General features: G+C 39.7%; 1 protein-coding gene across 2 annotated transcripts; it reads right to left on the bottom strand.

Annotated features, from left to right (window-relative positions):
- Window positions 1–26,760: 26,760 nt before the first annotated feature.
- On the bottom strand, window positions 26,761–143,424 carry PDZRN3 (PDZ domain containing ring finger 3). Of its 2 annotated transcripts, XM_026052684.1 has the most exons (10): window positions 142,610–143,424; window positions 136,756–136,842; window positions 135,474–135,581; window positions 38,660–38,913; window positions 36,567–36,654; window positions 32,009–32,107; window positions 31,318–31,380; window positions 30,768–30,869; window positions 29,601–29,717; window positions 26,761–29,167 (listed from the first exon to the last, which is right to left on the bottom strand). In XM_026052684.1, exons 1-10 carry the CDS (start codon window positions 143,318–143,320, stop codon window positions 27,617–27,619), a joined length of 3,180 nt encoding a protein of 1,059 aa, XP_025908469.1. In that variant the 5' UTR covers window positions 143,321–143,424; the 3' UTR covers window positions 26,761–27,616. The 2 variants fall into 2 exon arrangements, with proteins under 2 accessions (XP_025908469.1, XP_025908470.1); XM_026052685.1 differs by lacking the exons at window positions 135,474–135,581; window positions 136,756–136,842; window positions 142,610–143,424 and adding an exon at window positions 50,516–50,584.
- Between the last annotated feature and the right edge of the window lie 755 nt (window positions 143,425–144,179).

Here is a 144,179-nt window from a genome sequence, read left to right as displayed (position 1 = left end):
CCTATCTTTTGCTCATATAGATTACTTCTTTAGCTTCCTTGTATCTGGAACATGCAAAAGGGATATTCCTACTGTTGTAAAGTAAATAACACCAGAAATCAATCTATGAAATGGGGCCTTGATATCTCTGGCAATTGGCAAAGGGATTTAGAGCTTTTTCTCTCACTTGATAGCTGAGCCTGGTGAATAATAACTGAAACTTGCCATTGCCGTGATATTTATACAATAAGCTGATGACTTTAGTTTAGTCCTTAATAGATACTCATGGAATAAAAGGCAGCATAACCTCTGGCATCTGAGTTGAAATCTTAGTGGAGAGGCCAGAAAAATCAATGCAGATATATTAAGCTGTTTCTCACACTTCAGATAGAGCCCTTGTAGGTCAGCAAATTGATGGCACAGACTGGTGTGTTTTTGCTGTCATTTTCATGTTAATGCATGGATATGGAACTGCTATAAGGGTTTCCCTGTTAAAAAGGCACTTATTTCATTCAATGGCTAAGTACACTTCAGAAACAAATATTAATAATAAAGTTGCTTATGCAATAGAATAAAGCTAGATTAGAATGACAGTTTATCAGGAGACCGGTACATGTCTCTGCTGGTGAGGTGTACTTTTATAGAAGGATAACATTCGAGGAAATAGCAGGATGGGACTGTATTTGACAAGGGCTGTACTTAATTCATCTGGCTTTTTTTTTTTTTCTAATATTTACTTATTCTAAAGAATTGTTACTGAAAAAGTTCCCATAGTTATCATAATAATCTGTTTTGTACTGTACCTTTAACATGTCCACACGTGCCCACGTATAAGCTTTCCATAAGTCAGAATTACTTCTGCAAGGCCACCATTTGGACATTTTAAAATACATGAGGCAGGCAGGCATAAAGATGATACTTTCTTTTAGACAAGCAGTACTGATCAATCCAAACTTAATTTAAAAGCACAGTAAAAGAAAACAGCCATGCAGCATTAACATTTATAATGAATGAAGAATAATTAGTTATTATTGCCTTGATTGTAGCTCTGATGTGGCAGATAGAGATGAGGAGCTGAGAGCTGTTGGTGCTGCTCACACGAGCAAATTGCACAGCTGGCAGTAACACACTGCAGAGCAGAGGCTGGGACAGAGACTCTTTTGGTGACTTCTGTGTTTGGCTCTACAGGCTGAGCATTTTCTTGGGATTATGCTGCTTCTAGATCAAGTTTAGCTGTTGTGGGTTTTCCATGACACACTTGGGTTAGGCATGTTCAGTGTGTATGTGGATGATCAGCAGCTTTACAACAGCCAATTTTCTAGAATCAATAGCACAATATTAGGTTCCTTTCTCTCCAGATAAAGGCAATGACATGCCCAGATCTCACTTGTGGCTGAAATCAAACAAAAATCACTACTCCTCTGCAGCATTTGGGGTGCTGACAATAATTTCAGGAAGCCTATCTATCAAAGCAAGAGCCCAGCTCAGATGATGGTGAGGCTGCTGCTCAGAGTGATGCTGGTCTTCTCATAAAACCTGATTGCTATGTTTCTGACTAGAAACATTTCTCAAACACAAGTGGTAACTCTTAAGTTTCTAACTTAATTTCACTGGGTTTTGAGGAAAGAGGTTTACTTTGTAGTCTCAGATCTATCTCTTACTGTTCATTTTTGGATATAAAATATTACTTCAAAGTATGATAACTGTGTCGTTCTTAAAAGGCATTCTCTTGAAGTATTGTATATGTGTATAAAAGTTGAAGCTGCAGATACTATGTTTATCCTTAATGTGATATATTTTTAAGCTACATGTTTGTTCTTTATGTTCATCAAATTTCTGTTAAATTTGCTTATAAATAGTGATTTTAATGGAAAGTTTCCAAGGTATATTTGAAGCATGATTAATAGAACCTACTGCACACTAGACTGCCCTATTGCCCGTGTTCTAGCTTATTTTGATTAAATGTAGAGTCAAGATTTATCTTTAAAAAAAGTTCTGTCTTTTTGAATTACAACCCACTTAGCTATTTTCTTTACCTCCTCATTTGCAGGAAGCTCAGATGTGGTTTAGTAAATAATGACAATATTATCTGTAATCAGACACCTGTCCATCCCATTACAACTGTCAGTTGTCGCATTTTTCATCCCCTATATGGACAGTGTTGGCACAACAAAGCAAGAAAATACAGAAAAGCAAGCCTTAATCCTTTTGTTAACCCTTTGGTGCAGAGTATGCCAGCCAGCTGATCAAAACACTGTGCTTTGAAAATTCTCATTAACAGAGGGCCACAGCGTAGGATGCTGCAGTTATGCATGCAACTACTTTCTTATTTAATTTCACATGCTTTTACAGAATTAAATTTCTGGTGGCACTGAACCTCTCTGAGAAGTTCAGCACAGCGGCTGCAGCTCTATCCACAGGCCCGTACATGTTGGCTGGGCTGGTTATTTGGCTGACTGGGGTGAGCAGCGAGGGGAGAATGCAACAAGTGATGAGTGAGGCTGAGCTCCTTCCCACTGCCAGGATATTGCTCTGCTTCATATAAAAGTCCAACGAAAGACTGAAGGGGAAGCCCCCACAAAATAATAATAAAACAAGCTCTAACTGTACTTCCTTATTTAAAAGAAAAAAGGAGATGGATAGAGATGCAATCTCAGAGCAGATGTGTTCATCAATATGAATTTTGTACCAGACTTTATTATGCCTTTAAAAAAAAAAGACTACAGCTTGGGTACAGCTTGGGTACAGCTTGAAGGTTAATATGACTTTGTGCTTTTGTGTTTATTAAAGTAGTTATACTCACCATAATCACAAATGGATCATCTGTAATATGATCCCCTTTCCCCACTCTCCCTTTTTTTATCTGCTTAGGGAGACAGAGTATGTGGGGTTTTTTTTTTAACCCAACCATTTTTATTGTATCTTTTAGAAATAGGATTTTAATATATAAATCTGAGGTTGATGTTCCTTCTGATAAAGAATGTTTCTGCAACACTTTATTTCCAGTATTTTTGGAGACTATAACATACAAGGTACTCAGCGATTACTGCTCCTGTTTGAGTGGAAGGGCTGAGTACCATATAGTGGTTTTTATTAAAATGATATTTAAACTGAAAATGTTTGTTTTTTAATACTAGAAGGTGCTTGTTTCAAACCATGCCAGCCTGAAATAAAAAAATTGACAGATTTTGTAAGGTTATTGGTCCTGAACAATAGTCATTACTAAAGTTAATACACCACAATTTCCTCAGACAAAAACAAATAATAATAATAAAAAAAATAGCAACCTTTCCCCCAGCTTCATTTGTATCCAAGCTGTCGAAGCTGTCCCACGTCAAGGAAAAACTTCCTTTGTAGTTCTAGACAATCCTGCATTGCACTTCCATATCTCAGATCCCATCTGTATTTGTGCTATTGCTCAGACATAAATTGTTAAGCTGTTGAGGAGCAGGCATTCCTTTGTTGTCTGCTTGTACAGCATGCGCTGCAATGGAAATTGGAATTTAGTTGGAATATTCCTCTTTCTTGTCTTTTGAATAACTGTAAGCCTGAGCGGTGTTCTGGCCGATAGATCCTGGTGTGTTGTGTGTTTTTCAGGGGCATAGTGCTCTGCGGTTGCATTGTAAGATGACAGCTATTGGCTTTATCTCATTGAATGCAGTAGGTGCAACTAGAGTGGTAAATCTCATAGATGATAAAACATAAAATTTACGTGAAAGATCTAATCTATCCTGCTCTAACTGATAAAAAAAAGAAGGGCCACTAGTGGATAGTAAATTAAAATGCAGCATAAAAGTTTTTCCTCGGGGTGCTAAATCATCTGACCATATGAAGCTCATAGGACTATCTTTCTTAGTAATTACTGTGCTGGGTTATCTGCCTTTGTGTTAGTAGAGAACATAAGGGAAGATCAGTATTTGCAGAGCTTTTGCTATACAAGTAATGGCTTTTACATATCCCTGTGGATTACCTGTGTCACTTCGATGGTTATCGTGTTTCATTGGGACGTTATCAAAGTGTTGGGCGGTAAGGCAGTGCCCTTAGTAGCAACCAGTATAGAAATGAGTAGGCAAAGAAGAGCTTTTTTCATTTTGGAGGGAGGTGGACTGCTTTTTGCTTAGATTTCCTAAATACATAAAGAAAATCACTGAAATGCTTAAATGGATAGTTTACCTGGTATCTGAGCCTTTATGATAAAGGTTATTCTGAACTGGGTTTGTGGACTTGTGGATTTTTTCTTTTTTTTTTTTTTTTTTTTTTTTTTTTTCCGGGTTCTCTGACTTTGCAGAGAGTGTCAGAGAGGAGCATTGATGTTTAATAAGCTTGTTTCCCCCCAGTTAAATCTCAAGGCAAGTCCCTTATCTCTTGCTGTGTGTGCAGATGCACAGGTGCATGTACATACAACACACTGTTAATGACTGCAAGTCTGGCTGTCAGTAATTAGTTTATATTTATATCTCTTCATTTTAAAACTGAGTTGTAGCATTTCCCCATGTGGTTGTATTAAAATCTTTTCTGTTGAGCCCAGGCTGTGTGTGTGACAGTGAAGCAGGTGGTGAGCATGCTGAGAACTAGAAGGTTTAGGCGAAGGACAGATGATATGTTTATTGATATTTTAAGCATTCTTCCTTTTTTTCTTTCAGCAGAAAATCAGATGAACCCTAAAAGTAAAATCTTAAAAGGTATGGCTGAAAATCTCTTCGTATCTGTTCGCTGAGCACTGAGGTGCTTTTTGTGATAGTTTGTACAGAGCTTTTTGTTGAAAGTAAAAGTTGAGGTTTGCTGGTGGGATGATCCTTTGTGAAACAATATTGTGAATATGGAGGATTATATGGCTGCCACATATAGAGACCGAGTGCTTTGGGGTGCATTTGGAATACAGAAAATGAAAATGATTAAATCAAGCATTTGTCAAAATCTAGTGCAGAATGATGCGTGCAGAACAAAAGAGCCCTTCCGTTGTTATCTTGTGGCTAGAAAGCTGCACAAGAAGCTGCTGGAGTGGAGATTTCTACTGAATTCACTACTATTTGCTGAGCTACTTTAATCTGATTATCAGAAGAGTCCACAGTGTTAAAATGAAAAATAGTTGGGATTAGAAAAATCTTGAACTTCTTTCTCCCTGCTGGACTCTCAGTACCTCCACTGTGATAAGAAATGTGCTGTGCTATAGGACAAGTTGGTTTCTTTGGAATATATGGGAGTGTGTTAAAGAACAGCAACATGTTGTGTAGAGGAAAGATGACAAATTCATTCCAGGCATCGCAGTAGACAGATTATTCCAGATTTGGTGCATTCAAGTCTCCTTGGTAATTTAAGCAAGTTGTTCTGTGTTATCGTCTCTCCTGGAAGACAAAAGCAGTCACAGCGAGAGTGTCCCTGGCTGGCTGCTTCATCTGTGGCAGGCAGTTGAATTCTGGCCTCTTGCTGACAACACCAGCAGACGGGTCGGTGTTTCAGAGCAGGCACAGACACAGTAGCAATGCCAAGGGATGGCAGATATTTTTCAAACAGGGGCAGCTGGAGGGCTCTTTGCCCTCCTTTGGCAGCTGAGCTGGTCTCCCTGGAGGGTTTTGGAGAGCTATAAAGCAGAGAGGCTCCTCTGCTGCTGGATGCCTGACATTAATACCCGGAGCTCCGTTTTGCTTTGCTTTCCTGTTTAAATAGACCAGCATTAGTGTTATAGCTGCATTTTGTGCCTGCTAGCACAATTCCAATGGATGACCTGTCAGCATTTTTAGGAAAAGGTGTTAATTTCAGGCATTTACAACTCAGCAATAAAAATCTGCTTCAAGCAGGGATGTGAAATACTTGTGCTTAGTAGCAGTGTTAATATTTATGTATGGTCTTTCCTAACAATGGCTTAGCAATTTAAAAGCAATTTCGTGTTAACTCTCTCCTAACTGCACTTTAGAAGGTTGCTTTTCTTACAGGCTATAGGTGTAATGGACATATTTTGTCTTAAGGATGACAATTTATGTACAAGGAACAGTCTCCTCTGAGCAATCCAAAATTATGGATACCAGCAGTCATAGGAATAACTAGCAATTCAGTGCTAAAACTTTTTACAGTTGTCATTACCATAGTATCTCCCTGTTGTGGCTAAATGAGAATCCTTTGTGAGAAGCAATTAGAGATTTACTGCATAGGCCAACCTCCCTGCCATTCTCTTGTATTGCTGTAGGGAGGAATTTGGCTGAGGCTTCCGTGGCAGTTGCGTCCTCTGAGAGTTTGACAAAAGATCTCTGTGCTTCGAGACTTTAGTTTGCATCAGGTTCCCCAAGGTGGTGATGTTGATTGTGTGCCATGTTGAAACTGCAGTATTTTCCAGTATTTTAAAAGAGAATCTCATTTTCTATGTCTTCTATTTTGAAGAAAACTCGTAAGTTTTTTCACTGACCAATTGCAGTCAATGGGTATTCTAAGATTTTTGGACTGTGATGAGACAGTCTGTTTGCAATAACTCAGCATTAAGGATGCTTTGGAGAACCATCAAGTTAGGCAGTGGTCTCCCTTGCTCTCCCTGGGCAGTAACACTAAGTAACAACCCACTGTTCATGACGTACTTTACCTGGACCATCTAGTAGTTCTTTCAGTGGGTTCTGGCAATACTGGGCAAATTTTTTGTTCGTGTTCCAGAAATCTGCAATGTAAGTGCAATTTCTTGAGAAGGGGATGTCTGTTAGCAAAAATTCCCATCATAGCTTTGGCAGAGAACTTGTGGTTACAATTCTGAATAACCTCAGAACTGTAAAGAATCTGCTCCTGTGGTCATAGATTTTCTAGTAAGAGAAGTAGTTTCCAGGAGTTATGCAACCCACCAGTTGGTTTGAATGGGATCACCTGTATTGGCAGAGATCTCTGGGGTAAATTGGGATTTTGGAGGATGTTCTATAGGTATGTGGCATTCACCAAACTTAGGGCAGAGGAAAGTGTGTCTTGCATCCCTGCTTTGCTGAAGTACTTGGCACGTTCCTTTCTCTTTACCCTTTCCATGTAGTAAATCTTTCTCTTGGTGACAGCCATGGTAATTGCTTTATGTAGGATAAAAGTCTTCCATTCCCTTCCTCTATTTTTATAGTATGCAACCTTCCATAGCTAAGTTTAAAGGGACAGAAAAATTCATGGTGTTTCCAATAAGAGCATGTTTTATGCTTGTCTGGTGGTAAAGCAGAGAGAATACTGCCCTGATATGGAAATGTCAGGGGCATAGGCCTGCATCTAAGGCAGTAAATGTTTTTTTTTTCTTGTTCCATTTTATGCTGCTTGCTATTAATTTTAAACTTTCCCTGGCATTTGCAGCAATAAAAAGGGTAAAAATCCTAGGGCTTTGTTCTTCTGCTCATGAGACAAGTCCTCAAATTTCAAATGAGAGCTATGCCCATCCTGCCTTTAGAGATGTCTGGGAGCTCTTACAAACATAAGTCTTCAGACTGAAGCATCATCTGTTACTGATGAACTCTTCAGAATATGGCCCATATAGATTTTTATATAATGAATTTAGATGGTTGTCTCTATTAATCTATCAAACTCCTGCTGTGATACAGGTTAACTGGTGCTGTTTTGTGGTTTCTATCCATAACCCTTCGTGTTGTGGTGTAGTTACAGTGGGTCTGTGGCTACAGGTCCAGTGCTTTTGTATAACGTGTAGCAGAGGATGTGCCTCCAGCACGTACTGACACAGGAGAGATATGTGCTCTGTCTTGTAATTTGCAGATTCTCATTCATGCCAGAGCTGTGGACCTCTGTAACAGGGGATGTGATGGCACAGGGTTCAGATCCGTTCTGCTTCTTGATGGTTCCCTTTAAAGTTGCCCTGGCTTGCAGAGCGATCTCGGAGAGGATGCGGATAGCTTTGATGTGAATTTTCCTCACTTCAACATTCTTGTGAAGGCATTTTCTGAACTCCTAGCAGCTTGAGTGTTCATACCACAAGGAATGTGGTCCACATGAGGAACTGTGTCTTTTATCTCTGCATTATAATTTGGAGATAAGCAGTTCTGTAGGATTTTCCAGCGATAAAGCTCCTCTCTAGGGCATTAATGCTCTGTGTCATATAAAGACAAATGGGTGAAGCTGAAGTTTTAGTCTGTCACATATGTTCATAGTATTCATGCATCTTTTTCTGTAGGGTTGATTCCCCAACGTAGTTGCTGTAGATTGATTCTTGCGTGCCTCAGTTCCAAAGACTTTACAATTTGTGCTCAAATTAAGGAATGTGCATTGCTTGTCAATGACACACAGGACTGGAAAGAGAAATCCAATTGTGTTTTACTGCTAAACACATTTTCACGGCCTTTAATTTAATCACTGGAATACTGACAGGAAGATTTGGCCCAGGACGTCCCTATTTAGCTGTGCTCTACTGGAGTAGAGCAGCAAACCACAAGTTTTGTCATGTTAATGAAAGACATCTCACAGCAAGGTCTGCCATAGAATGCAGTCTAAACAAGGAAGAAATAACAATTCCTTGGCTGACCAAAGTTTGTTCATGAAATTGGGCTTCCTGGAATGAGAGCGACTTTGTGTTCATCTCCCATGAGTAAGTGATAAAATGTTCTTTTCACTGAGTGAATCCCTGCATTGCTAGGCACAGTTTAGGTTTTCCATGAGCACACTCTTTAATGTGCAATGTGGGCACAGGTTCAAAAGCTCTAAGTCTCCAAAACCCACCACCTTTGGAACCTGTGAGTGAAACCCAGTTCCATGTTGTTCATCATCTGCTGTTGTATTAATTGCAACCCTGTAAATAACTGTTAACACTATAATTATAGCAGTGCCAAGGAGTGTGATTTTATTGTGGAAGTTTTCAGGAGATGTTTAGCCAAGATGTTGCTATTTTGCATTAGGGGTGATGGGGAGTGGAACATTCCTGTTTCTGAAGTGATATTTCCATTCTGTTCTGTATAAATAGTCCAAAGAAATGCATGTCTTCTTTCCGATATTACAGCAAAGAGGATTTATATGTGAAATAAATATTCGTAAATCTCTTTAAGGATGCCTAAATTATTTATGGTTGTTTTAGTTTGGTTTGCATGCCATATTGCTCTCTTCTGTTAAGCAGTTTTTACACCATCAGGCTTTTCACATTAATCACTGCAGTGTGTGCTCAGTTACCCCAGCTGAAGAGCCATCTATTACTTTCTAGCAGCCACAGCCAAATGATCTAATTTCTCTGTTGTTTTATCCAATGGTTCATAAAGCTGTGGCTGTTATTGTACTAGCAAAGATACATTTTGATGTATCACATTGTGTTTGCCATTTTCCCTTCTCATTTCTTAGGAGAAGTCATGATTAAAATGGGATTTTCATTCCTGGGAAGATACTATAAGGCAATTCCTCCATGAAATTGAGTTTAAACTCATGAATTTAAAGTTCTTAAAAATTGGACTACAAAAGCTGGCTTGATTAAAGTAGGTATGATTGCTGTTTGTCTTCAAAATGTGCAGAATATTAGTAGGACTGTGCTTAAAAATGAGTGCCTTGCTAGGAAGGGACACAATTTTGATCATTATATAAAGAGTTGGGAAAATATAGGTATCAGTATAGATGATTCCTTTTCAGGTACATTGACTTTTTACCATTGTGATTTTAGCATCAGGGGAATTTAGGGCAGGTTCAAGTCCATGAGATTGACTATCTCCAGGTAGGCTATTAAGATAAAATTCTGTTTGACTTAAAGGAAATACAGTGTGCCAAACCTGCTAAGTTTTAACTCCAAGAAGCTCCCTTGCCAGGATCAGCTGGAGCAGACTTTCCATCCTGTCGCTACTTTAAAGAACAGATTTCCATCATTAGGAGAAAATACCAGCTAGTCCTTCCCATTTCTGACAAACTGAAGGCAGATGAGTTGGGTTCATTTTACCTAAAAAAAACAGTGGGTCCAAAGTGCCTGGGTGGATTGAAATCAGGGGAGACAACAGCATATCTGTCCTTCCTCCATTCCTTTGCATTTTGAAGACGTTTTCTACTCATTTATTTCCTTTGACAAAGATGTAACATGACTCTGAGAAATTAAAGGTTACAATGATATTAATGTAAATAATTATCAGTGAACCAAAATAAGCATCTCTGACATGAAAACCTTTGTCTAACATATGAATTAAAAAGTGAATTACCAGAATAAATTTGTCCTTTGGTCTGCTTCACCAGATGGAATTGGGCTTTGCCGAGTTAGCCTTGACCTCGTTGCACTGCGTCTGCAGTCTTCCGTGTACAGCAGCGGTGAAGTCTCAGTGCTGCTGACTAGGAATCTTAGATTGGGTTTGACCTCAGTCTGAAGGTCAAATCTAAGATCAGGAATCTTAGATTGGGTTTGACTCTGCCCTTGTCTCAGCAAAACTTTGCACTCTGCCCTTGAAGCCATGCACTATTCTTGCAGCTCTGTCTCTGGTGCTGGGAGTCCATTTTGATACCTTTCTGTGCTGTGCATCTTTTCTAATATTTGAGATAAGGGCTTCTATGGTTCTTCAAGTACTATGCTAACTAGTTTTGGTTTATTACAATAAATAAATAACGAATAATTTACCTGCACACACAACAAGATACATACGACTTGTGTGTATGTGATATCCTGGAGATGCATAAAAACATGTGGAAGCCATGAGGTTTTAAAATTATATTTACCTCACAAATGAAAATACTTTGAGTCTATATTTTGATGAGCTCTTGGAGATTTGGATTACTCACCTCTATGAAACAAAGCTGTTGGGAATGGTACTGCAGCTGCGGGAATCCTGTTCCTCTTCTCACACAGGAGAGCACTGATGCTTCTCCTCACCTGTGAAAAACAGTTTGGAAATGCTATAGTGAGGCTCTGTAGTGTCTTGCTCTCACTGCTGAATGAGTTGACTGATAATGAGGTGATCTACAAATATCAAATACAAATTCTGGGTGAATGAGCAGCCAAAATGGTTATTAAAAATACATGAATGCAGATGCATTCAAAGTAAGAAAGTCACAGCTCTTTAATTGCTATAAGCACATTTTTAGCTCAGGTGCTGAAACGTCTTTCCAAAAAATGGAGAACAGGAACTATCCTGTCTTTAAGGAAAAAAGCAAGCAAACAAACAAAATACACCGGGAGATGTTCTGCTCTAATCCTTGTGGAGAGCAGCTCTGATCCCTAAAGCCTTGCCAAGTGCTGATATCCCAAAAGGGTGTGATTATTCCGTGGTAAGAGTTCTCCCTGCAGTGGCCTACTGGTATTACAAAAAGCACTTATTGTGGAGAAAACCTTTATTTTTGGTGCTGGCAATTAAGGATACTGAACAGCAGTTGTAGCAGTGGTAGTGATCCAGAGTGATTAATGCAGATCTTTAGACTTCTATTAGCTAGACACTGTTCCTTTTCAAGGTGCAGGAAAGGAAATTCTTCATATAAATAAAGATAAAAGTATTGAGCTTCTAGCACTTCCATGTACAGAGCAATGTCTGTGCCAGTTCCCAAAAGAAATAGTTCATATTTTTCTTCTCATTGATCAGCAGCATCTCAAGTTTTTCCAGGTGCTCCAAGAATCCTATGAGGGCAGTAAGTGTATGGTTTGAGGTTGTATACAGACCAGGGCTTCATCCTCCTAACTGAGAGTGAGATCATACAGAAAACCTGCATGTGCTGTTGGTGGTGAGCTTGCCCTTGTCTAAGTAGCGCACACATAGTTGCAACATTGGATTTTGGATTTGCACAGTCTTCTGCATGTACTTTCAGAAATGGATCCCCAGATGTTTATAGTACATTATACAAAATTGGGTTCAGCTGCTGTTGTTATGCTAGGGGAAAGTTTTACATTGACAGGCTTGAAAACACATTTCAAGGTTTCTATTACTCTTCTGGTCAAAGAATTTGTATGCATATTTCCTCAAGTCATTTTGTGTTAATTTCTTAGCTATCACTTAAGCTGCAGCATGTCTTGGTGACTGTCCTTTGACAGTCATCAAAGGAATCACTGTATTTTTTTTTTTAAATATTCTTCAGCACAAGGAATAATTACATATATGCAGAAGAAGTGAAACTAGCAATCTATGCACTTTTCCATTTTTGGACTCGCATTCCAACCTCCAGACAGAGAACAGAATGTATCTTAAATTAAAACAATGTCTGTCAAAGTTAACATTAGTGGCAACATCAGAGAGCTGAAGCTGCTGGGAGTAGTGTTACTGTTCTTAAGAATGCAGTTAGTAGTGGTCGAGATGGGAGTTCTCTAGTTGTGGTGCAAGAGTGCACACTGTTCATCTAAAAGATTTTTAATACATGTGAAATATAAATAAAAACAGATTTCTAGCATGTAGTAGCATAAATGTGATGAACCTATTGAGGTTTCGTTTAAGCTGTCAAAACCTATTAAAAATCAGTTCGGAAAAAAACTGCTGGAGAAATCCAAACCCTTTTCCTTTTATTCAGCTGAACATTTCCTCTCCGTTCTGTAATGGGGAAAATGGATGATTGGCCATTGAAAATCTTTTGAATTAGATTGCTGAATTTCTTATTTCCTGTTCATTTGTCTTCAAAGATGCAACTCAAAACTTTCACAAATTGGAAAATCTATTTCATGTAAAATTTGAAACATAACTTACAAAGGTGAATATAACAGGTAATTAAGAAATAAGCGTAAATCTCACTGTCAACTTTTGTAGTTGCTTTCAAACGATAGTAATGGAGAAAATTAAAGAACAAAACCAAACAGTGACCAGAATAAACCAATCCTTGTTGTTGTGATCATCTATTTCAACAACATAAATGCTTTTTTTCTTCTGGTCCTATGTACTGGTCTGCTTTGTTACTTTTTAGTTTTTATAATTCACATGTGTTGGATATAGAGCACTGTGGTTATGCTGGATAGTAAATATTGAATCTGTGAACACTGGTGAGCCATATGGATTCATACAGGATTTTGAGGGCCTCAGGCTAAATGCCTGTGGCGGTAAGAATTGCACCCACTGCCTGTTTGGCAGTTTGATCATACGATGATCATACGACTGCTATGAAAGCAGCAGTTTGATCATACAATGGCTTTCAGAGTCCTAGTACCAACCAAAGTCACTGTGGCTGCACAAAGCAAAGTACTAATCTGGTGTAAACTTGCTCTGTTCAATTGCTCCCAAAGGAAGGACAGATCTGTTGAAAATATTATATGTGTGTAATGTTGTTATCCACTTGGTGTGCTGGATCAGATTGATCTGAAATGTGCCCATATATTCAAGTGAGATTCTGCATCCTCCTGTGCTACAGAGTGATTTGGCCATGTAGAGACCCGATTGGCATTAATGATGCTGAAACACAGCCTCTCAATTGCACTGGTGCATCGTAAGTACGGTGTGGTATCCAGCTCAGAATTTCTCTCTCACAGAGTGGCAGCAGCCTGGACTTTGTGCTCACCTTTGTGACAAGGACCAAAAACCTCACATTTTATTTTTGAATTTCTTTTTTTCAGCTTTTGATCAAATCCTCTGTGCATATTTGTACATACAGTTGTGACCATAACTACCATAGGAGCAAAGGATTGGAAGGAGCCTCCTGGATCAACATGTATTGCAGCTAACATATCATGTATATGTCATGTTTTATTTACTTGGTTTTCTCTAAATTTAATTGCTGGTAGCAGAGTAGTATCTCCCCAAATGCTTTATTTTTGAGAATACAAAGGCCGGCTGCATCCTTCCTGAATTTGCAAACACTTAAAGAAAAGAAAATCCATTTATCTCCAAACACCAGCTTTCTGTAGTCCCATAATTTATAGGATTGGCCATTAAATGGCTGATTAGCTTTGTGTCCTTTATATATATGCTTCAAGATTAGTAATCTCTTTAAAATTTGCAGAGATTTGTGTTTACTTGTTATTATCCTTAGCACTTCACTTGATTATTTTTATATTCTCTTTGTTGTTTGCTTCATTTATTGCCAGCCTACCCATACTGCATGCTCAGGGATTTGCTGGTCTTCAAAGTGTTTGACTGCCTGCTTGATTGCTTTGTGTAAGTGATACAACTTCATTTCCACATTTCCAATTCCTCTTCTCCTATTCCATGTATCTCCCCCCTTTCCCCAGTTTCTTTGACCTTCCTCCCTTTCAGGAAGGACTTTGGAGCACTTAGGGGCCACTGAGGTGTTTGTGTTTATCAGCGTAATTCTTCTAAAATGATAGCAAAGTCAGTTGCATCCTGACATGGCCAGGACTTTGCAGAAAGACATCTCCAATAGGTTTCCCCTACCATGAGCTTTCCAGGGAAGACTGAAAGGCTTTTATATTCAGGGAAGTTCATCCTACCTACTGGAGTATAATTTAAGATAATGAATTTCTTGATATAGACTGTCTGTCCAACCTTTTCTCTGGTAAATGTCCTCAATTGCTCACCAAATAAGGGCAAATCTTCCCCTCTTTCTGGAGATATTCTCTGGACCTGTCCAACTCTCCTGAAATTGTGGACAAACATATCAAATAGTTTGTCTGTCACTGGCTGAGAGGTGTACCTGTCTGTGTGGCTGCCACTGTGGCTCATGGATGCCTTTGTGTTTTGATATTTTGTATAATACAGCAGGGAGGTTTTACCTTGTGACCAGGATACTGGATGCTACAGCAACATGAGTGACACAGAATTGATTCAAAGTAAAGCAGTTTTGAATTGAAGTGCCTGACTGTAAGAGCCTAGGGCTATTTTTCTAATAATGTTTCTACTACCTGCAAAACCTAGACTTTGAACAAAAATGTATGCAGGCTGCAACACCATTGAGCTTGAGCTAACAGCAAGGTTTCTTAACCATAAGAATCCAAAGCGGCAGAGAAATCTCACTGTCTGTTGGTCATCTTTCCACTAGAAAAACAGCCTTGAAGACTTTGCTCAGCACTGATACCAGAGCAATGCACTGGTGTGAGAAAGAAATTATTCTGTGTGTTTATGAAAAGCATTTGCTGAAGGAATTCTTGGGTTTTTTTTAACCTTTGCAGAGACAAAAATCAGTGATATCCCTTTTTCCTTTGGGGGGGAAAAAAAAAAAAAAAGACAGCTAAGCAAGCAGATTTCTCTTGGGTTGGGCATTTGTATCCTAACTTGTCATAGTTAAGATATAAATGCCCATGGTGGGCATCTTGGTTTGCCTGAATCTTTGAAAGCTGTGGAGGAATCCTGAATACTGTGTGTGTCTTTCACTCTTGTGTCTTTGGAGAAGGTGGAATCTGGTATGGTGCAGTGATTTTTTTGTTTATGTTTAATAACGGGCTTTAAGGCAGTAATAAGCAGTCAGTGTCAGGCTGATGCATTCTGGTTTGATTTCAGGCATTGCACAAGGGAACAGACTATTTCCCCATCTCCCCCTAGAGCTCTTTAGCAACAACAGTGGCAATAATAACGATACAGGTTATTAAAAAGAAGAAAGGAAGCAAGAAAACGACACACCAGTGCTCTTAACACAAAGCCACAGCCAAACTCCCCAGGACTGGGTGTCTTTGCTCCCAGTGCTTTGCTCCTGAATATTAGGAGAAATAAGTTTATATTCATGCAAAGAAAAGCAGACTTTTGACCGGGAAGGGCTCCGTCTCTGCCTTGTTCATGTAGGAAATTGATCGTTGTGGGAGCGCATTAGAAGTTTCGAGTGACTCTCTGCAATTCTTCCAGGTTCTGGCTAACACACAGGGTTACTGCCTGCAAAGACAGACTGAGTTCTGCTGGAGTGAAGGGATAGATAAGTCTAGCTCTAAGTGATGGGTTGGAGGCTTTAGGAAGAGGAATGGGAAATGTCTGTAGAGGGGACAGCTTATGATGGCTTTTTAATGGCAGAAGGGTCCGTGGCTTGGCAAGAGAATTGATGAACTGCCATGTACTAGGCTGCATGTAGCACTGAGACAGTATCATGTTCTGTATTTTGGAAGGGTACTGCCTGTCTTCATGAAGTGGCACCGACTTGCCTTTTTAGTTGTCACAAACTCACAATCTTACACAGATTTAGTTCTTGTCATTTTTTTTTAATATATATCTAAAATGATAAAAAAGGGAATTTTTAGGTGCTCTTTTTTTTCTGGAAATCTCAGGAGATCACCATTTAGGATCTGCTGGATGAGGCTGTGTTAGTGTAAAGGTGAGGTGTAAAGAAAACAGGAGATTAAAAGAGGAATTTAACAGAGCAGTACTTAAGGGAAGAACTGTGCAGATCTTTTGTATTCTCTTACATATGTTTGTATGAACATTTCATCAGAGCACAAAGAATAGAAGTGAAATTTCTCTCTCATCAGATTGGAGGAGGATAGTGGGGCATTACAAAAACATTTAGAGAGTATGTGACCTTATTTTTTCCATTCAGAAACAGATGTGGGGATAAGGCTTGTACTGGAGGTATATAATCCTATGCATGCATAGAGAGGGAAACATGGTGTTAGAGTGGAGGAAACCAGATGCAGAGCAGACATGGCAAAGTCTTCTGATAAAGTTCTGCAGGTGCCATCTGCATCTCTGATCCTGTCACAGGCATGAGATTTTTTTTTTTTTTTTTTTTTTTTTTTGCTCAAAGGTGATTTTTGAGCTGATAATTACTTACAAGTTTAAAGAAACCATATTCTGCAGTGGATATAGCTACATTGTCACCTTGCTTAATGCAGAGGGTGTAAGAAACCATTTGAAGTGTGCACACTATTGAGCATTGGTTAGTGTTAACAAGTGGCCTGTAGCACAATCCAAAGTCCCTACAAAGTCCTTCTGACTGCATTTCCACTGCTGGACATTTTGCTTAGTATGAAATGCAGGTTCCTCCTAAAATAGCCAAAGGAATTTTTCAGACTAAGGGGAGGGGAGGGCAGGGAATCTTTATTTCTTCCTTATCTTAACCTTAATGTTCTTCAAAACAGGGCATTAATCAATGACAACAGAAATTGCCACTCTTAGTGCTGTCGATGTTTATATTTTGGGGTTTAATAGCAGGGGCATAAATATATATTTTTCATTACATTTTCCCTGTTATTTGCTCATCATCCACAGTATCTCATACTATTCTATCTCATTGGTTGAAGCTATTAAAGGTTATGCTTTGTAGCTCACGCTGGCGTCAAGCAGACAGGGAGCCATAAAAACGAAAAACCTCTGAGATTGCGATTCAACTGTTAGTCAGTATCGGCCATTTTCTCACCATTCCCATAACAGCAAGTCTCATCTTGGCAAATTATATTTTTAACCTTCCTTCCTTATCCTCCTCCCCTCAATTTTTTCTCTTCAGCTTTATGTAAAGTCATGTTTGACTTTGCAAGTTCATAAAGATAGCCAAGTAGTATTAAAGAAAGTCTGCTCATCTATCAAACAAAAGCAGTAATGTGATTACAGCTTAAAGAAGGGATGACTTCAAGCTGTGGTTGCAGCAGGATGTTATACCCCACCCCCCCCCCAACCCGATTCTGTCTGTGATAGTAGAGCTCCCCTGGGGCAGGGATTTATTAGGCCATTTTGCAGTGGGAACTCTTCAGAGAGAAGCTTGCCTCCTCTGTAGGTTTAGCTCCCTAGACTGTAGCTCTGTAGATTCTGAAATCTAGACCTAAGTCTTTTTGGCAAGTAGCTTTGGTTTTCTGCTTAGGACCTTCCTCATAGCTTCATTACTGTCTTGCAAAATGAAAACAACATGTAAAAAATATTCCTCCAAAAGAAATTCCTTAAAATAAAACCTCTAAGTATTTTACTAATACAGCAGGCAGACAACCTTAGTTTCTGAAGTATTTAGAAAACAAGAAATTTGTTTCTTGTTTCATTGGCATGAAAACAAGAATCTATTCATAAAGAATACTGAGCTTTCAGCAGATCATTCGATTCTTGTGCAGAATGAAATCCTGAAATTGTTTGGTGAAATCGCTAGGGGATTGATTTCAAGTATCCCATATCCCAGGCAAGTATGTTAACCCTAAACAGCCAGCTCTTTTAAGATGCAAACATTTTTTTTTTTCTTATTTTAATCAGAAATGTCGTATTTGACTTGATGTGCTCTCAAAATGCTTTTATTTTTTCCTTTTTTGTTTTTGAAAATGGTGCAAATGGATTCCTCCTCCTCTCCTTCTCTCTTCCTTTTAATAGCCGTACCTGAAAAGCTAATAGCCGAACTTCTTATGGATCTAGAAATCTCCTTGTGTTCTCATAAATCCTTGCTGTATAGAGGGGATCTGTAAAAATCCATTCCCTGGAAATGATTCTCTGTGGACCAAATTCAGCTACCACTACCAACTGCACTCATCCTTGTGGTGCTAGGATCTGATAGTTGTATGTCCTAATATTTATAGTATAGTGGAAAAAATATGTAGTTAAATAGGCCTGGTCCAAAATTCACTGACTCTTATGGTTTTAGAACTCACTTTTGAGGACTTTAAGGTATTTTATACTTCATCCTAGCTTAAGTTTCTGTTTACACACTATATCCCAGAATATAAATTATTGAAAAGTAAGAATACTCTGTCATGTCTCCATTCAGAACTATTTTGGCAGCTGTTAGCAGAAGTTTTTCTTTGCCCTTTTTCAGCTTTCTGCAGATAATCTAAGTTTATCTTTGAATAGCCTAATTCTGTGTCAGTGAGTTCAGGATTTATTTCAGTCTCTAGAATTTGATGTGATTATCAAACACAATAAAAAAACACCCTTTAGAGAAGAAAAGTCTTTCTGTAAATCTAATTATATTCGTTTCCAAAGGAGTGGCACATTCATCCTAAGAACAAATTTTATTTATATTCCAACTAATTCTCTCTAAGCTACTAAATGTTTGTAATCTCTGCCCTTTGGAAGACATGGAACCAGCAGTGAACATAGCTCCTGTTTTCTCTCTCTAGCAGTTCACTTGCTTAGTTGTCTAAATTGGTGCTTGAAGATGCAACCATCTTTGAGGACCTTTTAATATTTGTCTTATTTGCTGGTGCGATCATGATGTGATGACTCTCTTCTGGGTCACACCCTAAATACAGATAGCTCAGTCTTTTCTCTCTGGAGCCATTTTAGGAAATTTTTCCGAAAAGCATAAATAAAATAATGCTGTGACCTCAACTAGCCCTCCGAAGTCCCATGTAGCAGGGGCTGTGAGTGTATGTGAGATAGCAGCTGTTTCTAGATGGCCTGAATGGTTACAGCCATCTTCCCAGTACCTGCTTGCAGCCGTTCTCTTGCACGTAATTTGAAGTAGATTTTGGAAGAGGTTCTGTTATCATTTTTTAGGCCAATGCTCTGTATTGTCAGAGCAAGACCTGAGCTGTAATGTGTTCTGCATGCTCTGAAGGGTGATCGGGCCTCTGGTGCCATGCTCAGCTGCAGAGAGAGGTGCTTCCTCTGTTGAGGCTTAGCCTTTTTTAGTCTTTAGTCTTTTCTTCCTAATTCTCACCAATGGTGCTGCTGTGGAATTTCTATTTCAGTACAGTGCAGCGTACTGTTTGTTTTCAAAGAAACTAGAAACATCTCCTAAGAGAGATGAAGCACCTCCCTGTGTGTCCTGGCACATGTGAGACATGTGGATCTGGTCTGTCAGCAGTTCCCTTCTTTTTGCTCCTATCAAAATTACTGAGGAGAAGGACGGTACCTGCAGTGGCTCTGTGAATAACATGCTGGCTGTGGTTTTTCCATCTGCTTGGTGGTCTGAGTAAAAGCCATTGTGTCAATGTTTGAACAAGCTTACTTTTGTAGCACTGTGTGTGATGGTGATACTTGATTGTCTGTGTAGAGAGAAGCAAACAGGCAGCGACCAGAGCTCTGCAACCATCAGCTGAATGAGAGGACTGTAGATATTTTATGCAATGCTAATGTTTTTTTAGCTGGCCACCTCCTGTCCTGGCTAAATTCCTCTTGACATCTGACCACTAGCTGACAGTCCTGAAGATTTGCTTCTCTGCAGTGAGACCTCCCAGAAGACTGTCACTCCTGAGAAAGGACTAACTTCACGTTGCCCCGAGATGAGGATGAATCATTAGTTCAAATATTGCCCTCATGAAAGACTTACAGGTGCTGTATGTTGCAAAAATCACCATGTTCAGTGGTGCACCCCCTACTAGTGACACAGCTTCACAGAACAGTATTCTCTGCTTCTCCTTGGGTGGCCACTTATAATTGCTTTTAGCCCTACCATGTAGCATTGCTTCCTCAGGCATAAATTGTGTTTGAGCAGTTCCTCTATTTCACTGAAAACTGCTTGTGACAGTTAGATGCTGAGCTCCATGCTGCCATTTCCATATCTTAGGCATCTGTGGCTGTGAACATCAGCAGTTTGGAAGGGCCCCTGTTAAAATTCCATGTTTCAGGGCTAACGAACACTGAGAAATAGCCAACCTTCCCTTAAAGTCAGGTAAACAAGACTGCTTCACAGTGGAAGAATTCTAGAATGTTCTCTAGGAACTATCTCAAAATCATAGAAAATGAAGTTGGAATCAAAAACATCTGAAGGCAGAAACTTCCAGTAGCATTTAAACTCAGATGTCTGCCTATCCATCCCCTGTGCTGAAGGCTCCACGAGCACCCCACATAGGCAGCCTCTTCCAGCCCCACTTTTTTGTCATTAGAAAGGTTTTCCTAGTTTCCTAGTATTCTTTAAGCTAAGAATAGATCATTCCCTTTTGGACTTTTCTCTCACTTCTCTGTCCCTCACTCTCTTTTTTTCAGACCAGACCTCTCCGTTTGTCTTTTTTCATGGCAACCATAACTAGAGTCAGAATTAGGATAGCTAATTTGTGCGCAGGGAGATCTGAAATTGGCTAGTTTTGCTATTCATTGCAACTCACTTCAGATTGGACGGTGTTGATGGTCCCAACACAGTGCCCAGTCTGTGCTGTATGTGGCCTTTCAGCTCAGTAGTGTCACCAGTGACTGTCTTTGCATCAGATAAAGACACCATCAAAGTGGCTGCCGAGGAAAAATGCTACCTAGTTTAATTTTTTAAAATCATTTTTATCATTTTTTATTTTCTGATTAAAAGACTCTTAAGAGCATGCTTTTTTTTTTTTCAGAGTATAGGTTCACGTGTGCCAATGCTTTCTGAATTTGTGAGTATAGTTAGAGTGAAGATTTTTAGTTTAATTCAAGTGACTTGGAATTTTTAAAAATACTTTTCAGGCGAATTATATGCTTAGTTGCTGACTTTGTAAATATAACTCAGGTAGCCATTTATTTATACACTAATGTTTCTTAAACTAATGAACCGAGAAAGTGAAATATTTGTGGTCAAGTGGAATACTTAAAGCAAAAAAGTGATTGTGATGAGCTAATTTGATGGGGTCTGTTGCTACTGGTGGTGGGTGGGCAGAGAGAGTAACCTAGGACTGAATTATGTCTCCTCTTAGAGTGGAGAGGAGAAAAATCTGAACTTGCTGAAATTTTTGAACTGAAATTTCTAAGGCAACCTTGTTGCCTCAGATGTTGGTGATGACTTGAGGTTTAAAGCTGTGCTGGGAATATACAAGCCCTTTGGCAGACACTTCTTATTTTGCAGAATTACTGCATTCTGGGCTCTCATGCCCCTGCTGATGGCACTAATCTCCGTGTTAGGAGACAAAGTGCCAGCTGTGCCTAGTCCTATTTGTACTATTTTTGCCACATGGATGTTCATTCATTTAATTTGGAAATATTTCTCTACAGTCATCAACAACCACATGCAGGCAACTAAAATTGCCACATTTATTCTGACTTAGTTTTGAAAACGACAGATGCTACGTTTATGTAAAACATGGTGTAAAGGTTTTCTACCTTTGATTTCGTTTCTCATTTCTGTAGGACAGTTTGATGTATAAGCCGTTAATGCTGATGAGTGAAGCTACTTTTCCCAGCAAGGTCTGCTCCTGCTCCCATAAAGTCAAGCAGTTTTCACTAGGGGACTGGTGCCCTTTATATTCCAACAAAGGCCTCAGAAACAGTACTGGGACCCAGGAAGTAGGCGAGTTGGCACATGCATGAGTAGCAAATACGCGCAGATGTGCTATGTGGTTATTAGTTCTTTTAATAACGTGACTTTTTATCCAGCCTGAATAATTCAAATAAGCAATGCTGTGGTGAGCAAGCCCGAAGGTGTGTAACCTTTCCTGTCCTCTAGGTGTGGTGCATATTCTGTTGCCAGTGCCAGATATTTTAAGAGAGCAATAGAAAAATGTCTGTCAAGTCTTATGTGTTTTGTGAGCCTTGCTCTTTTTTTTTTTCTCTTCTCATGCTTCCTTCCATGTATTTAGGGCTGTCCTGCAGTGTTTTGCAGCACTTCTGCTCGTGACCAAGGTGCACATGTGCTGAGCAGTGTGCAGGGTGCTCGGGGTCGGGAGGGAGAGTGGCTGCATGGTGGCAGCGAGGGATGCTTATCCGCACCCCGGCACTTCGGGCAGCCTCTGCTACAGGCTGTGCCCCGCCCCGCACCCTGGGCTCACCTGCATCATCTCCCACAGCACCTGAGGCGCTGCTGCCTTTGCATTGGGAATGACTGTACTTAAGGTGCTTTGCGGGGAGACCTGCTTAAGCAGTGCAAGACTAGGACATGAGGGGAAAATAGCTTTTGCTGTTGCATGTGTGTGTGAGAAATAAATGATTATGCAAAACAGAGATGAAGACCATGGAGAAACTGCTGGCCGCTGTTTTAGTGTTTGCTTCTTTGTCGCTTTGGGCTTTGCCTCAAATGTGCATTCGGTGAGGGCTTGCATAGTGTTAAACAAGTGGTAAACAATGTCCTGACTGAGCAGGGGGCTGAACTGGTTGATCCCTGGGCCCCTTTCAACCGCTCCTATTTGTAGTACTGATGTGCAGGGGGATGACTACAAAGACTTCTGGAATGAGTGAAGGAAGTGAAACTTTTAGTTGCATTGTAAAACACTAACAGAGGGGAAAGCTTGAAAGTTGTATACGCATAGGGAGAAACCCATTTGACTTTGGAATGGAAGTACTGGAAAGGACTCATCAGATCAGTACCAAACAAGCACGCTTGCCTTCTGTCTTGAGTTCAGTTTGTAGCGGGAAGCCTGTGGCTTTCTTTGAATGCGAGTTCAAATACAGTAGAGCAGGAGCTTTTTCTGGAGTAGCTTTGTAAAGTTGGCTTTGGTTTTTGTTACACTTGGCATGTGTGCTTGCTTTGTCGGACCTTATGGTGTAACTGAGACATTTTTCTTGTGGAAATTATTCGGATGTGAACTTGCTGCTTTCATTTTGGCTGTTCACCCCAAGCCCTAGGGACTAGTAAATGCTGGATACTTATGTTTAACTGCAACTAAGAAGAAATTTGACAACCTTTGGCTCCCTTCAATTAGCAACTTTTTGATTTACTTTCATAAGACAGTTATAGCCGGATTTGCCTTTTGGAGAGTCTTTGTTTATGGCTTTCTAAGGCAACAAAGACGAGCTAAGCCGAGGGATGGATTATTGGGAATCAAAGCCAGCTCCCCTAGCAGGGACAAGGGAGCCGCGCTCGGTCCTGGCCAGGCTGCGGCACCTGGGAGGCCACATGCCAAGATGATAAAGGCTTTTCATTGAGGGCAGGTCACCAAAGTTCACTTTTACAGAGCACTTCTGTTTCTCTGCTAATGGTGCTCCCTGTTGCCGTGCAGTTGCTTAACATAAAAAGGATGGATTGTCAGAGAAATTACTTTTAAAGTTACTCCCTGGCAAATTTCTCCAAAAGGACAGGCCAAGTGCCTTCTTCTGGCCAAATGGAGCAGCTGTGACCCAGCCATGATGCCACTTTGTACCTCTGCAGTTTGGGATTTATCAGCATTTTGATTTCAAGTCTTTGTTTCTGGCCATGTGCTGACTTTGGAATTGCATTTTGTGATAGAATCTCCTATGTGGGTTTCAGAGCAAACTATTTAATCTTTTTATGCTATAGAAATGAAGGCATTTCCAATCCCTTTGGGATTTTGTATTCTCAAAAAGCAGATTTATAATTTAATGAAATATTACAGACTTACCATGTCACATTGAGGTGGGTTAAGTGATTTTCTGGTCCTTAAGAACTAAATACAAAATCAAAATGTATAAGCAGAGCCAGATTTGGCTTTTTTTTTGTGTGTGTGTGTGTATGCATGCGCGCAATTCCTGCACTGGCAGCTGTTCCTGCTGGTCCCCTTCAGGAAGAAGCGACTGGTTTTCTCTCAAGAAAGAGAAAAATCGGAGTGAGGGAAGTGTTTAACCTAAGGCCAGCATCATCTGTTGGGAGGGTTAAGTGTGGTCTGGAGGGTTAAGTTTGGGATGCTTGAATTTGATTTTTCATGTGTAAATACAGGTGTTTAGACAAAGTGTCTTCTTTCTGTTCATTTAATGTTGATTGGGTGAAGGGGAATTAATATCAGACAAGATTTTTATTTGGGCTTTGACTGCAGTGGAGCTACAATGATATTTACAATACTGACTTTGTATTTTTGTAAATTAAAACCCTAATTGTAGTTTTATTAGCAAGTTGGTATTTTCATCCTTAATTGGTTTGATTAAATCTCATCTAAGGAAAGGATTTTTAAAGAAGATCTACTTTCCTTGCTAAGAAAGTATGTGGCAGCTATGCGTGTGTGTGCTAAATGACAAAGTGCAGTGCACAGCTGACTCAAAGCAGACAGGACCCCTTGTAGGACCCCTTGGTACTCCCTGCTATAGGAATGCAGCTCAGGAAGGAGAAATGAAACTGCTGGGATGAAACTAGAAGCTTTGCTACTTGGTCACTGTGAGGACAAAGGCATTTAATAGGGGGCTTCAGGGGGCTTCAGGGGCTTCAGGTTGGAGGTGCAGCATTTACTGTTGCAATATTTGTCTTACCTTTGGGTTTTGACTTTCCTCTAATTAGTTTATGTCCCAATAAATCTCTAATACAAGTAGTGTTTTAAAAACAATTGGAAGCAAGACAAAAGGAGGACTTGCAGTTGCTTATGGCTTGCTTTGTGTGGCTTCCAGGCATTCTAGCAATTTTGCTAACAAGTATCCTATAACCTATTTCTAAAGGCCACTAGCAGATAATTATATTTGGTTAATTTACATACTTTCAGTTTATAATCCTAATTAGTTCTCCAAACAGTAGTCCCTAGGCGATATGTAGTCTTACCTCATTTTATTTGCCAACCCTAATGTGCAAGCTTTCTTTTTTAATTTACGAAAAAATGCTGTTAGGTTTGGTTCAGGGCTTTCCCATTTTAGTGCATATCTAAGCTGGGTGATTCCATGCTGATTTAAACCTTCTTTGAAAATAAGTATTTAACATCCTTATAGACCATTCTTCATGTTATGGCTAGGAGATGTTCTGCAATTCAAGGAATCTGACCTGGATTTGACATAGAGTCTGTTAGTATAATAAATAAATCAGGCCACATTTTCTACCCACCTGTATCCAGGGGGTCCTGATTAAATCTCTGGTTATCCAAAGCCATTCCTGGCTTGGAGATGAGGATGAAGTGCTGGGCTGTGATCGTGTTGTGCTGTTGCCATGCAAGGCCCAGGACTGGGCTGTGGCAGTAGCCTGAATAAAGGCTGGGTGAGGGGGTCTGGTAAACTGGGGACAGTCCCTGTAGGGACATTGTAAAATCTCCTGGTTGCTGCTGCTTGGCAATAGCTTGTTCCTCCTTCATGCAGCAGGGATTCTGTCATGTACATTCTGGCCTGGGCTCACATCACCAGGCCCAAGGCTGCCTTCGCTAAAGTGCCTAGGGAGGGTGAGAGAAGAAGATGAATATGAAGACTGCTGCTTTCCCATTTAAGTGAGAAACACTCCTTTAGCTTCTTCCAGGTTCACGTGAACTTAAACAAATACTTGGAGTGAGCTTTGTTACAGGAAGAAGCATGACTGTTGGTGCTGATCCCTGCAGCAGTCCAAGGAACTGGGACGGAAGCAAAGGGTCTGCATCTCGCTGCAGGGTGGGACCATGTACCTGGGCCCCGATGGTGGCTCTGGTGCCTCGGAGGTGCTCAGCACCTGGCTGGCTTCGCTGCCAGGTAAAGCCTAAGCCAGTTAGGAGACTATCTGAACTGCTTACTTTATCCCGGGGGAAATATTGCTTGAAGATAAATTTACAGAACCTTATTGACGTGAGTGTCAGGCTTCAGGGGGCAGTGAAAATTTATATCAGCTGAAGATGTATTTTTGGCAAAACACAAGTGAAGAAATGAGTAAATGTTTGCATCTTGATAACAGGCAGAATGGGCACTGAGATGCTTTTCAATCTCTCCTGTTCCAGGTGTTCACTTTTATCTGTATTGAGATAATATTAAGATAATGCTATTCTGGAAAGAAAATTTTGAAGGATTTTGAAGTGAGATTTTTGTGGGTTGAGGACAAAGATAGAAGGCATGAAGAATCTGGGAACCATTTATAGTGACTCTACTTCACTCTTTATCCAGCATAGTATTCCAATTTTTACCCAAGTGCTTAGCTAAAAATAGAAATGAGTGAGATCTCTCTTTAACATGCACTTTCTGTCTTTTTCACCATTTGTTTTGTTCTCATTGAATCGAATGTAACCAGTGAGCTTGTAGCTCAGATCTGTGTATTACTAAGAAATCATAAATGAAAAAAAAAAGAGGAGAAAAACCCAAGAAAACAGAGTGAAAGACCTATTTCATTCTCATTTACAGGTCATCTTAAAGGCATTTTGAAGTGAAGTAAGATAGTTGTTTGATTCAGCTCTTCATATTTTTGGTACTTTGCTCTTGCCACTTCTCTCTGCGTCTCCTTCTCTCCACAAAACTAGAATTTGGGATCCCCTTACGCAGATTTTTAAGTTAAGTTTGGTCTCCAGCTGGCTCTTCAGCCGTTCCTTCAACAAATGAATTATGCTCTAGAAGTGAATATACTAAGTAGTGAAACTGAGGGAGTCAAAAGAATTTAAGATTGTTTGAAATATAAAACAATAATTTATTTTACTTCATTTTACTTGTTAATGTTTGTAGCTAATGATTTCATGAAGCTGCTTTTATAATTCAGTACATTCAAATCTATTAAGCAAACAGTTACTACCATGGCCGTTACAAATTACACACACTGTCTTATATAAACAAATAAGCTGTACATGCACATTTTTTTCACTAGGTTGGGACATTTGCAAAAACATGCTTTCAAGTCCTTTAAAGCTGCAGTCTACTTGCTTCAGGCTTTTGAGATGAAATCTACATACTTCATTTAAAAACCTTGAAAAGAAAAATGTTTAAATGTTGATGATAACTCTAAGGACTGTTGCTTGATACATGTTAAGTATTATAAGAGAATGACTCTATCAGGAATTCAATAATTCTGAACTTAAACCTTGAGCTAAATACTGATAAACAGCACTCTGTGTAGAAGTAAACAACAGCAAAATAGTAACACAAAACATGGTTTCACAAAAAAATGCGTATGTGCAGTTACTCTTGTGGAGTTTTTTTTAGGCAAGGAAAAGCATGTGTACTTTTTCATATGAATACAGTTTAAGCAAATTACCTTTGTAAGTATGGTTAACACATTTCTGATATTTAAACACTTTTTGTAAAAGGTAACAAGTAAAAAAGTACAATTCCAAAAAAGCTTTGCTAATATTGCCTTTGAAGGAGATGTGCAGGCTTTCTCTCTGCTTTATAATAGAGATCCTGGCACCCACAATTGTGGAGTTCAGTATTTGAACTATAAACTTGATGACTGTCTTATATACAAAAAAACTTGCCACTTTGAACGAGGCATTGATTTCTACCGCAATGGTAGCGTTTTATGTACATAATTTAGCAGTGGGTGATTATACAGTAGTCACTGACAGGAAAGAATTGTACACTCGTGTGCCATCTGGTGACTTTGTTCCATGCGTTAACAGTTCTTGGATTGTCATCCAATTGTCAAATATTTTTTTATTTCTCTTCTTCATCATTTTTTTGTGGCTCAGTTCAATGATATTCATCTCTCTCTTTTCTTCTGCACCTTGCTGTTCCTTTAAACAATCCAGCCTGCTCTGCATCATGAACTCCCGCCGCCTCCTCTGCTCCTTTGCTTTCACTAAATGCTGCTTCCGCTCTTCCTTACTCCAGTAACGGCCCATCTTCATTTCACTTATGGCATCATCATCGGTTGTCATGCCGCTTCGCTCCTCCTTAATCTTTATGGCACGTTCTCTCAGCAACCTGTCCCTGACCGGTCTCTTTGTAATGTAGCGGGTCCCATCGCTTCTGACCTTCACTTTCCACTCCATCCTCGGCTCGCTCTGGCTTGAGTTCAGGTCTTTGCACATGCTCACCAGGCTCATTTGGCTCTGTGCATATTCCACAGCTGACTTCTGTTGGATCAGCTGCATGTAGCTCTGATAGTGCTGTGCGTGGGCAGGGATGTGAGCATGTTTATATGGAGAATGATGGTATGGTGAGACATAGGAGCTAGAAGGTTTCTGACCATGAGTTGGACTTCTGTTTCCATCATTGGCTTTTCTGTCTTTGCTTTCCAGCTGCTTACTGAGGTCAGGATCTTTAGGAGAGGAATGACATTTACCAGTGCTGGATTCATGGCTCTCTGAGCTAGGAAATAAATTCTTTTGGGAGGCATTATGTGCCATGACCCCATCATTACCCTGGCAGTTAATGCCTTCTGCAGTTCTGCGCAGGGAGTTGTCAGGGGAAATCTCCAGGGTGAGTGGTGTGCTTCGGCAGCTTTCCCCTGTGTTGTACGCGCTCGAACTATCCTTGTCCGACTTCTCGGGGAGCTCCGTGATGTCAGAGAGCTCATGCCTGCGGACATCGATGCTCGTGTTGTAGTTGCGGAATCCGCTGTTATGCAGCATCCAAGGCTCCCTGAATTGCTCTTTCAGCTGCTGCATTTTATGAGCTCTCACAATATTCAGGCACTCGAGCTCGATATTGCGAAGCTCCTCGTTCAGCATCTCCAGCTCTCTGTCAACACTTTCTTGGTCGCTTTTGCTCATATCCAGAGTGCTGTTGTGATAATACAGATTGTAAGGGTTGGCAGACTTCACTTGGCACTTCAGTTCCAGTAGTTCCCGGAACCGCTCACATTCGTCCACTGGGATTCCAAGGAAGTCGACGTCTGTACAGTCGGCTGAGATGAATGACTCATTGCTGAGCTGCATCTCACCGCTTCCCAGGGTGTCGTGGCTGTACGTCAGCTTCTTCTGGCTCCCTAATGTGTTGGAGGAAGTGGTGTGATCATCTGCATTGTTTTCCTGCTCCGAGCTTTCATCATTCCGAGTGCTATCATCTGTGCGCCCTACACCACTGTCCTTCTCATGCTGGTTAGACAAAATTGTGGCTGTATCTGTGGTACCTCCATCTTCCTCATGCTTCTTCTAGCAGCAAAAATCAAAACAGAGAAACAGAAATTATTGCAAGGATATAAAATACCTCAGGGCATTTATTTAGAAGTTTTCTTAATCTGTTGTCTGCACCTTTCTCTTGTATTTACAGAGAAAAAACACTATACAATAGTCATTACTGAAAACACAGCACATTGTGGATCATCTTTTCAGAAGCAAGAACTCATGATGTGTGAAGGGACAGGGAGAGGGGAAATTAAGAAGCTAACATTTTTAAATGTTTTTGTCCCTATGGTCAAGTTAGAAAACTTGTAGTCTGTGTCACTCATGTAGTATCTTGATTTTTCATAAAGTCTTTTTGCCCTGATCTTCATTCAGGATACCAATTTTATTCAGTCAAGCTCAATATTGGAATATTGAGTGCAATGTGATGTTTTGACACCATTGCACAATAGTATGGCAGTACCTGCTGAAGCATGCTGGCAGTAAATTGCATTGCCTGGTGGTGCTGTTCCTCTAACATGTCCATGTGCAAGTCATCCAGAAAATCATTTCTGTCGTCATCCATCCATCCTTCATCCAGCTATGTGAAAAGGGAGGAAAAAAAATGTAAAAAAAATGAAGACTGACATAAATTTCACTCATTCTTTGTGAAAAGTGATCAGTAGATCTTAGAAGGTTCCTTCCTCTATGACAGTGCAGCAGTGTCTTGAGGGGAAGCGTACATGTCCTCTAAGGGTGAGTATTGGCTGTCCCTTGTCCCTCCATCCATAGACCTCCAACAGCACAGCTAGAAATCCTTCTAAACAAAACTTTTAACTTCAGTAGTCCTTCATAGATCCTTTCATCTATGGAAATATCGCAAAGAGTTGGATCTGATTTGATTTATGTGTAATTTTATATACGTTTTGTTTAAATACTCTGGAGGCCAAAGCTTGAAGAGACCACTAGGTTTAGATGGTGAGGCAGCTGGAGGGAAAATGCTTGTTGCAGGTCTGTGGGAACAGTCTTTTTATCCCAAACTTTAATAGACTCCCCAGAGGAAGATCAGAAACATCCAGATTGGTTGTGGACTGGACCAGCAGCACTGGCAGAGGATGTTTACATAGTTCCCTGGAGCAAGAGATAAATCAAAGAGTGCTTGTGGCTGTTGTTCATGTTACACTCACTAGTTAACGTCTTAGTTGTACTAATGTGTTTCTTTCTAGAAGAAAAGGGTTGGGATCTGGTTCAACCTCCTTTTATAGCTGACAGTGCTTCTTGATAGTATTTAATCATGTTTGCAGGTGGTCTATAAAGGCCTAAGTAATAGGTGTTTCTATGAATAAATAATCAATAGATATAGGAATTAGAGTTCAGTATGTTATTTATAGCTGGGGCTTGAAACCATTCATAATACCTTGCACTGATCGTATTGGGACTACACAATATATTAATCACTGAACTTTTATAAATTTATATTTCTTTCATGATTGCTGAATTCATTATTTCATACCATATATATATCCTATCAAAGTGTGCAATATGGTTTTAGGAACAAAGAGATCTTAAAAATGTGATTATTACTTCCTAGAAACCCACAACTCTATTTTAATTAAAACTCAAGAGAGTCTTTTTATCGCTACTGCAATACCTGAATTTCTGGTCTTGCAACAAGTAAGGAGATATTCTTGCTGTCTTCACTGGTGAGAAGGGCCACTGCTTCTTCTCTGTTCTGTATTTCTATACCATTAATCTGCAAGGAAAAGAGCAATGAAATTAAATCTGTACATATGGACGCATCAGTCATAATGGGCTGTATGAGAGTGCATGGCTGGATAGATCCTACCCCAGTACAGGTCAGGCACAGTCCCCCTTCAAAACAACTGCGGTGTTGTGTATTTTGGTGTCGGACACCTCTGTGAGTTTGGACATGTGAAGCTGTTCCCTGCCTGGGTGGTGATACGCAGGGTTCTTTAGGAAGGACTTTGCTATGAGAACAGAAGCTAGAGAAGGAGAGTTGAGCAGGAGCGGGATTGTAACATCTGCTCTGGTGGGTGGGAAGGAAGGTCCTTGTATGGGAACACCCTCCCCAAAATGTACGTGGGACAGGGGCCTCTGCTCAGGCTTGTCTCTGTGGATTATCACTCTGACAACAATCAAACCCGACAGGGTAGGATTGCACTCGGTATCTCCACACATACTTGAATAATGCGATCCCCCTCTCGGAGTCGACCATCTTTTGCAGCAATACTGTTGGGGTCAATCTACAAAACAAGAGAACAGTAAGTGCTTTGCAGAATTTACTGCTCTATCTTTTACTTTCTGTTGTAAACCCAGTATATGGAATAAGTCCAGTCTTGCAAACCAGTATGTCCATCGTTGCTGAGCAATACTTTAACTTGGTTGCTTTAGAACACAGTGTTTTCATTGGGGCCTGCAGTTTTTACATACAACACAGAAAGGATCATTTCATAGGTAATGTATTTTGATGGAATATTTTAAATATAGTCACAAGATTTTCTCTCTAAATTACGGTTGTTAAGTTCGAAAAGGATCTGCGTATTAAAAGATTATGTATAAAAACCTGTATACTCAAGGAAGGAGGCAGAGAGAGGCAAATGCACCCCAAATCTTTGTTTGCAAACAAAGCTGTGTTGACCTTATTCATGTATTCATTGCTTTTGGAACCAATTGAGAATAAAAGTTCAAGGCAAAGTATACTAAAAATCCCGTGAAAACATCTGAAAGGAAAACTAATAAGTTTCTCTCAGTTTTTGCATTCTGGATGGTTTTGCAACATAGTGCAAACAAACAGGCAAGGATATAACTTAAATGCCCAATATTTGTGTTTAAAAGAAAAATTATATCTTCTCAAAATCAGCTGAATCTTACCTCACTCACGTAAATACCAATGTCATCTTCATCATCGGTTCTATAGCACACAGTAAGGCCAAGCTTGTCCTGGCTGTTCACTCTGTGTAAATCTACTTCCTGAGGTTAAGAGAGAAGGGGGAAAGAAATGGATATTCTCCATGAGACACTGTTGACTGATGGAAGCAGTTTTTTTCAAATACAATGAAAATATTTTGCTTAAGTGATATACTGGATCTGTTTTCATTTTACTGTGCAGACTAGGTTAACTCACTGAACAAAACATGATTATATTCAGACAATCAATAGCTGGGGCATTTTTGACCCTTCAATCAATATAAAGTCATTTTGAAAATAGACCTTTTATTGATCTTAAAGAAGAAAAATTACCTATATTTTATGTAGTGGCAATACTTCAAATGCTATAATACTTATAAAGTATGATTTCAGTATTTGCCATAACTGATATGTATTATTTTCATGAACAGTGGAAAAGTTTCGGGATTTTCAGAGAAAAAAGAAACAGGCATTCTGTGACTTTTAACTTGAGTATATATCATGAATAAATAAGTTCAGTAACTTAAGAGTGTGACTGAAGATCAATATGTTGTCAGCCTAATGTTTGATATTGGTAATATAAATATAATTTTTACTCCAATACCTTGCAAGGGATTGTTTTGAGCAAGTTGCGGTTTATCATTTTAGCACTCTTTGATCTTACTAGCCTTGAAGCAATTTAAAGGTTTTCCGTCAATGCTTTTTGCCAAAAAGACATGACTTGGGTTATATTTTTTCCTATAAGTGTTGCCTGTTGGTGATCCCAGTTGATGTAGAAAGGATGTGAAGGCCATGGAGGTGCAGAAGCTGCTTGGCTGGTGCGTGGGTTGGCCAGGCTGCCCCGGCTCTGCCTCGCGCCCTTCCCGTTATTTCTCAGCATCTCCCTGCTTTGACCTGCGCTTTGCCATGTGTAAGAGGCAAGACAATAAAACAAGCTGATCTGAATAATTTATTAGCACGTCTAGATGACAGCTGCCAAGATCAGCAGTCTCTTGTTATTTGCTTGTCAACATGTGTAATTTCTTTTTTTTTAAAGAAACGTAGCTGTAAATGTCAGTGACATTTCAGATGGTATTTAAATGGTTTCAATCAATAGTATCCATGGTGAACTGAGGCTTTTTTCTTTCCCCCCCCTTTTTTTTTTACTGAAAGGTTGAATACAATGATTTAATAGTGTTTTTTTTAGCTTTTAGCTTTTTTTTTTTTTTTTTTTTNTTTTTTTTTTTTTTTTTTTTTTTAAGATTTTATGGGCTATTTAGAGAGGGGACAAACTCTTCAGTAGAAAAGATGAGAAAATGCGATCTCAGTTGATGTTGCTAATCCCTGGGAATGCCATTGAAATCAATGATTTTATTTTGGCTTTATTCATGCTGGGAAGTGGGAAAAGGCAGGAATATGCAAGTCAGGAGCCTGATTTAGGCCTGGAATGATTCTCTTATTTTCCGCACACTTCAACAAAATGACTTCATGTCTTAAAAATAGACTTTTCTTGCCAATAGCATGTTTTGATTAACAATAGATCTTTTTTCAACCGTGTACAAGAATGAAGATTCTTATTTGGCTTAAAAAGAAAAAGTATGGGTTTACATTTAGAATGCAGCATATAAGACATTATCTGTGATACACTGCAAAGTAACAAATCATCTGGTGACTTAAATAGTATATAGATATGCGCAATATATTTCTATTCTTTAAAAGCATGCACACAAATAAAGCAGTAAAAAATAAAACTTAGAGAAGGTGTTTATAAGCAATTAGTCGATGGACTTACCCATTGGTACCATCTAGTCCTTGGTAAGAATATAGTAACTCAATTTGATGCTATCCAAATACGATAATTTTGTGCACTCCAGGATAAGAACAGGTGCTTTCTATGGGTCTTTGCATGATTAAGGTTTTAAAGTTTTGAAATACTTGAGAGAGAGAAGTGCTTAATTCCAGAACATGCAAAGCAAAGTTTGCTTCCCATGTGCAGAGTCGAGTCTGTATAATGCACAGACGCATTAAGAGAAAAAGTACAACAAAAAATTGCAGGTATACCTATTATGGGAACTGGTGCAGGACTGAAGTCTAGGAATTCATATTGGCCCAGAAAACTTTGATGGGGCAAACTCGAGTGCTTGCACAGTCTTTGGACTTGTAATTTCTTCCTGCTCTATGGGGAGCATTGTACCCCTGCATGGCCAGGGGTCACAATCCTGCACATCTGCAGTGTTTAACATTCCCATTGCAGGGAACAGCCCTGCAAAGCACAGCAGCGGTTGGAGATCTGCAAAAGTCCCTGCTAGATGCATGTTTCTTCAGCTTAATCTCTATTATACAGTCTTGAGATGAAAAAGTATTCGGTGCTCAGCAGGGGCCCAGATTCTATGGCAACGAACTCTTTGTACAACCTTAAGGACATCCTAAAGCCTATTGGCCACCTCCATTGCAGAGGGAGGAGACATGGATGAAACTCAACACTCGGCCTGAATGTGTAAAAATAAGATAGACAATGGTGAGGTTTGTCAAGTGTGGTAATATCAGTGACTTGTTGATATGCTAAATGTAAAAATTACATATGCAATGTATATGTAATAAACACTAGAATTTTCTGCTTATTTAGATCAGGTAGAGTCAGCACAGGAAAATTCCTTGCAAGATTACTGGCTCCATGTCAAATGGATAGAGCCAAAGGGGGCTCAGAGGGCTAGTTGCTGAAATCCATACAATGTTTGTGGCAACACAAGAGGAAAGTGATGCTCACTGTGTCATTTATACATGCAACCACTCATAATGAAAGATTAGGAGTAAGTGCTAATGGAAAATTAAACTCTATAAGCTCCAAAGATCATTTATTTGCAGCAGGTTCACGGAATTATTCTACTCTCAATTTACAGTTACAAATGCCTGCAAATTTATAAAAATCTAGGTGCTTAAGTATGTATAAGCATATATGCTGTTTGGGTATAGGAAAGGGTAAGGGTATAAAGTCAAATGTGAGATAACAAGGCCTTGTTTTTGATTCAGAATTTTCTCTTTTGTAATCTGAGAGAATTAACAGATGGAGAAAGCCCTTGCTTGGCCTCCATGTCTGACAGCTGGGCACACTTGTTTGAATAATCATATTAACGTGTAACACTGCAGAGAAATCCTGCAGTGACATTATTCTTCTTTATTGAACCTGAAATGACTTCTGTCTGGGCCTCTCTGAAAAATGAATGTAGCTTTAATTTATAATAAAATAGTCATTCAGGATTTGGTCCCTCTTTCCTTATGGCATGTAAACTTCAAAAGAGAAGTTATTTATTTTGGTACTGTAGGGAATGCATGACTGTTTCCTCTTAGTCATCAATTTTAAGAGAAATGTTGGGAGATAAAACTGGAAACACAAGTTTGATGTCGTGATAGATAATACTGCCAGTATATATTCCTTCCTACAGATATTTACATTAGAAGCTTGTGAGCTTGAATATTTCACTGCTTTTTGTCTTATTTGCTCGTTACAAATCATCAGTCAGTCATAGACTATAAAGTATAGAGGAAGAGCTTCTGATTTAAATTCAAAGCACATTATTTGGACATAGAAGCCCAAAAGGCTGACTTGATGGCTTTCGTACTTGAGACATTCCTGCTACGGTCAATGAAACACTGCCTTTGTGGTCCTTTGAAACATATCTATCAAAAGGCAAACAAAAAAGCAACTAGCCAGTTGAGTCCCTGTTAGCACTTTGACCTTATCATTGATCATAGTCTCTACATTTTGAACAGGAATCTTTAGTGGTTTGTAAGAAATACTATTAGGCTACAGAGACTTTTCTAATGTTCATCACCCTGTGTTACTGAGCTGATCACCTCTTGCCATCAAGTACTCTATCAATGTCAAAATTATTAATGTTGTGGTTTAAGCTGTATGAACGTCTGGCTACTGAAGTGCATGTGTTTAAACTGTTTTCAGCTCAACTAGCTGACCTCCTAATGGAAGCAATATGATTTATCCACAATATTAAATTTTTTTAAAAGATAGATTTTAAAAAGACAGTGGCAGAAAATATTAATCTACTGTATGTTTTCCCTTAAGACTGAAATGTATAATGTGTTTCCTTTTATTTGACCCAAAATAAAAAAAAGGCCTCGATGTCTGCTAAATAGCATTTGTTTTACTGCTACTTTGATTCTTTGATTAAATGCTGACATTAACTTTTCTACTTGATTGCATGGAACATGATTGCAGGTCCTGCCATTGACAAAACAGATTTTTTCTCAGACTTTCAGAAAGTCTAAGTCAGGATAGTTATACTGAATTAATGGGATTAAAAGACTTGTTAATTTGTTCACTGAAAATCTGGCTTCTTACTTCATGGTATATAGGTAAATATGTCATTAAAGATACCAGTATTGTTTTCAACCTGCAAGTAACTAAGAAGCACTATTACTATGCATAACAGCTTAAAATGTCTTTCTGCTTTATACATAATATAAAGCTCATGATATATACACGCTAAATTCTAAATTAATGAAATTATCACTAAACATTAAGTACCTCTAGTTCCAACTCATCTCGGTCCATTTCTTGATGAATTCCTCCCATGTAGTCGTTTGCGTCATAGTATTCGTGCACTGATGGGTGACTAGAGGAAAAAACCGTTTATTTTAGGATGGCACTGTGTACTCTAACATGTTAATCCATTTCACATTTATAGCAAGGCATGATGAAATTATAGAATAACAACCAGACCAAGATACTGCAGGTGGTAAATGATATGCTGTATACTACTTATACCATTAAATGCATCGGGGAAAAAAATACACATATTGTAAGACATTCTGAGGTGTATTTGGCGTGTGATGATGGATGAGGGACTTGTAAAGAATCTTAACATATATGTAGTGATTTACTCCAGATCTTAAGATGACTTGGGTAAAAAATATATAGGGAGGAGAGTGGCAAAGTAGTATGGGGGGAACCAAGTGATACAGGATAAGTGGACAGATATCCACTAGGGAGCAAGATGAGAGGGAATACTAGAGTTGCATTTATTTGTCAGTTCAGATTATTTGCAGGCAACCAGGCAAAATCATCCTTGCCTATATGCTTCTTATTTGCACTTTGCCTTGAAGATACAGAATTATATCAAATTGGTAAATATTGTAAAATAAATTTACCCCCAACTACTTGGATTTAAAACAATGGTATATTATTGATTGATTTAAAAACAACTAGCCAGGTGTAATGATTTAATACGGTTTAAATATGCACTATTTTTGAAAATTGTTACTCATTATTGGCATGTTGCTTTTTACACCATGAGTTCTTGGACAGCTTTATTGCCCATACTTTGGAAGTTCAAGCTGTGTATTTTTTTATGGGGGTGGCGGGTGGGGATGTGTCAATGTTATATATGCTGCAGCTTTAATTACTCCTGTGGTGAAAGTGAATTTAATTCTCTGTTAACCAAATACACGTTGCTGTGTAGGTAATAGACTGTATAAGTAGCAGCATCTGCTAAGATACCCAAGTTGTTATATACAGACCGCTTTAATTTGAGTGGGATTTATATCAGTCACAGGAAGCATTAAGGAAAAAATAGGCTGTACTCAGTACACCTGCATCATTCTTTGCTTACACCTGCTGAGGAACAGGACACTTAAATAGCTGACTGCCCTTCTACTCAGGGGTTGCAGTTTGGCAGGATGTATGGGTAATGCTGGCAACTGCAGCTTCAAAATAAGTCACCGATGATGCCAGCAGTGGCAATCTGTCTAGGGATATTGGAGCAATGTTGGGCTGTTTGACAGGACTGAGGTTGCATTGCACAGGTATGATGTAAGCTAAGCAGGTGTTGTCATGAATCTTCTTTGCCACATTTTAATGTATTTGGTTTTGCAGTTGAGGAACAGCAAGTAGTTTTGTCTTAGAGATATTGAAAACACATCTTGCTGTTGTTGGAAGGACACACAGTGTCAGTGCTCTAGGACTAAGTGCATCTTGGACACAGAGCGCCCAGCCCTACTGCCTACTCACTGCCCACTCGTATGGATTACTTGTTTTCCTCTTGAGCAGCATGTGAGGGTGTGGGGAATGTGAGCTAGAAGATAATTGTCATTTTTATTTGTAAGTACAAAAGCATCAAACTACCATTAACAATAATTAAATTTTGATTATAAAACATCCATGACAGCACTGATAAGTAATTTTAGTCCTAGGAAATAATTTATTTGAGTAACATCGCTGCAGGGTTATAATAAAGTAATTAATACAGTGGAGCAGAATGTAGCAGCTCTTAGCATTATACAATTTATAGCAGCCATAAAAAATAAAGTTAAAACATAAGCAACCTAAAGAGGCAGTGAGAGGAATTACAAGCAGCAATAACTTTATCTCTCAGACACCACCAACAAACGAGCTTTATGAGGCCATGTTGTGACTCAGTGGAATTACTCATGTGAGTAATGGCTTGCGAAAGTGGAGAAAAAGTGAAAATAACCTTTTGAGTTATGGCTCTGTGACACATGAATAGTGGCTATTTCTGTGAGCACACATTTGCCAGCCAGGAAGGTGAATTTGTGAGCTGCTTCTAACAGGCACTCTGAGGAATACAAAGATTTGCAACTGCTTGAAAAGTTACTACTTACTCTTCCGATAGGAGGTACGGGTCTAGCACTGAGACGGGTGGCGTGGGTGAGCTCATCTTGCTCAGGGCCATGATGTGCTCAAAAGTGATATCTGTCTGTGTGCCCACGTCTACCAGCTGCGACTCGGGAGTAGGACTGAAGATCTTGGTGCGTGGAGTTCTCCTCAGCACCTGCACCACGATGGGCTCCTTGGCCGTTTTGAAGGCTTCCACTGCCTGCTCATGTGTTGCTTTAGATAAATCCTTCCCATTGACCTGTTTGGAAGAAGAAAGCAAAGCAATGAAAAGAGCAGCCAATGCAGAGATCATCTGCGTAATTTGTCTGTTTGTGTAAAAGCCTCAGCTTCCATCTAAATGTGCATACAGCCAGCACTAGGAGTAAATGTACTGATGCTTATACTAATACAGTGACTCTACCACATTAGGTTCTTGAATATGATATAAACATTCAAATATTCTAAAATATGTCCATATTCTGACAGTTCAACTCATATTATATAGCACTTAGTTCATGCTGTGCTCTGCCATGTCTTGTCCCACAAAAGTAAGTGAAGTGACTGGAAGAGTAGTGCTAATACAGTAGTGATACCTGAATTTAGCCCATAGCTACCTTGTTGCCCTCAGCAAAAAAACATTAAAAAGGGTTAACTTGAGTGTAAAATCGATTGAAAACACTAAATTCCTTTTGAATTAACCTGTGCACATAACACTTATTATGCTATCATCCTAAGTTTTGTCATAAAGAGGCGATGACACTTTTTTTTCATAAACCAGCTGAGAAAGGAAGGTGTTAGCATTACATTCCCATTGTGCAGACAGTTGTATTGACTGCAATTACTCACAGTAATGCGCAGCATGTAAAGTTTGGCCTGGTCAAATTAAATATCATTAACTCGCACAATTGAGCAGATTACTTTAAAACAATTTGTGCAGCTGTAAAATTAAGTTCAGCATAATGTTTTCTGTGGAAAAAAAGGAAGTGCTGATTATGTTTCCAGTTTTATTATTTGTTGCAAATTAAATGTTGCATGTTTTATTGTGTGCATCCTATTTTTGTGTGTACAACTAAACCGAGCAAGCAACTAAAAGAATCCAAATGGCAGCAAATAATACTTTTCCCATTTACTCCCCAATATTGTAACTAACTTGATTAGATTCTTTAAGATGCTTTATTTCCACAATGTGTCACTGATTGTTGCTACACCTGCTGTTATTTCCAGGTAGTCTCTTGACTAAGTTTTCTTTAAGCAGACAATGCAGGGGGGAAAAAAAAAGTAAAAGGTGTTGCCTAAGGCAGCAGAAAGTTGTCAGATCAGATTTTAGGATTCGGGAGAACAGTTGGATAAAATTCAATTTAAAACCTCTTGCTTTAAAGGAAACCAAATATTTCGATAATGAAAATTAGTAAATCTCAAGAGTACTTGTATATAGCAGAGCCTATTTACTTTCTTGTCTAGAAAAACTACCAAATGTTGGTATTTTATTTCTAAACAGTAAAAAAAGAAACGATGCAAAATAAAAGTATCCTGGGATGCTCCCAGTAGCATACTTTTTGCTATCTGTGAAAGTAGCACTTGTGACTGCTTTTGACACATTATGAAACTTAAACAAATAGATTATATTGATAGAGATGCAGGGTTGTTACCTGGAAAAGTCATAATTGGCAAACAATATTTTTAGTGCTTAAAAACCGAAAAATGTATCACTTTCACAGTAAGTTAAAAAAAAATCTCTACAATCTTATTTTTTTATTCTAATGCTTCTAATTTGTATTCAGCAAAATTCTTACTTATAATTACATCTGAAATAACATAGAAAAAATCTATGCATATGAATGCTACAGAAGACTGCCAAAAATCTATAAATGTGTATAATTTCTTAAGAACCTTACATGCCATGTGACAGAGACAATGGGATCTTTCATGGCAAAAAAAGATGGATAAATTATCCTGACTGAAACGTTAAAATGCTTAGCTCTGGGCCTTATTTGTATTGGGAGTACACTGAATGTGGAGAAAGCCATGGCCACGTGGAAGTCTGAAGAACAGACTTTGACAGCAGTTTTGGTGTAGCCAGGCATTAGGCTTAACAACTATGTGAGACAGAGAGAAATACTCTTAACTTACAGTAAATATGGGATGCTTGAATCGTCTTTTAAAGAAATTCTTGTAATGATGATGCAGTATAATAGAACATTTATAATATACAGTGTATGTTGTACTATTTTGTACAAAAATAGGCTGCAGAGGTCTGTTACATTGTAATAGCATCATGAAATCTACAGAAATGCAAGGCAGAGTTCTATCTGGGATGCCAGTTTTTTTTTTTTATTAATTTTGAATGTTTTTGTTGTTTGTTTAGATTTTGAATGAGAATAAAATAGTTGTTTGAGCTTGATTCACTCACTGAAGTCACTGGGCATTTTGCCTTTTCAATGCCTTAGTTCAAACCCCAACTGATCTGAAGAGATCAGTAAAATAGTTGAAAAATAAAGCGAAATGTCACGAAGCCAAGTGTGCCATCAGTATTCCATAGATGTGGTCGGATTCTGTCAATGGAAAGCAGAATGCTGTCACAGTCCATTAAGGTAGGACATGATATATATTTGTAATTGAGAAGAAGAGAGATGAGGGTATAACATATGAAAAGGGAGACCAAGACACAAATCCAAAAGGAGGGCTCCCCCAACATGAAAACAATATGTTAAACTCTCACTCTTATCATGCATCATTCATTAAGTCATATTTTTAAGACATAGATGATGAGAAAACCAAAGAGAAACCAATAAAATGAAAAAAAAAAAAAAAAAAGATGATATGCAGTGCTTGACAAAAAATGGACTCAGCAGATGAACGTCAATTTTTTGAGCCTTAATCATCAGGTGAAATTCGTACAGGACAACCTATGAAGGCTGGGACACACAAAAGCAACTGGTAGAATGTGATGATATATCTGAAAAGATCAGAATTTGCAAGGGCCATGAAAAAGACTGGAAAGGTCGGAAGACTCTCTTGGTGATAGAACAGCAATAGTACAGTGAGATCTCGGTGCGGTTTTGGTAAGGCCTAGGCAGGGATACTTGAGTCTTTTCAGATTTTTCTCGCTTTGGTAACTGCTTATTAAGTAGCTGTTTATCTACAATTACTCTGAACCCACATCATCCAAAGTAGGTGCAAGTATCTTATTCTGATGGATTATGATAAGAACTGCAGTGTGTCTGTTAAATAGGGGGAGAGAATGAATGGCTGGATGAATCAGCAAGATGAAAAGGAAGAGAAATGGAAAGGACCTGAGGGATTTGGTTGGCTTGTGAAGAATTTGCTCTATCTAGGACACTGCTTTCTTATTACTTTCTAGTGTTCGTGAATGCATACGCTGTAGGATGTCTAAAGGCTTCTCTTTCTGTCAGCATTGTTGAAATGTTTGGCATTCCTCCTCTTGAAATCATCCTTTTTCTGTTAATTCTGGAGGTATGTTACCATGAAATTACTCTTGTGAGGACAGGTTTTCTTGTGTTGTTTTATATTTTACCTAATGTTTTTAATACCTACTTTATGAAGAGGTATTCTTGAGCCAAATTTCACTTTTTAAGACCATTTTTAGACCAAATCTTCTTGGGCTAAAAATCAGCAGGTCTGCATAAGGTGGGGAGCCCTCAACTGCGATGGGAGCACCAAGGCTACTGCTGCTGTCTGCATCATGAGGAGCTGGAGCCATGGCTGAGGTGACAGGATCATACTGCTCTACTCGAAGATAATTTTGTGTAAAGTTTGAGAGAGAGATTTTGATAGGGTGACACATAATATTGCACTTCTACCTATATGTCTTTTTATCAGTTGCGGGTTAACCTTTCATCATGATAAGCTATGGCATGTTGCATTTTTTTCTGGGTAGATAGTGAAGTGTAATTAATTGCTACTTCTTGATACCAGACATAATTTTAATCAAGAGTTTTCAGATATGTCAAACAGTGCTTCTTGTTTGAGTAGATGAAGTTTACTCCTAGCTATCACCACTCCTTGTTTCCTCTTCCTTCTGCTAAAATGTCTGCAGAAAACCCAGTATTTGTTCTTCCTGTTTCATTTCATTTTTTTCACACTTCGTTTATTTGCATCAGACACACACAGTGCCTGCTCCTCAAATGATTCTTTCCCACATGCAGTGCCAAGGACAACGTGTGTGCAGGGCCTGGGAGCCCTGCAGAGCTGAAGAGGCAGAGCAGGACAGGCAAGAGGGCTGGTGAGGGGGAGGCAGCACTTGCACAGAGTGCGTGTGTGCAGCGCGCAGGAGTGCGGATGGAGTAAATCTGGGCATTACCAGCAGTAGTTAACTGGAAAGCTGAGAAAGCAAGATTGGCACTGAGCATTAGAGTTTGTTAGGTGAGCCTATAATAAGGATATGTGTGACATTGTTCATTAGGTTTGGTGATAGATTTGCATGATATACTACAAAAACTCGAGAGTTTTTTTTGTAGAAGAAAATGATTTTTTTCCAGCTAATGGATTGGACTGGTGGTTTAAATGCGTTTGCTGTCATGAATGGTAAACATTTGTATGCATTGTACAGCTTGCTGGCTCTTCTGTGGTTCACAAATCTCACAGAGGAAAACTTTTTTGCTTAAGAATGAGTAAAAAGCTTTTCTTTGTAGAAAATCATGCAAATCCTTGGGAAGCGCACTATAAAAATGCTAGTTCTGTTAGAGTACAGATGTCTTTGCCCCATTTAAAACACTCTTTATGGTCTGATACACGTCTTTAGCAAGTTCTTAAGAAGTCTGCATATTAAGAAAAAGCAGTGCAACTCTAAAGTTTTACAGAAACTATAGCATTAAAAACCCTATTTTCTAAACCTTCTTTTCCTCAGAAATTGGAAAGAGAAGGTTCAAAATACAGGTTAATTCTTTTCTAGTTCCATCTAATCCCTCTTTTATTTCTGTATGGACAGTCTTTCTGTGCTTCAAAAAAAAACCAGAATAATATTGTTTAGTAGTAGACTGTTACCATGTGTGTGCATTTCCCGCTGCCTTGCAAGTATCTATGGCAAAGTAGTTAAGACCAAAGAAAAATTATTTTCTTAAGAGCAAGGCACACATTTGTTCTCTAAAACATTACCTTCAAAATAGCAAATCTTGGGAGAAAGAGCCTTGAAATACAAAAATTTTTATTCTGTTAGTAATTAACACATTTATACATTAAGAACCCAGCAGCAATGATGTGTATAACACACTGAAGGTCACCTGCTTCAGGCACGTTCTCAGGCTCCGCTCTAGTGTATCACACCTCAAAATGAAAATCACAGGGGAATTTTATAAGCTGCTCCATTGAAAACAGAATTGCACCAATGTAGCTATAAATAATCATGAATTACTAATGAGCAGAGTTTAGCAACTGTAGTTTCCTGGCCTCTTTCATTTGCTGCCTTTGGTCATGCACACCAAGATGTTTACTGCACAGCTTCTCAGCCCACATCCGTTGCACTCCTAGGCTGTGCCCTTCCTTTGGCCACAACTGGACTCAGGGTGTAGGACAGGGAAAGAGCAATTGTGGATGCTCTGGAGAAATAGGGTCTGAAAAGGGTTAATGGAGCTGTTGCCAGGAGGGAGTGGAGTAGCCCAATGCTGTCTGGGAAGGCCTCAGTGATGCCAGATTTGGTGGGTTCGCTAAGAAGGTTCACCAGCCTTCAGTGGCAGAACTGGGCATCTGTGGGTAGGTTTCCAGTTTTGTGCCTTCTGCTCCTAGCACTACAGTAGCTTTGTCAGCGTAACAGCACAAACTAATCTTCTTGGAAGCTTGTTCTACTGCTGCCTTATTCTGCCCTTCCGGTCCATACGACTCTATCTGGAATTACCAAGAGTTTCCATAATGGGTTACTGATAGGCACTTAACTAGCCTTTTTTTTTTTTTTTTTTTGGCTAAAATTGTTTGCAGATATACCAATATGTCAAATCCACTGCAAAGAGCAACTTCTGCAAACAAGTCTGTCATAGCTAAGAAAGGCTTTTATATCAGCTGAGATCTTTTAACATATGAATGACTTTTTTTAAAGTGATGCTGTACAAATCAGTAAATTTGTGAAAAAGCATAGCCAAAGTATTGTTTTAGGCTGGTGGTATAATCCTTAGTCTTTTGGTGAAGCTTCTTATTTATTAAGTGTACCCAAGGAGTTTGATAGTAGTATTTGAAAGGTATGATATTACTGAATGAAACCAAGGTTGTTCCTAAGCATAAAGCCGAGAGAAATTTCAGCAATTAGAAATTGAATCAAGAAGTGTCAGGTCCCTGTGCCAGTGGAGAATGTGTCTAATCACAAAATGTTCGTGTTCACAATTAGCACTTGATGAAACAAGTAGGAAAACACTGGCATGATTTTTGTCCTCCAAATGAGAACTTCTAGCTTTTTCTCTGAAGATTTATTAATAGGAAGGCTTGGCTTCAATAGCCACTTTTTAAAGTAGTGAATACTGCAGTGTATATTTTTTATTTTGCATTACTTATTCTCCCATCCTCCTATTAGGTCCTTAGTCAACAAGCTTGCCCAGGAGGACAAGCTGGATCTGTTTACACTTTCCTACTTACCCTCTAAAAGAAACCATGCCAACGTATGTACGAATGCAGAGCTCTCTTGTCGTTGTGAAAATGAAGCATGACCTTTTGTTTCATTATTAATGGACACAACAAAACACATTTATTAAATCTGCACTTTTTCATTACTCCATATGTTTCCTTTTTCCCTGCCCAAGTCTGACGTGTGACAGTAAACCACAGAATGATTGTCCTCAGTGCCTTCTCCCTTGTGACTCCTTGCCACCTGCTTCATAGCATTAAACAGATGTATGTGTAAAGCATTATAAAACCCATCTTTTCAATCATTTATCACTTAAAATAAAAAATCTTAACAAAGCTATGCCATGCTTAAGCATTTTATTTGTTGAAAGTAAAGAAGAAAAGCTCTATAAATTTTGGGAAGGCTATAAAGCAGTAAGATATCTCAGCTCCACAGTAGGTCAAATTATCCATTTATGTTGCCCCAGACCATTAGGGGTTTTGTTTATTTCATATCATATCTTGTTTATGTTCCTTTAACAACCAAAATATTCCTCTGACATGCAATAAAGAGCATCTTCCAGGGAAATTCGATCAGAGGCATTGCATTATTCATCGTCAAGCGAAGAGGAAAATTTCAATTGCCAGTTTCTGGTAAATGTCTAATTAAGAAAGGGGAGTTCTGAGCCACAGACAGGCGCCACAATCATTAAAGGGCAGTTTTCTGAAGATTATGAGTCTCTAGTCTGACAAGCAGAGTTTTTCTACAGCTAAACCAAATCAGTGGTAGAAAGGTCCGTCCAGAACAAAGCCCCTGGAATTAACATCTTGTTTAAGCAAACACGTCTACTTTGAAGTGAGTGTGATAGATTCTCCAGTGTTATTGAGGTCACGTTTAATGATAGCTAAGTGACAGAATATAACTTCAATGCCATTCTTAATACAGATGCAGTTCTGAACCTGTATGCAAGGTGTACATACAGGATATTTAAAGTCATATAATGAATTTCAAGTAGACCACTTGAAGTCAAGTAGACCCAATTAAATTTGAGTATGTGAAAGGTATATATACAGAAGTAACTATTTTTATTCTAAAATCTTATAGTTCTGGTTCTTTGAGCTCCATCTATCCTGATAAAGGATAAAAAGATTGCTCAATAAAGTTTAAAGTTGAACTGTTAAACATGGACCTAGATGTCTCCTTGAGTCAGTCTAATTACTCCAATTCTAAATATGTGAATGATTTCTAATTGTGAAACTATTTGGTGCAAGTGCTTGTATATTAGTTTTGGTGAAGGACAGTTCTGTGAAAACTGCTGCTACTGGGAGCTGTCAATGAGATATAGTATAAGTCAGTCCCTTGCCACTACCTTTTTCTCAATATCACAGCAGTTTGTATGCTGCCCTTAGTGCTTATGTAACTTTGCCCACTGGTAGCTTCCTTCGCTTAAAAGCACAGATCCATTTTGAACACTAATGCTTTTACCAGCCCTGTCTTTTTAGTTCCTCTCAGAGGTGTGCCAGGCCATGAACATGTGAAGAGAACTTTCAAGTTCCTAAAATACTAAATGGTCATTATGTTAACTATTTATATGTGAGTGTTAGTATTTATGAGAGTTGCCAGCTCAACATTCACAGAGGCAGAAAGCTTCTGACCTCAGATCATCTGCAGCAAGGGCAGTGCAAGGAGAGCTCATTTCCTGCCAGTGTTTCTGTCCCTTTTCTGGACAGACAACGTGGAGAGGAGGGTTAGTTTGTGCTCACTCATCCCATGATCTCTCAGCTGGAAGTGCCAGTTTTGATGGGCTGATTTGCTGATATCTTCCCACCATGAGAACTGGATGAACTCCATTATCTCCACCTGTATCCCAGAGAACAGCTTGGAGCATTGTCCAGCCAGTTCACTGTCATCTGTGATCTAAAATCCTGTGTTCTTATCCCTGGAAATACAAGATGTCTGTTTAGGAAATCATTTTGACATGTGCTTTCCTCCTAAACTGTGTGTAAACATGTGCTTAAAGTGAAATGAGTTCTTGGAAATTTCTTAAATTGAGGTGCTAGTGTTTTTTTTTTTTCTTTTTAATGTTACAAACCCTAAAAATCTGCATCTCAGATGACTCCTGCTTCTAACAGTTTCTTTCTACAGAGATTACTCTTTATTCCCCCAGGGATTTCACTGCAAGGGGTAAAGCCCTTACTTCTGCTGCTGCTTATATGAGAGCTAATGATGCAGAGAAAAGCCATACTGGAAAAATGGCCTAAAGCACCTTGCCACCTTTGTGGCTTTACCTTTAAGAAAATTCTTCCCATCCACCCTTCATTTTCAGAAACTTTTAAAATCTTCTGGAAAAAAAAATCTGTTTAACTAGGAAAAATAAAATAGCTTTTAAATCTTCCATACTCTTCATTAAATTGGGAAATAAATCTCAGGATATATTTAGGCTCTTATGTGCACATGGGGAGTGTGCTGAGTGCAGTTTGTTGTCACAGATACTGCAGAACAAGGATCATTGCTGCCGCAGTCGCACTTGCCACCCGTGGTAAGTTGTTCTGCATTCAGATTTCAAGTTGCCACAGGCCCCTTTGTATTGGTAATACAGAGCATTGATATGCACAGCTACAGTAGACTTTAATGACTAGGTGTCTTAATTTGCTTTTTATTATGTGATTAAAGGTACAATGAGGTATGTGTTCAACAAGAGGGAAGACCATTGTTCTGCATCATTAAGCTCACAGCAGCACAAAAAGAAAATGTGGGCAATGTGCCAAAGCCCTTAATGAAGAGGATCTCTCTGAATTATCTAAGGATGAGGAAGGGATAAAGCCTGAGCCCGGGTATATTTGATCCTCTTTGTGCTCTCTGTTAGAAGGACTTAGGGAGCCAGACGTGCCGGACCTTCTGGAATTGTAATTTATTGAAGCATTAATTTCCCAGCCATATTAAAGCTCTTCGTCTAATAGAAAACAGCACAGCTATGTACTATTATTAATTCTTGCAAGTGTTCTCTGAATTCCTACATGTCAGAGTCATGAACTTATTAAAAAAATGAAAAAGTTAAGGAGACTTGTTTATAGTAATGCTCAGTATTTCATAAAACCAAGTTATGCATATTTTGTCCAACTCTCACTCATGTGATAGGAGGGTTACATGAACATAGCTCTTGTAGTAGGTATTGTTTTGTATTTATTACTAACCAGTTTTAAAACTTGGTCTTTTATATCCTACTACTTGAAAAGAAAATGATTTTTCATCTCTCTGACTGCTAAATTCTATAGAATTCCATCCCAACTATCTTTTGAAATGGAGAAAGTCAGGGTAGTACCCTCTTAAAAAAATTATGCACAATAATTCGTACTCTAGAGTAGTTGGGGATCCTAATTTTTAATAATGCAGATCTATTGTGTTAGAAATCCTGGTTTTATAGTTACATGCACTTTTTACTTTCATGAAAGTGGAGGATGTTCCACCTGTGTTTCCCCAAGAGGACTTGAATGCTTGAAGCTCATTGATGATCCTGTGCACTGTGACAGCAAATCAAGTAGATGCTGCTGAAACAAGGCTGCAGCACTTCCCAGCTTGATTTCTAAATCCCAGCTAGTGCCAGAGTTGCATCTGCAGTCAGCATTGGGCAATCTAGTAATCTTAGATAACAGTAGGACTGTTCATGTGAATGTTGATATGACTAATTTTAAGGAAATGCATTTAAAGAATTGTGTCTCGCATCTGTCAAGAGATGTCAGGGACTTGCAGAGGTTCTCAGGCCTCTCTGTTTCACAACAGATGTTGTGCAAGTTCCCTAAACAATTCAAATATTCAGATTTTGTTGTGTCTCTGTTCTGGTTGTTGCCCTTCTACATGTAATTCATTGATAGGCATCAAACGCAGACGTATAGAAACTGGGCGACCTTATGGATTGGCAGCGGTTGCAAAAGACCCTGCAGGATCTGAACAGGGAACTTGCCAAGGCTGCTGCGAGAGGTGCCTTCTCAATACAGAATACCACCCAAGAAATCTTGTTACCTTTCTCTAATATTCTTATCATGACATGCGTAGCACTTAATAAGTGGAGGTGAGTTGGTATAAAGAGCAATGACAGCAAACATATCCTTATTCTCACAAGGTTTTCTTTTCCCTCTAGTAGTGTCCTCAGGGTGTGTGATTGCGAATTAGAAAAACTGTGTGTTTAAAATTTAATCACTTCTCTAGTGGCATAGTATGCAAAACACATATTTTATTCACTATGTTGTCAGCGACATTAATAGCTGAGATCAAACACAGGTGGTAGCACAGCAAACACGGCTCCGTTTCGCCCTGCTCTAACGTTCGGCAATACCCTCTGCTGGCGAGTGTCCCGCACGGCAGCACGGGCGCGCGTCCCGCTTCGTGGCACCCTTTGGATCTGCTACTGCTTGGAAACATGGCACGAATGGCATGTTTATGTACATGAAGTTCTAGGGATCTTCTTTTTATCTGTTGTGTTAGTACAGCACAATCCTCTTCACATTTCAGAGGCTAATACTAAAATATTTTCCTATATTTATTTCCAAAGATGAAAGGACATACCCCTTAAATATCTAGAATCATTTTACAGGGTTTAGTCATGCAGTTTGAACTTAAATCATGTTTTAAATGAGACATAAGAGTAAGAAATGCAGAGAAATGTTGTACACAGAAAGAAGTGCAGAAACATAGGAAATGACATTCCTGTAATAGAAGCTAGCGTTATCACATTTTTAGAAAACTTACTAGACAATATAAATAGTTGGATGTATATGTAGAGTGCTCACTTTGCTCTGCTGACAGGTCTGACTAGTTGTTAGGTGCTACATTGGCACACACAGAGGTGCAAACCCTGCAAGAACTAGACATAAACTTATCCAGGCAGCTGCAGTCCCTGGAGGACACGAACGCACTGCCCAGCGAGCACCGTCTGCAGGTGCTGGGGAACAGTGACAACTGCCCCGCACGTTCATCAGTGCATGTGGCTCTCTAACTTGCTTCCGAGCGTGTGTGACCAAGCTGTGACCCTTGTCAAGATACTGGAGAAAATAGCTCCTGTTCCATGACACAAAGGTTGACCCAGAATAACATACATTTAAATATCTGATGTTCTGCAAGTGTAAAAGAGTAGGTGCATCATAACAACATAATCACTATACACAAATCAAAGAAGAATATCATATGAAAATTATATGAAAACCCTTTCATTTTCATTAGTAAAAGCAATTTGTGCTATTTCGTTTTCCCTGTCAGTAACAATGGTCACCAGTCTGAAATATAACATTTACTTTAGAAATGAAAGCTAATCGTTTACCTGACAAACTTCATATAGTAATTTGTACTGCTCTTCTTGCTTCTGCAGAGTGCACAAACTGCATCCCATGTTTAAGTAAGTGGCAGAAATAGTCTTCCTTATTCACCAGCGCAGCCACAGGAATATCTGTTAACAAGCATGCGTGCAGGTATCCTTTGAAATACCTAGATGAGGCGGCTGAACTGAAACCATTGGCAGCAGTGTTGCAGGGAGCGCTGCAAAGGGAGCGCTGCAAAGCGACCGCACGCTTCCCTTCCGCGCTTTCCCGCCGCCCCTCGCAGTGCTCGATGCTCCCTCTGCCGCGCCGAACTGTGCTCCAGCGCGCCCGCTATATACTGCTGCTCATGCATATTAATCAGGGCTCATTGCCTATTCATAACAGACAGTGATACAGAAGCTGTAATTGCCAGCTATGACAGCTAAAATTCCTCTAATTAACAGGCAAGTGCTTCAGTAGCAAGCATAATAAAAGACACTAACAATTTTGTAAACCATTTTGTAGCAATTACAAATAAACATGGCTACATTTTCCTATGGTCCCGCAGGATAATTCTAAACATGTTTAAGCAACCTAAAAGTATGTTTTAAATGTAAGTCATAATGGAATGAATCTACTGGAGCAAAGCTCAGCAGTTGCAAAGCTGAACGTGCCGAGTGCATTTTGATTTCCCCTTACACTGTGATGCCATCCAGGACCTCAGTTTTACTGTAGTAAATGACTGAACCAGGCTCATAAACACAATACAGAAAGTCTCCATTTATCCCAGAAAGCCTCTGCACAGCCTTAGGACTTGGCTACCAAGCAAAAGAGTTGCTAATGGTGAATGCATATGGATTTAGAAAATAATGGCAAAAAGGAGGCCTTGGATTGATACTTATTGTTAAGTTTTTGTTAATTTTCTAACACTGAAAATTGGCCATCTATGCTGTTGACTGAACAGCATAGACTGAAGTGTCGCTTTAGTGCATAAGGTAGCCTGATAGGCAGGCTAGCATTTATTTCATCAAGTATGTTTTTTATTATGAAAATCTAATTTTTATTTCTTTATTCTTCTTGTAAGGGGAAATAGTATCACTACCTCATGTTAATTCAGTCCATTTTTTTTAAGGTAGCTTGCTATGCTTTAAACATTTGGGCTGAAAACATCTATTCTGAGCATTGCCCAAGGCTAATTTTTCTTTTAGTGGTTTATTTTAGCCAGTGTGTTTCCAGGAGTGAGATTACAGAATGAAATGCATTGTTTGCCCATGTTAAGAATTTCTGGATATGTTTTCTTTGAGAAGTCTTTAGCATCACCATAATTCAAATCAAGATTTTGAAGTTTGGCACCTGGGTGATTTGTTTTGTTGCTGTGCAATCTGCCTAATTTGGTAGTGTTTTAAGCTATTGTAGTAACCCATTTTCAGTAGTAAGTTGCTTCAATCGTTAAGTCGAATTTGCCTGAGACCCATTCAGAGATGAATAAATTCTTCATAATGAAAGGTATGGGGAAGACCTTCTACCACTATTATGCTTCCTAATTGCTACTTGTGGGGTTCAGTTGGACCCATGAAAGAGCTATCTGAAGCATATAGGATGGGACCCATGTCAGCTGCATGATTGCAGATGCTTATAATACAAATTAGGTTAAGCTTTAAGAGCCAAGTCTGGTGTCATAGAGCAGCCCTGATAAACGTGTGGTGTGCACAGTGCAGGGACAAGTGGTTTTGTGTCCAAAAGTGGATTTCCAGGGAACACAAGATGGAAAGCACCACAACGGCAGGCATTTTGAAGAGCCAGGTCTTGCTCTCTCTCTAAGGAGTAACTTGTATTTGGGAGATCTTAGGTGATAAGGATCTTAGAGGGAACCCTGTCATACAGCACAGCTAGTTTTGCTTTTTGCATTTGTTTTAGTTATGACTTATGATCTCTCTGCCTTTAACTGCAAGCCTACTGAATTTTGCTAGTTAAATATTTGGTTTATTTTACCATTAAGCCTGTCAGATGTTGGCAGGTGAGGCACAAATGAGCAGCAATGAGTCTGGCGCACTTGGTGTCCTATCTCTACCTGGCATAGGCTGAGGCAGAGTGAAGAGCGTCAGGGCAGTCTGGGTCCTCGATGGCACTTAATGAGCCAAAAGGCTCTGCAGGTCCCTCCACCAGCTCCCTACGGCTGGGCACTGCCAAGGGCCTGCACTTGGGTAGCTGTTCCCAATGGCAGGAACCAGCTCCTGTCTGCTGTGCAGGGAGCAGATGGCACAGACCTGGGCAAACACCAACCATCGTGCTCTGTTTTGGCAGTCCTAGGGCCAGAGTGGTCGGCTTGGTAGCATTAGTAATGGTTTAGCATTATTTATTTTGTTTCTCTAAATGTAAGGTCCTTTTCTTAGTATTTAGTAACAATTTAACACTATATTTTTGTACATAGACTTAGCAAGTTCTGTTTAAACAAACGATCGCTATTTAAGCAGTGTGATGGTGGAAATGTTTGCTTAATGTATCAAGACTTTGATTGCTTTTCTTATTTTTACAAATATTTGAGACTCGAGAGAAACAAAGGCAAGGAAAGAGAACAGCTGTGACTTTATAAATACTTCTTGCATTTGCGTGTTATATAAACAGAAGTCAGGAAACTGCACAGATTATGATTACACAGAGTGGTGTGAAAGAAGATTGTGCCACACAACTGTACTTTAGCATTAGTATTTGGAATTTTTCAAAACGTGTTAGCGTGCTTTTTAATTAGAGTTGTTGGGTCATCTCTATTAATGCTGGAGTGCCTTTGTGCTGAGTGCTCAGACTGAGGTCTCCATCCCTCGTTTTATTTGTGAATTTCCAATACTGCAATCCATCAAGAGCTCTGAAATGTTTGCTTCTTAATAATACATCTAATTACTGTAGATCTACTTTACCCTTCTAAAAAGTCCTCTGTCAAATACTTGAAAGCAAACTAGTATTTTGTATGGTTGCGTGCAGGCACAACAATTAAATACATACTCTAAATATAACTGCAAAAAGATCTCAGATCTGCTCTTTTTTTGTATAAGGACATAGCAGTTTGCCTGCATCTTGGAAGCCTCAAAACTGGAGCCAAAATATTTAAACTAAAACATACCACAAGAGAGGATGTGAAAGCAAATGTAAAATGTTGGCTTTACTCCCATCAGTTAATGCTGAAGTCTTGAGATCCTTATTTGCTCCACTTAGCTTCTCTGAAAGAGCTCCAATTCTCAGTAGTAACTTAAATGAAATGGTATTTATTGTTAAACTATGGAAGGAACTGTTTTGCCTTCTAAGCTCTTTAAGGAGTTTGATATCTCTTTAATTTATACCACTTGAGAAAGACAGTAACATTATAGGAACACATATGCAGCATTACTGTAAGCACAGCAAGGACACTACAGAGGAGAACTCTATTGTGTTGATTCAGTCTTTCCTAAAGCGGAAATGATAAGGTCAGAATAGGATAAATAATTGTTTAATATGTCACTGAGACCTTCTGATGGAGAAAATTAGGATGATAAGAGCTGACCTATGAACTACAAAACTGCCAGTACTGTGGGCAGCCCATCTGGGTGTGTTACAGAAGTGCTCAGAGGTTTGGTCAAAGAGTAAGGGTAATCCCTAAAGCAGCAAACGTCCATGCTGCATTACAGTGACAGAGGAATGGGAGTGAGGGAAAGAAGGCTTTAGTTACCAAGAAAAGAGAATGCAGTAATGAAAAAAATAAAGGAAGGGACCTCTTCACCTGATAATAAACCTGGTTCTGAAATTACTGCCTGCCACCACTTGTACTTCAAGCCTAGCGATGCCCAAGTGAATGACCTTGGAGAGGGTAATGCAGCAAATGTTATCTGCAGCTCAAATCCTTCATGTGCTGCTTGTGTCACCAGTTGTGTCACCAGCTGGAAAGGGGCCATCCCTTTCCAACTGGTGGCACACTTGGCCACTAAGAATCACCCATCTAAAGGTATAAGAGTATGGTAGGGAAATCTAGCAATAAGCTGGCTTTGTGTTCAAAAAGCTCTCCCTTGTTAGAAGAAATCTGTGCTTCCTGGCAAAAATGATGTTTGATTTCTCAGTTTTGCTACTGAAACAGCTGAGCTTGTGCCTATAGTTTTTACAGATGATTTACCCAACTAGTTTCTATTTAAGTAGAGTGCCATATTCAAGCATGCACAAATGGTCAGTTTTCACATGACAAAGGCATTGTAGTTATCATTGCCATAGTTGCAAGAATATTTAAAGGAAGAGAGTAAATTATGAAAAAGTAGGACTGTGGAGTTGAATGTTAGGTATACACTTGTGTCTGTAAGATTCATGTGCTCTCAAATCTAAAATTACTTACGGAGCTATCCCCACTTTGCCTTTGCTGTGAAATATCACTTTAGAGGGATAACACTGGTAAGCAAAGACTGCTATGAGTGATAGTTCACTTTAGAATAAAAATGTTTTCTGTAAAAGCAATAACACTCTTTTAACAATCCCAGGGCAAGCAAAATGATTCACTGTACTTGAATGCTGCATAACAATTATTGACGTAATACTTAATCTTTAAAACTGATAGACATGTGCTCAAAAGCTAATAAAGTTCGTACTAATACAAATGCGCAAGTAAAATAGTATATCATCCTCTTTGATAGCTCTGGATCCTGATCGTATAACTGTAGCCCAAGGACAAAGAAAATTGAAGTGATTTAGAAAGGTGCCCAATAGAATATATCTGTTATTAGGCAGTTTGCTGGAGCAAAACAGTAATGTCAGAAAGATACAGTAGTGTAAAATCCATTTGACTGTGTCCAAATGCTTCTGCTCTTTGACCTTAATGTCTTCAAGATGAACTCCCCTTAGGGTCAGCAGAACAGTACTGAATAATATATGTCCAGGAACTGCCAAGACCTTCTAAGGCCCACAGATTTCACTTAGTTTTGTATTTTAGTTATTGTATTCATATTATATTTGAGTATGTCTTCTGTTTGAAAAGATTAACTTTCGTTTCATAGTTTTTTACTACTATACACTTAATTTAAAGCAGAGCAAAGCATGAACGCAAAACATGTTGTTTATATGAGGCATTTATGAAAAGAATGTGTGGAAATAGTAAGCAATGATGATAAATTGTAGCCAGGATAAAAGAAAATTATTTATTCATTTATTCATTTCTAGGTTGAGGTGGACAATGAGGAATCTGCTTTCTAATTCTTACCCAAAACTCCTAAGCAAAAAGACCCCGATGAGCAGACCCTAAATGACGTGGGATTTTAAGCTGTTATGAACAAAGGAAACGTAAGTGTGCATTTTTGTCTCTGATAAAAGAGATAATTCTCTTTGGTAAAGACGCATTCCTGCTGAAGGTGACTGGCATTAGTTCCATCCTTGCTTCAGCAAAAGTATAATAAAAAATAGATTGGTCATATGGGGAAGGAGAAAACAGTCACAGAGGCATGGGGTGGTGCTGACTCTCAGACGGTCGTGGCTGTGCTGCGAGCTCCATCCATATTTTCCTAGTGCCAACCAAGAAGTAATCTTGAAATTATGTTCTTCTGAATATGCAGAAATACAAAAGATGGCTGAGGTTTTCCTAACTTTCCTGATATACTCATAGTTATCTGTTGTTTAGTGCATAAAATACACTAATGATACAGGATGGTATTTGTTTTCCATCTATTATGTTTACAATTGAATCTTATCAGTATTTGAAATTGCAGCCACACTGTGTTGCTTTCCTGTTTCATTATGAAATCAATACTACTGTGATAAACGTGATTTGATAAAAGGCTCTCTAAGTCCAGAATCTGTTTTTTAGTACAGGAAGGACACTTTTCATGTCTAGCTCAGCTCACTTTGAACAAGGAATTCGAGTTTATTAGCAAAGTTCACTGCTTTGTGCACTTCACTGCACTGTAAAGTTCTTACAACTTCATTTTCTACGATTAATATTGCCTAGCTCTATCTTAAATGGCAATGGAAGCTTCTTCTGCATGTTATTAGCACTGGTATTTTTGGGAGGTCCTGTGAATCAATGGTAGATTATGCATTTAACTTAATGGAAAGAAAAGAATTGTTTATATAGGTTATTGTATTGTTTAACTACGTAGCTGCAACTACATTTTGCAGCTTCTTCCCTTAAAATACACATTCTGGTAACCAGCACTGATTAAGTAGGTTTGAAATTAATAAAGAAGTATAAACTGTTGATAAAAAAAATGTGAAAGTACACCAGCAAACAGCAATGCAAAGTAATAGCTATGAATGAACATCGCTATTGCAACATGCATTCATATACTGATCTGGTTATTTAGAGCAGAGCCCCATAACTGCAGACTCTTCTTGGTGCATAAATTGGATTCAGATTTTCATATAGAATCTTTTTGAGGGGCTTGCAATTTGTCTAAGAAAGTTACTAGCATTTGAGTTTCTGCTACTTTCTCTATAGAAACAGACCTTTCTAAGCATTTCATAGAAATTACATAAATTCGAAGACAGATATTAATTAATGAGATTATCTGTTAATTTACAAACTGTTTTTTGGTATTTCAAAAAAAAATTATGTCCAGGATTTTTGTCCCAGTGAAAAAATGTAGTAAGACACTGGGCTCTGAAACATGAAGGCTTTTATGATTTATATTATGATAGTACCTTTGTGGGTTGCTTTTTGTTGTTGTTAGTCTATTTTTGGGGTGTCGGAGTACTTGAAAAAGATGTCAATATGTCAGTGGAATTTGTTATCCACTGTCCATCTTTGTATTAGTTTGTTGTTCCCTGAAATAAGATGGCTGCTGGAGAGTACCATGCTCTCTGTTCCAATAATTTTTGTCTGTTCTAGGATGATGATAGATAGCTCATGCATTTCTGAGCATCGTACAGTGCAAAGAATGTGCTGGACTGAATGCATATGTCTAGAGACACAGTCACTTCATGGCTAAGAAGAAAGAGGCTCTAGATTACTGAAAAATGCACATAAAAAAGCATTAAATAATGCCTGCACAAATACAGCACTGAAGACACGGGAGGGCTAATCTACTTAAAATATTAGCTTGGTTACCAATACAATGGTCAACACAATTTTAGTTCAACTTACAATCCTTTCCTTTTCTGGTTATTGGCTGTACTTAGTAGGTTTATAAACTATCAACCTCAAATTCAAAGTCTTTGAAATTCAGGTTTCTCTCTGCTTTCTTTTGAGTTCCTATTCATAGCAAAGGACAGAAATCAAAATAATTAAAGCTTAAAATATTCTCATTTCATGGTGTGGCTAACAAGTGAAACTGCAAGTAATGATGTAATCCAACATGTCAAAAAAGAAAATGAAAAGAGGAGACAGAAGGCAGGAAGGAGCCAAGGGATGCAATGTGCCATGTCATCTTCTAATTAACTAACTGATCCTTTAAACTGTCAAAATCAGAGAGGAACTCCATGGCCCAGTGTCTCATTAATATTCATATTAGGCCACTAGAAGCTATGATTCCAGTCCCAGTGGTTATAGTTAATCTAAAAAAAAAAAGGCTACCTAAGGTTTCAACCGCTTCACATTCATAGGGAAATGAAGGCAGGCCACCCTGTTTTCTGCACACCTCTGTTGGGGGAAAGTCTCTGAGGATGCATATTGATTTCTGAATTATTATGGGGGTTGTATATTGAAAAATAATTATTTTTCTTCTTGCTATGAGCTGCCACATTGTTAATCACGTTGAGCTCCATGTTGTCAAATGAAAGAAAGATGCACGCGACGCTGTAATACAAGCCCATTTTTAATTTTGTGCACAACAAATGAATATGCAGTTAATAAAACCTTGTCATTGAGAGAAATAGGTGAGTTCATTTTACCTTGTAGGATGCAATTCAGGATTGTTTGTACAAAAATCTGGAGGCCTCAAGCAAAATAATCTTTCATAATCTTCTTATAATACAATTATTCACTTGCATTTCAGCCTACCAGTCTTTTCACACTAAATAGAGTCTTCTGATGCTTGAAGTCTAAGGGAGCAGCTGACATTTGGTTTCCCCGATGATTTTCTCCATAATTCCTTATGGCAGGGTGAGGCTGTGCTCTGGGTTGCCCGCACTCCTGGGGCCCAGGACAGTCTGCAGCTGGCAGGACTGTGCCAGTGTGTGGTGGAAGATGGGGATGAGGGTACAATTCTGGACCCTCTGAAGGCAAAGGGAGTTTCAGCCCTGAACAATTTTGATCCCAGACTATATTGAGGACAGTTAATCCCATTTTATACTTGCTATTTCTATCTGCAGATGACACAGTGGAAAGCAATATCTTATATAGCACTTTATAGCACTGTGATCAGTGAGGATTAGTTGAGCTGTAAATCACATGCTGTATACTCGAGGAAAAATGATTAAAAGGTTTGAATCTCATTAATGTCTTTAATTGATACTAAAAAGAAAATATCCTGCGTTACCACCCTACTCCTCCTTTCCACTTCACATCTCCCTTTGCCAGTTTCCCTTGAGATAACTTTTAAACAATTTCACACAACACCTAGAGAAAATAAGAATTTTAAGTAAAAGAAGAAATAATCAGGCCCTTTGAAAGCTCAGTATAGGTGAGGTCCGGTGTGCAGAAACAGGCAGGGAGGCGGATGCTCCTTTGGAAGAGCAGTGTGGGAGGCAGCTCTGCTCCTCCTGCCATTGTAACTTATCCCTTGCTCTCCTGCATCCCACATTGGCCTCCAGCATCATCTTAGCAGACTTATTTTGGGTTCCTGCTTGGAAGTCATAGGCCTCTGAAGTGTGGGCTGCTCCATGAAGGCAAATTTCACTGGCAAATGAAGGAAGAATCTCTAAAATGTGCATAAAAACACCCATGTTCCACCTACAGAGATTTGTTATTTGCCTGGGCAGCATCTCACTGCCTTCCCATCCAGAGGAAAATGCATCTCTATGCAGAGATAGTAGCCTATATATGTAGCAGTCAGTATCTTTTTCTATTGCTTAGGCTCCATTATGTATGAAAAACAAGCTTAAATAACAAAAAAATAAATGTTTTAAACTGTCTATGTTTAGGTTAACAAGCACTGAACTGCCAGACCACAAATCTTGAGTATGTTGACTATAAATGTCTACTAGGAGCATATGTTATGGATCAAGGAACACACTGATTAATCCAGCAGAGACAGAAGTCTGTCACTTTGGTCATGGTGCATGATACCATAGAAGAGAGTGCTAAGGGAGTAAATGAATAGAAAACAAATGCTAATGAAAAATATAGCTGTAAAAGAAGGTTACCTTCCAAAATACAGTTTTATTAGTTGAAAAATTTTCACCCATACATGTATTTTCTACTTTCTTTCCGTACAGAATCACAGATACAGCCTTTCCCCATGTCTAATAGTATATTATTAATGTATCCTTCAGAAAACCTTTCCCACGGAAGAATTTATGTTTCAAATGCTTTCCATTTGCTTTAACATATCTCTGCACTTGTATTTTCTTCACTACTATAGCTGTCATTTAATTTGTTTTTTAAACCTGATAAGATTTTCCTGAAATCATGCTTTAATATTGGGAATTTTTCTTGTGCATGAGGTACCAGGGCCAATACTCTGTGGATGTGACCCCCTACCTGATTCTTTCTAGGGATTTGGGCTTTCCAAAGAGCCTCTGGTGAAAGGCAGGTTCCTAACTCTGCTCATCATTCAGTGGTGCTTAAATGTGTATCTAAGATCTACCTCTTTTGCAGAGATAACCTTTTCTCTCATACTGTTCCGCCAATGTGTGCAGGCATAGTTGCTACTTTATGTATAATGTATGAAATCGATTTTTCAAAAGTATTCAGTGAGCAGGTATATTAACTTCATGCATTTTATACGTTTTCTGTCTTACTTGGGTAAAGGATAAGCTTCTAAGTAATTCTAGACGAAGAGTGTATGTGTATGTATGTATTTTGTTTGGTAATATGTATTGCTAGTATGGGGTATAGTAAGCACAGCAGAAAATATATGCCCTTACAATTTTACCTGATTTTTTTTGCGAAATGAAATCAGATTTCTGTTTTCTGGAGGAATAAGTAATGCAGTTTTAGGGAGCTTCCTTTAACAAGCCACTGCTCAGTTGCATTTGTCCTCAGCTTGTTCTTCTGCATAATTTAAAAGACAGCTGTCATAGCTACATGCTATCCTGTCTGCAATCTGACATTTGTACAGTGGTAAATAAACCACATACTGTGCTCAGTGCTATAAATGTGAGTGCTCCGTTCCCATTAACATCATAGCCCTGCCAGCGGTGCTCACAGCCTGGTACGTTCGGCTTCCACCGAACGCGGCCAGGCTGGGAGAGGGGCTCGGCGCTGCTGTCTGCAGCGCGGCTGCTTGGCTGCGCCCGCAGGCCCCGCCGCGCCGCCTCGCCCTGCCTGGGAGACTGGGCCTGGGCCAGGCCCTGCGCGAGCAGCAGGTTGCGAGTGCGCAAACTGCACTAAGGCAAGAGCTTGAAGGAACAAAATACAACGACAAGAGTAACAGACTGAGCTGTGACCCCCTTCAGCAAAGGGGTACAGCTGATTGTCCACTAAAGCCTGTAAGATCAAGGTTTACATGAATCAAGATCAGGATCTTGAATAATTTTAGTTCTGCAAATATATTTATCCTTCGGAGAGAAGACTAAACTCGGCTTTTTAAAAAACTTAACTATGTGGTTAGACCCCATGATTACAAAACCAAATATATTACATTAGTCTATTAAAACTGTGAAAACCTGCTACTTATCATACAATCCTGTATTGGCTGCTAATCTTTCCTCCGTATGATGTTGTTTTCATTTCCTGTGAAGCTTGCACACTACCAGCAACAAAACAGAGCAGCAGCACTCACTGGCCAGCAGTGGAGCTGATTATACAAATCTATTGTCACTTGGACAATACTTACAATACCTACAATTCATGAACTCATTTTTACTGTAACTGACATATGAAAGCTGGAGCCTCGTGATGATAAGGATGCCTATATAAAAGCTGGAGCCTAATAATTATAAGGACACCTGAACAAGCACCACTGAAAATTTCTTATCTTTTACAGTTAAATTAATACCATGGAACTGGGTGAATCCAAGTGTTTTTTGTAAACTATGAAAATCGTTTTTTAATTGAAGCTAAAAAACACAGTAAACATGTTTATTAAAGGAAATAAGAAGCTAAAAGTGAGTCCTGACCTTTGCTGTAATTGTCCAGTAATGATTTCTTATTTACTAAGTGGCAAAGGTAAATAGTATTAATATTCTAACTTGCCCTGCTGTGGTTAAAAATACCCAGGGGCAATGATGCATTCAGGCCTTCTTTCCTACACTTACTCATGGATGCTTTATACAGCGGTGGCTGTCTTAAAAATGGTTGTAGGACTAATGATAGGATTTATGAAATGGAAACTCTAAGCTGAAACACAGCGTAAAGACCTGGTATATTTGATTGATGTCAGAGGTAATGACTTCCCATGAAGATGAAGTTTAGAAATATTTTTTTGTGGAGTTTATCAGTCAGGGCTCATTTCATATTCAGTCTCTGTTTATCATTAGATTGGTGAAAACATACAACTTTCTTAAGGCTATTTTCCAAGTCTCTGTTTTTAACACTTACAAAGGATTCTCCTTTTCCTTTGCCATTCATGCATTTGAAGATACAAAGCTATAACAGCAAGAAGACGTTAATCTGCAGAACTCAAGAGTTTAATGATGAGATAAACAAGCTATGTTTTTTTAAAAAAAAGTGTGCTCAAATGTAATATAGGTGATTTTATACTGAGAAGTGAAACTACTTGCTTTTATTTGGGGTTTTCAGTTACATGTAATAGTTCGGATAGGTTTCCTCCATAATTTTCCATGTTATATCCTTGTAGATAAATTCTGTTGGGGAATTTCTCTAAGAAATAAAAGAGAAATAGTGTTGGAGAGTTATTGAATTCGTAATTCATGGAAAGGAAGTTTGTTGGGTTTTTGCCTTCTTTTAATAACAGATTTTTCTAAAACTCAGGAATGGCAGTGTTAGTGGTTTTTTTCAAATTGCGGTGTATCAGCTTAACGATTTTCATGTCGATGGGCAGGATTAAAAAGCTGATTTCTCAGTTCTTCTGCAGAATTTGAATTTTTCCTCTTTTAGTTTGGACATCAAGAAGAGCAGTAGAGATAAAAGGGAAGATTTACAGGTTCTTCCAGTAAACGCATCACCTCCGAAAAGTGGGAAGCAAGGATTGCTGTTAGAAAGTAGCCAGAAGCTTCCAAAAGGTGGCACATGAGGTTTCTAAACACCCAGCATGAATTTAACTTAAAATGCTGCCCCAACAAAATGTGATTGCTGTCTCTGTTAAAATATGTCTTGAGAAACCTGAAAAACCTTTGACTCATCACCCAGTTATATTTAATATTACATCTTTAAGTTGTTGAGTAAGTCATTTTTAATATAAGTCGATTTGATTGTGTGCCTTTAAAAAGTGACCATTTGTAGGAGCCGGCATATCAGCAGGAAGAAGTAGTGTGAAGCTTTTTTGTGTTTGTGCTACTGTGGATGCAGCCTTTTAGTTGCACTAGCACTTACTTGGATCAGACTACAGGACTTTTATGATTAGCCTGCAAACTTTGCTCCTACTTGGAAGAGAAAGGATTAGTCTTTTCAACTGTCACAGCACATAGCTAGCTTTGTACTGTCACTCTTGGCTATGATGGTAATTTCTTAAATTGCACACTTAGGGTTAAACTCTTGCTCTTGAGTTGCAGTATGTGTCAAGGATTTAAGTATCTGTTTTGTGTGATTAAGAGTAATTTTGAGCAATTAAAGAAAACAGTTCATTTGTGGCAGGTGGCAGAAAGCTAAAGAAGATAATTACTCTTTTTAGCCATCTGTGTTAACTGTCATTAGCAGAATTAAACTGAGATTCACCACTTCTAAATTTGAGACCATGTTCCTTTCCCTTAACTACATAATATAATACTATGTGATGTCTAATTAAAAAAATAATGTCATTTCACCCAAATGGATACCTATTATTAATGTTCTTAAAAATACTGGTACTTCAAGATACAAATTTAAGAACTGCTTGTATTAAATGTCTGTAAATTACAATCTCTGAAAAACTGTTCACCTTTGTTAAGTGAAGTCTATCCTGGAAAGTCTTGATCTATACCATCAACAGCTTCAGAATTGAAATTCTATAGGAATTGTTCCTATAGCTTCCATCAGTGTTGTAACTATGAAAGAATCCAATCCATTCTAATGGAAACTGGGTGAACAGGTAGCATTTTTCATCATTTTTGTGACTATTCACGGGGATGCAAATGTTCGCATGGCTGGTCTGCAGAATATAGGACTTACGGCATCAACTAGCTGTGTTTTCAAGAAGAAAATCCTGAGTTTTCATTCACTTTTTGCCTGTGCCTTGTGACTGACTTTCACAAGTAAATGACATGTTTTGTGCTTTTGCTGCAGTAGGAATAAAATCAGTAATTTTACTGTTAGTCTGTAAAGGCAGGATTCATTTGCCCAAATGGGCATCAGAGTTGCCATCTGAGATGCTCTAAGAGATCCGCACAACCGGCATGTAGCACTCGGGACTTAGGAGAGCCTACAGGCCTTTGAAGCAGCATCTGGAAGCCAGTCGAGAAACCCCACAGTGTCTAAAATGATAATGATCTTGGAGGCAACTGAATCGCAGTCTACATGTTGTCACTTCTCTATGATTGAATAGTAGAGCACAATTCTTCATTGTATAAACACTACTGCCAAGCTGGTCAGGCAGTTTGGGTATCAAGCTGAGCAGTGGCTACATCTAGAGAAATTAAATATCTATTTATATAGATTAGATGTTCTTCTGTATAAAGTTTGTCACTAGGTTTATGGTGCTGTGATCCATAAATCGTTGCACCATTCCAGTATCTAGTGAGTTGTGCTTGTTTGAAACAAAGGAAATATTTGTTATGGAGGAAACATAAAGAAGATGAATATAAATGGATAGCTTTATGTTAAATATATAGCACAGTTATTCAAATCTCCTCAGCACCAGAAATGCTGGGTTTGCTTTGCTGGTTCACTGTATGTCCTTTCTTTAGCAGAAGATACTTTTTCCTTCCCTGTTCCCTTTTTGAGCTGTATTCTGGGAGTTTTGTACAAGTGAAAGAAGGGAGTAAGAAGCAGAGACTGTGCAGAAGAACAAAAGCCCTTCAGATAACTCCTTTAGACACATTTCACACTTAATTGAATAAATTGTACAGAAAATCCTATGTCTGTAGAGTACAGCTCCGTAGGTGCTCTCAGATACTGTATCTGAAGCTCTTTTTATCCAAACTAGACAATTTAATGCACTTAAGTCTATATATGTTGTGCAGTGTATTTTAAAATCAAATGGCAATGAGTTTCATTTTGGAACAAAGCAGACACCTATGAAGTGACACTGTCTCCCTCCTTGGACTTCACTGTTAATCTCTGAACATTCAAGCAATATTAAAATAATGCATTATGCTGAGATATAGACACTGTTTTCAGTTGTATGTTTGCATGATTTCACTAATGTGGCATAGATATACAAAAAAAAAGTATGTATCATGTCAGTTGGCAAATCAGCTACTGCCTGGTGTTCCCCAAGGGGAGGGATTCATGCGTGGGACTGCTGAAAGAAGGGTCATGATTCAGTTTGGCAGGGGCATAGCCTGGACACATTTTCCTTTAATTGCTCCTTGTCAAGGGAGATGTGGCCATGGGTAACAGTGTGGCAAGAATAATATAGAAAATAAATACACTGCATCTCACGTAGGCACAAATCCCTAAGTGTTCAGTTTATTTTGCCAGTGATCATTAAAGATAAAAATAATTAGTGCTTCATTTTCCCTTCCTTTTCCCATCTGCCTGTGTATGGCCTGTGTATGTATGTGTATTTCTGCCTGTGTAATGCACAATTCAACATGTGAGAATTAAAATATATTAAACCAGGATCATTTTCCTGGCTAAGTTCTAATCTTGTAGTCAATCTGCTTGCACTTCACTTACAACTTCATCAACAAGGGGAAGAAAGGCTAAAGATCCTTCTTAAGTAACTCTGCAAAGCCCAGTGGCTAAAGATGCCCTGCAGCTTGTTCACAGCAGGAGGCAGTGTAATTGCCAGCTCTGGGTTCTCTCCTAGAGCCGTCCTCTGCTGAAGGGAGAGGAAAAATGCAAACCATATTTTACAAATTTGGCACATGGGAGCCTAACTGCACTGGCGAAATATGACTCGGCACCTACAAAGCACAACCCACATGACACGTAAAGCAGGTGTGGTTTGGTGGAGGGGCTGCTCCTCAGGCAGGGTGGATTGGGGAAGAGGAAACTGCACAGATGAGGATACCTTGATACCTTGGGCGGCTCTGCTGCATGTGAGGGGAGTTTGGGGAAGGCTGGTGGGGTTGGGGGCTAACGCGCAGCTGCAACATGTGCACAGGGAGTGCAGCGCTGCCAGGAGGCAGCCCGGGGCTCTGCGTGTTATTACAGCGATGGTAGAGCCTGTTCACTGCCCTCAGGTCGCAGTAATAGACGCAAGCCGGCTGTAGAAGACCACTAGTGTGCCACTGCAGATGTGCAGAGCCCCACAGATGTGCAGATGTGTCGCAGCCTGTTTCAGCTGTCCTCCTCAAACAGGAGAGACCTGCTTTACCACAGCAACACTCTCCTGGCCTACTAACCCTACCTGGGTTAGGTAGGGGCATTACGACCAGCAGCAGGAGCAGCTCCTTGCTCCATGTACTGCTGAGTGCATGGTGGGCTGAGGATCACTGTGGGCAGCAGCCTTGGCATTCTCGTAGAAAAATGCCCCAGGAGTTGAGTCACCTCAAGCCAAGAAGTTCTCTGCTTCCAGATACCTGTCTAAAGAAATTTGATGTTCACTGAAACAGCCCGGGCCCATCTTGTGTGTCAAACCTGCAGCCATAATCTCACTTAAGGAAGATTATTTAAGGGATGTGTTCATATACTTTGCTCAGAGAAGTATTTTGTCCTCAGAGAACAGAATTATGATAAATGATATAATCATCACATCCCATAATGATATGTGTCTGTGCTTCCAGTCTGTTCCTCAGGAAAAGTCTGTTGATAATGGTCAAAGTTTGCACGATGTATACATTTGTACTGTAAAGATATCCCAGCGGCCAATAATGGTCTTATTAAACCTGAAAAGCTACTACTGTTTCACGTTCTGCCTTGGCCTTTGCCGTTGTGCTCCGAGTAGCTTATAAGAGTGTGACATTTGTTTATAGCTGAGACTCATTTTAAGTGAGGGGCATGTTACAGCATAATTTGTCAGTGGCTAAAGAGCCTGGGGCTAGCAGTAGACATTTACTTACAGAATCTTTAGACTATTTTAAACAGGCCTTTGGGACTGTCCTGCTGACCAGCCCATAACATGTCCTTCTGTAGCATCTCACTGTGCTATTTCTTTTAATTGACTAACCTCAGCACTGGCTGTTCAAAATCACTTTAACCCAAACATGCCCCCAGTCTGAAGCTCCTAATGACCTTCCCCTGGCCCTAAACACATATGGCTGAGACAATGCAAACATCATTTGGAAGATGAGTAAATTCAATAACTCAATTACCACTGCAACCAAAATAACATTTATCAAACACTGGCCACAGCAGTTTGTATCTTTAGCTCTCTGTTTCAATGGCATGGCATTTGGAGGAAAGTAACTAATCGATTTAGGAATGATTAAATAGAAATTTGTAACACTTGGCATTATTAAACCTTCAATCTTCATTACAACTGCCTAACGATTACATCATGGGCTGTGTAAAATAAATTAACAGTAGCTGGAAACAATCTCATCATAAATAAAGAAAGCAAAGATATTAGAAAAGTGTTCAATATAAAGCCTTATAAAGATACACATATTGTGAGATATGCCTGCAAATGCTGAGATGTGGAAGAGTTTCAAGACCAAAAATTTTCAAAAGCCTAACCAAAGAGCTCACCAAAGGTTGTTTCCAAGATTGAACTTGTGCACTTTATAAGGTCTAATCTATTCACAAATCCGGGAGCCTGAGGGCTAGAGATGAGGAAGGGGGTCATCCATCCCCTGATACAGAAAAAGGGGTGTTCCCACTTTCAGTCTTTGCCTGAAGTCCACCTAGTTTCTAGTTTTGCCTGATCCTTCTGACATGTAGAGGTCCTTTCCGCTTCTTTGTTCCTTCCCTTTCCTTCCCTTCCTTTCTACTATCTCTTTAAGGCGGTGAAAGTTTATGCTGGACAAATAGTCACTCAACCTGATTCTGAATGACTGATGTAGTGAAAACAAAAAAGGAATTAAAAAGAGTTAACAAATATTGATCTCTGTATCATAAAATATTGAGTTATTTAGAAAGGGTTGTACAACAGAGGAATATATTCCAAAACATGAACCATTACCACATCAATGAAAAATAATTTATGCCACAACTGACCTACCATTAAAACTGCAATGTAAATTTGTCACCAAAACCCATTTCTATACCATGACATATAATAAATAGTAAATCAAAGGTCATTGACAATAATAAATATATTTCCTTGCTTCATTTTCAGAATTTAATCATGGAGCCGATGACTACCTTAAAATACCTTACCCCTGTAATTTCTTCTAGTCTCAAATGTATATCAAACATGGCTATTAATTATGCTTTTTTAAAGCTGAGAAAACAGGCTATTAGGTGAAAGCAGTCAGCATGGGCCATAACCATCCAAAGCCATTAATATATTTTATTATTTAAAGCAATTTGTGCTAAGTGAATAGGGAAGGCAAAAAGCAAAACCAGCATTTCAGGTGCACAGGCAGCCAGCTCTGGAATGAAGCACAGGATGAAGAGAGTGGCTCTTACCCTGCAACGTTCCTGCCCCCCTGGCTGCTGCTGCGGCGGGTGCAGGGTGGGTAGTTATGGCTTGAATGCCATTATTTAACCAAGAGTCATGAGGTTAAAATTACAGTTATGAACTGATTGTTTTATACTTGTGTAACTCGAGATTATAGTCCTTGCTTGGGTTAAAACTGGAGTTGTTTACTTCCCACAGACCTTGGACACACATATGTTCAACTCCATGCAAACATGTGAATTAAGCAGTTGGCCTTTTAATGTGAGCTGTTAATGCATTCGCTAAGCAAAATGAGTAATTCCCTGTTAAAGTGAAAGCATCTGCTTCAAGTCTTGCTAGCACTAGCCACTCTGAGGTTATTTTCCGTTATCATTATCCTAACTGATAAAACAGATCTTTAGTATGAAGATAAATAATCTGAAGAAATGGTAGAGTAGAAGACTGAAAAAGGCAGAAGTATTAGCTTGAATTGTAAACAAAACATGCGCCAAGGGAATAGTGTTTCACTACCACTAGCAGGCTCATAATTAAATACACCTTTCCTGCTGCATAATCAAGCTGTCCCCTGCCTAGCAGCAATTTAGTGTTTACTGAGAAACAGATCTCGAATAACACACCAGGATGCTAAATAAAAATAATGAAAATTGGGAATTGTCATTAATAAAGTGTAATGTGATTGTAATCTCTAGCTTCCTGGAGCTAGACTTTTAATAGTTAACATCTTTAAAATATTTTAAAATGAATATCTGATAGAGATTTAATCTAAAAGTAACTTATGTGTTATAAATCCTATGCTAATAGTGCAAACCTCAAAGTGAAATCTTTGTTTCACTGAAATCTTTGTTTCATTAAAATGAATTTTTGTGTACTGAATTACTTGTAAAATACCTGGTTTCCTAAGCTGACAGGCATGTGATTACAGTCAAATGTTTGGGTGCTTTCTAGAGTATTTCCTGTGTTTGTCTTTTAAAAATCACAGCATATTTGGGTGAAATGTTATATGAAGTGCTGCTGACTCTAGTGCAGTTGTATACCTTACAGCATACCCCAAGTGTCCTAAAGCTCATATATATCAAACATGTTATCATATATCCTTTAGCGTACAAGAGGGCTGTATTTTAAAACCTCATACAGATTATTTTGGAGGGTACTATTCCTCTTACAGGTGAGTTTTGATCATCAGCTGCGAAGCCTACACATTAAGTACCGCTGCATGAAAGGCCAAGGATTGATGGGTGGGTTGGGGAGCGTGAGGTGTCTTATCTCAAGGGTACTGGCTTGATTTATCCTGGGTCACCAGTCGCAGAAATTCATTCCAGGTGACCGAGCTAGTTGCTGTCCTGTGAGAAGTTCATGGGTGGGCCTAGATCACTGTCTGTGGAAAGTCATGAAAATCCTATAACAATCAGTACCCTTAAGACATATCGAAGATGCTAAATAATTGTGAAAGTGTTAGCTTGTCTTGCCAGAGCAACAGGTTTCCAAGTTTTATTGAAGTAACTTCGGTGAAAGTTGCAGAACAAAACATCATCAGTGCCATGGCCTAAGCTGAGCACTCGGTACTTTATTTCATCAAACCCTGTGAGAGGGATTATTTTTTCTTGCATTTCCCAGGTAATGCTACCTTGACCAGAAACTTTGAAATACACCTTAATCTTTGACAGCCTAGAGAGGTATATTTGCATGAACTGCCCAAGCTAGAATATAGAATAAGTTTAGCATTCAGTTGGTGGGCTGCCCTTATTCCACTTTGCTGTCAATGGTCCTCAGGTTCTGAATATTAATGATGCAAACAAGAAATATTTCTATGTCTGTTATCCAAGGTTGATCCTATATTCCATTTATATGGGCTATATAAATATGTCATTTATATTACATATCTGTGCTGCAGGAAGAATGTATTTTCTATCTAAATTTCTGTATCTTCATTTGACCAAGGTATTTGCAAGACTTTATAAATTCTATGATAACATGGCATCTACTCAGTAACTCAGGCATTGAAAACAAACAGCGAGAAGCAAACACGTAGTTTGCAGCTGAGATTACAAAGGTGCTACAAGCAAGATTAAGGCGTCAGTGGTTAAGCCCGGCCCTGTAACCTGTGTTGATTTGTGTTATTTACCTCTCTGACTGGAAGCTGGTTTAACATTGAAACTGCTCTAGCTTTTTAGTTCAGTCCTGTGAGGCTTGAGCTTGGTTATCAGTGACAATAACTGGGCATCTTTTCAAATGTTTAACTTTGTTAAGCTTTTTTTAACTTTTGCAGACAGTTTTAAGACTTGCTACTGATGTACATCCTGCTAGTTTTTCACTGAATTAACTTCAGAATAATTGAGAGCAGATGTAGGGTAATAATGCAGCAAACATGATTGTCTTGTTATCAGTTCATAAGATAGCTGATCACCCCCTCTATCTTTTTTTTGCAGAAAGCCTTTGAAATAATTATAGCAAGAGCAACATATCCGTCAGGGTAAGGCTGTAAGGATCTACAGCCATAGGATACCAGGAAGAGTTAGGACTCAAACACAGTAAAGATGTTTGATTTCAGACTTCCCGGTTGGACTTCTTTTATTTTTGCTTATTTTATGGAGAAATGGAGAGTGTGATGTGGACCAGCAAAGCTAACCTAAAATGTTTCAGCTAGACGTGTTTCAGTTGGCAGGATAATAATAACTTGGTAATAACCTGGTGTATCAGAAAATGAAGACAGTCTATGCTCATAAATGTCCAAATGTTTATAGAGGAGCATAAATTTATCCCCAGATTTCACCAGCTGCTACTGAGCAAGTCATCACTATTCTCACTCCACTTTTCTCTAGGTATGGGTTGCTGGGGAACTGTGCCTGGAAAGGCACTTGGTCATCCACGTGCGCCGGTGTGCTGGGGTGGGCACCCGGCGCGGGGCTTTCCTTGTGACACTGTCCTCACTCGCTAGAAGGTGTCCACACTTAATTGTGTCAGTCTGGTGTATGGAAGACATTAGCATGGTTACTCTGATTATATTTCAGTTCTAAAGATAATATAGCTAAAGGATACCTGTAATCAAATGCAGCCCTTGGGAAAGTGGCAATGCAGTGTGTGTTCCCTATCTCCTTGCACAATTATTATCCTTCAATGTCTATGGAGAGGGACTTTCAAAGATAGAGCATGTGGCAGGTGAAGGCAGGAGCACAGATGCACCTTGCCTGGGATAGCCCATCAGTGCAACAGCAAAATTAGTGAACAAGTGAAGAAGATAAATAAGTAACTTTTCTTAATAACTTTTCTTTGAGCTTCCCTCCTCTCATATTTCTTTTTCTTTCTGAGTTCTTGTAAAGGTTTAAATTAATCTTATGTTAATTTAGTGAAGTTAAATCTTCTTAATATTTAAGTTGGCACATCCAACTCGCTAGTTACTACAGTTCATATGGAATGTCTTATAGGTCAGATGCTTCACTCTTTTAATGCATATTTTAAGTTCTGAGGAATTAATCTAATCTTGTAATTAAGTGAAGAAAAGCCTAGAGCAACAAGGTGAACTTATTTTTTAAAGAGGAAAAACATTTTTTTTTTTTAATGTAATCTTTGTTTTGGTGTCTTTGGGATTTCTTGGGTGAATATTTTTAAAGCTAAATGACAAACCTATGGAAAAAAAGGAATTACAGGTACCAAAACAGCCATACTTGTATGGGTGCAAATGATACCATTCTAACACAATAATCAAATGAGTTTCTCATAAACTCTTCTATAATCCAATAAAGCAACAGTCTTTTTTTAAACCTTTATCAATCTCAATCTGTAATATTTACATACATATCACAGATAGGGATGAAAGGGAACTGGAAAAACTGACAAACAAACTGAGATAAATGAGAAATAACATCATTATGACAGAAAAGCAAAAGGCAGCATTATGTAGAAACTTTATCAAGTAATTAATGATCTATCTGGGAATAATTACATGTGACTCACTGCTCTCATTTTCTTAAATGAATTTAAAAGCTATTAAATATCCCCTTTACAATAAACAGCATGTGAGATATTGCTTTGCAGCTTTTGTCCACAAAATTTTATCTTAATCAGTGAATAGGGATAGTCCTGAGGCCGAGCGGGTGAGCGGATGTGGCTGCCAGGTGATGCAGGATGTGCTTGCATGGAAGGAAAGGCCGAGATAGCAGAGAAGATAGAGCCTTCCATCCTAACAGTATTGCTCTTACTTATATTGTATGAATATAACTAGCAGATGATGCTTTATTATGACCTATATGAGTGAGACGGTGCTGTGAATACATATCACAAACACTTTGTAATTGCCATTTTTGACACTGTGAGAATATACGACTTAAATAGGACAGATAAAAAATGTGTTTTCTTTCCCCTTTCCTACTTAAATGGATAAGGCATTAATTTGGCCTGTGGACAGTGCGGGTTTGTGGACAGTGCTGCACATGATCTTTTTACTGAGTGCCCTAAAGACCATGTTATTATGAAGATAACAGCTGTAGTATTTTTAAAATAAACTAGTTGAACTTTTACTTTTTGAAGAACTATCAGTGCATGGAGGATGTGGAATGAGGAGCCTACGCGTGCTCGGCTTTAAGCAGGGAACGCTTGGCTTTTGCAGACTGGCTTAGGTAGAAGGAAAATGCCAAATTGCTTGGGGAAAAAAAAATAAGTAAAAAGAAAATTTAAAAGCTCCTGGGGATTGGAAAGTGAATTAATGAAATTAACCACTTTAAGTTGGACCTAGTTCCTGGTTTTAGTACCAAGTCCTGTATCAGTTATTTCTCTTCAGGTTCTAGAAAGAAATTATTGTCACTTAATTTTAAGATTTCACCCTATTTATCTTTCTAGACTGCAATCCTTCTGGGCCAAAGCCTGGATCTTATTCTGTGTTTGCAAAGACTGCATGATAGAGCTACGTTTCAGCTGCTTGCGGCAGCATCTATAAAGAGAGCAGGAGCCCAAAAGAAAGGAGCAGCAACAAATCCCGTCATCCCTGTGGAGCAGAATGACCTCTTGCCGCATATGGCTATTTCATTTAATGGCTTCAGTTGTTTACTTGTAAAGCTAAAAAATCCTTAAACCTTTGTGGAAATATCACTTAGGAGTCTGTTTTTATAAAATTCATTTACAATCTAAACATCCCACAGAAAATAATTCTAAACATTAACAACTTTGAAATATTCTATTTCAAAAAATACAGCCTTTACAATAAGCCCTCTTTTCACCCAAAATACTATCTCATAGTAACATGATAAATGTTATGTAAGATGGTTTAATGTCATTGTTGGTGTTTTGTATGAGAGCTAATGACCTTGCATAGAGCAGACAAAATCTTTTTTCATTATCATCCCTGTAGTAGCTTTTTGAAAATGCACATAGTGATTGTATTCTTAGTTCTTCAATTAAACACCAGAGAAAAATGGGCTTTGTAGGATTCTGCCACTTGATTTCATGGGATGATCCCATTCCCAAAAGTGATAGTGACCGAGTTTTATGCTAAAGGGCAGTGAGTATAGCTGTTGTACTTAGCATTTAATTTCAGCTCATTTAAATTGCCTTCTGATCAGAAAGAATTTTCTTTTACATATCTGACCAAGAACATTCAAACACATTGTTTCATCAAACAGGAAAAAAAAAGACTGTTTTTCATGTAAAATTTTACCTCCTCCTGTGTCACATCAGAGGCCACATTCAGGTTTGACATTTACTAGCACAGGTGAGGATATATGAGGGGTGCAGAAAATTTCTGTTTAAAAACATAAATAAGTAGATCTTGACACACAAGAACATACGCAGCACACAGATGTAGTTTCACACTTATTCTAAAACCAATGCATATAATTAAGAAAAGACAGTTTTAGATAGTTAGGCACCTTGAGTTGTACAAACTCATGTACCTGTAAATATATCTGTTCTGCAGAGATGAGCTTTAATTGCAGTGAGTGGATCCAAATCTAGCACATCGAAACTGCAGCTGAAGGTGAGCAGACAAGGCCTGAGCGACATCGCGTGCGAGGTTGTACAGGGAGATGCAGTCCACCCGAGCCAGCTCACCTTGGCCAAGTCTCCCACCTTCACCTTGCTTCACAGCTCCCACAGGCCACGCTGACTTTGAATAAAAGCTGCCAGGTTTCCCTAGCAGATGAGTATGTTGAAATGTAGTATAAATAAGACATAAGGATTAGATATAAAGATTGTGATTTTTATTTGTATTTCTACTGTATGCTTAACTTAGTAATTGTACAATGCAATTAATTAGTATCTCCTGAGTGTGCGTGCGTGCGTGTGTGTGTGTGTGTGTGTATGCGGAGAGATATGTAGTAAACAGAATAATAACCTTGGAATGATCTCACCTTTGCTTCCTTCCCTGTGTGTAAGGGAAATATTGTTATTTGTTATCTCTGGCTTCAATATAGCTGTGTGAAAGTGATGCATATAAAATATGTGTTGACAGAAAGCTGAAGTGCCCTCTCCTCTTTTTCTTTTTGATCATCTCAACTTTAAACAGCCTTGACTCTGTGCATTCTTCCTTTCCACATAATTTATGGGCTGAAGAAGTTAAAATAGCTTTCTGGAGATAAAACTAAAGAATTAAAATTATATTGCCCTTTAGTTTCTTGCTCTTATGCTAGTACATTTATAAATGGGAGTATTAATACTTACAGTGAACGTACATGCAGTAATTGTCCTGCTTCAACAAAGACCCAAAAAAAAGACAAAGCAATAAAATTAACTTTAAGGATATCAGTGTTTCCATTCTGATTATGAAGTTTTGATGAAGATGGGAGGATGAACTGCATTTTCCATTTGTCTTACCAGGATTCTCATTAAGGTGCTTCCCCTCTGACCTGTGTTGTTATGAGAAAGAAACTCAGCAAGTCGGGTTGTAATAATGAGAGGCAAGAACCTCCTTGTCTTTTCACAGTTAGAACAAATGTACTGGGGAGACAGATGGGATCTTTAAAAATTTCCACAATTATGTATCTTCCACAGATAATGGCAAAGGCCTCTGCAGTGGCTGTTTTAAGGTACACATAAATGAACAGATTAGCAGACCTTTTTTTATTTTTTTTTATTTTTTTTAATTTTTTTCCTTGCTTGGGTTTTGATGTTTGGTGAGTTCTGAGAAAGGGATATGGATGGGAAAGGGGTGATTTACTGGCATAGTTTTCATTTAAAATTATAAATTTCATCTTGCTTAATGAGAAACAGGTTTTTGCTTGATGAAAAGATTGCTGAATGAATTTTTTAAAAGTGCCTATGGTGGGTTTGATAAGAAGCAACTAATTCTGTCAACTTTATCTAATTAAATCACCAGTATCCTTGCTTCTGCCACAACCCACATTATTGCTGCTGTGTTTATAGCCCCCCTTCTTTCCTCATGCTCCTTTCATGTCTTGCAAGCATCTGTGGTGCCACCTCCTCCAAATGCATCACTCCTGTATCTTGGGTCTTCCTCTGTATTGACTCCTCTGCATGTGTAAATGCGATTTTCTGTGTCTGCTTCTTGCAGATCAAAGAATTACTGTTCCTTTCTTCAGAACAGGCATTTCCTGAGTTGTTTTACTAGTGATTTTTCCATAGTGTCAGGAAAAGAGTGTCAAAAAGGGACCGAGTGCTGGTGCTCAATATATGGGTTTACATCAGGGGCTTAAAAGGGACTCAGTCATGTGCAGTAGATAGCAACAAGCTGGACATTACCATGTGAAGTGAAAAGACACTCTGTAGAGATTGACCTAGAATCTTGTAAGCCTGCAGTCTAGTGTAGTTAAAATAGGTACTTCATACTTCCCCAGGGACCTACTGCTCTTATATCAGAGAGCCTGTGTCAGAAATAGGGATTTTTTGAGCAAATCTGGGTGACTGTGAGGAGAAAGTGCCATGCAGGGAGTCGATCTGAACATGAGTACAAAAGAAAGGTAGTGAGAAACTGCTTTAAAGACTGTGAACCAGTGTGCTTTCCTTGCTTCAAATTTGAAGATCTTGCAGGAGGTGAATGCTTACTATCAATTTTTAATTTCTCTATAGTATACTGGACCAAGTCTTTACTTAACTGTACTGGCTGCTGGAAATAGTCATTCAGGAAAATGCATTTTGGCACTATAAAGAAAGTCTAATTATTTCCTTTTACTGTGTCATTTGACAAAATTGCCAATGAATAAAGCAATTGGCAAAGCTGTAAGATCCATGAGAGCATCCCGCAGAGTAGCAAACAAACAGCACAGTCACTACTGTGTTATAAAGTGGGTAATAGACACAGTGGGCCCAATTTTGCAAACTTTATAATAATTTGAAAAGCCCTGCAAAGTGCTTGCCTTTTACTTGTTCATCTTCCTCCTTAACTGAGGTTTATAATTAAACTAATTCAAGAACAGTTGTTTCAGTGTATTCTATCTTTGTGGAATTTTTAGATTATGGAAGAGCTTATTGGAAAATATTTTGCAAGCACAGAAATTGTAATTGCAGCTGCCTTGGTCCTTGGCCCTGCCTTTGTCGTGGCTCAGCACAGATGTGCGCAACGCCGGTGGGAGCCACCGCCTGGGAGCCACCGCCTGGGAGCGGTGCGGGGCCGGCCCCTGCGCGCAGGGAGGCAGCGCCGGCAGCACCGAGCGCCGCTCCAGCTCACCTGCCCTGTTCTTCAGTAGGGTGAATTAGGCTGCTTAGGTAAAACTGGAGTGATGCCTATATATGTACACCTCTATAATACCGATTCTGTTAAATCTATCCATGTTACATCTGTTAAATCTATCCCTTTTATCCCTGTGGTTGCTGTGTGACTGCAGTGTGTGCATACTGTGAAGTCTCACCTTGCAGCTCTGTGTCCATTCACAGAGTTATGGGGAAAAGAGGTCTTAGTAAACTGCAGGACAGAGGTGCAGTTGTGGAGCTCCCAGGTTTGCAGCAACAAATTGTGCAAGCAAGCAAATGGTGCAAGAGCAAGCCGGCTTTTTGTGGAGCAGTGCTGCTAAGAAATGATGCCTTAAGAAGGCCCTCCTTTCTCTCTCCCCCACCCCAAAAACCATGAAGCTCCTGTGGGCTTCTCATGAACTGGCACAGAAGTGGATGCTGTGCCCATGCTGGCAGGACCGCTGCGTGCCCCAGTGTTGGGCGGCGGTGCTCCCGATGGGGAAGAATAGCAGCCCACTTAGAAATCCCCACAGGAATGTGAAATGAGAGTTAGGGCTCATCTAAACTTAAGAAAAATACAGTATGGTTTCAAGGCAATCAAGATTAAAAGATTTCTGCCTATCAGCTTAACTGCTTTCCCTGACCATGTACAGCCTGTCAGTCTCTAACAATTGCAAGGCAAAATCTTGCATCGCTGGTGGAGTAGGAGCTTATAGACAAGAAGTTATTGAAGACTAGCTGATGAATGGTAACTCATTAAGCTGGGGTAATATTATTGCTTTCAGTGCTCTACCCATACAGTTAATCAATTTTCTAAGTGAATGAAACTGAATTAAGGCTGCTTTAATTCCAAATGAGAATGTTGACACAAGCATTTAGTGAAGTTTAACTAATCTATTAAAAACAAACTTAGATTTGTTTCTCTCAGTAACCATATGTAGATAACTCTGGGATAGGTTCAGCACAGCTGTTCCAGGCTTAGTACATCTAACAGCACAACTTAAGGCAGTCCCCATCCTATAGACACGGAAATCTCATGCCATAAGACAAGGCTGTAAAGCCAAATATCTTAGCTCTTAATCTTCTCATCTGTGAGTGGATAAGCGTTACATATGGCAGATATTTAGGTGCTTTTGATCAAGTGGATGATGAGTAGAATGAGATAAAACATCAAATGTAGGAAAAGTACATAAGTCATTGTGAATGAAATCAGCTTATTCATGTATTCTTCATGTGTCATCAGCATTTTATCTCAAGCTTTTAGGTATGAACCAAACCAAGCTGTTTGTAAGAACAGTGAAGACTGCACTAAGATAAAGATATATGAAGACTTTGTATAGAAAAAATCTTCAAATAGTATTTTTTTATCAGTACTTCAGAAGACATGCTAGTTTCTAAATCTTCATCCATGGCCATTCACTGCAATGTGTGCAGCTTGTCTTTTTTTTTTACCTGCGCAGCAATGAAGAAAACAATAATGACCCTGAAAATGTTAATGCTCTTCAAACTGCTCCTGTGCTTCAGATGCTACCGAACTGCCACCTCTATTCAGAGCCAGCATGTCTTTGCAAAGAATTGTGCCATTTCTCATTTCTCTGCAAGCTTATTTCACCTTGTCTTTTAGATATGGCTTCAAGCACCTGCCCTTTGATTTATATGTGGAAGATTTACTTCATATCCAAAGGGAGTAGAGACTTATTTTGTCTTCATGGTAAATGCTTCATTTCCTAATAGAGGGGTAGAAGGAAGCAATCCTAAAGTGAAATACCAAAACGAATGTAAGGTGTAATATAGAACAATAGTTGTCACATCAAATAATCCTCAAGAAACAAGGGAAAAAACGAGCACTAAAATAGCACACCAGACAGAAGAATACAAATGCTGCACTGAGCCCAGAGACTTAAAAAGAAATTCTGGTCTCCTGAAGTTGATGGGAATTTTGCCACTGACTTAATGGGGCTGGGTTTACCCCCACACTGTTTTGAAAGTGAATGCTTAGCTGCTGAAGCACACGATGGCAGCCGCCCCAGAAAAACACCAGCTTGCCAACCCATGGCACACTCCCGCCATCCAAAAGTTGTTCTTAGCTCAAGGACTAAGTTTCTGGCATGATTTTGTATCCACTTTTGTTTTATTAGCCTTCTGTGGGAATTGCAAGTAAGCTAAATGAGAGAAATCTTCTAAAAAACATGAAATGGAGATGAGTGAAAGGGAATAATTTGCCAGAGGAAATAAACATTTATTCTGTGCCCTGAAAAAAACAGATCAAAACCTATTACTTAAACTTTAGTTCATCCCATGAAAAGATAAGTTTTTGTGAAAGTAGAGCAGCAAAATATTATAGCTGAACATACTTATCAGCATCTTGATTGCTCAAAATATCTGACTACAGACTTAATTGTTTTTGTGTTCGTTTAATGCATACGTTATCCCCTCAAATAACATGGTCATTCTGGTTGGTTACTATGGATTTGTGCAACAAAAGTATCCAGTTGTTTCAAGGACTAGCTTGCCTCCAGGTAGCAATTATAGCAACAAAAGAATCAAGCACCTGAACGCAATTGGCTCTGTGTTATCTCTTACTGTTCCGGAAGATAGTCTGAAATAAACCAAAGAGCAAAGGCCCAAGATGGTTGTAAGCAGTCCACTGTTTCAAATAATAATATATATTTTTTTAAGTCACTCACAACAGCCTTGGCATGGCAGGCATAAGACTTCTTCATATATGTCTATCCAAGCATAGTGAAAGCTTAGTTTTAAATTGAATACACACTTTATTAAATCAAAGATCATATTTTCCTGCAAAGACTCCAACTGTAGCTAAAGGAAAGGCCTTCCTGAGAGAATCCCTTAGCAGAGATATAGTAAGAAAATCTAGAAAATGCATTTTCTTCAAAGCAGTCTCCAAAGATTACATTTCAAGCAACCCTGTCATTGCTTAATGTGAAATGGGCCACAAGGTGAAAGGCTCTTCCACCCTCATGGGGTTGCCAACCATTTAGAAAGACTATTCAAATGATCTCATTAACTAACAACCTTATTTCCAAAGATCTTTCCAGCTGTCCATAGAAATACAACAATTCCTGATAACCTATCACAGTTCTCTTCTGATATTTTCTCTTAAAAATAATTCTGTACATTTTGATGATTTTCAGAGCTTACCACTGCTCTGAATTCTGAATACTATAAATTTGGGACTCATCAACATTTTTTACTATCTATTGATGCTCATTATGCCTATTAGTCAGACAAGAAAAGATATATCAAGAAAATACCTGCAATTTATCTGATACTGAGCATGAAATAAGCTTTCACATAACACAGGCATGAAAGGGAGTCTTATACTGCTGAAGAAAATACTTGTTTTCAGGTGATACTTTTTTTTTTTTTTTTTGGATTAGATATTCCAGCTGTTTTCCCTTCTTGCTGTTCCAAATGCTGAAGATCTGTCCCTGCACCTCCCTTGTCCCTTTTGCTGAGAAGCAATGGCTTGGATTAAGAACTGCCTGCTTAGCTACCTAGCCATTCTCTGGGTGGAGAGACTTGACCTTCTCTTCTGCCCTCATAGCTAATGTTACAAACAGGTCCTGATTTTCCTAGAATGAGTGGTTGCAACCATACTGATCTGGGTGTGAGAAAGGCCACACTCCCCAAAGTGAGACACATAAAAGAGAAAAATGGAGGAACAGAGAAGACTCTTCCAGCTGTTTGCTATGGCTGCTGACCTGCAAAGTGCTCATCATCATATTTCTAAATTCTGTTTGTCTGTACACAGGGTTGAAGTGGGGACTTAACGTTGGCTTTGGCCAGTGTGCCAGTTTGCAACATCCCTGCTTTTACAAGGCTTGTCATCGCTACAGCAGTGGTAGGATTTAACCACAGAGAATGTCACCTTCACGTTGAAGTGAGCCAGAGAGTTTTCAGTGCATGTGAGTCAGCAAAGTCCTCTGAGGCTCAGGAAAGCCATAGTGTTATTCATTGTTTCAAACAGAATGAAAAGAGAAACTAATTCACTGTCCTTTTATACTGGGAATAGAATAATGCATGTGATTTTCCACTTTGAAAATATATTTAATAATCCCATTTAATGTTGAGTTAAATATTTAATTGTTTGCCATGACTAATCCATAGATTTGAAGGGAAAATTCCACTTTAAAGTGTAATGGAGCCTCTGTTCCTTCAATTTTGAATTATTGCTAACATAATTTTGAAAGTATTGTATTTTGCAGCACGTGTCCTAACACACTTATCCTGAGTACAGTGAAACAGAGGGGTCTTGGGATAAAAAATGCAAATTCTGTTAGACTAGTAAGGCCAGTGGAATCTTCACATAGAGAAACCTTCTAATTAAATGAATAAACTTTTTCTGAAAGAAGTTCAATGAAGGATGCAGAATAGGATTATTCTACTCCATCAAGCACTCTTTTGATGTTTAATGAATCTGCAACACCAGGTAAATTATGGTTTTGTGTTCACTGTATACTTTTTAATGAGATTATAAAGAAAAATCCGATACATAGCACATTGGTCAGATACATTTTTATATTTCTGACTGGAGAGACAGTGTCCAGAGTGATTATGTGGAAATACGCAGTCGACTACAGAAAGAACATTTGAATAAATGCACTGCTATTAAATTGTGGAAACCACATCACTGTTGATATTTATTGACACCTTTCCTAATCAGACTGTTCCTGAATCTGTCATGGCCAGCCATCGGGCTCATAAAAATACATAAATATTCACACTAAAGGACTAAAATCAAGGCTTGCATGACAGCCATGTGAAAAAAAAATGAGTATTTGTATTCAATAGCTACACTTTTGATGAAAATTTGTTACCAAGACAAAACTTTGTCACAATTGCTGATAATAATACGGCTTCAATGGTAAAAGCATGCATTGTGTAATGAAACTTTTTCAGTGTAGGAGAGAACCCGTCACAAGATAGGTCTTTACAGTTAGCTAATGTAAAATATTATTACTGTATAAACGAATACTATTAGAGAGATAGAACTGCAAACCATTTTAATAAGGAAATGGAAGAAAATCTTAATTTGGAATGGATCAAAAATTAGTTGATGGATTTTTATTGACTTTAGGTTTGGGCATTAAGAGCTGTGAAGTCAACATAACTGAGAGCATGCTCAAGTGTTTGTTAACACAGAGAGACTGAACCCTGTATTTCTGCAGCTCTGCCGATGCCTTTAGCTCTGATTATGAAACTCTGACAGATTTAGTTGTGGCAGTTGTTCCTACCCCCAGCTGTCTGCTTTGCCTTGACGATGATTGCTGCCCTTGTAGCAGGGAGGATGTGTCTGCACATCAGTCTGGCTCACTCTTGTTCTCCATACAAACCTTCTGTCATCAGAGCTTTAGGCTCAAATGCCAGACTGTGAACAGAGGCACTTAAAGTGTTGACACATGTCCCATTCTGTCACTCTTCTTGGAGGTCCATGTGGCTGGAAGGCAGTGGTATTAGGTGAACAGCTGGAGGTGGTCACATTTTAAGCTACTGCAGCTAAATCTGCCAAAGCTTATCTGTCAGAGCACATAGCATATATATTGAGCTTTATATGCATGGGACCATAGGATTACCAAATCACTAGTCTGAATACATTGCATTAGCCTGGATGAGATCAGTTTTAAAAAGTGCAAGTGACAACTGTAAAGACAGTTGTCAGTAAAAACCATATTGTAAAAGTAAAAACCATATTGTTAAACACAATTTAAAGAAAATACAAGGCACCTAAACTAAACTGCACATAATTTAATACAATTCTTTGGGAAAAAAAAATAGTAGATGTTATCTGCTCACTTGGTAAATACTTCTAACATACAGAGGTCTGATCTTCATCTGCTTTAAGTCAGAATGACTTTACCAAAGCCAGGGCAACCATGGAAGTCAGCAGCAGATGGAAGAGCTGGTCTTAGTTTGCTGTTCACTAATCTTCAGGAAAGTCCTAAGATTATAGACAGACTACTTTCTTTCTCCAGGATAAAGAAATATAATATCCCTAGAGTCTACCATATTTGTTAGCCTCTTATCTACTCTCCAATTCAAGAGGAAGGTTTTTCCTCTTTTCTAAGCTTTAATAGAATTTCTCTTCTGTAGGCATAGCCTTTCCAAGATTACGGGCATTTTTAATATGTTAAAGCTGTCCTTTCATGCTTGGCCACAGTTCCTTCCTTGCCAGATTCCTGTTAAACATTTGAAACTTGTTCTTTTGCTGCTCCATTCATTCCCCATGGAAATGTCTCTTCCCTTTTTCTTTTGTTAACTGAAACCCTTCCTCTACTTTAAATTCTTTTTTTTTGTCATTGTATTTGGGTGTTTGACCTTCTCAGTGTATTGTGTGTGTGTGTGTGTCCATGTGTGGGAGGGAGAATACTCATGTGTATGAGTTCAGATCTCAGCAGTGTTTTCTTTATGATAATGTTGCACATGTCCCATTATGATTATGTGCAATCACCATTGCACATAATATATGTTATAAAATTAAAGTGAATTTCAGGCTAGATAAATTCTTACATGCTAGAACTCAACTGAACTACAAGACAACATGTTCTTCTGGTGTTTATGGTACTCTAGTGACATCTAGTGAAAAATACATAGTAAATATAACGTGAGAAAATCCATTTTGCATTATTAAAAATAATTTATTTTAAAATATAATAATATATGTACTGCTGTTCTCTAAGTGAAAAATTCAGTGACAAACTGTTGAGCATAAGGCCATATAAAGTGCAGTTTTTGACTAGTGAAGTTTCTTACCCCAGCTTGTGCAGAGCATTGCACAGCAGGCGCTCAGGCTGCACATGATACAACATTCCACCGCAAGAATAAAACCTGGTTCTTAAATCTTTGATAAATCCATTCCAAGTAGAAACAAAGGAGCTTTAGTTAACTGCACCTAATTTGTAGACTAAACATCCAACTTGTATAATTGGTCTCAAAAAGCTATTTACACTATTTGCCACATTCACAGAGGAATGTGTAAAGGTCTGTTATTTACCTAAAATATTTTCCTGAAATCTTAAATCCTGCACAGCTTATCTTTTGTAGCACAAGCTCAAAACGTCTGTAAAAGCAGCTTAAGAGCCTACTGGTTTCAAATGGGAATTTTCACATGTTAACCACCCCACCCACCCCAAATACGATCCCTGTTTTGAGGCTTTCGAAACCTCCTTCAGCTGAGTGATAGTTGGAATGAGGAATTAGTTTGCACAGCAGATCCCTTCATGCTCCAGGCTGTGCTCATCCCCTCAAGTGGCTGGATGCCAGACCATGCACCCGATGCAAGGAGCGTTTGACGTTACAGTGCAGCAGCCGCACGTCCCTTCTCGCAGGGCTCCTTTGGGAGCCGGCTGGGCAGCTCCCTGGCTTCCCCCCTCATGACACCGTGCACCTGCCAGTGTTGTGGCCAGAGGTGACAAATGTGGCACATGAGCTACAACTGCCATGTAGGGCATTCTGGAGCAAGATGAGGAGCATAAACCGCATACTACATTACATGTGTGAGATGCAGGTGTCACAGTGGAGAACACTGAGTTAAGAACTGGCTGAGTAAATCTCATGAATAATCTGCCAAGCTTGACAAATTTGCATTACTATCCATTAATCAATTCAAGAACAAAATGAAAAAATGAGTCTACCTGCTCTACTTGATTATAAGTATCATTAGTCTTAAGTATAGCTTAAAAGGTATTAGTAAAATCAAATAGGATTTTAAAAAATCTATTACTGTATTTGTCTTTATGTAGTTATAGTATATCTTAATATCTACTTAAAGAAAACATACACCTTAATACAACAGATAACGATCAAGTGTTTGTTTTGTCTTTATACCTGCTTCCATCTTGCTTCTATCACTGCCTTTTATGGTACCGTATGAAAGTTAAGTTCGCAAACCAACTATACAGTGTAATGTACTGTTAGAGATGGAGACAAGCCCTGCCCAAATCAAGAGCTATTTCCAAAATCTCTTGCAGTTAATGAGCATATTTTCACTGATCTCAGTGAGGTCTGGAGCAGGCCTACAAGCAAATATGTTGCATATTAAGTTAAATTTTCTTTTGGATGGCATTTTGGAACTGTTAGTATAGTTCACATTTCAGTTTCCATTGTCTGCAACCATATGAACTTAATATTTTACAACACTTTTAGTGTAGATTGGAAATCTGATTTCAGTTACTCCTGCTGCTGCCTTATTTCATTGAAGGAAATTGGTATTAAATTGTTGGATATATTTACGTGTCCACATTTGTTACTACTTTAGTCTGTCTGTAGTATCATGCAACCTCTAATGCTTCATTCTCACCATTAATTAAAACTCTTAGAAGGGTAACACACCCAGGAAGCAGGACTGGAGAGCAAGTGTTGTGCAACAGATGAACTCATATAAATTCTAAATGTGATTTAATTAGTTGATAATGGATCATTAATTACAAAGCCAGTGAAATGAAACACATTGTTATGGGAACACATAATGGAACTATTGAGAAAGAATAGATTTGTTTTTACTAACTACTTGTCTGCTAAGAAAACCACCTGTGCAAATAACTGGCTCAAATCAGATGACAAGCAGATTTTTATTGCACAAGAAAGATTTCAGTTTCCATGGCAACGCACCTAGGTCAAAATAGCAAACTGCATATTTTTCTGCAATAAACATTTCATTCACTCTAACAGGTTTAATATCCAGGTTTATAATGTGTCTAAACTATATTTATTAGCTAGCAATTATTTAATGCAGCAGCTTCTGCCCAGTAATTGCTGTTCAGTGACATGGGATTCAGCTAGAAGTGTACAGGATCTATCCTAAGACTTTTGGCATTTTAAATAAATTCTGTAATGCTGTTTGGCTCACAGTAACCTACTGTGAACTCTGGGGAAAACTAAGCACACAGTTTTAATATTACACAAAAGTTTTTATTTAATTGAATTCAGGCATTTATAAAATTATATTAAATTAGGTCACATTCAGAGGTTATGCAGTATTTAACATTTTTACCAGTAATTGCCCGTACCTCTAATTTAATATTTAATGACATTATTTAAGAAAAAGCTTTCTTGATCCGAGGGCAAATACTCTTTATTTATAGGGCCCTTTCTCAGACGGAGAATGGAAAGTACAAATGTGTTACTCATTAAGGTCCACGTAGTTACGCGACTGGATGACTAAATCCCTGCTTCCCTAGGGTGCTGAAGCCAGAAAGTGCTGGAGTCAGCAAAAACAGAAAAATAGGTGTTCTCTTTTCCAATGTTCCCAATCAAAAAAACAATTAGTAAATCTCAAAAATAATGAAGGCTTTTATTCATGTGAGCTGCCTGGAAGCAGCCCTAAACTCCGTCTCTGAGCATTTGCCCGAGTTTGCTGGAATTGCATGTCCCGGTGCAGAGGCGGAGAGCGGCAGGGCTGCTGCACAGAGGCTGCTGCTGCCCGCCGGGGGGCCTGGTCCAAGGCCCAGCACAGGCAGCTTCCTGGGACTGGCAGCGCCTTGGATGGGACTCTGCTCTGGGCTCTGAATGAAGAGGTCTGTGGTGGCTGCCACCGTGCACAAACATTCAAGGTGCTCCTGGTCACACTCATGGTCGGCTGCTGCCTCAGGGGGTCACTTGCCCCCAGCAGCACCTCTGACTCATGGCACAGCTGCTTGGCTGCCTGTGCAAGGCACAAGGCAGGACAGTGCTCCAAGCACAAGCCATGAGGAAAGTGGCCTGCTGCAGCCTCCGTTGACACCCACGTTTGCCAAGCAGGGCACAGCAGTGGGGCACATCACTCTCACTGAAAATCTTCTATGTTACGTGCGACTCCCTTTTCCAGGATGCATGAGGTTTCTGCAGGAGGAGAAGGCTCCTCTGCAGGGCCTGCCCTAGACTCTTGAAGGAGCTTTCTGGCCTGGCTTCCCAAGGAAAAGCAGCTTGTAGGCAGCTGTACCTTCAGTGTCCTCCCAGTAACTTTAGAACTTGGTGGCTAATTTCTCCCAACCTTGACAGATGGTGAGAAGCTGAAAAGATGCTGGAGCTGGCATGAAAGCTGACAGGGGAATAGGGCCACCCGAAGGGAAGGGAGGTAGGCAGCAAGTGGCCAAGGAGCTCGTGAGGCACATGGGGCAAACCACGGCACGTTTCATTCATCCTTGGTGCATGCGGCAGCAGGGCATAAGGGACACCTGAGGCTTTTGTGGTAGAGGGACACAAAGGATGGAGTGGAAAAAAATGGACTTTAAAATGGCTGCTATTTAAAAGCATGAAGTTACCTAACAGTATTTTATCTTCACTTGGAAAATGAAGTGAAATGATTGCCCTCACACTTCACACCTTACTGGGATGTAGGACAAAACTTCAATATAGAATTCTTGATAGGGGGAATGTGTTTTACGTTATCCTGCTCCCAGTATGTGCTATTGCTAAGTGAAGAGTAGACAACAAATTAGAGCTGATTAGATGAGCCTGGAAAAGATTTCAAATGTGTGATCCAGTGCAGTGAAGGAAGGATGTCCAAGATGAAGAAACTTGTAAAGGGAGGCTATAACTGAGAGGAAGACTTTCAGTAGGAGAAGAAACAGGGAAGGTTAATCCTTGGAGAAGGAAAAAGGGAAATAGCTCTGATTTCAGAGAAGGAATCAGAGGCACAAAAACAGAGAAGGTGATAGTGGATGTACATTATAACTTCCTCAGGTAGGAAATCAGTTTGATCACAGCTTCTGGCCCAATTCGCATTCAGACACCAGGGATTTAAGACATTTGGAAAAGAGAAAAGGGACTTGCTGTGATGAAGAAGGTAGGTGAATAGGACAGGAACTCACAGTCTCTGCATTGTGGATTTGATCTTTCTCTTAGTGGAAGCAATACTAAAAAAAACTTTTATCTTGTAACATAAGGGGTTGATCCTTCTTCTCTTATCCACCTACAAGGAGTCCCACTGGCCATTCGTATTTCCAGGTTAGGCAACATGAGGTCGCCAACTCAGGACAGGAACATTCCTGCTTTTACCTGAATGAGACATGTGTTGCCATTGCGGTTTTAAACAAATCAGATTTAGCCTGTAAAAGCCTATGAAGACAAAACATTTTTGTATTTCTGCATCAGTGATGCTGTCAACACCAATCCAGAGCAGGGGCCAGCCTATATTCAGCAAGAAGACAGCACTGAGGATTTCCTGCTTTCAAGACCCCAAACATTTGGTTGCCTGTTAGAAGCTGGAACACCTCCAACATGTCTAAACTTCAAACACTGCCTCCCATCGTCAGAGCACAGCTCTTCTTCTTTTTGTTTATAATCTGAACACTCCTTGCACACCCTGAGTAACAGTAAATAGGGAACTGGTTCATAGAATGAGGTTTGTCCTCCCCTTGCCCCTATCTCTAATCCCACCTATTTAAACACTGCAGAACTAAACCAGAAAGCATGGCCTGTATGTTTAATTAAAATATATATATATATATGTTAATTACTGATGAGATATTTTGCAAACTGTGTGTCTAATACTTTGAACAATGATACATGCAAGTACCCGCCCTCCCTCCATTTATAGGAATATAGGGACTGGACAACAAATCTCATGAGAGTCCACCCCACACAGTACGAATCCCTTTATTTACTTTTATGTGCCAAATCTGGAAGTGGTGATACGTGAGCAGGACAGATTCTTTTTGTCTTAGAACAGCAATTCGCCACTAGATGGCTTCCTAACAGTGAGTTTGAACTACAGCTGGCCCCAGCCCTGCTTAAATCCCGTGGCCTCAAATCCGCAGGGCTGTACAGACCCCTGCGGATGTGCAGTGAGCATTTGACACACACAGTGGTACTTCCACCTACAGAAAACCTTCCAGGCTTCCCTCTAGACACTGTAGGTATATTCAGAGGAAGTGTTTGCTCTGCAGCTTGTAATGTTGGATAGAACACCAGTGAAGGCACCTTTGCGGTAGGAATAATACCAAGAATACAATTTAATACCCTTTTTAGAATTATGAGTTATCTGCACTAAACCTATGGACTAATACCATATAAAAGATACTGATGGCTGTGTTGTGCAGTTCTGAAAGAACTTGTATTCTAAGAGCCTCAGACTTTTCCTATCTCCATGTGACAGGGATGTCACAGATGACTTGTGTTTCAGCCAGTCCATCCATCTTTGCAATCTCATTTTCACTAGGTGTCTGCAGAAAAAAAAATGTATTTTGCTTTATTAAAGAAAGGAGCTTTCTGAGAATATCTTTGTTTCCTAGCTGAAGATTTGTCAAAGCTTTTTATTGCCTCCTACTCACAGATTTTTTTTTCTTTTTTTTTTTTTTTTAATTTGCCTCTACCTTAGCTTTACTATTGCAGTTTGCAACTGTAGTTTGTTGGTTCTTAAAGCAACTGTGCTATGCTGTGGGTGGAGAACTTCCCTGAAACTGTAGGCAACAGCCAGAGTAGTTGCAGTCAGTGGACATGGGACACAGCAGTGGAAGAAGGAAGCATTTTCTGACTTCAGGAATGCTTTGGGAGCACTGATTGGTTTCTTGGGCTCATCATGTCTCTTTGAAATGGATCTTCAGGTTACTTTTTCACAGAGGAGCACTTGGTATCTGCCCCTTCTGTGACAGCTACAACAATCTTGGAGACAGCCAGTATTTATTTAGGCACATAGAGATTTGCTCACCAGGTAGCAGCTGTGAGCTGCTTTGTCCTTAGTGCATCTCTCTCTCCAACCCACCGGTGTCCTTTCCTTTAGGATGCAGATTTCACTCTGGCTACTGTACCTCAGAAAGAGACTACTGCAGCGTGCTCTTCATGAGCTCTGTTGTTTAACTATCTGAACCAGAATGCTAGAAAGTATCTCACAGTTTTCTAAGTGGTGTGCAAATATTTTAATAAAGTTTGATTTTTGCTAAGTTTTAGTGGAATTGAGAAAAGATTAACCTGTAAAGCTATGTCTAGAAACATAAAAGGAAGGGAACCAACTTGTTTACTGTGCAGCAGCACAGGCTGGTGGATGTCTGATCAGGAAGGAGATGGTGCCAGTTGTGGAGAATGTGCCTCTTGGCCGAGGCTGCTGTGCCTGGCAAAGCTCTTGTCTCCTTCCAGACCTTTGAAAAGAGTTGGGTTGATGATGACATACGGATATTCTTGTGCAATCTTCTCCCTGCTCTGATGCAATCACTGAAAGTACAACCGAGCTCTTTTGGGAATCTACAGCTTGAGCGATTTACTAGCCTAGCTACAGTACGCAGGGATCAGCCAAGAGCAAGTGTCCCCTCTGCAAACTAGCTGAATCCCTAAGCAACGTGCGGATCATTTCAGTGCACAGTTCTCTATTCCCACTCTTCTGGAAGGAGAGCTGCTTGTGTGGGCAGGGGTGGGCCCCAGTACAGCAGTTTGTTGAGGTTCATCTCTGCTGCCAGGAATTGATCTGTAGCAATTGCATGGTTCTGTGTGTAAGGTGAGGTATGTAGCTGCAGTCTCGAGTTGTAACTGCAAGTCTTTCTGGCTCCGTGGGAAGGGTATGTTTTTCAGCTCACACAGGCTGCTTTAGTAGCGTTGAAAGACTTGAAGTTGCAACTGACTGAACAGTCCAATACACCCAGCTGGGCAGTTTGAAAAAGAACAAACTGAGAGTCAATATGTTTCCAGAAATCTGCTATGAAATTACCATCAACATAAATGTCATACAGAAGCACTGTATAGATAACTGAATTTCCACTGACTTCTTCATTTTCTCATTCCACATCATTGGTGGTTTTTTTTTTTGGAAAACTACCCTAGAGATGTTGAAATAAATAAGGAACAAGTACAGTTCCTTGTGCATAACAAGTTTTCCCAAGTTCATCTTACATATTAGGTTAGGTAATACCAGCATTTAGCACTTTTAACCATTTGCATTTTGAGGGATAAGACAGAGCAAAAATGTTGCCTTGCTGCACATTAAACATACAAAAGCAGTGCTCAGTAAAGCTCTGTAAGCCAGCAGCCATTCCAGCTCTCCTCCAGACAGGAAACACCTGGTCTGCTGTGGTAAAACATCACTGTGAGTGTACTGTGCATTTTGGAACAGATCATTTTGAATTGTTAATAAATATTCATCTTCTTGCAGTAAAACACTGTGTGTCTAGTGCTATAAACACTGGTGGAGCTAAGCTAAATACATGCAGTGTTAGTCATCTTGATTTTCCCCCTAAAATGAATCCTTAACTTCCCTTCCAAGAACATCTGAAATTTTTAAACATTAAAACCCAAGAAGGAAATTCTCTTGGAAATGCAATTTAAATATCTCGTTTCTGTTATGTTTATTCTTTTTAACACATTCTCCCATGTTTTCTAAATGGTTCACCATAAGATTAACTGAAATACAGACTTGGTTTTCTTCCCTGGGAAAAAAAATTGCAACATGGCAGACATACCCGTAAATTCATATAGGAACTTACTGTCATTCCTCTACTGGTCTTAATTTGAAAAGCAAATTTAGAGATGTCCCTCATTACATGAAAGCCAAGGGGCAAAATGCAAATTTTGTGCAGATCCTCAGGCCCTTCCTCAAGAGACTACATGCAAAGCGCTATATATTTTTCTTTACTGCATTAATATAGAATACTTTTGTGATAACAGATTCCGGACTTACATCTAGAATGGGCGAAAGGTTTTCCTAATTTCAGAAATAGCAATTTAATTGTTGCAAATCAGTCCTGAACTGAGTGAGCTCTCAGCCTCTTGCTAGCCTCTTGCTATAGTCTAGCTTGGCAAAAAAAAAAAGGACTACGAAGGCAAACTTGAAAGCAGGGAGTTTTAGTGAAGACTATTAATTGTTTCTAAATCCAGCTAGGAACGAACACAATGTTACAGACCTGCCATTAAAACAGCCATGGCTGCGAGGGAGGCGGCAGCCCATGCAGCGGGTGAGCCCAGGCATGGGCCGGCGGGCGGCGGGCGCTGCAGGCTGGGACCCTCACGAAGGGCAAGGCTTCTCCACAGAGGTTGCCCAGGCCTTTGAGAAGCTCCCGTGTTGGAGGCATGTGTGCAAATGGCACAAAGCAGCAAGTAATCTGTAATATTGTGTAAGCTTGGCTTTTTTCTCATAGAAAATGAGGGCTGAGAGAGACATGTTCTGGTGGATTTGGCTGTGGTTTAAGATTTTCCTGCCCCAGCCGTCTGGCCTCAGCTTATGGCCTCAGCTCGGGTGCAGCACAGTAACTGAAGAGCTGCTTGGGATGGATTTGTGCGGCTGTCAGCACCAGGGGTGCACGGACCCGGACTGGTGTCCCTTCAACAGAGAGACTGGGTACAGGCAGGGGCAGCAGAGTCTCCAACATCTGTAGCTCAGCCTGTTGAAGCTCGTCCATAAGGAGCGTTTTGGTGCTTCAGGGAGAAAGATGCTGTGCTGGCCCCTGTGCAGTGACTGGGCACTCTCCAGCCCCTCACATGCTTTGGTGTCAGCCGTGTTTGACGGGGCAAGAAGATGCAGTTTCAAACCATAAAATGCATTCCTTAAAGGTAATGGAAAACAAATCTTGTATGCATCCCGCTGCATATGCTTGCAAGTTAATTTTTTACAGCTAATTTGCTCAGGCTTGGGAGCTGTTTCCATGTTTCTCTTGCCTACCTATCTTTATTAAAGCACACTTGCTAATACTGTTTTTCCATGACCATTGCAGCTTTCTTTGCTTAGCTTTAAACATTTAGCATTCACCAATTTTCTGCTAAAACATATTACTCCCAGAAATTTAATATTATTTTCAAAGCATTTTAATACTCAGGAAAACAAGATACCATAAATCTAAAGAAAGAAAAGCTGCTTTCAATTGAGCATAAATAAATAAATAAATAAATGGCTAAGCCTGTTGTGCATGTGTGTCAACAGCTTCCAAAGCTGCGATCTGAGCACAGAAAAGCAAACAGAAAAATCTTACTGCTCATACGAGAAAAATTTCCTTCAGTGAGAACTCCACAAATACTGAAGCAGCCCTAAAACTTGGCTTATTGTGTCTGCCTGTAGCTCTATAAAGAAGACTACTTGTTTCTATTTTCTGAATGTGTTGAAAACTAGAACATGGCAGCTGCAACTCAGCTGTAAAGCTGCCCCAAACAAACACCAAAACAACTCGAAGCACCTGTTTTGAGCAGACATCAGCTGTGCAAAATGCCTCTGCAACGGGAAGCTGCTGGAGAGTATTTCTGAGAATCTAGATGCAATGTGTTAGGCTTCTGTCCCCTTTGCCACATTCATGCTCTCTTCACTGTTAGTAAGTAGGCTGTTTCCTCCTGGTGAGATAAATGGCGTGAGCAGCAGCAGAAGTTTTGGCCTCAGTAGTTACTGGCGTCACACGGGGACAGCAGCAGCAGAGACCCTGGCGCTGTGGGGCAGAGGCTGCCGGGGGCTGCACGGGCAGCGGTGCCGCCGTGGTGCGGGGTTCAGACCCAGCGCACTCCGGCTCGAGTGGTTTCATGCGCCACTGCCACACGTGATGTTATATGGGCAGAGACTTCTTCAAGAGGAGGCAGGAAACCAGCAGCTCTTTCAGGGTCTGCCCTTTGGCTGGACACCATAGGTTTCTTTGCTTGGCCTAGATAATGAGCCTAGCTTATTTTTTGTGTGTTTGCCTCTAGAGAGTATGGTACTGCAGGAGACAGCGTCTTGGGGAGACCTAGGCTGTTGTTTATAGATGCCTAACTCTCGTGGCCAACAGGGTGGGGTTTTAAATGATTATTCACACTACAGAAAACACCATGTTGGGGTAAAAGGCAGAACTAGGGATTGCGTTGGGATGTTGAGCCGAACTAGTTGCTATTAGAGAATAGCCAATAACATAATACCTACAATAACTGGAATCACACTTTGAGTACAACAACTTTTTCAAAAATCACCTTTTAACCATCTTATTCTTTGGTGACACATTTCGTAGTGATTTTTTTCTAACCAGAATGCTGAAGTGCTACCGCTAAGTAACGTCGTAAGCCCATCCTGCCACGTGTGTGGCTGGCGGTGCCGTGGGAAAGCTGCCTCGCGGCACACGCAGCGCCCTCTCCCCTTGCCCTTGCGCAAGCTCTCAGCCAGTGCCGGGCGAAACTTCCCCATTTGGGTTGATGTAAATAAGCTTCCAAGACTGGCAGAAAGATAATTGTGCTCAACAGATACTAATATTTCCATGAGTAATCAGGCAGTCTGGTATTTAAAATGGGAAACATTATAATACCAATTTACTTGAAGACTGACTGATACAGTGTTTATATTGGGTGGTTCACTGTCTAGAAAAGGTGCATATAAAGCATGCTCTGGAGGCTTCTAAAATACTATTTATCAGCATTGCCCAAAACTTAGCAGAGCAGAATAACAAAACCAGAGATTAAGCATCCTGAAAGGATGCTCAGATTAGAGATGAATGGGGAAGGGTGGAAGAGCTTCTGAAATGGAGGAGATGCTATTCCTCAGGCCATCTGAACTGAAGTCATTTTCATGTAATAGGCAGACTGTAGCCTAGCTGAAAGGAAGACTGTGTTGGAGAGGAAAATTAGCTCCCCCCCTTTTGAATAGATTTAATAATCATTATCATCTTGATCAGCACCAGCCTCCAAACAAAAAAGAAAGAGAAGTTTCTGCAAATACAAGAGCCCCTAACTCCCCAGGTCACCACTGCTGCCTGTCACCAGTGCTGCATGTTCCTGTTTTTAATCTTCTGCCAGGGCATTACGGTGTCTCCACCACACCACAGACGTTCATGCAGAGACCCCTCTTTTTCCCTGTAATGTTCAAAACGCTAGTGGTCTTGCTTGATATCTTGATGCTTTTCATTTCAGAATTTATTCCAGCTGGACTGCAGAGCTGGATTCATGTTTCCTTGATAGGCTTTCCCCACACTGCAGTGTTGAGAAAAAGCTCACACTATTCCAAGCTTTCCTGCTCTCATGAATGGCTTGTTTGTATGGGTGGTTTTGCCACCAGTCTTGGTACTATGAACACTCTCACTGTTACTGTTTAACTATAGTAAATCAGTTAAAGCCTAACTGTGGTACTCCGGAGAAATATTTTATTTCAAGCAATGAGCCTGGCCTACAGTAATGTATCTGACTCCCAGACTGGAAAGACTAAAAAGAACAATGATTTTGAACATAACAGCATTTTTTTCAGTGATTTATATTTGCACAGAATAAGAAGAATGAAGACTTCATGCTTTAATCAAGCTAAGGTGTCTATATATCTTCCTTTTCAAATACTCCACCAGCAGTGGATCTAAAAAAATTACTAAAAATATATATATTTTTTATGAAAGATTTCACTGTTTATTTCTCTAGCTAAATAGTTACACATAAAACAACTAAAAGCAAGCATCATAATGTGCCTCCTAAGTGACCAGCTCAAACAGGCAAAACACAATAGCTGCCCTGGAAGCAGCTCCCACTTGGCGGACGTTAGGGTAAAACCTTTCCTATAAACTCTCCAGATCCTCAACTATGGCATTTCATTTTCCAGAAGCCTCTCAAGTATGACCATGTGGATTTGCAATGGCAGAAACATCCTCTCAGCTGATGTTTTGTCAAGCTGTTTTCTTCCCCAAGCCAAGTCAGAAGAAAATGCATAAATATTCTTAGAAGCAGGTACTTATTTTCCAACTGTCGTACTTTTTCTTATTTTTTTCTCAGTGATTTTTCCCTCTACTTCCCCCACAGTACAGATCCAGTATTGTTATATGGAAAGCAGTTTACTTGAGTTTAACTTGATTCTTTTTATCAAAACTGGCATAAAAACCTGTATGGACACTCTTTTCGTTGAAGATCTAACGTAAAAGCAATTAGGAAAAGATTAAATTGAACCAAAGGAGAAAGTTGAATTTTCAAGTTGGAGTTTGGCATCAGTTAGCTGTGCGTAGTTAAGATCAGATTCGAATTGTGTCAAGATGTCTTTTTCATGCAGACAAACCCTTAAATTCTTTCTCATTTTTGGATTCTCTACTTCTTGCAACCAGTTGTTTGATACAGAGTGGTGGTAACTGTTGCATTATGCTCCATGGGAATAATTCCCAAAAACACATAGACATAAATGAGTGTGAGGTGAAAATGAACTCAGTGTGATATATATGGTATGCAAGAGAAAACAAAATCATTGATAAAAAAATCAGAAAAAGATAGTTTTAAAACCCTATATGAACAGAACAAACTTTTGACTTCTGAAGCCTGATTTAATATTACACCAGACGCTAATGCGCTTTCTCTTTTAGAAAAACATATGACAATTTTGTTCAGAATTTTGTTTTAATTATTAGTGTATGAAAATAATACTCAGGAGGTGATCACGGTAGGTTTGAAGCTTTGCTCTGATTAACAAATTAGCCAGTTTTAAACTGATCAAGTAGCAGTCAGAAGAGCCAATGACCCCTGAAATAAGGCTTAAACTTTCATTGGGCCACTTATTACAGACCAATTGCTTTGCATGCAGTGTCAGGTGTGTCCCCTTGCACCAGAAAATCGCTTTATTAAAAAATGAAAGAGGACTTGCTTTTCACTAGTCACTTTGAAGTTATGGCTGTTATTACTAGTAAGAGGGATTTTCAAGACCTAAAGAGTCTATATTTAAAAAGGGATTGCTTTCACTGGCATATTCCAATTTAATTAATTCAGATTTGTAAGCAGAATATCTACCTTAGTGGCATTTGTAGTAGTAAATAAATTCTTTTTAAAAGTTTGTAATCAACTGAAAATTATAGAAATTTATTTTATTATTTTAAAAGTCAACATCCAAAAATACGTTGTTGTTTAATGCTGAATAATTCTTTTTTTTTCCACAATGGATGAGAACCCTTTACAAAGTTTTTGCTAATTGCTGTCTGTCTCTAAACTGATTTTCATAGGAACCCTCCTGCACTTCAGCAGACGGAATCACCCAGAGTAATACCTAAAATTTTTCTTTCCATTCTTTGGTTTAACTGTCTTCCTTTTCCTCTCAAAATTTCAAATGCCAAATACTTCAGCTTTTAATCAGTATCTACATGTGCTATGTATCAAAAAGAGGAATTATTTCTCTACTGGTATTAATCAATATAACTGAGGACCTGTCCAGAATATTTTCTTGCTTAAAGGTAATGTTTTGCTAGATACATTGAAACATGTATAAATAAGGTGAGATCTCAAAAACAGTCAATGCATTGCCTTTACAATCCAACATTAATAAATAAAGTATCTAAAAGAACAGTTCAACACTAGTATTTATGAAAAAATCATCTTTGGTGCAGACTGACACTAGGCAGGACAGCAAAGCGGTTGCAGTGATTTCTGTTCATTATATATCTCATCCATTATAGATTCCCCTTCAAAATGTCACTCCTTTTCTGAAGCTATACTATCACATCCTATAACATCAAGATTTGAAGGTGGTTTTGGTATTAACATGTGGCTCATATTTGCTACTTTGAGAGTAACTTTTTTTTTTTTTTCATTTAAACAAATGTATTGCCATAAAGCTCTGGAAATCCAGAATGCCATTCTCCAGGAATTTGAAAGCAATCAGTAAATACCGCAGGAGGGAAGGGCCATCATCTCTGAGATCCACCAACATTAGAGCTGGAAACACAGCCAGTGTTCAGTGTTAGGGTCCACCAATTACCCTCTCATAGGCAACATACTCAATGAAATCTGTGATATTTTCTTAAAGTAATGCTTAGAGGCAAGGGTGTAGAACATGTTTTCTTAATCTACAGAATTTCAGTTCCAAAGTATGATCTAGTCTAGCTTGGGAATTTTCATATGAAGACTTTTAATGCATCTGGTTTGATTTGTTTCTAATCAACCAGTGTGGGTTTTTTAAATGTATTCCCTTGGAAAGTTTAGATGATATTTTCAAGGAAAACAATAAGGAAAATTCAGCTTTGACATGCACATTTTTTTTTGCTTATACAACAAAAGCTGTTGCTTTCAAGTCTGTGGTGTTCCAGAGGCACTGGGGAACAGAACTATCCTTTCAAGCCAAAATACGCATTTCTGCCCTAAGTAGATTATTTAAAGAAATATCTGTCCTGTTAAATTAAAATCTTCAGCTTATCAGTTCATAAATAGAAATTGTCAGTATCAATTAAAAACAGCAGAAATAAACACAGATTCATTGCAGATCTATTTGATCAGCAACAGAAGTGACCTCAGGGAATCTCGATTTCGGTGGGGCGGCTCTCCGGCAGCGGGGAGCGCACTGAGTGCTTCCTCAGGAAGCAGCTTTCCCAGCCCCGCTGCTGCACAACAGCTGCTTGAGATTAGTCCTGCTGCACAGGCTGCAGCCCACTTTGCTGGGGCCAAACTCCCTGGCTTCTCCCTCTGCCTGCGTTTTCATTTGGCTTCAGCATCACAGTCTGTTGGTTTCCTGGCCCATGTCAAATCTCAAATCCCATTCTTGCCTGGATAGTTGAATCTAGTTGGTTGCTCTCCAGTCTCACCTTACTGCCATAATCAATGGGTTTTATACCTGTCTTACTTAACCCCTAACATTCTTCTAGACTGGTGAAATTTAGCGGTTAGAAACTTTGCTTAACCTCAGTATGCTTCATTCAATGCCTGGCTGCAAAAGTAGAACTTCCATCCTTTCTACACACGTAACATGAAATAAAGAGAGGTTCCCAAATTAAAATTTCACAACACCTGTTAGAGGTGTCACCTGGTGTCTGCAGCGTGAGAAACCTCCCCCTGAAGGCTGCAGAGCAGGACTGTCAGCGCCTGAAGCAGATGGGTGAACAGGGGGTGCAAGAAACGTTGGAAAGGCAGCCATAGGGAAACCACCTCCATGAGGTCCCGGAGAGACAGAGGGCCATGAAAGGAGAGATTTGGGGAACATACACACTCCTTTTTCACACAGTCAAACTCTGCTTTGCTTCTGCCATGAAGTTTTGATGTGTTGCCAAGTAAATCGTTGAGAATGGACTTTCACAGGTGGTCATGAGATGAACATTCATTAGTTGGTTAATGCCCAGTTTGAGACACCTAATCTGGATGATTGGCTGAAGTGATGGAGCTGCAGAACTTCACCTTGCATTAGTGTCCCTGCTCTACATATTCAAGGTGATTACATAGCACTAAATACCCGAGAAGAACAGATCTGAAGCTTAAGACTTATCGAATCTGGCCTGTCTCCACCAAGGATGACCTTTCATTTGGACTGCAGGTTCCTGTCTTGTAGCATCATTGTGCTTCGCACTGGGGAAGATTAATTAATGTTTGTGAAACCAACACAAAGGGGATAGCTGACAAAATTAAATACAGTAAATCTGTATTTAAAGCAGAGTTCAGACTGAGTCAGTAAGAAAGCTATGTGAAACATTCCCTTAAACCGCGGGGACAGCACAAAGGATCGAATAATCGGCACTGTCGATCCTGTGCATTTTCAAGGGGCAAGTACTCTTGTCATTAAGACAAGAACATGCAGCTATCCTAAGTGTTGGGCTTTTCAGCTGACAATTTAACAATCTCTCAATGAGATTTGTGTATGTAACGTGCAATATGCAAGTGCGTATGCAAAGATCCTGGCACACAGCACGTTGTGCAGCTTCCTGCTCTTTGCTTTCAGAATTCCTGACTGTCCTACTCATTCAGACCCCTACACACAATACCCCAATCAAACTGCTCTTGCTGATAATCCAGGCTGCAAGGGCCAAAGTCAGAGCTCAGCCCTTTCAGAGGGCAGGGGCCTCCCGTGGCCCCGAGCAGCCTGGGATGCAGGAGGGCCTTTCCACGGCCGCCCCGGGCTGCGCGGGGTCCCGCTTCGCTGCGGGGTCCCGCTTCGCTGTGAGGCCGCGGCGCGTGCGCTTGCCTGCTTAAAGCCGCCCTAAACCTCCCATTAGTTAATCCCTCAAATGGTTCCAGTGACTGCTTGCAGAAGGTGGACTAAGAAGGTTAAAACTACCTGATAATTTTTTTGAAGTTTACAGGAAACTGCCCATGCAGTCTTAAAAGCCTACAAGAGGATATGAAAATGCATTTGAGATAGAAACACCCATGAAGAAGATGAACATTCTAGGTCATGATTTCCAGACAAGCTTCAAGTGACTATTTACCAAGAATTATACAAAGCATTAGCACAGTATAGATTATATCTCTCTTAGAGGTGGGGTAATGCTACAAAGCAAGTGGGGGAAGGCTAATCTGATTTTCAAAGATTTTTTTCTTCTTCGTGAAGTTTTTATGTTCCCTAAGGAAAGTTATTATGTCTAAATAGATTATAGACTAGTATCTGACACTTTTTATTATTGCTTTTTCAGGAAAAGCTAATATTCAACATGAAATAGCACTTTTTCCTTCAATATTTTTTTAAATTGCATGTTAAACGTGACATTCATAATTCTGACCTCAGTTATAAAAGCCACATTCATGTGAACTAGAGGATAAAATTCTTGGTAGCCTGGAAAGAGCTTTCCCGTCAGTGCTCTGCTGATTTGTTAGGTGCTTGTCTCTTTTTATGTCCTGAAAGGTAGTGTGGGTGCCTGACGTAGCGATCTGGATTTCATTAGACAGCGAGGGTCTTCGCTAGCTCCATCCTGCAGCATCTGAGAGGTGTTTGGGATCTAAAGGAGAATGGGCTGTAGCCGTGATAATGCCCCTTCTCTTCTAAAAGGCATCACAAGGTGCAGACTAGGCTAGAGTGTGTAACATTTGCGCAGATTAGAAACAGCAGGTTTTTAGTTCTAAGGGAATTTTCTCGTTACTGCTCAGATACTTTTATCACTCCACTACTGCATTTATCCTTTGCATAAGTAACTAGCAATGAGGACTTCTGAAGGTGTACAGGCACACTGCTGCAATTAGAAGGTAAAATAGTGACACTTTTCATACTTAAATCTTTAAATGGTTCTCTAAACTAAATCATATGGGAAGCAAATCTGATCCGTATCTTCTCTATTCAGAAATGTTTATGGTATTTGATTACCATTAAATAAGTCAAAAATGTGAATTTATATTTTCTCTTTCACCTGACAAGACTACAAGTAAATATTATATGACTTCAGAAGAATTTAGAATTTAGCATAAAACGGACCAAAAATGTAGCCAGTTGACTAACTAGACAAATAAACAGTACCCATAACTTCACAGAGCTTTAACTGGAATAAGAAAGTAAACAGTCAAGCAGCTTTCAAACAAATTAAACCAAATAATGTGAAAAATGAGAAATCTCATTTAGTTTAATAATAAAGAAAAGGAAAATACAAAACCAAGCAAAAGCAATCAAGTGATCTTGTGGTGTCAGAGTTCTTATTCTCTTGAACAAAAACATATAAAGATGCACAATATTTAAAAACCTAATCCTTAATTTTTTAACCAACTATATTTTTTCAGTTTACTGATGACATGATAGCTTTTCAAGGCTTTGCTGTAAATGACATTCTTCAGCATTTTACTAATAAAGTGCTGAACAGTTTGAGTATTTCATCTACTTGAATGAATGTCTATGAATTTACCTTTTGGCTATGTTTTATTCTTCACCATGACTTCCATGCAAATATATCAATGACTATTTGTTGCAAAGGAATAGGTTTACATTTTTACATCATGACTTATTCTCATTAGCTATAAATTGAATCATATTAGATAGGAGACTAAATGTGTTGATTCTGGAATGCAACAGCTACACATGGTTGACTGGCCTCTTTATGGTGTAGTTCTGTAGTCCATAATATAGGCAATTTTATTATATAATATTCTGCTAATAAAAATAAAATTGTTATGTAAGGCCACTACTAAATAATGAAGCCTCTACTATGTTTAGTTCTCCTATTAAATTCAACATAGCAGTAAATATTGTTATAGAGTTTGTTATTAATGTGACTAACCTCAAAGTTGCTGCCAACACTTAAAACAAAAATTCTGTAAAGATGGGACCCAAGGACATATTGCTTTGCACCTTAATGTACAGCACCCACTTAGAATAAGGTTCCCAATAACTGTGTGAGACTCCCAGCGAAGGAGGTAGTGCACTGAGATGCAGCGAGGCACAGAAAGGGGAGCCCACCTGCCCGGTGAGCCCACGCGCCAAATGGATTTATTATTAAACTTCCATTTATTTCCATAAGGCAAGTGTGGGAACTCCAGAAAAAAACACCAGAGACACTGTCAGTGTTCCCAAGTGCCGCGATGCCGCAGGTACCCACCTCACCACAGACTGAATGGAGGAGGCTGACAAAGAACTTCTAAACTATAAGCAAAAAAAAAATCTAACTGTAGAATTAGTTACTATCTAACATTAGGGAACTCTGAAGAAAAAGAAAGCTGATTGGAGTAATAAACTCACAAACAACTGCTTTTGTTTTTCTAAAAGAAAACAGGAACTTTAATACAGTTCTGCCTTAATGAATCTTCACCGTGACCTCAGGATTCAATTTTAACAAGTTGATTTTAATCCTATTAGTTCAAGATCAAAGAAAAATGATTTACTGCAGGGTTAAATGGAGCAACATTGAAGGATTTATGAAAGTAAGGCCAATACCCGCATCAGTCCTTCTGTTTTAATTAAGTTTATGTTTTTTCTAAGTATTGCTGGCAGGAGTTAATGCACAGAGGCCTAAGCCAAAGCAGCTAACTTTAACTCAAGGACATTTTTTCACTTACTCTGACTGCGTTTTAAGGTTGCCATTTTAAAGTGTTTGGCTTATTTTCCTACTTTAGAAAGGCTGTTTTCAGCAACTCTTGCAGTAACTACTGTATAGTTCTCATTACTATGGTGGACAGGAACATATTTTGACCGTGTCTATGCTTTATTCTGGTAAAAGACATCTGTGATAGCATGTACATGCATTATATCTATATGGAGCTTCTTTCTGTGAAGTCCCAGAGCTTCTTTTAAAGGTATATACCAATCTACAGTGGAAAGGACAATAAATACTCCAAGTTCTTCTCATAAAATGTTTTTTTCCAATTCTACAATTGCTTTATCAAGGTCCACAAAAGGTTGATAATGCAGCTGCTGTTCAGATTTATATCTGACTGAAAACATGGGGGCTACTCAGAACAGGAAGCCTTGCAGATTTGCACACAGAGATTAAATCCTCCTTAGGAAACTTGCCTCAGGAAAGGACCCCCCAATAGGATTGTTAATTTGTTCTTTCAGACACTGTGGAGGAAGGAGATTCTATAGGAAAATGCGGCTACGCTCAGCCTAGGTGGAGAAAGCAAACAGGTGAACCAAACAAAGATAAATGAGTATATAAAGCTGTCATGGTGTCTCCAATTAAGTTTATTCATCTTCCAGGCCTTGGAAATTTGCACTGCTTGGCCTTGACAAATGTCTTTTTTGGGGGGATTCACAAGCTGTGCACCTGCTTCAGTGCATAACATAGGTGTTTGCAAGTCCTTGCTTTTTCTCTGTCCTTTTTCCACTTTTGGATATCTTAAAAACTTCTGTCTCATTTTATACTATGATCTGAATAAATGCAGTAGGACTTTTCTGCCATTTTATTGCCTCTTTGATCACCCTAAGATGAAGGATGGTTTCCATTGTTCTTAAATGACTTTCCTTAACTTATAAGCCATCTAGTACATGATGAAGGGTTGTCCTGAGACAAAAAGAAGAGTGTTTCAGTGGTAAAATACTCAATTAATGTCAGTTCTTTGTGACCTTCCTACAAATCAGGTGATAAACAGTTAACTTAGGCCACCCATTTGTCTGTGTGTATGTATATATGCAATATATAAAGTTAATTAAAAACAGTTGTGACTGCTAAAGTGTAACATTACTGAACATGACAAGTATTTGTCATGACTTCAAAATGCAAATGTGCTTTTTGACTTGTTATGGAAGTATTGCTTGCCAGACATTTCTAAATAAAGCCCAGGAGACTGGCTTTACATCTTCCTCCTCTTAACCCTTCTGTTAATCACTTCCCTTTAATTCCACTTTTTTCAATGTGTGTGGCTTGAATGAAGCCTCTTCTCTGTAATTGTTTCCCAAACTGGCAAGGGGACAGTGCAGGGTGCGACCGGCTCCAGATTTTTATGCCAAATTGTATTCTCTTGAGCCCTGTTCTCCTCTGAGCTCTCCCACGTCTTTGTTAAAGTAGCCAAGATCACACAGAGCAGTCATTCCTCTTTCACATCTGTCTCTTCCTGTAGCAATCAGATCCATAAAATCAGTTGTCATCATGATATTTGATAATTCTGTAAGCCAGAGGTTCTGGATCTTCAAGTGTAGAAGTGTGTGGGTTCTGTCCTATTAGCTGTAAATGAGCATGTAATTCACGGCACTACACACTAGCTATAGCAGAGGGAGAAGCTGGTGAGAATTTAAGAGGAGCAGAAATAACACCAGGCCAAAGAAGAGAGCATATCTACAGCAGAAAGAGTGGAGTAAAAGGTTCTATAAATGCTTCTCTTTGTTAGGGGTTTGTCTTGGCTGAATATTTTGCCGCGGCTGGAAAGATGTTACTGACTGAAGGGGTGTCTGAGTGTGGTCAAGCAGCTATCGGTGCTGCCCAGCCCAGCGGCGTGCGGCGGAACATCGCACATGCCTTCTCTATTAGCCTGATACTGTTGCTTTGGCCTTAAGTCTGTTCTGTTTGTTAAACACAAATGTTTATGCCACTCCTTACTTGACAGTAAGCTAGTGTGACAGCTTTTGGTATGCACTGAATTTGTTATAACTACCATCCATTGGCATACTCTTACTTCCTTAATAAGTACCATCCACTGAGCACACATACCATAGATGTAAAACAGTTTTATTAAATTAAGCAGGGGCACAAATCATTAAAACTATTTTCTTACTAATAAAAGGCAAATGTTTACATTTACAAACACTATATTGAGTTCAAAGTATATAAATTATAAAAAGGCAATTTTGTAGTTCCCCACCAGTGTTCATAGTTCTGTCGAATATGAATTTAAAAGACAGCATTTTCCTACCAAACCTAGTGTTTTCCACACTTTGATGGTTCCTAACTGTACTGCTCCCAGTGAGGTTCAGTAGCAGCTGCCTGTTTCCCCCCGCTCCCTTTGCAACCTACTTTCATTTCTTTAATAGATTATGAAAAAATGAAAAAATATATTATTACTATTTACTGCATGCTGGAATAGCAACTCTGATATAAAAATAAGCATCATCAACTACTGGATACTTCTCCAGCAGAAGAACCACTTCTTAAAAGAATTACAGTTCCAGGATAGATGTTTTCAAACTCTGGTACAGCTCTCACTTGCTAGGAACAAGAAGCAGAGAGTTCAAATTCTCTTATTTGCTGTGTGCACACCCTGGGCACACTCCATTCACACCACATTCGTCTGGGCTTTTGCAGGTACTGTGAGTTCCTCCTGGCACATCCCAGTTCCCTCTGGAATCACTACGGAACAGCATTGTGCTCTGAACCTCGATGTATGTGGTCATTCTAAATGTGCCAGATGTGTTATATTCATGTGTGCTGCACTATGGCAGGTGCTATGCAAAAGTCCCAAGTATTGTAGTATGTCCCACTGAGTTTTTCTTCGGTTGTGGTGTGTGTTTCTTTTGAGTAACAAAGGATCCAGTTAGTATATGCAGATATTTTGAAATAATCAGAATATGAGATGTATCTGTATGCTCTTGTACCACTGCAACATTTTTTCAACTTTTTTATTCCATGTATCTGGAAATCTTTCTGATTTCTCAGATGGCTTTAATTTTCTATAGTATTGTTGATAAGATGAAATGCAAAGCCTGACAAATAAACCACCGACACTGCAGTGACCCAGATACATAGGAAATTTTTTCTTACTATTCTGACGTAAGAACTTAAAAAATGTGGGTTTATTATCCCTCCGAGGTTACATGATGTGAAGTTTCTACACTACACCTGTATTTTCTGCATTTACTCTGGAAATGATGTGCTTTTGGCAAGAGCCACCTAGTTGTCTCAAAGGAGGTAGCATTCCCAGGCCTGTGTACCCATGCCTCGGTACACAAGCAAGCAGAGTGCTCAGGCTGTAGTGGGAAAAAACACCTTGAATTTCTTGCCTTGCTCCTTTGCAAAGATATCACAATGTAGACTTGTGAGATGGTATCTCTTGCAGTGGACTTCCCTTGACCATAGATTTGGCAATGAGAGGACCGGTAAAAGAAGAGAAAATGGGTTAATGCCTTCACCTGTGAACTTGAAAAGTGTTGGGCCAAACCCTTAGCTGGTGCCAGTTTACACAGCCCTTGATGTCAGTGGATCTGTGCCAAAGAACCGCAGACTTGACTGGATTAGATTACATGTGGATTTAGATTACATGTGATTCCTTTATGTTTTAATAGATGTGACAGGTTTTCTGTTGAGTTCCAAGTACTCTCTCACTTTTGTATTTCCTGGACACATCCGCCCCTAGTGTAAGATCAAGAAAGACTCTGCCAAAACAAGATTATGCTAGTTCTAGAGTCTAACCATTTCGCTGCAAGTTGTTATGCGAATATAAATGGTATAGTGCTGTCGTTTAAACAAAATAACCAAAAGAAGAAAAGCTGCAGATATTCTGGTCTTGAAAATGCTGGAATGAGCTGCGGTGTGCACACTGGTGACTGCAGGAGTGTGTGTAGTGTGCAAAGCGCTCAGTCTGCCTGTGTTTTATGTTTGCTTCCAGGTATAGGTAAATTTTCCATCCCCTATATAGACTCAAGCACTGTATTACCCTGTAATGAGAGATTAAAATTCCTGAAAACTTTCTAGAAATATCAGCCATGACAAAGCAGCGCAGGAAGTCTGACCTCTTCTGTGCTTACAGGAGTCCTTTATAGATATATATATATTTTCTTATGTATCAGCATGAATAAAAATACTCCATTTGGGTAAAATGTTATTTTAATTAATTTCCTACAGACTGTTTTCAGCACATTTATAAGTGAATGGTGAATAAGTCTTCGGTTGAAAACTGCTCTTTCAGATCCTGCTGCTTAGAATAGCTGCCTACTTCTCCAATATTAATTGTATCTGGTTATGTTTAAATGTCATTAAAATATGCAGCGAGTGATCTACAGGGATTCATATTTCTACCAAAAATTGAGTCTGCACCTTTATTTCCCAATGCAAGACTCCTGGATGGGCTTTTCCCTCTATGCCTATTATAAACATATGCCACTTTTGAACACTCAAAAGAGTACTTCAGAATTCAAATTTTAAGATTGCAACTGAATGTTTTTAAGACAGAACATTACTATTTTATTCATAAACTGTTTCAAGAAGGGAAAGGGGGAGAAGAGGCAAGGACATAAGCCAAAAGTGCTTTGACTTGCTTTCTGTTTTAAAGTGTCTTAGAGAGCCCTGTGCCAAGAAAAACAAAGTGCAGAGCAGTGAGCAGCAGGGAGATCCTATTACAGCAGTTGAGCATGTCAGGAGACACCACTGCCTCCGGCAGGGGGAAGGGGAAGAAAGTGAGAAATAGGGACTGGAACAGTATGTGCTTTCCAACAGTTGCATTCTTGTGTAGGTTAATGACAAGGACCCCATTCTGCAGCCCTCTTTCATATGATTTGAAATCAGTGGGATCATTCATATAAGCAAGACAAGTAAAATCTGGCCCTAGCTGGAGAGAACAGCCCTAAGAAATGGGTAAATGGGGAAAGTGAGAAGCACAGGCTCTCACCATGTGCGCACGTGGCCTTCGCAGGTACAAACTGCAGCACAGCCAGCGTGGTCAGCTCTGCTTGTTAGACTGCTAGAATGCACTTAAAATAAGGGAAAACAAAACAGAACACTAGCATTTATGTTTATTTTCTTTGTATATTTGTTAGTCTTATTTGAGAAAGTAAGTATTGTGTCTCGTATATACCATATATTGTATAGATGAGAGCAAATGCACTTACTAAAAAGACAGTGACTTTCTTCTCCTGCACATTTGTACTGGGAAGTGAGCAAGACCACGAAGCTCCTGTTTAGGACCCCTTTAAGAAGAAAGCAGGGCTGCTAGTCCTTGCAGACAGGCAGAAAGAGAAGGGGAGAAATGCCTGGAGCACAACGGAATCAGCATAAAGACCAAAAGAGCTTCTTAGAGGGTCAGTTACTTAGAGGGCACTCCAGGCTACTTCAGGCCATGCTCCTTGTAGGCAAGCAGGTACCTTCCTCAGCCTTGCTCAAGCTATGCATGAGGTCAAAGAGCAAAAGTACAAGAGCAGGAGGAGAAAACGTAACCGGCAAGACTTGTGAAACGCTAACCAACTACACTGGCCCTGCTTTTGCCAGGCAGGGCACTGAAGTGGGGCTAGAGGAGCCTGCAGGGCACCTACGTATGAGTCAAGTCCTCTGTGTTTTTGAAGTGACATTATTTCATTACGTTAAAGGCAACAGGGCTGCAGCAGGTGGCCTAGGAATTTGCACAGCGCTGCCAGGGACCTGGAGCAACGTGGCTATTCGTGCCCTTGGCTTCTTTCCGTGGGGACTGCCTGTCTCCTGGGGACACTCAACCTGGAAAGGCTGCTGCTGCCACCAGTGGCACTGCTTGATCACACACTGATACCTGGAAGGAGAGCCAGGGAAAGACAGAGAGCAGGAGCAAAGCTCAGCTGCTTCTTGTCATGGAGAAGACACATGAGACCTTAAGGAGTTTATGACTGCAACAAATTCACTCCAGATTTTTACTGCTGTACATGTGAGAGCACAGCATTGCTCTGAGACTGCAAAGCCAGCCTGCTCTAAAAACAGGAGATCTTGTCCTGCCTGGGAGAAGGTGATAGCCAAGGAGAGCTGGGGATGAGCTCGGTGCTGTGGCCTTGCTCTGCACCCAGGTGCCCTCGCTGCTCCCTTGGGTAGGACATGGGCAGAGCTCCGTGGAGCTGGGGCAGCACTAGCACTAATGTGTTTATTTACGGTATAATGTTCCACCTTGCCATCAAATCCAAATTCTAATTGGATTAGGTCAAGCATCACTGTCTTTCCCTGAGTGTATCTCTCCATGTCCTGGCACTTTCCTTGTACATTAGTTGGATCCTAGTGAGCCTCTTTATTGAGGAAAAAAAGCAAGAGACATAAAACTGACCTGGGAAAGGGTGCATGTCAGTGCAGATAAAAAAGCTGTCCTCTCTGACTCAGTTCAAGGACTACAGCTGAATTTGGAGTCCTTCTTATCAAATTCTTCTGGGTAGACCTTTATTTCTAGGTCTCCTAAGCAGAAGCTGGGACTGGGAGGTGAAACAAGTTCTTTCACATTCTTTGCCTGAGACAAGTGCTTTAGCTCCTGACAAAAACTTGGAGCAGTTCAGATTTGCTATAATCCATGCCTAGCTTCCCACAGCCCCAAGAGACTATTCAGGTTGCTAGAGATTATGGTGGGAGAATGAGTGATAATTTGCCTAAGGCATTTCCATGAGGTTTCATTGTATCAGCTGCCCCTTGGAAATTGCTAGCACTAAAATCATTGTCTTTTTCCCCCTCCACTTGAACAAGGAGAACCATTTTATAGCCTTGACACTGATTTACAGACAAACACTCCATGGATGTTAAAACTACTGTCAGCATTGCCAGAGGCTCCCCCAAATACTTAACCAGCACAACCGCCTCTGAATGCACAGGGATCTTTATTGCCGTTTCCATGCCATTACATTGTTAAATGTTGCTACTTATTTCCAAATATGGCAGAAGTAACCAGTTTAACTTGAATGTATTTTATAAAAGTGACCTAGTTTGAAACTAATCCCTTAAGTCTTTGTGGAGACAGCAGGACCCAGTGGTTGGAATATGGAAATAACAGCCAAGAAACTAGCTTTAGTGCTAACTTATGTAGCCTCTCTGCACCTACAGATCTCCATCAGTAAACATGTGGGTAGCTGCATTTACCCATCTTTACAAAGGACTGAGATGCTTCAGTGGAAAGGATGCTTCACACATGCAGCATATTCATACAGCTACCTAGAGAGCAAAAGAGAGCAGCCAGACAGAGAGACTCTGAAACGCAGGAAAGTTGGAGCTGCCATTCTGCACAGCTCGTTCCAAGACAAATGTACAAAACACTGCAAGAAAAACAATCCAGAACTTAAATCTAAACTAAGGAAGAGTATCAAGGGAGTATCATGGGAGAGGCAGTTATTTGGAATTACGTAACTTGCTACACTTCATGATCAAATAAGCAAAAGACTATTCTGGTAAAAATGTGCAGTTGAAAATGCAAGTTTTTGTTGTTTAAAGGAGCTTTTCTTCTAACACTTTCCTATACAGTAGTGTGAGGAAAGCTTATTATATACATGTATGTGTGTACATGTATATGTATACATTATATACATGTGTGTATGTGTATGTACTATGCAAATTCTGCTATCAATTACAGATGTGCATCTGGAGCTACTCCAGTGATATTTACATATGTCTAAATCAGAACAGACTGTGGTTCTGTGTTAATGATGTATATACTTTCCAATACTGTATACTCTGCTAAGAAAATGAGGACTCAGTGAAATCAGTTTTTCCTTCTTGCTAGTAATATTAGCAAGCAAGCGATGTGTTCTCTATAACAGTGAGTACAATTGTAGTAAATGTCTATTTCCCAATATTTAAAATGAGCACCTATAATCACTCTTTGATTATTTAAATATGATATGATGAATTACAAACAAAGACCAAAACATGCCATGCACCTTATGAAAATCAAATTTGGTGGCCAATCTGAGATTGCTAATTTTGTATTTATGTTCCCAGCTACAGCAGTATCATTCAGCCTGTTTCTTAGCCAAGTTTCAAAAGGAAAGCAGGAATAAAGGTTTGGGGTTATGGGTTTTTTTGGCTGGGAGTATAAAATGCAATTAATTCAACTGTGTTGTCAAGAAAGTGGAAAGATGGAGGGCTTTAAATCCTCTACAGCTGTGAGAAGGGAGCTACATTTCAACCATCTAGTCATGATGCAAATTGCTTAAAACTCTACTGCAAATGCTACATAACCGAATAAAAAAGTATAGTGCTGTCTTTGGAACTCAGAATAGAACAGACTAAATTAAATCAATGTAAATGGGTTGGTATTTTCACGCTTTGGCTCTACATTGTTTTTTTTTTTCTATTAAAAATATTTCTTATTTAGCTGAGGACTTTGTTATTTGGAATAAGGGCTGAAAGCTGGGTTGTTGTTTTTCCGTACCTACTTTGTACTGAAGAGGTGGGAATGACTTACAGTTAGTCCTTCTGGATTACCTCTTGCTGTTATTCCTTAGTATATGAACCAGAAAGAAGTAAGAAAACTTGAAATCTTGTAGGGACAGTTCCTTTGCTTTGGGTGTGGTTATAATTTCCAAGCTCTACCCACTGTTGTAAAGTAGATCTTAAGTATTTAGATATAAATCTGGGCCTAGTTTTGCACAAACTTCACTCAGTGTGTATTCTTTAGCATTAAAACCATATGGATTTTGTTGTTTAACATTGTTTTGACAGAAGATCTGGTGAAAGTCGAATGGTTTTAAGTGAACTTCACTTTGTTCATTGAAATACAAAGTAAAATATTTGGGGGTTCGTTCATACCTCTCACAAACTTTGTGTGGAAGAAGTTAATGAACTTTGACACTGATGAAGATACCTGTTTATCCAGCCCTCGTATGTCTCGGGAAAGCACAAAATAGGAATGAGAACACAGCAAGCTACATTACAGAAACTATGTGTTCCTAAGCTTGTAGTGCTGCAGTAGGATTTAAGAGATCTGGGCTTACTTCGTGTCTATCACTGAACAATTCTCCATACCTCAGTTCTATAACTCTTGAGATTATGTCTAAGAATCCCCTTCCCCTGTCATGAACCAACACAAACACAAAGCGCGTGGCTGGAGTGTGTGCAGCTGGCCAAGATACGTAAGAAATTCGGAAGGCAAACTGATGCTGGGAGATGAGACCCCTGCTAGCTGTAATTTCAGTAGATAAATGCATTTTTGCACTACCTTATGTGATCTGTACTCCAGAAATCATAAAGGGAAGTTTAAAAATCATGTTTTGTTTAACATACATAACTAGAATCTCTAACAACCCTAGCTGTATGGTTTAAGGATTGAAACCTTAAGGATTGAAACTGAGGTGTCAAGGAAGTGTTAATGGCTTTTGTTAGAATATACACAACTAAATGTGCAAGGTTCGGAACAGCACACAGTAACATTTAATGGAACTTCTAAACTGTAATTTCAGAAGACTTTAACCTAAGACCTAAGCCCATATCATTCTTTTTATATAACATCAGTTCACTATAGATAAATGATAATTGTTTCAAAACTAACAATGCAAACAGTGATTTCTGAAAGCAAATGTTATGCTGATTTAGAGAAAGCAGATGTTTTGAGTTCATGAAATTTGCATTATCTTTTCCTGGAACAAGATCATCAGCCTTGGGTTAGGAAATCTGGAAATATTTCATGGGATATTTCTGAAATGATTTCCGTCAGCATGTTTTCTTGTTCTGACTTCAGTAATAAAATTGACCATGTGGTCACAATTTTATTTTTAACAGAGGTGAATACCAAAAGCAGTACTTAATCTGAAAAGCTTCAAGACACTTTGCAATATTAACTATGGTAGAAGAACCCAAATCTTCTTCAATGCCTTTGAAAACATTCCAGTACCATGACATGAAAGGATTAGAGAGCATAATGGTTTATTCACCTGAGCATCTTCAGCATCTCACATGCTGAAGCTGATGAGCTCACGTGCAAGGTTTAGCCTGCCGGATTGTTCCTCACACCTGGGTTGGGAAGGTGGCTGTTCTGCTGCCACAAGAAGGCCCACCTGGGTCCTGCCATACACATTATGGAGAAGCAGAGCAGGGCTCCCAAGATGATTCTCTACTAGCACAACTAAGTGAACTTACAAAAGCATCTGTGAAAGCTTTTTATGCTCCAAGTCCCAGGATAGATGGTTAACCAGTGATTATTATTGTTGTCATCATCAATAATGTTTAAAATTTCATAGCTGTTTTCCCAGAGAGTTAGGCCATATATTTGCTCGGAAAGCAAATTACTCAAAATGAGATAACTCCTGATATACATTACACGACTATTCAATCTTCGTATTTTAGAAAGGATTAAGTCAAATCTCAAATCTCAAAACTTTACCAATCGGATCAAAGTATGAATTAATGTTTTGAAATTTATATACTGAGTAATACATCAATTTCAAAAACACATATAGGAGAGCACGTCTGGCCAACTGGAGGATGGAATTCCTCTGTAAAGGTGGTGGTAAACGTTAGATTGAAAGTACAATCTGTTGGGCGGTTAATGAAAAGTAAGACTGAAATATGGCCTTCTTTGCTGATGATAACTAGATACATAACTGGCAGAATAAAGTAGCTTATTGTATCTGGTCTTGCACATTTATATGGTGGTTACAACCAGTGGCTTCTTTTGTTTAACGCTCTTACTGAACAGCTGTTACCTGAGTCAGGTATTGCAATCCAGAATCTAATCCAAGTCCAGCTTACACAGATGATGGCCTTTCCATTCACTTTCACAAAGGTTGGATAAAAGCCATAATTTTTGTTTCTGAAAACATTCTCCCTGTGCATCTTGCTTGAGCCCAGTTGGAATGTTCTTACAGCAAAGAACTTTCTTAAATATTTCAGCACAATTCAATTACAATAATTTCCATGTGCTTAGCCCTGGAGACACTGGTATCTGCATAACAAACTTGAGTGCAATAAGATCCCAGAGTTGAAAAGATGTTTTCTCAAAAATGTGACATGTTTATATGTATTTTTTAAAACTCCTAAGGGTAAGGTATTTCAAGTCTGCAGTTCTATTTTGGGGAAAGCAGTAAATCATAACATTGCTATGAAAAGTGTATTCAAGGTGTATGTGTTTGCTTGTATATATGTATGTGTGTGGTGTATACACACACACACATATATATATTTATATACAAGTTAATATACTATATTTAGCGGTTGATAGCTGCCTCATCTAGGGACTGTCAGGTAAGTATGTGCATCAGGGACACTCAAGCTTTGACAGCAACCAGAATAATCCTTAATTACACAGACCTGAACGTGGCTTGTGTCATGGCCTGCTGGGTGAGGCGCAGAGTAAAAGCTGTTACCAAAGTAATTATTTTCATTAGGAATACTTTCACTCCTTAAGGGCACACAGTGTATTTTTATATATGGATTTAAGAATATGGATGTGCATCTTTTAACCAGGGATTGTTTCTGAATTACAGAGTTCTCCAACAGACAGTTCTTTCCATAACGCACAAGCAGAGTGTTTAATTATTGAGGCTCCAGTGAGACATGTGCTAATAAGAAACAAAACTTAGATCTTCTCCTTTGCACATTAGTTTTATACTGTCATAGAGCTCTTAAAGCTTGGAGTTACACTAGTATGAAACTTTTTCAATTAATAGAAAAACATCAGCATATATTTGCAATTAACTAATTACTAGTGTTGTGACCTATTGTACCAATCAAAGTCATGATCTGTAAATGGTTATCCAGGGATTTACACTAACTTAACCCCCTATAAAGGGCTGCATACATGCCTCAGTGCCATTTGAGGATAGCAGAAAACAATAAATCAACCTGCCTTGGTTTACAACTGGAAAAGATTACACTGGTCTGTACGGAAAGGAGAGGAGAGCACGCTGGTGCACAGCATTTGATGGCTACCACTCACTTTTGTCAGGAAGAAGAAAGGAGCAAATTGTCCATATGCTTTTAAATAGTACTGTCAACATACTGTATTTCTAAGTCAGCTTAATCCATTTTGCTATAAATGGAAACCATGATTTCTGCATTTCTGGTGGGAGTCAGTTAACTAAGTGCTAACACTTGCCAAACTGCATTTTATATATGAAAAAAAAAAAGAAAAAAGAAAAAAAATGAGAGAAGAAGCTTCATGAATCAAAAGCAACGTTCAGCTGCATATGCATATAAATAGACTCCCCAAAAAAGTATGCCTTGTAATCACATCTTGATAGTCTAATACCTTGTATAAAAAACAGAAACTATTTTCTGCATCTGACAGTGTTTACAGTATGGAGCCTGGAGTCTGCTCTCCTGTAGTTACCATTTCATACAACTTTATTTATGGCCTAAACCAGAACTGGCTTCCTATTTACAGTTTTGAGGATATTTATCTATCAGGTGAGTACTAAATAGCCAATTCCATTCATCCTGTCTATGTGAAACAGGATGCAAGAAAAAATGTAATCCAAAGCAGAATGTAAATTGTGTCCCACCCGATACTTCCAAGCTTGCAACAGACTTAGCAAGCGATGAGCTTTGCCCAGCACAGCTTGGATGTTCTGTGCTGTGTTTATTCCAGTGTTGCAAAAGTGGCCTCTTGGTTTGTGCAGGAAAACTGCCCCAAATATGAAATCTCTGCTGTATTTAAGACAGACATATGGGGATAGATATTTCACTGTATCACCTGAAGAGAGAAGACAAAGTGAACTTGGGGAAAAACAAGTTTTAAGAGACAGACTTAACCTCTTCCACTTGAGGAGAATTTGAGCTGTGCAGGAAAGAGCACACAATTGTGCTGGATTTGATCGGACAGAGTGCCCCGGTGTTTCAACCTTCAAATTCCCTATGGCTATTTTGACCTGATACACTGCTTATTACTGACCTGATACAGTTGCTTATTTTGCTTTCAGATGGAGAGACCCTTTAGAGGGAGTGATAATTTTAGTATTTATTTGATTGATGTGGTTTATAAAGGGGGAAAAATGGAAAAGTGCTGAGAGATGATTGACAGATGCAATAAATCTAACCAGTCTTTGAAGATGAAGAACTAATGGTGTTGCACATGCAGCATTATCCTTCCTCTCACCGTTCAGGCCCTCAGCCTGGGAGCAGTGCCCTTACTTTTCATGTGTTGTTGAAAACCGAACATATGGTTACGTTCAATCAAAATGAGTCAGATGATCACAGATTAAAACCAGAACAGAAACCTGACCCACTCAGATGCTGTGGCATTAGTGTCCTCCCACTCAGCTATGAGCCCCACTGTCAAAATGTCTAGTTCCTTCTCGCAGGCTTTGCTGGAAACACGCTCACAGGAGAGCTAATGATATTACATGATTTCCAAACATTTTCACAAGAAAGAGTATTAATTTGATTACTGGCTGAGAATGATACACTATCCCCATACAACTAGATGCCCCGTAAGGCATGGTTCTGGCTCAGACACTATATTCTTTTTTAGAGTTCAGTATCTCTGGTTTTATAGCACTCGGGATAAACAGGTAATCCCTACGCAGTGATTGTATTGGTTTTTTCTTGCCCCGCTTGCTTCCCTGAGACTGGAACAAGCCCTTCTCCAGGAGTACAGCCTGCCTTTCCTGCAGCAATTCCTGCCAAATGTGTTCTTCGTGTTAGAGGGGAGAGATGATTTCTGCAATACTCAGATTCCATTGCCATTGCCAAAGGTGGAATCCAGGTGTTTTACAGGGCAAAGGCAAGACTGCCAACAAACAGTGCATCCCTTGAAACCCAGACAGGAGTATTCAAAGCAGCAGAATAGATGGATCTTATGTAAAATACTGAGTTTTGTCCAGCCCGCTGGCTACAGGTTTTGTCTAGATGCTTAGCTTTGGCAGCCACACTTCAGTAAAGACACTTAGCTGTAACAGTATAGGAGATGACTGTGTTATAATCCGAAACACTTAAATGTGCAGCGCTTTTAAGCGATTATTTAAAATTATTTTTTGAAGTGTGGTATATTATGGACCCAAACCCATTCTTTTCATTCTGCGCTGTGTTTGCTATCGAACACGAGTCAGATACCAGGTAGTGGCCAAGATTATTATTATACCTGTACTGAGCCAGGATGGGGGTTGATGCTACCATCTGATACAGCTTTCCTGTCTCTGGTTTCGATGAGTCTGTGATATGTAATATGCATCATGCTTCGCTGTGTTAGATCATATGTTAGGGGCCTGCTGCAGCACTTGCCACCTTTTTTTATGGAGGAAAAAGAAACCCTAGGAAATGGTACTGATTTGGCACTAACCTTTTGCCAGACATGCAAAACCAACAGCATTTAGCAAGCACCACTCCGAAACTCAAAGGAAAGCAACAGAATTGGTGGAAAATATTGTCTTGGGGCATATTTTTACTGAGAAATTGTATTTCAAGCCAAATCTTAATGTTTTCCCATTTGTCCAGAAATTTAGGATTTATTTGTCATAGGAGTAATGATATTAGCTAAGAACAACAATTAATATGATTTAACAGAAAAAAAAGGCAGAAATAAAACTATTAAAAATGTCCCAGGAAGAGTTGAAAAGCATCACTTTTTCAACACTCAACTTTACTTAGAAGGAGTTGTTGAGAGAAACAGTTGAAATCCTTTGAGTAAAAGTAGGCAGTGCTGGTGTGTGCAAAGCCCTGCGAGGCTGGGGTGTTCGCTCTCCCTGCTCCGTTATCCATCACCCTGCTGCTGGGGGAGGCAGCACAAACTGCTCTGTTTTTCCAGCTCTGCAGCCAGACTCTCTTTAAACAATTTCCTGTGCTGGGTTCACCTAAGAGACTAAATTGTTTCTAATACAAGGAATGTAGTTAACCACAACCGATAGACAAATACCTTTTCTTATCACTAATGGATTACAACACTTGACTGCAAAAGCAATCTAAACCTTACAAATAGAGTATTCTACCCTGAAACAGCAGTTATGCAGGGAGAATTGTTGTTACAGGAGCTTTTCATTATCTTTGAACATTTGCACTGAAAATTGATTATGTGTTTTTTTCTTTTTTTTTTTTTTAATTCAGCAATATAGCTTTTTCTGGTGTATTTCTGAAAATGAGAATGTTTTGTAAGATTCTGTAGGTCTTCAAGCTGTGGGCATATTTGGTGCTTACCAGTTCATACTACCACTTGGTTGCAATGCAGTGAGGAATCAAGCATAAATTATATGTTTAGAATTGAAAGAAAAACGGTCATCAAATTTATTAAAACAGCTGAGAGACCTTACCGAGAATAAGTCTCCAGCAAGTTACTCATTACAGGCAAAATTTGCAAATGCAGATGTACATAGTAGCGAGCCCCAAAGGGATGACCCCTTCCTATCTTTCACTTTCTAGATAAAAAAAAATCTAACATTTCTTCACCATATTTTCAGTAGATCCATATTTTTGATGACAAATCAAAAATAATGCTAATCAAAACTGCTTGTTTCTGGCTATCCAAGTGCATGAGGCAGGCTTCGGGTGCAAGGACAGGATGCTCCTGGGCACCTCTGCCTCTGGTATAAACGCTGAGCCTGTTCTGGACTCTAACAGCACTGAAAAGCTCTTCTTCCCCCCAGGCCTGTGGAAGCTGGATGCTTCCAGGCTTGGGGAATTCAGCAGAATAAACTTTCCAGATTGCTCTCTGGGAGCTGGACGTCTGAGCTCTGTCTGTGTCTAACCCAACAGACTGTGAATCTCACCTTGTGTGACGTGCTTGGGCTTACACACCAGCCCCCTTGTATTTTGGCTGTCTCTGAAAGCCTTATGCTGGAAACCATGGTCCTATGTGGGAACAGCAAATTTCATCACAAAATTTTTAGTCCTCATGACAAAGCAGTCAAACTGCAGTCAAACTGCAGCACATAATGAATTAAATGAAAACAGATGAAATTCTCACATGATTATTTTCAGAAATCTGCTGCTCTCGAGTCAACTTCAAGATATTCTGTGATGCTTCTTACATACCAAGGGCTAGAAATTTTGTGATGCCTGTTTTTTTAAAAAGCCTAACTGCTTTGAAGTTTTATATTGGAGGCTCCTATTTAGCAGAATACCAGTATGAATCCACTGATACATTCAATATAAAGCACAGCACTTAATTCAGACATCTTTCAGAATTGTTATTGATTTACACATGGCTGAAACTAAATATTTAAAAATGATTCTTCCAGGCATTTCGAATACTGTCCTGGAAAACAGCACTCTTCAGTTTCAGTCAGAAGACTCACATCTGTGTTGTTTGGTATATTTAGTTTCCTAGTTACACTGGGAATTCTGTGCAGGAAAGGAATGAAGGGGAGATGTGGTGATGAGCAAGGCGAGGAGCCTGTGTCTCTGCAAACAGCACCGATGGGCTCTTTTTATTCCAGGCACTCTGCAATTCCAGGAGAATCAATGGATAGAGCAACATGCGGCACACTCGTGGAATACCCTGGCATTAATCAAGTCCCATTTCCATGTTCTTCTACACGTGCCCTCCTCAAAATCCTGATTACTGAAAGGTTAATTGAGCCACATAATGGCATCATTATTACAGTAAATATGCAACAGGACATACATACACAGAAGTAAGGCTTCCTCCGTCCTTACTGCAACCTTGGTTGTAACACACAAACATCTCTTCCATGTGTCATACTATTTTCTGTGTATCATAGTATAATATTCAGAATTCGCGTATTTTCTACAAAGTGATACCTGGCATAACAGAGAACTTCCTAAGTTAAGGCATGTTATTGCAAGCATGTTATTTCACCACGACACCAAGCAGTGTGGTCCCTGGTAAGCCCTCGCTTGGTGCGCTCAAGGCAGCACTCGTGCCTACTCCAACACTTCTCACCAAATGTTAAGCTGTTGAGATGCTGTGGAAAACCATCACATTGCCACAAGTTACATAAATGTCTGTATCACAGCAGAGCTCTGGCAGTTTCTGGCGTGTAAAGTACAGAAACTGAAATCATCCTGGATGTGGTATTTTCCAAACACTGCACTTTCAATTGCCTGCTAAATGACTGCCTAATAATTGTGGCTGAAATGAAGCATAAAACTGTGATTATAATGACACTTCATACAATACTCGTTATTTTAAATGGCAGTTGTCTTGAGTTTGTCAGAAACAGAAGTATCTGGGATCCCTGAAAAAGTTTGATCTTGTGATGAAGCAACTAAACAGGGAGTCAGAAGAATGCAGGTTCGTTCCCATCTCCATTTCTGATTTCCTTTGTTGCATTAGGGACCGCCACCTGGCTGCCCAGCTCACATGGGCTGCTTGCAAATTGTGCTTGATGTGGCAGGTGCCATCTGCTCCCCTGACGCTGATGGGCTTTGTCAGCCTGTAAGGAGAGCTGCCAGGTTCTGCCCACTGTTGGGCTGGAAAGGCCGTGGCGCCGCTGCCCAGGCGCTGTGGGCAGGTGGACCACTAAGGACCGAGCACATGGAAGGCCCTTCCTTTCCGCAAGGATGCGGCAGAGCCGCCTCGGGGGCTCCGAGCAGCAGGCCATGCACAACAGTGACCCCATGACAGTGGAGATTGCTCTGAGGCTGCCCTCTGTAACCGACACTGCAGGACGCAAAAATAGCAGACTTCTGAAAAGCCCAAATGAAGTGGAAGATGCGACTCTCGGGCTCTGGGTAGGGCAGCAGGCCTAGCTGTCATGAAGGGATGGTAAAAAGTCTTTGTAATGTAGACTTCGCTATTTACGCAGATCCTTGAAGATAGGATGCCTACCCTAGAAGTGCTTTTATTAGCAGGCAGACTGGAGTTATGGGTCAGCCCCTAGGTTTTCTAGTGATACAGGTCAGAATACTGTTTAACAATGTTTTTTTTTCCCGTGTTGCAAAACCACAGGAGTGTGAATCATGTTTTTCTTACTGGGGAGACAAGGAAGGTCAAATGAACAGAGAATGCAGGGGCATAAGTTAGCAAATTCACAAGCATCTTTTCTCTGCACAGTGTTTGTAACTACACAGTCTCTTTCCCTGCTACCATCTGCCGTGTGCAGTCATTAAATTACAGTGAGTGTGAAACAGTATCAATGAGAACAATTGTGGTTTACATGCTTTTCACATTAAATAAAATGACCATGCAAGGGGCAAGGTAATAGGGAATAAGGCCCAGGGGAAAAATTATCTGAATTAATGGTTCCTTTTAGGTTTGAAATACACTGAGATTATTATGTGTACAGCACTGAGATGGTCTGAGAGTTAAACTTTGATCTAATGAGTCCCAGACTTCTGAAAGCATCTGATCTGGATCTCAATTCCCCAGCTTGATTCTATAGTCAATAGTATCAATATGTCCCAGAGGCAGAGAATTAGTTGTGCGCTTCAGGTCCCAGATTCATCTGTGTTTTAGCTATTACCTTGCCAGCTTTTACAAGCCATCTTTTCCAGCACAGATAAAATACCCTCAGTAACTGTCCTCTCTTCGGTTAAAATAAGCAATAATGTGTCAGTGCTATGGATCACATATGTCAACACATGGTCACAGAGTAATGGTTTTGTGTTTATTATACATGCCTAAACATATTTTCTAAAAATATTTTAATAGATTTTAATTTCATGCTGTAAAACTCAGTTTTCCACACAAGTGTCTGATATAACTATACCAAAATCCTTAATAATATTTAATCCTTAAATAAATGGTCTTTGGGGTAGTTGTGTTAGAAGTCTGTTTTGCAGGGGCGGGTGCCATTCGTTGCCAGCTGCCCGGTTTGTCAGGGCACCTTTGCAATCGAGGCAAGACCTGCCAGAGGGACACGGTCCTGCCCCAGAACAGGCTCTCCTCTGCGCTCCCAGGCCCTTCTCTCATCTCCAAGGGTCTCTGGCTGCTGATATCAAATCACTATAAAAAGAAAGTGTAATTCTGAGCTAATCTAATACATGCTGAAGTGAAGCCACAGTTGACTACACCTTAGATTCCTTGAACACCCAGATCTCCCTCTGAGAATCTTTGGTACACAAGCAAGAGGTGCTACAATTATAAATCAATTCACATTTTGGGCCTTTTTTACAACAACAGAAAAGGCTATTTTACATACCCAACTGTTACAGTAACTGATAGCATAGTAACTGATTTCTATATTAAGTATTATTAAAATTCAATTTAATATTTTGTTAGGTCTCTTCCAACTGTAATGATTCTGTGATTTGATGATTTTTGATATAGATGAGAAAACAGGGTTTCTGAAAAATGTTTAATTATATTTGAGCATGTAAGCCTAGAGTTCTACAGCCCCGCAGTGTGAACATGTGGTTTACTTTATGCCATAACGTATGTGTTGTTTAGTATATCCTAACACAGACTGCCCTTTTTGATTTTTCAAGAATATTTGGTAGAGAAAAAAAAATCGAAACTTGACACAAGTCTAGTGTTCTTTTCCTTACTGAACAGTGGCTCATTCTTGCTTTTTTTGCTGCTGACAAAACACCACTGACTTGGAAATTTGTTGTTAGGATTTGTTAGCTGATCAGCTGTTGCACAACCAAGAAATCTGTGCAGCCATGGGTATGGACGCTTTAAAGCAGGCCCAGCTGGTCACATTAAAACTGATGCTTCTCTAATCTTTGCCTTGACTAGGTCAGCTGGTGCATGGATTGTCTTGTCTGCACCCTGTTAAAATGTGTCTTTATGTAATTGTTTAAATTTTCTAATTCCATCTGTGTAAATCATAGTCTTGACAGAGGCACTGTGAAGCTGCCACATGTTTCTACAAGCACGTATGTGAGTGAGGAGCAGCCTTAAAGCGGCGTGGAGCTGAGGATTATAACTGTCTGGGTTGGTCACCTCCCGCATGGGTTGCTTCCTGGTTAAGTAATTGGGTGGACAATGAGGCCTGGGTCCCATCGTTGGCTTAGCTGTGAAAAGCCTCTGTGCCCATGGCAAAAAGGGAACCCTTGTGACTCAGCTCCCAAGTGACAATGATGATACAACCTCCCTTTACTCTATTTGTACATTTTGAATATTTATACTCCACCTTTCGTGAGACAGGGATTTTGAATCCCAGTGGGGATTCAGTTTCATTGAACGTTCCCAGGCATTCCTTGAATAAAAATAACAGATGACCCACAGCTTTGGATGTCATGTAATTTTGGTAGTGTGGGTTGGAGGTTAAGTAGGGCAGAAGCTCCGAATCCTTCCCCATGCAAACAGAAAAAAACCTAGATGTGTGGAATACACCCACTGCAATCAGCTTGAGCCTGTACCTTAACTGGCAGCTGCACTTTATTTCTAGTGAACTGCTTAGATAAACCAGTGAGTTTTATTGAGAGAAATTTATAGGTAAATAACCTTTCTGATGCCATAGTGGAATGAATATAAAGCTGCAGTTTGTTAGCAGGCATTCTCCAAGCATAAGTAGCTTCAAGGATGTGAGGAGGCCAGAAATGGAAAGAGCAAATGCTCTTCACCCTAATGCAACAGTTGTCGGAAATAACAAGCCAGTTGTAAAACTCTCAAATATGTGATCCTTATGTAAAACAATGTCTTGTGCTATTTACCTTCTGTTGCTAAAGCCTGTTCTGCTCCTTTGACACCACTCAGTTCTCCATTTAGTACTGGGGGTAGCAGGAACAAAAAATAATTTTAGTGGGTTCTTGTAATGGCTTCAGGGAGTTGCTCCGGCTTTTCCCGGAGTATTGCCATTAAAAAGAATAAAAGGTTCTGATTTGTGTTCAATACAAATATAAAAGTCCATTTAGGATCTTGGTTACAGAGTTAAAAAGTATCTGTGTGACACGGCAGCTCATCGGGCGCTATCGATCGGAACCCTTTGGCGGTGTGAGTGCGAGCTGAACATGCTTTTAAGGTAAAAGAACCTCTAAGCTTGAACTTTAAAGCATAAACAAGACATCTGGCTAACATGCTGCAGTTTCATGTTAGTTAGACTGTATGTTTTTGTTTGCTCACATACATTGTGAAGCTCGAATGACAAAAATAATGTTTCCCTGCAGTCACTGATGATAAAAAGCCCACTCTGAGTCCAACTTACTGCAACTCCTATCTAGCTAAACTGGACATAATTCATGTGGCTAAAATGGAAACCTTGGAAAGATGACAAGTTTTATGTAGCGCAGTTTGACTCTAACCACCTGTTGAGGACCCAGAATAGCTACCAGCGTCTTTCCCCACTATCCAAGATATATACTTTATATATGAATTGTATATTCTTCTTGAGGTCTGCGAAAAACTATAAAAATCTTGTCTTGTGCCTTCCTTTTTAAGAGAGACTCTGCTGGTGATATACATTTTTTTTTACTTTTATAATTTTATTTAGTACATAATATAAAGTAACAGATGAAGATACATAGCTTTCATCATGAGATTACTATATTACATCACATGTCTATAATAATTTCATTATATTAGCTCTGTCTGTAGAATCTTTAAATGTATTTTATTTAGGGAATGCATTACATGCTCAGAGATTAGCACTACAGTGAGTGACAGGATGTTGACTGGATTTAGCCACTTTTCTCAAAGCTTTTGCTTTATACTTTATTACATGTAAAGCAATTAGGAGTACCGAATTGCTAATAAAATGCAGTCTTATTATTTTCTTGTTCCTCTGCATTTCCGCTAAGTTTTACTTACTTGTTTGCTTATCTGTTTGGTCTACATAGCTCTTGCATTCTTTAGAAATTCAATTTGGCTCAAGCTCTCGGCGTTCTCAGAGTAGGTGGTCTGTAACACTAAACCACGAACAATTAGCTTTATGCTTTCCTTTCTAATTCCAGCCCTAGCTTTCTTTTCACTAGCAATGGTCGGAAATCCTGTCTAATACAGTAAATTATAAAGCCAAACAAAAATCAGGCCCATCTGTGATTTAGAGATACACTCCAGTGTTCTTCATCACTTTAATTACACTTATTTAATATAATGGCAAACTTTAATCCAAAGGCTATTTAAAGGGTAGAAAAAATAATGTGTGGGAGACAAAAACAACAATAAAGGCTTTCCCATAAACTGCAGTTTTAGAATTGTCTTGATCTAGATTTTGCCTAGGTGTCTATCAAACCAAAAGGAAACTTTTAACTGTGAAGCTGAACTATACATTTTTATATGATTAGTAGATTAATGTATTTAGATGTAACTCCCCCAAAAATTAGATTGTGAGAAGGAAAGTTATTTTAAGCAAATCAGACACTCAGCAATTATGGGTGGTTATGAAGTGAAAGATAATTAAAATTTTCTTATGTATGCACTTAATCTTATAAATCTTATACTTCTTTCTTTCCAATTATCAAATTAATAGAGCTGTATAATCATGACTCCGAATTTGTCATTTGATTTGATAAGCTTTTAAAATACTGTCCTACTATTCCTGGCTCCTTGGTTAACTTTATTTAAGGGCAATTTCCTTTGAGAAAGGACTTAGACTTTTGATTTACGTACATCAGAGATGGTTATTCTTTTTGCATCTGTTTGACAGTATAAACATATACTTATTTCCATAGTCTATTATCCCTTGCAGAAGACGATGTACATGATCTGAATCACTTAGAATATGAATAACTTACAGTGATTATTAGTCTGATGGCAAAAATTACTCAAGACCTTTCCCAAGACCTCCATTTATAGCCTTGATTTGCATTCTGCTACAAGAGCTGAAGTAAATTCTGCCAGGGTTTATCACTTCATTGACAGCTCCCTCTAATTAAGCAGCCGTGATAATGGAAATTAAAACTACAAGGCAACATTTTCTAAGCAGTTAAAGGCTTTCACACTTAGGTTTTGGGTTTTTTTTTTCAATGTTTTTCTAAAAGCAGGAAATGAAATGGTTGCAATCTGACACAAACAAGTAATAGGGGCCTGATTCTGCAGTCCTTGTTAATACCTAACAGGGCTTCAGGATATGGAGAAAAACAATTTGTAAAGCAAATTATTTTTAGGATAAATTACTGTTTTTGATGAAAGGATAAATGTATCATCCTAGTTCTGCTGTGGGCTTTTGGTCCATTTAACTGTACATCTGTTCATGTTATAACACAGAATTCAAAATTAAGTGTGGAGTCCAAGCACCGAGAGCACAGTGACTAACGCACAGCATGCAAATCTGGACAACCGTCGGGCACATTACTTTCCCAATTCCTTAGCCTATGCATGAAACTCATTTCACCCAAGGAAATGAGTTTCAAGGAAACTTCATACAGTCTCCTAAGCCCCCTTACCTCCTCCCTATTTCAGCCTGAGATACATTACTAAAATATTTTTGTTCACGTAGCGAATTCAGGGATCTAAGAAGCACAGCTGGGCGTTCAGGGAAGGCAGACTGGGAATACTGCATGTGAAATGCACAGTGTCAGCCCAGTGAAAATAACCTTTAATAAACTGTAAAACTTGGAGAGCTGCTAGACCCTGCAAAAGGTGACCATAATATCTATCACTCTTCCTGACACCCTCGCTCATTCCTATGTTTATTACTTGCTTCAAGTCAGCTGCTCTGAAAGCTTGCAAATGCCTTCTGCAATTTGCAGTCCGCAAAGATGGCAAAAAAACCCTTGCTCTTCGGCAAAGAGCGAGTGAGAGAAAGGCAACTTTTTAACTGATCAGCAGGGGGTAAAAATGGCTTAAAAGGAAAGGTTCTCCCTGCTAGAGACAGCTTGTAATAGAAACAGTCGCAGTTCCCTTGCTGCAGAGGAAGCTTTGCCTACAAAGCTTTTAAAAGGAAAGAGGGAGGCCAAAATGAAGGGAAAACAATGGAAGGTTATACACTTATTTCAAATAAGGTATTGGTATGTAGTGAGTCTTTCAAATACAGGAAGGAATCAGAGTTGGCTGTGTGAACTTTTAAATTAAAACAAGAGTTGCTAGCAGGACACTTATAAACTCTAACCATGTCTCAAGACTGTTCATTCCTTTACGTTCCAAGTTAGCTGACAGATTACAACTGCTAAAGGAACAGTTTAAGAAGATGAATTTTCTTTAGCTTGCATTACAACAGGTGCCAAAAATACTAGTTTAAAATGACAGCTGTGGATTCTTGGCAAACTAGCAGGAGAAAGGAAGAAACTGCAAAAGTGAAAATTACATAGATTTGATTTTTTTTTTCAAACTGTGATTAAGACAACTCTTTCAAGCCAAGTGAAGTAAGTGAATCAAATTCAGTCCAACCCAGGGAAGGTGCCCCTGAGAACTGCGGATCCTATGGCTTGGGGAGCAAATGCACCATGAACCAATGGACACAGAGATGCCAAAGGAGATTTGGGAGCCAGTGACTGAGGAGGATTCTCTGCAGATGGCTTGAGGTTTTGTTGACTCTTTAAAGATATGCAAAAATAACTGCCTTCCTAGGATCAAATAATTTTAAAACACTGCTAAAACCATTCGTTGTAAAGTGTCAGAACCTTACAGCATCTTTAACCATTCTGGACAGTGACAATGGCCACAACTGTTCTGACTGAAGACTTTGGGCCTAAAGCAGTCAGTACTGTCTCCTCATAAACAGATTTTGTGTTTTTCTTTGCAAGAAATCGGCACTGGGGAAAACACTCACCATGCAAGGAAAGGGGTTATTTTTCCTTACGTCCTTGGTAAATGCCGGTAACCTTCCACACACGGTCTAGATTTAAACATCTAAATAGGTTCATTGAGTGTTTCTTTAAAAAGAAATTAGAAGCTTTAAGTTTGTGTGGGAATAATGGGAAATCATTCTAAAACTGTAACATTACTGCACTCGCATGTCTCCGTCCCAACACCCCGTGCGAGCAGGGAGAGGCTGTTCTGCACGGGGTTCCCTGCAGCTCTGGTTTAAAGCTGGGCATTTGGCCACTGTGACCGGGCTGGGCTTCATCTGCATGGAGAGCTGCTTGTCCTTCCCTTAGAGATCTCTTCACACCAGGTGGAAGTTACTCCGCATAGGCAGGATGGTGCTATTGCACAGACTTGGCATTCAGAATACAAAAGATCAAGTTTTCCTTTTTGCTAGAGGGAAAAACTATTAGCCAATAAAGAATGGAGCATCTCTGCATGCCACATAGAAAGAACAGTTTAAACTCCCAACTGTTGGTGTCTGTGGATCAGGTTAGATCCTCTGGGATCTTCAGTGAATTAAATGGAGCCTGGACGGAGCCAAGTTTACATGTATTATGGCCACAGGGGTCTTTTCTTTCTATTACCTCACTCTCCCTGTCAGACCGTGTGTATCTCCGTCCAAAAGCATCAGAACTCTCAGAAATATTATCATCCCTGAAAGCCAAGGTTTCAGCAATAAAATATTAACAATAGCTTTTGTCCATAACAAAATAATCTTTTATAAATAAATAGTAAAAGAGTTTGGGTAGCAAAAATATTTCACTTGATTTATTCTTGGGCTTAAGCCATGAAAGGTCTACATAGGACCCATAGCTGTGTACAGTTAGATTTTAGTCTTTGAAAGAGTGGATTCCTGAAAAAGGGAAGAGAAAGGATTCTTTCAGAGATCAAGGTAGAAAAATATGCTTCAGAGAGCCTTGTGAGAGTATTGATCAGATGATCTCTTTGTATGGTTCTTTGGAGGAAAAAAGATTATGCAATTCCAAGCAGTCATGTGGTATAGCAGCTGCTAAAGTTACTGCAAAGTTATTAGAGCTGCCCAGAGCCAACGAAAAAATAAAGGAAGAAAAAAGAAATTTAAGAAATAAACTAACTGTTCCTGCAGAACTCAGGAGAGAAAAATGCGCTAAAAAGATTTTTTTTTTTTTTACCAATAATTCAGGAAGTATTTTCACTCTCCCTGTTACTGTTTTCTTTCTCCTATTCATTCAATTCATCAAACATATATAATATTTACTAGTGTCCAGCTCTAATCCCTGCTAAACTGTACGACCCAAAAGGCCTATTCACGTGCACGAAGTGCACGTGCCTTCATCCACACAAGGAGGGCAGGCAGTTCTGAGCGAAGCATCGCACTAGATGCACTAGATGATCTCCAGAGCTCCTTCCAGCCCACACAATTCTGTGATTCTGTGACTCATCTAATGATTTTACCCTCTCTGTTGAACATTAAATTGGGATTTCAAAATTACTCAAATTATGCTAATTTTTACAGGACCTACCTCTGGTTCCTATCTCTGAACTTTTGGGGTAAATTAAACTGGATCCTAAACTGGATCCTTGGACACAGAAACTTTTATAGGTTTTCCATGTTGCACACTTTCATGCATTTCCATTCTAAGAAACCTGACACAACAAAAGAAAATCTACTATGGACACTAAAATGTATAGTAATATTTTAAAAGCAGCAACTTAAATGTTATGCTCATTTTAAAGCCCCAGTGCTAAAGCAAAAAGTTCTAAAGTACTGATGTTTTCAGCCTAGTGCCATTTGGATTTATGAGGGTCTAACAACTTTACAAGTCCTGTGGTTGCTCTTTGTAGTGGAACATAAAATAGTAAATTTATATTGTTTAAAAATTACCAAACATCACTCATAAATTACAGAAGAAGTCAACAAGGCCGCAATTTCACAATGCTGCTAAGTGTCACCTCTTAGTGTTTAAAGCACAGAACTGCAGTTATTCGTGTACAGTTTTCATTTTTTTCATGGGATAAAGAGTGATTTGGGCAAAGAAAAAAACTTACTGAAAGGGAATATGCATCCATACAGCCCTTCAACTTAATACAGAAATTTGATCAACCACCTTGAATTAGCCACCTTCCATTCCCCTGCTTTCTTGTGTGTCTGTAAAATGTTTCAGGAGTTACCCTAAGCTAACATTTAGTATGTAAGAAACCAAACCCTATTCCCTGTTAGAGAATATATCTATACTGATGATGCATGCTGTAAAGAAATAGGACTTTATTTGAGGTTAAAACTACAAATACTATTAATCAGAAGTGATGTTCCATTATATTTGTTACTAGGCTGGATTCCAAGATTTTATTTCAGTTTCCGTATTTTATATGTGGGGAAAAAAAATAAACTTCTGTGGGAAGCACAGCAGCATGGTGCCCATGTGGCACGCAGGTTTGCATGCCATGCTTCTGCTCTGAAGAAAAGTCCTACCAGCAGGAGCCAGGCTCTAACTGCACCAGATCAGGATTCAGGATTCTCTGGTCGATTTGGTTATCCTAACAACTTCACTACGTTAATAGTTGTTAAATTCCCTCTTTCATTTAATTCCAAATGAAAGAAGTTATGCAAATTTTACTCAAGTGCATTTTGAATATCAATAGTATGAGCTTACTTTTCTCGTTGTTAATTTGTACTTCTTGCATATCTTTTAGTACAATTGACATGGTAATTTATTGCATATGTACTAAATTAGGATGATTGCATCTGATTGCCCAATTATTGTGATACAAACAAAATGTGTGAAAATAGTTGATAGGACATTCTGTGTTTTCTCTGAAAAGCCTCAGAGCATTCAAAAAATCTAAAAATAAAATCTAACAGTTAATCATAAAGGCTTGGCTTCCAATGCAAAAAACTGAACAGGAGATGATTTAAAATGCAAGAAATTGTACCATATGTGAAAAGAAGATTAAATTATCTCATTGTTAGATGCTCAATATGCCTAATTAAAAAAAAAGAAGTATTTGTTGGAGTTTGACACATTTCTCTTTGTTTAGTTGAAAAGAATATGAAACAGCTATTTATGACTTCTTGAAAGAGTAATAATAATTCATAAAACTGAAACCCAGACTTCTCAAGTTGTTTGAATTTTCTTTTCAGTGCAGGTAGAACCAAGAACCAAGCAGCAAGCAGCACAGCTAGAACCTCAACTCAGTATCACCCCATAGCCTCTGAGCTGACACACCAGGTATGTCCTCTACGACAGGGCAAACTTTGGGCCATGTGACTCAGATAAGGAAGGACTTATTTTTTCCCTCAGCACAAAAGAGCCTGGCAAAAGATTGTGCTCAGCACAGTAGACTATGCACAGACTACTAGTTATTTTTTGGCGATAATTAGCATGAATTGGTTTATTGGAAAAATGGTAAATACAACTGAGGAGAGTGCATGAGATACTTCAGAACCTTTGTGATCATGCAATATGTGGATCAGCTGTACAAGTCCCATACTAACTCTGAGATTTGACAGCCCTGAAATTAAAAAAGCAGTTTTTATTTCCCTTCCAAATCCTGTTCCTTGTGGTATTGAGCAAGTTAATAAGCACACCACAGAGAAAAGGGGGAGTAGAGATAGGCCCTCTGCTACACAGCTTGTCACTTAACACTCTTTCTTTGTTAATGTTAAAAAATGCTATCATAGCACTAACGTTTTTCTCCTACTTATACATTGCTATAAATACAGCTATGATAAAGTTGGATGCAAAAGAGAATCAGACCTAGAAAGTATATTCTTCAAAGTCACTTCTGTTTTTTTCTTATGTTCTTCCTTGTAACCATCCCAGCTAGCCTCAGCTGCAGGGCACAACAGGGTTTCATTCTCTGTAACTAGTTCTGCATGGTAGGGCCATCAAAGGGTTTCTGTGGGATCCAGCTGTCTAGGAGGAGGGATTGTAAGTCATTTCCAGAGGAAAAAGGAGAAGGGGGCTGTCAGGAGAAAAATGTTGATGAGGTGAGGAAGCGCCAAAGAGCAGCAGCAAAGTCACGGATGAAACAAATATTCTGAAAAGCAGAGCAGCTCATGGAAACACTGTCAGGTAGTTCTGCAGGTGTCTCCTCCTAGGGCTCACAGATCCATTTCTGAATGAGCCTCTGAACGGAGATTGGTTTGAACAAAAGGCCTGAGATTTATCCCACTGAGTCTGAGTTGCTCCTAAGTAATTTGTATGAAACTGAAATAACTGCACCCATTCTGTATGCATTTGAGGAACGAGGAAAAATGTCTAGAATTAAACTGTTGCCTTGCCTGGAGTTCAAGGGAGGGAGCAAGACAGAGCGATGAGCAGTAACCCGGGTGTCCTACCTCCAGACTCGCCCTGACAGCAGCTGTATCCTGGCTTGAGCTCAAGATACGCACTGTAAAGAGGAGCCAGCAGCAGTGAAAACACAGGCCATGAGTTTTCATTTACATTTTCCTCTTAAAACTACTACTATTCCCTTTTAATATTGTCCAAGTTACAGCATCCATGTTTTAGCACTGATGTGATGTTACTTTATAAGGTGTCATTAACAGATACGGACAAAAGGGTTGGAAAGTTTTCTAGGGTGCACTCTGCAAAAATATCTGGGTTTTCTGCAGCTGCACTCTTTGCCCCTTGTGTTCAGCCTCTGCAAATGTTCTAATATGCTTGCGTGTCCTGGCAGGATCTCGAGCAGTCAATTTTAAGTGACTGTCTAAAAACCTTTTCTTCCAGAAAATTAATTCCTCAGTGTATGGATCTGCACAGTAAATCTTGTTTGCAGAGCAGAATTCTTTTGTCATTGTTAGTAAAAAAAAATCTGTTTAACCTATATATGTATCAGAGCTCGACTAGTGCCTACTTGCAGGAAGTTTCTTGCAAGCCTACAGTCTTAGGTTTATCATATTAACGCTGAAGCATTTTAAAAACTGACTGATGATAAAGTATAAATTGAAGGCCATGCTCAGTTAATAATATGATTTTCTGATTATCTGTGCAACTCTTATGTGAGCTGAGAGAGGCCACATGGGCTGTCAGTAACAGGAGGAGAGCGGCCTGAGCACGCGAACTGGTGTCCACTCTCACATCCGAGCTCATGGGCCTGCCCCAAGCCCCTTCAGGCCAGGTAACACCAGAGCCATCACATGCCCATACCCATCTCCACACCATAGCCCACTGCGCGCACATGGGGCAAAATGTTTCTTCACTCCCTGAGGTTTCGAGCAGCCCTTGCCTCGCAGCAGACCTTTCCGAGCACACAGGCTTCGCTGCCCTCGCCCGCAGCCCTTCCCCGCTTGCTCGGCTCCCGCGGAGCTGAGAGTTACCCCGGGCTCGTGTGACTTTGCAGAGACGACACTGTTAGCACAGATACCAGCGTGTGTTTGCTCTGCAAACTGCCTCATCTGAGCAAAGAGTAGCTCTGCTAAAGCAACACATGTTCTACAGAGCAGAGAGGTTTTAAGCATGCAACTGTAAGAGGTGCTAAAAGGTTTCACTGTATGTGTAGCCAATGAAAAAATCCATGGAATGGAAAAACTGCCTATAATTGGTAGCTAATGAGTGGGCTTTGGGAGAAATCAATCAAATGCTCTAAGATATTCTCAGCTCCTGAACTAATGATCCTTCCTATGGGCAGCATGATGCACTGGGCAAGCCCCAGGTGACATAAATCCGCACGGCTTGAGTGAAGCCAGCAGAGCTGTGACAGTTTATGCTACTTGAACAGTACCCTGATTGTGCTGAAGAATTTTAAGGTGGCAAACAGTCAGCATTTCACAAGTCTCCTTCTTTCTAAACAACACTGTAGCTAAGTAAACAAGTTTTCTAGTTATTTAGAAGAGAATGTCATATTTAATTTACAGTCTTTCAGGACTGAAGTGCTTGAAAGGAAAGGAAAACAACAACAAAAAAAAGTCTGAAATTAATTTTGACTTAGGAAATGCCAGGCTGCTGAGTAAAGGATACATTCATGGCTGGGAGTTGAACCAAATTCTGCCACGAGCAGAAATTAGCACCATTTTGCTACCCTGACAAAATGGAATCTATGAGAATAGTAATTCCTTTGCATAAAAATCTAGTTTTAGCATGTATTTAACATGACAGTTTGCCATGGCAAAAATAGTACTGCACTAAACCAGCTGGTTTTCTTCTTTCAGTATATGAAGAAACTCATTGACATTATTAATTCCTGATTTCAAAAATAATTCTGAAAGATCTGGAAACAGACATAGATAAGAAGCACTGCTTTCCAAGGAGTAGCTTTGAGGAGACCACAGTCCAAGTTTTAACTGCTAGAAGTTCCTTTCAGATCTGGATTAATTTCCCTGTACGCTTCAGACTACTCATTTGCAAAATATAGATAAAAATATGAAGGTGAACATGATCTTTACAGTATTATGAAATCATTACATATCATTATTATTCAAAGATTGTGTAAAATAAAATAGGGAAATATCCTCACAGATCTGTTATGTGTCAGTTTGAAGACAAGAAGTAGCATAGAACATGGAACATTCATCTTGATACAGGTCATGAAGTAGTAGAAACACGCAATTCGTAATGGCACTGATAAGCAAGGCGAAAATGCCAGTGACGTCCAAGGGGAAAAAATGTGTTTACTGAAAATGTAAGAAGACAGATTTTAAACCTGATGTACTTTTTTGCACTTAAACTCTTAAAAGCTGTAAAACAAGAAACTCAGTCCCAGATCAGAGATGGAAAATAGGTTTTAAAAGGATCTCAGACATAATTCAAAGTTTTATCAGTTTGTCAGGTGACAGAATTTGCAAACAAATAAGAATATAACAATACATTTACTATCAGCTAAATAAACAGTACTGTGTAATGTATGTTTACACATTTTACACTACGCTCAGTAATTACAACTGCTTTGACAGTTCTGAAAATAAGAAATGACACTTTTACTTTACATATGTTCCAGAACGTGTCTACGAGAAGATCCACGGTAAAGGAGCACTTTCCAAAAGGTAATCAAATAATCTTTTTTTGTTGTTGTTTTAACTGTGAGGGTCCCTGAAATTAATTTTGGAAATGCTGTGCTCAGTGACTTGTATTGGAATAAGAGTTCTTTATGCAAATCAATTTAAAATTATGCTAGTAATGCATAAAATCCTAGTATTAGATGGATATATCAAAATGAATATAGAATGTACTCAGGTTTAGATAGCTACCTTCTTATTTAGTTACCATCTTTCCCTCATGCTATGCCATGTTCTGCTGAAGGCCTGCTGCTGCCTCCTGCCAGACCCTCCTAACTGCCCAACTAAAACTTGGGTAGTGGGATGCTTACCAATGAAAATGACCTCCAGAAGGGCACTGTCATTGCACCATACTGAATTTGCTTCTTTTATAGGAAAATGTTCAGTTCAAACAAAATTCTCCACACATATTCATAAGTATGTTACATCGTATATAGAGTTTGAGCAATTCTAGATCATTTCACAGCTCAACTTCTTATATGCAACTGTGGCTCCATTCTTTTCCATATGAAGAAACTTAATTAATATTTTATATCCGTTAAAAATGGTGAATACAACTTATCATAACAGTACAGAAAATACCAAATACACATTGTCCCCTGCCAACAGAAAATCCTTAACAGCTGTTTATTGCTCATTTACAAAACATAAGAGCAATGGAATTCCATTACTTAGAGAAACTGGCTGTTCCGTGATATCCTTGGCAACAAACACTGCACTTATCTTTTTGAACAATAGACTCAAAGTTTCTCCAGTCTGCAAAAATAAAAGACAGCAAAGATACTTTTTCTTAACTATGAAAACTAAACAATGGAAACTGTCTCACTGTCAGCTGCATTTTGTTTCATGAAAACGAACTTAATCTCTCTCCCTCTTCCAAAAGTAAAGCTCACTGTAACTTACAAAAAACATTTCAAGCAACCATTGCTCTCACAGGAAGGACTTTTTATTGAGGTCAAGACTTCGGCAAAATGAGAAGAAATTTTGACTGGAGTCTGAATAACACATAACACAAGGAATTACAAACAACATTAAGGGGGTTACTTAGGCAGATTTATAATAAACCCTACAAAAACTACATAGAATCTTTTCTAACTGTTCAAAAAAAATTTTATCCATGGTCTTAGAAAGCAAGATAAATAAAATCAGGGTTTACAATACAGATAGTTCACATATGGTTTTAACTAAATAACTTACAAGTTTCCAATAGCTTTAAAAAGAAATAACTACAGCATACCAAATAGATGCTAGCCCCTCAGAAAGTCAGGACATGCACATACCATCCATAATCTGGTTTCTATATTTAGGTAAGAACTATACCTAAAGCCAGAAAGGTCAGCACTGAATCAAGTCCAGCATATTTTAACAGACATAGCTTCTCAACAGTGTTTACCATGGCACATTGCTCCTAAAACCACACTAAACACCATGCCATTTGATGGCTTCACGTGGAACTCACACTATTAAAAGAGACTGGACAGTGTGTTCACATACCTCAATAATCCTGTCATGAATTTGTAGCCCTCCTTCCTTAGCAGCAGGCCCGGTGTCAACTATTTTTGATACAAAAATTCCTTCACTAGACAAACCATCCTGATTGTCCTTTAAGCATGAAAAGAAAAACATATTATTGCATCTTGAACTAGCTCCAATTTGCCCTAAGCTAAATCTTGTCCATATCACAACAGTGCGTGTAATTTGAAAGAAATATTTCAAAAGATGCTGTAATGTTACTGGTTTCTAGGGAGTTACTATGTGCTCATGAGAGCACCTGACACTCACATTTTAAGAAGTTATACAAGCGTGAATGGACTTTAATTAGCTATATTAATTGCACAGTAATCACTTTTCCCTGACTTAATCAAGCTCAGTAGTAACTGTCATTCTAATTATTCTTAATGTAAAATTCAGTGAGATGGCAGCCTACTTGCATATCAAACATAAGACAACAATACATTTTTATTTTTAGTTGCACAGCTCTTTCTCTAGAGGTTTAAAAATAAAACTGTGGCAAACAACTTAGAGCTAACAGGGCATCTTTATTCCTGTCTATTGTCTCATCAGCTTCTATCAGCACAGAAGGATGCCTCAGAAGCATAATTAAAAAATGGTTAATTATAAGGAAAGTATAACCTTCAAGACAATTTACTAGGAATAAATCATAATTAATGACACAACTCTGACAACTCAAAAACTAGTTAAGAATACTTTCTAAGTTACTAGGACAAGTTAAAATCTATCCTTTCTTCTAATTAAAGTCATATGCAATAGCTTCAGCCAACAAGCATCAAGAAAAAATACATTAGCGTACAGTGCAGGAAACATCTGCTGAAATCATAGAACTCAAAAGCATTTTTTAAAGTTACGTCCCTTCACCTGCACAGAGGGCTGCTTAACCTCTAGTGGAAAGAAGAGTAAGTGACATTTTCTTAATGAACTGTAAAGGGCCCGAAACTGTGGGCTCTGAGCTTACACAGTATTTTAAAAGCAGGACAGTTTAAGAAACAGGTACCAAGGGTTTTACCATTTTGGAAGCGACACCGCACCTATATAATATTAGTTACACTAGCAGTGAGTATGCATGGGAATAAATATGTTAAGAAAGAAAGGACAGTATAGTTAATAGACGTATGATACAAAACTGAATTTTGAACAAGATTTGCCCCGAAAGAATCCCAGCAGAACCAAGTACTTGTCAGCAGTGTTTTGCTCTACGTGTTGACCTACATGCTTTTCCCAACTGGAAAGGGCAAACATATTTTAACAATTAACATACCATGCATGGTCGGCCACCAATAATATTAAATCCAAGAGAGCCGGAGTCACGATGAAGGACAAGAGTCAGTGCTTTAGTTTCTTCACCCTATAAAGAACAGATAAAAGTATTCAAAACTGAGTATTGCTAAGTGAAAAGTGAGGATAGATAGTACTTCTGTCAGGTTTGATGAGTTTGTTTGTTGGTGTTTTTTCATGAAGCTTAGAGAAAAAAGTTCAGAACAAGTTTTCACAAACACTCAGGACTCAGCAGCTCGAGTTTGTCACATCCCAGCTGCCCTATTGTTCTCCAGCCTCTCTGAAAAATCCAGCCTTTAAGATTTATGCATATTCTTACTGAGGCCCACAGTGACATACTTAAGAGCAACAGAAGATATATTTATATGTACTATGGTTTCTGCAACTACTTGACCTAGTCATATGTGATGTGTTATGTAAAATACTCCGTCTTTCCAATAGTCAAATCCTTGACTCTTTCAATGCTCAAGAGTGACTGATTCTCATTCTTATTTCATATTGCATTCGTATTGCAAGCTACATTATATTGTTTTAAGCACTATCGAACATGAAGTGTTACTAAAACAACAATTGTCTTGTGGGTTTTAGAAACCACTATTGAACAAAATTGCTATGTATTTTACAGAAGATGGGAGATGATAATTGCTAGTCAGAGTGCCTGCTATAAAGCAATTATAAACCATTTTGTTCTTCAGAATCCTAACACTACCAAAAACTCTCTGATTAGATATAAAATGTACAACAGAGAAAGATGAGAAAGATGTCCGGTGATACTCGAGGGATACTGGCAACAAGAGCTAGTGTCCTTCAAGCCTTATCCAAGCTTGCTCCTAAGTCTAAGCCTTTGTGACATCCACAGAAATGGCCTTTGTGCCACTATGATGGTACTTAACTTTGTGTCCATATAAATTATAGAAGCATATCCTCAAAATATACTAATTGCAATCTCAATGGAGTGGCTGTTACTAATACCACAACAACTGGTAAGAATATTCTTACCAAGAATTACAAGAAAGCATTTGAGTAACAAATCTGTTTAAAAATAAGAATAATAGAATTGCCACAAGTTTCCGCTGTACATCTGCAGATATATATGAACATGGCTATCTCCAAGATCTTTTTGTTGTTGTTGTTTTATCCAAAGGGTGAAAGAGTTATGAACACAAAAAAAAGTTAGAGGAAGTTATCTTACAAGACTGGTTTTCATAACCAATTAATGACAAAAATTACAACAGTTACACTGTAATTCAATACAGATGTTTGGTTTGTCCCATTTTCTTCTAACTTGTCAATTTGAAGTTGTCAATCAAATATTATTGTCTATTAAACTCGTAAAAATGTCAAAATAATCCTATCTTACTTAATTACTCTTACAGCTTCAGGCGTGATAGCACTGCCAAATTCCCTGCCAGCATAAACTGGCAGAACTCCACAGACCACATGCTCCACCAGCATCCTCCACCTGAAAATTGGGTTCATAATTTTCTTGTCAGTTTGTGATCATTATCTTTCCTGCAGGTCCCATAATTAGTACGCTTGGACCTGATACAGAAAAGCATGAGCCAGCTCCCACTGATTTCATTTGAACTTGCCTGTGCTCAGCATGAGGAGGCACCAGGTGTCCAGAAGAGGCCTGGAAAACTAAGCAAAAGCTATTTCCCTGCAGGCCTTCAAACCCACATCTCAGTATTTCAAGGAGCAGATTTCCAGCCCTGTGAGGCCACTTTCACAAACTAATAATTCAGTATTTGAAAGACTAACACGTGCTACTGTCACTGTTAATGATGTCCCCCGTTTTACCTTTTTAAGAAGGCAAATCAATTGAACAATCAAGAATCAATTACTACATTGCTCTCAAGACACTTCTGGTAATGAAGGATAAATGTTCTCATTAAAACCTGCTTAGTGGATAAAAGTTCATGTGTTTTATACCTAGCAGAATCAGTTTTAAAATAGGTAGGTTTGCAAGATTCAAAAGTTGTGGAAAAAACTCATGCAGTGTTTTTTTTAAGTATTCCTGAAAAACAGCTATGAATGTTTTAAAGAAACTCTCAATCAGTTCTGACAGATACGGGTATTTTGTCCAGCTTGTTTGTGGCATCGGAGCAATGGTTCAGAGCACAACTCCAAGCAGCACTGCAGTGTGTGCCACATTCTTGCAAATGTGGAATTACCACCATAGGCAGCTTTAATACTTCATTACTCCCGCCGATTCACATCTCCATCTTAGCAATTTCTTAAACATTCATCTTAGCTTCTTACGTAAGCTACCAGGAAAAATGATTCTTGCAGAGCTCTGCCTTTCTTCTCTCCTCTGACATGTCTAACGTTCCAGTGAAACAATCATTAAACAGTGAGGTAACCTTGGAAATACAGTGGCCCCCATCCAGGCCTGCCCTGTCATCTGGTTCTGCAGCAAACCTGATAGTTACTGGCATGCTGAATTCCCACAGCTGAATGAAACATTTACATGTAATTCCTGAAAATACTGTGCTTCCCAGCTGAGTAATGTGGGACGAATAGACTGTTTTTGCTTTAAACGTTGGAAGACTCCAATGTATTTGGTAATACTAAGAAGATCTGTCTTAGTTACAGGAAGCTCCTTATTTATTGACCAGAAAATTGCCAAGATGAGCCCAACTCATCTTGTTTGAGATACAATCAGAGAAAGAAATATAACTTTATTTTAAAGAACTTCATTAGGCTTTTAAAAAATGAAAATTCGGCTGTTATCATCCCCATAGAAGTACTAAATCTAGGACCCTTAATACCAGATCAGCAACTGGTTTCCCCATCTTTCTGCTATTTACTGAAAATCTATCACTGCCTTTGGTAGCCAGTATGAGAAAAGGCCACAAGACGTTAAAATTGTCAAGGTTGTGTTCTGGCATCTTAGCTCCTTTTCAAGCCTGACATTTGTACTGTCTAAAATGTCATCCTCCAAGCTGGTGTTACCAGGCCTGGCTGTCCAACTGCCTTCCTCGGCAGCCCAGCCTGTTCTGCTCTCTCTAGTGCCAAGGGCTGGGCTTGTAAAGTGATTTTCATTCCCCCTTGCTCATTTCTTCCCAAAGGACTTTGATGGCTGCCTAAAAAAACGGATGACCAGGGCAGCTTATCAGTAGGTGTAAACAGGGGTATGTTTCTGCAAGGATTAAGCATTGTTTGAATAATATGAGGTTTCCAACTTTGATGTTTTAGGATTGACATGTCCAATCAAGGAAAACACTAACTTTGAATGCGACACAGTGCCTTCACTATCACTCCCTCCTCAGTCTTACCACAGTAAGCCTCACCTCTCCCACCAAGTAATTACTAGGCATTCTCTGAATTCCCTTTCTAACTTATCCTTGGGAAAACACGAAGTACATAGTGAAATGAAAATAATCCCTCAGTGACCAAGAGAATGGAGAAGAATATGCATGGAATACACAGCTGAAATCATTTCGTGCATATCTATCTGTTGAAGAGACTTAGAAAATTGGGAGATATTTACATGTGACTGTATTTGTGTATAAAATATATACTTTGTACTTGTGTATGTCTTCAACATAGTTATGGCAGCACTATAAAACTTACTTCCAAAATGGGGAGTCAAACCAGAGAAAAGCTGTATCATTGATGCAGGGGGACAAAGCAAGCCTATACTAAGGTAAAGCCAGCCCTGGGTCTCCAATGTTGCTCAATCAGTGCCCTAGCCAACAGACCACATCTCCCATTCTGTGAACAGCTTTCGTGATGCTAGTGGCCTAATGTCTGTCACTGTCATATTTATATCCCCTTTAATGAAGCTCTGCAACAGAACTGTGAGTGGACATTTCTTCTGTTGTAACTACAGGATATGTCATCTTATTTATTCTAGATTGGTCCTCCATCTGTAATGACAAGCAGCCATCGGGCAAAGACCTTTCCTGTTAGCCTACAGAGCACGCAGAGCACGTACAGTAAGTCTTGAAATCATCATTTAACCTATGAACTTAATGAACACTTAATAAACAGTTCATTAGTGCTAGGCCTATTTGTGCTTTAACATAGACTAAACAGTTACAGCTTCTAACAAAATATTTGAAGTATGAATAATGTTTATAATAATGACAGTGACGACATAGTGTGCTTTGAATGAGTTAGTTCTGAAACTGAAATCAGACAGAAAAATCAATTGTTTTATATTATCATGCATGTAATCCAGGTGTTCAGGAACCTAATCTTCAGACAAGTATGCATGCCCTGCTGAGTGCTTGCAATCTGCGTCCTGTGCTGCACAGTCTCTAGCATCTCTGAGAAAATAGCCCCTGAGTAAAACTTGGCTGCAAGCCACACTCCCAAATTGGTAAAGCATCCCCTGCACTAGGTGATTACCAAGAGCCTTTTAAAAAAGCTCTCTGGTGCACAAAGATGCAAGTTTTCTGATTGTGCTTCTTTGGGAGCTGGGAAGCCTCAAGCTGTTAGCATTGGAAAGCTGCCCAAAATGCTGTGAAAGACACGTCATTGATTGACCACTAGACCACAAGTCTGTGGTGACACGACACCTCTCAGCTTTCTTCAGATTAGGCACTGCTTCGGCCAAGTGTATAACAGCCTTTTGTAACAAGGCTGAAAATGAACACAGTCATCTGGGCCAGCTGTATCCATAAATGCGATAAAAGATATTGCTGTGAACTGTGTACTGAGAATATTTACAACTATCTGTAGTAGCACCTTTCAGGTGAACAGCAGTTCACAAGACTCCACAGAGCTAAGCACGGCAAAAACAACATTATCAAATGAGCCAAAAAGAAAGGTAGTGGAGCAAGATGAGAGCAAGGGTGTGCTGTTCGGATCGGATCAGAGAAGGAGGCAGAGACCCAGTGAGATGAGTGCAGATCCAAGGCAGTGTGGAGGGCTTTGCTATCAAGGGCTGCATGAGAGAAGAACAGAGGCAGCTCTGGCCGAGTCAGCTGGGCAGCCATGAGCTCTGCTGTGGGAGCTGCGGGGAGAGGAGCTGACCTGAATCTGGACACGAAGGTGAAGTTTCTGGTTTAAATTTTACTGAGTTTTTAAACTTGCATCACTATCAGACAGTATTGCCAAAAGTTAAAGCAGTACATTTAGTTTTAAAATACTGTTCCTATTTTGAGTCGGCAAAACAGTGGGATATTTTGCCCTGAAATTCTTAAAAAAAAAAAAAAAAAAGAGAGAGATTTTAACATAATTTTTGTTTCCTTTACACGGTTTCTGAGCTTTGGTATTACCGAAGGTACCGATAACAGTGTTTTGACAGTTTTGTGTAGTGTAGTACCACTGTGTGTAGATGTGGTAGCACATTCCAGGTCACAGGGAAGACTCTGAATGTCTTCATTTAAAAGATAATTGGCTTCTAGGGATTCCCTCCCTGGGGAACCTCATTCCAGTTAAAATCTGGAGATTGTTGCTCTGGCTTTTGATTCTGATCATTTTATAAAGAGCCTATTTCTGACTGGCTGAAATCGAGTTAAATTTGCTCCTGCTCAGTTGAACTTTTAAAGTACCCAGTGCAGTTGGCTCTGGAAAAAAAAAATGCAAGCGCACAGCAGATGTCTTATATTTGGACCTCGACGTTACAGAAAAGATGGCCGAGCTAACGGAACGCACGGCGAGGTGTCCAAGCTGCGGCTCGTCCCGAGGGCAGCCGAGAGGCTCCGCAGAGCGCCGGGCATGGCACCGTCCTGCGGGTCGCCCTCGAGGTGCCTCAGCACCATCCGCAGCGCGGAGAGCCCCGCTGGGTGGCCCAGAGCTCTAGGAAAGAGGCACAGAGGGAGGGCAGGAGCAGGGCACGCGGCTCTGCTGCCGCAGGACGCAGCCCGCCGCGCGGCCGCCCTTACCTTGGCGGGGGAGGCGGCGCGGGCCAGCGCGTCGAGGCGGGCGCTGTACTGCGTGAAGCGCTTCTGGTAGCGCAGCGCCGTCACCTGCAGCTCGAGCTGCGCGGCCGCGAGCCGCGAGAGCAGCGATTGCTCACGCTTGCCGGCGCGCAGCGCCTCCTTCTTGAGCGCCTTCTCGAGCGCGGCCGCGCGCGCCTGCAGCGCGGCGCCGTGGGCGCGCAGCGCGCGCACGCAGCCGTGGGCGCCCGCGCGGCGCTCGCCGTGCGTGAGCACCAAGCCGCAGCCCTGCTCGCACAGGCCGGCCGGGCGCGCCTCGCAGCGCTCCCGCATGTGCGTCTCCACGTCGCGCAGGTTGAGCACCTGGCGGCAGCCGCGGTTGCGGCACTTGGCCGGCGAGAAGTCGCACGTCTCGGCGTGCTCGCCCAGCTGCTGCAGCGGCACCACGGCGTCGCAGCCCCGCGCGTGGTTGTCGCACTTGATGTCCAGCTTGAGGATGAGGCTCTTGAGCGGCAGGACGTGGTTGAGCTCCTTGGTGGAGATGCGCTGGCACTTCACGGGGCAGCTGCCCTGCTGCACCACCCAGGGCAGCACGCAGCCCGCGCAGAACACATGGCCGCAGGGGGTGGTGAGCGGATCCTCCAGCACTTTGTTGCACAGATTGCACTTGAAGTCGGGGTCCACGTCCCCGCTGAAGCGATCCAGTTCGAATCCCATTCTTCTCTCGGTTCGCCAAAAGAGAGGGGAAAAAAAAAAAGAAAGAAAGAAAAGCGCGACCAAAATAACCCAAATGGGGGGCCGCACGGGGGAAGTCAAAGCAAGAAGGGTAGTGAGCGCTCGCCGTCTACCGCCGCCTCCCGAGGAAAAGTTTCGTGCAGAAGCGCCAGTGGCGGAGGGCGGCGGCGGCGGCCGCGCGCCCCGCGCTGCTCATGGGCAGCCCCGCGCAGCGCAGCGGAGCGGAGCTGGCGCTGCGTGCGGAGCTTCGGCCGCGGGCTCCCCGCCCCCGCGCCGGGCAGAGCGCAGAGCCCCGCCCCGGGGCCGCCCGCGGGGGCTGCCCGGGCCCCGCTCCTGCCGCCGGTCTCGCCCACGGGGGGTCCTTGTTCCGCGGGGCGCGGAGGGCAGCGGGGAGCGGGACGGGTCTCGGCCCCCCCCGCCCGCGCACCCCCACGCGGCGGAAGGTAACGCGGAGCCGCGGAAAGGGGCCACAGAGGTTCCCCCAGAGGGACGAGAGGGAGGATCCTGTGAGGAAAAGGGCGGGATTTGGGAGGGAGCTGGGGAGGGGGCGGTGCGAGCACCGGAGCATCTGCCGCACGGGGGGCTCGGCCATGGCGGGGTCGAGGGGAGCTGTGAGGGGCGGCAGCGGGGGGAAAGAGAAACCCGAGGGAAGAGAGGGGAGGGCGGGAAGAGGCTGAGGGGAGGTGGGAGCCCCCGGGGAAAGGGCTGGGAAAGGGCAGGGGGAGAGCAGGGACCCCCGCAAGACCCGGCGGGGAAGGAAGGGGTTAAGTAAACTCTGACCGTGCGAAACCTCAAAGCTGGCAGCAGAGGGGCCGCCTTGGCACCCACTGGAGCACGAGGT

This window comes from Nothoprocta perdicaria, unplaced genomic scaffold (assembly GCF_003342845.1).
Source record: "Nothoprocta perdicaria isolate Ctin4 unplaced genomic scaffold, notPer1 scaffold_9, whole genome shotgun sequence".
Classification (NCBI taxonomy): domain Eukaryota; kingdom Metazoa; phylum Chordata; class Aves; order Tinamiformes; family Tinamidae; genus Nothoprocta; species Nothoprocta perdicaria.
Note: the sequence above shows the minus strand (reverse complement) of the source record. Positions and strands in the feature narration are given on the sequence as shown.

Coding starts and splice junctions, on each gene's coding strand:
- PDZRN3 (XM_026052684.1), bottom strand. CDS start 143,320: ATGGGATTCGAACTGGATCGCTTCAGCGGGGACGTGGACCCCGACTTC. Junction 135,582..136,755: donor TTGGTGGCCGACCATGCATG/GTATGTTAATTG, acceptor TCATGCTTAAAG/GACAATCAGGATGGTTTGTC. Junction 32,108..36,566: donor GAGATGAGTTGGAACTAGAG/GTACTTAATGTT, acceptor TCTTAACCTCAG/GAAGTAGATTTACACAGAGT.